Consider the following 144,179-nt stretch of genomic DNA (forward strand, 5'->3'; position numbering starts at 1 on the left):
AGAGTAGCTGTTATGCAAAAGAGTGAAAGAGAAGAAAAAAATGATTTTTTTTAAACTGGTGCTGTGGGTTATAAATTAAACCACTAAAATTGTATTATATCCAAGACTGCAATTTCTTTTAAATTACTTTTAGTTGCTGCTTTGAATGTGACTTTGAGTTGTGCCCAAGACACGTGGGGTCCCAGATTTATTTTGTTTACAAAATAAATTTTGTAAATTTTGATTTCTAAGTGTGAAAAGGTACATTAAAAGTCAGTTTATCTTGCAGAATAAGAGGCACAAAACCAGGCATGGAAAGAACAATAGAGACCTTGAGTTCTTACTCTGTTCTTCCATCAACTACCTGGATGACTATGGAGAATTTTTAACTCTTCTGGGCCACATTTTCTTAATTTGAAAAATAAAGAGCCAGATGAGGTAATTGAAAGGCTAGCTTTTGCCTCTGAAAATCTGGTTTTATGAGTTAAAATGTAAGCATGAGCAAATGGAGTTATTTTATGACTATTGACACATTTATAAAATAATAATTACAATGATAAAACCAGCTGTCCCATAATGAATCTTTCTCTTTGTGTCAAGAATTATCTGTTATCTAACCATGTCTCATTTAATTTTGACAATAGTCCTTCAAGATGGGTGTTGTTTTCCTCCTTTCATAAGTGAGGAAACTGAGACTCAAAGTTTAAATTGGCTGAGACCTCGTGTTTGCAGCTAATTGAGTGAGATTTAAACCCAGGTCTGCCTAATTCTGATGTCAGGATGGTATCAGGAAATGTGTCTACAAAAGAAGGCTTGAGCCCCCTGGCCTTCAAAACCAGCAACTCCCAAAAGGTATCACAACCATTTCCAGCATCCCTAGAGCAGGGCTTGGCAGGATGCTATAATCTTTCCATCTGTTGTGTGTGGTTAACTGCTCAGTTGTGTCCGACTCTCTGCGACCCCATGGATGGTAGCCCACCAGGCTCCTCTGTCCATTGGATTCTCCAGGCCAGATTACTGGAGTGGGTTGCCATTCCCTCCTCCAGGGGATCTTCCCAACCCAGGGATCAAACCCAGTTCTCCCGCATTGCAGGTAGATTCTTTCGACTGAGCCACCAGGGAAGCCCAATGTGCCATCCCAGCTAACCTTTTCCACTGTCTTTGTATCATTCACTAGGTGAAGAATTGCTACTGTTTTAAGGTGAGCCTACAGTTTGTTCTGTGTAGGGTGGAATCAACTGCTGGGTTCTATATAGAAAGGTGCAGAATGGTATTCTTAGAAACTCCACACTACTTTTTATTCTTTCAAATTTCAGGCCTAAAGCATCTCTGCTCAGGCCCATAGCTACTCTTGAAAGAGTCTGTTGAGTTTTATGTAACAGGCATCCAGAATCTCAGGAAGTTTCATAAGAGACTCAGTAAGTCTCTTAGTGAAAACAATTCTGAGAGTTCTGACTTTTTGTTAAGTATAACTTAGAATCAAGATTGCCCGGAGAAATATCAATAACCTCAGATATGCAGATGATACCACCCTTATGGCAGAAAGAGAAGAGGAACTAAAAAGCCTCTTGATGAAAGTGAAAGAGGAGAGTGAAAAAATTGGCTTAAAGCTCAACATTCAGAAAACGAAGATCATGGCATCTGGTCCCATCACTTCATGGGAAATAGATGGGGAAACAGTGGAAACAGTGTCAGACTTTATTTTTTAGGGCTCCAAAATCACTGAAGATGGTGATTGCAGCCATGAAATTAAAAGACGCTTACTCCTTGGAAGGAGGGTTATGACTAACCTAGATAGCATATTAAAAAGCAGAGACATTACTTTGCCAACAAAGGTTCGTCTAGTCAAGGCTATGGTTTTTCCAGTGGTCGTGTATGGATGTGAGAATTGAACTGTGAAGAAAGCTGAGAAGTGAAGAATTGATGCTTTTGAAGTGTGGTGTTGGAGAAGACTCTTGAGAGTCCCTTGGACTGCAAGGAGCTCCAACCAGTCCATTCTAAAGGAGATCAGTCCTGGGTGTTCTTTGGAAGGAATGATGCTAAAGCTGAAACTCCAGTACTTTGGCCACCTCATGCGAAGAGTTGACTCATTAGAAAAGACTCTGATGCTGGGAGGGATTGGGGGCAGGAGGAGAAGGGGACGACAGAGGAGGAGATGGCTGGATGGCATCACCGACTCGATGGACGTGAGTTTGAGTGAAATCCGGGAGTTGGTGATGGACAGGGAGGCCTGGCATGCTGCAATTCATGGGGTCACAAAAAGTCGGACATGACTGAGTGACTGAACTGACTGAACCGAAGATCAGGAGGCTTCTCTTGTGGCTCAGCTGGTAAAGAATCCACCTGTCAATGCAGGAGACATAAGAGACGCAAGTTCAATGCCTGGGTCGGGAAGATCCCCTGGAGAAGGGCGTGGCAACCCACTTGAGCATTCTTGCTGGAGAATCCCATGGACAGAAGAGCCTGGTGGGCTACAGTCCATAGGGTTGCAAAGAGTCTGACTTGGTGTGTGCGTGTGCATGCGCATGTGCGCGTGCGCGCGTGTGCGCGCGCGCACACACACACACACACACAGAGTTTAAAGTTAGTCAATGGGAGGAATTCCCTGGTAGTTCAATGGTTAAGAATCTGTCTTCTAATACAGGAGACGCAGGTTCAATCCCTGGTGGGAGAACTAAGATCCCACATGCTGTGGGACAATGAAGCCTGTGCTCTGCAACTAAAGAGCCTATGCACTGCAGCTACTGAGCGCACGTGCTCTACAGCTCATGTGCCACAACTGGGGTAGCCCGAGCACCACAGTGAAGACCCAGTGCAGCCAAAAAATCAATCCATAGGCCCTAAGACGAACACATTCCCTCTTTCTCTATTTATAAAACTCAAGCTCCCATGCCTGTCCAAGTAAAAAGACCCAGATGGGGAAGGGAGAATGATGTATGGAGCTGTCTGCACCCATTTCAGCCAGACAACTTGCCTTCTTACACCCAAACCAAATTTATGGAGGAAACATCTCAGTCAAGTCCTAGACAGAAAGAGCAATGATAGGAGCTTGTTGTCTCGACCTATAAATCAAGTTGTAAAATTTTAGGGAATGCATCACAGTCATTTTCCACATATATTTTTATGCATAATTGTGATCTTTACAGGTTGAATTAATTGTTCTCTCTTCTGTGGCCCTATACTACATTTATCTATATCTTTACTATAATATGGACACAACTTTTTTCTTGCATTACTGTGATTTATGTATGTGTTTTCTCTCTCCTCCTAGATTGTAAACTTCCTAATGCCAGAGACCATATTTATAGACTCAGACTGAATATTTAAATGTTTAGAAATTGTTTAAATCTTTCTGATAGTCTCCTACCATATATCTATGAAACATCTAAAGTTAAAATTTAAAGTTCAAAATAATGACTTTAACTCAGAATTCAAGGTTGGGTAAAATGTTTAGGATTATTTTTTTTGTAGAAAACAAAATGTTAGGAAAGAGGATTATCAATATAAATAATATGTCCTTACAATTTAGCCAAGTCAGAGCCTAACAATAGGAGAAATTCTGTGAAATAGAAAGAAAAAGCATAATCCTTTTCTGTTGACAATCTCCCTTCATAACGCCAGGCTAGTATCTCAATAGAGAACAGTGCTCTTAGAGCATTCTGGGCTTTTGAAAGATTCAGTTATCATTTCTGTCCCAAATTCTGTCCTTAAGAGAATAAAGATATACAGGATAAATGATACATTTCAATCAAAGAGAGATAATGGCTTTATCAATTTATATATGTTGTTAAAGTTTTAAATGTCACTCACTTTGATTCACTGACCATTCCGAGATGATCAGTTATATTGCCATTCCAAAACCTTTGGGAGCTATTTTTTTCCCACTCTTTGCTTTTTTGAAATATATCCTTTATCAATACCTTAATGAAGATCAAAGTATGAAGTTCTAGAGATTTTCACTGATAAATTCTGAAAAGTCGATAAAGTGACATTTAGCCCAGAGATCCTGATAATCAAGATTGTGTCAGGACTTTTCACTTTGTTTATTATTTATTATCTCTCTGCCTACCTACCATTTACTTGGTATGTCATCTATCTATCCAGCCATTTAGCCACCTTTTTTCTTAGTCTGAGAATCTGCATTTAATAGACAGTCCTCTAATTTTACAAGCATGTTTTCCTCTTTTGTTCCTTGTCTCTCTTCCCGCTTTCATTCCATCTTTTCTTCCTAGAGATCCTACTTTAGACCAGGCACTTTATAAAAGGGAAATACATACAACCCATGAGAGCGAACGCGAGAGCACTTACAGTATGGTAGTGACACAGGCTGGTACAGAAGTCATTTAACAAAACGAGATAAGCAGCTCTCACGAATATATTCAAAGCAAAATGAGAGCAGAGAGGAAAGAGCAGGTAAGAAAAAGGGATAACGTTTGAGTCAAAATTTGAAAGATGAGTATGTAGGAGTTTTTATACAGACATTTCTGGCAGAGGGAATTATATATGCCAAGGCATAGTTGAGACGTGTGAGTCAACAGGGCATATTCAGAGCCTTAGAAACATTCGATACTGCCTGTGAGGCAAGTGGGTAGGAGGAGTTAGGGATGGGATGATGGAAACAATGACCTTGGCTGCCAGGAAGCTTGTCCTTTATCTCAAAGGCTCTGAGAGCCATTGGAGGATTCTGAGCAGAGAATGACAAGCTCTACCTTGCATTTTAGATGGATGCAGGGCAAGAATGGAGGACGGGAACAGGAAAAGAAAAGTAATCTTCCTCCTTATATCCTTATGTGTCCTTACATCCTTATATGTCCTTATATCTCAATCCAGGTGAGCAAAGCCAAGGGACTGAAAAAGGGTAGTGTTAATAACAATGGAAAACAAGGGAGATAAAATTAACCTAACCTAGTGATTGGATAAGGGGGATGATGAGAGAGACTCTATGGTTTTTTAGCTCTCACTGCACTCCTTGTATATTTCTCATTTGAATTGTAACATTTGTTTTATTAAACACTGAACTTTTTACTATCATTTTTATTGAAGTATAGTTGATTTACAATGTTTCAGGTGTACAACAAAGTGATTCAGTTATATATATATGTCATATATATATATATATATATGTATATGTATGTATATGACAGTTGCTGGTTGCCCAGTCATGTCCAATTCTCTGTCATTCCCTTCTCCAGGAGATCTGCCCGACCCAGGGATCGAACCTGCATCTCTGATGTCTTCCACATTAGCAGGCAAGTTCTTTACCACTGGTGCCACCTGGGAAGCCCAGGGTCTTCATAGTGTATCATAAAGATGTTATGTTACCTCTGACAGTGTTGGAGATATATATTGGTTAATTTTTGTATACTCTGATCTATGAGATTCCCATAATTAACCATAAGAAACTTTTTGGCAGTTTTGGAAAAAATGCTATAGTTGGCGTGACTCCTGCTTTTAACTTGTGTTTAACATTCTCCTTTTGTTCCATCCTGAATAGCTGGAGGAGTGCATGATTGAGCTTGTCAATTTGAAATATGGTTTTTAGATTTCAAGATATGGTAGAGATTTTTTTACTCTTCATTTCATATGACTGAAGGAATTAAGTAGCTATTTTGAAAGATATTTTTGTTCCTATTCTGTGAGACATTCCACTCAGGACATTTATTTCTTTTCCATTCCTTTAGTAGTAGTAGTAATAATAATAATAATTGTGATAGCTAACAATTATTGAAATACAGGTATGTGCTAACACTATATAAATTGCTTTAAATGAATTATCTCATTTACACTTCACAATAAGTCATCTATGAATAAGTGTTATGATATCCGTTTTGCAAATAAACTGAGGCATAGAGAATTTAAGAAACTTCTTTAATGTTAAGTAGCTTAAACAAACAGAGCTGGGACAAGTTTGTCTGACTTAATCACTTTACTATATCAGAAGTCCCTTTATATGCTTCTTTAAATATATACATATATGTAATGATTATATATATATATAACTTCAAAAGGAACATTGTTAAGGCTGGCAATCAGATAACTTCATATTGGACTTTATTTCTTGTGTTTCTTGCTAAGCATGTAATTTTAAGGAATCATTTATTTGCTTATGCAAAAACTCTAGAAGTTGAAAATAGTAACAAGTTAAGATTCATGTGACAAACAGGTAGAATGTGTCTTAAGGACATAGATTCAAGTTTTTTCTTTTATAGAGTTTGGGCAGAAAAGTGTTCTAAAGTGTGCATTCAACTAAGAGAGAACCTTTTAACAGTGACAGGTCTGAAGTTTTCAACTTGTACCCACAGCTCTATTAAAAACCTTAGGCATTTTTCTCACTTCAGTTGGTATTGAATAAAGTATTTTTTAAAAGTGTGTATCTCCTGGCTCGGAGACTTGCAAATGGCCATTTTTATTCAAAAACTTTACCTGCAGTTTTACAAATAAGAAATATATCTTAATTTGAGAAATTTCCAGAAATGTCCAAGCTCATAAAGTGGAAAGAATATGACTAAAATACAGTGAAATTAGGGATAGAAATTGACTGCAAGCAAGAAGACAGGTTGTTCTCTTGGTTACCAGCCTTTCCAATGAATGTCACCTCTCCTTTTCATCCTAGGATAGCAAGTGTACTTGAGTCCCATTTCCACCAAGATTGTCTTCCTGATCTTTCATTAGATCTGACTGGCAAATAATTGAAATGGATACCCTTCCAAAGATATTTTCATTTTAGAGGCATCAGATATTTTACCTGAGGCGATAAATACATAACAAAATTTTAGGCAGGAATCAGGAAGTAGAGGTAGTTATTTAAGCCCCTGGGAACTTTGTCATCTCCACAAAGTACAGCAGTATTTGTCTGTATGCAAAGCTGATCCTGTCTGTTTAGCTAATGTTATCTTCTTTCAGATTGAGCTAACTCTGATATTCTCTCTTCAATGATCATATCAGTCAGGCATCTGCATTCAAGTGTCCTCTGTATACAAAGGAGAGCATGGCAATGATTCATGTCTTTTAATTTCAAGCTAATGGTAGAAGAAGGAACCACAGATAGTAAAAATCACAATTAACATTTGTTTACTGAATCACAGTTTACAAAACACTCTTTATATGCATGGTCTCATTTAGTCTTCATCACATTTCTAAAAAGTAGACATTTTCATTATTTCTGTTTTGCAGCTAAAGACACTAAGCTTTAGAGGGAATTGAAGCCGGTCTCAAGTCATCTGGCTATTAAACTGCAAAGTGAGGGCTTGAACCCATGTCACTGCTTCCTATAATTCTTGGGACATGATAGCTAAATAAATATTGATTTTCTTTCTGATTTCTTCACTTGCTGTCTGCCTTCCTGCCCTCACTCATTATTCCCTTTCTTCTCTGAAGCTGTCAACTCACCAATTCCTCCTCATGGAGATATATCACATATATATGAGTATTATAAGTATCATAAATAAATTTTAATAATAACGTGTTGAGTAAAGGTATATGTAAAACAAATATAAATAACCCTTCAGTTCAGTTCAGTTCAGTCGCTCAGTCATATCCGACTCTTCACGACCCCATGAACTGCAGCATGCCAGGCCTCCCTGTACATCACCAACTCCCAGAGTCCAACCAAACCCACGTCCATCGAGTTGATGATGCCATCCAACCATTTCATCCTCTGTCGTCCCTTTCTCCTCCTGTCCTCAATCTTTCCCAGCATCAGGGTCTTTTCCAATGAGTCAGCTCTTTGCATCAGGTAGCCAAAGTATTGGAGTTTCAGCTTCAATATCAGTCCTTCCAATTAACACCCAGGACTGATCTCCTTTAGGATGGAATGGTTGGATCTCCTTGCAGTCCAAGGGACTCTCAAGAGTCTTCTCCAACACCACAGTTTGAAAGCATCAATTCTTCAGTGCCCAGCTTTCTTTATAGTCCAACCCTCACATCCATACATGACCACTGGAAAAACCATAGCCTTGACTAGACGGACCTTTGTTGGCAAAGTAATGTCTCTGCTTTTTAATATGCTGTCTAGGTTGGTCATAACTTTCCTTCTAAGGAGTAAGTGTCTTTTAATTTCATGGCTGCAATAGCCATCAGCAGTGATTTTGGAGCCTGGAAAAATAAAGTCAGCCACTGTTTCCCCATCTATCTGCCATGAAGTGATGGGACCGGATGCCATGATCTTAGTTTTCTGAATGTTGAGCTTTAAGCCAACTTTTTCCACTCTCCTCTTTCACTTTCATCAAGAGGCTCTTTGGTTCTTCTTCACCTTCTGCCATAAGGGTGGTGTCATCTGCATATCTGAGGTTATTGATATTTCTCCCAACAATCTTGATTCCAGCTTGTGCTTCATCTAGCCCAGCGTTTCTCATGATGTACTCTGCATATAAGTTAAATAAGCAAGGTGACAATATACAGCCTTGATGTACTCCTTTCCCTATTTGGAACCAGTCTGTTGTTCCATGTCCAGTTCTAACTGTTGCTTCCTGACCTGCATATAGGTTTCTCAAGAGGCAAGTCAGGTGTTCTGGTATTCCCATCTCTTTCAGAATTTTCCACAGTTTATTGTGATCCACACAGTCAAAAGGTTTGGCATAGTCAATAAAGCAGAAATAGATGTTTTTCTGGAACTCTCTTGCTGTTTTGATGATCCATCAGATGTTGGCAATTTGATCTCTGGTTCCTCTGCCTTTTCGATAACCCTTTTCTATAAACAACAAATACTAGTTGAAAAATATTAGTGAATGCATGGTGAATGAATGAGTAAATCAACAAATTAAAGCAGTAGAGGAATCTGGGCAAGTTGAGGGTTTGCCAGTCCAAGAGAAGTAACTGTGGGAGTATCTGACTTTCTGGCCTTTCCTCTCTAGTAATATAGGTCTATCTATAGTAAGGATCTCATTTACTTTGTTCTAATGAGCTATTTACTCTAAGACTGCTTTCGCAAAGAAAGCCTCTAATTTAAAACTGAGGTTTGCTCATGTCTTGGTTGTGTCTATGCAATCAGAAAATGGTCATTGCAGGGACTTCCCTGGTGATCCAGTGGTTAAGACTCTGTGCTTCCAATGCAGGGAACACAGGTTTGCCCTTTGGGCAGGGAGCTAAGATCTTGTGTGCTGTGAAGCATGATCGAAAAAAACAAAACAAAACAAAACAAAACAAAAAAAACCCTTTAAAAAAGAGAGAGATAGAAAGAGAAAATGGTAACTTTTTATTTGACCTTTCACTGCACTCTGCTATGTGCCTCACCGTGCTGTTGAGCCAGGAGGAGAGAGGCTTGCTTCTGCTGCTGCTGTCTAGAAGTCCAGTCTCAGCTCAGGGCCTGGGAAAAGTGCTGTGGTGCTTGGTTTTTCATGTGAAGCAGAGAGTGCAGAGAGTGGGGAGAAAGAGATGAGCTGGAGACTAAGAGGGCCAAGGCTACAGCTGGGAGTTGGGAGGCAGCAAGGTGAGAGTTTTGTGTAGACACAGAGAGCGCAGGGAGGTGTGTCAAAGGCAGGGAAGAGAACCGGGTGTGTCACAGTAGAACTAAGAGGACACAGCAACTAAGTCAGGGAGGAAGGGAAGGGTCAGATGGTCTGAGTTCAAGGCTCAGCGCCATCACTTACTTCCCAGGTAGAACCCAGTAAGTAACGTGTGTGTTATAAACCGCAGTGTCCTTATCTGTTCAAAGAGGGTATTGGAATCATTGCTTTTAGTCATAGTGATGGTTTTAAAGTCAGAAGTGTGTAATGTAATACACAGTTGTTCACCTACACAATTTAAAATGCGAGAGAGGAAAGTTCTCAAAGGAAAATCAAGATAGAAAACCAGTAGAACTGGGGGAAGATGTAGTGCAGACAAAACCAAGAGATGTCCATCAGGGCAGCTGACAGTACGCATCTCTCATGCATTTTCCTTATTTATCACATAAGAGAGCTGTGAGTTGTGAAAGTGGAGTGCTGGCAAATGTCTAACAACTGGGTCCCCTTTCCCTCCTCCTAGATCCACATACCTACATAAGCACACACAAGTAATTATAATTTTACAACATAAAGAATATGTAGCACAAAATTTACTACTGATAGTATAATTTACAATACTCTTCACTGGAAATTTAATATAGCCAATAGTCATAAAATGTTTTCATTGATTTTTATCAGACTTGAAGGCAATGGCACCCCACTCCAGTATTCTTGCCTGGAAAATCCCATGGACAGAGGAGCCTGGTAGGCTGCAGTCCATGGGGTCGCTAAGAGTACGACACGACTGAGCGACTGCACTTTCACTTTCCACTTTCATGCATTGGAGAAGGAAATGGCAACCCACTCCAGTGTTCTTGCCTGGAGAATCCCAGGGACAGGGGAGCCTGGTGGGCTGCCATCTATGGGGTCGCACAGAGTCTGACACGACTGAAGCGACTTAGCAGCAGCATCTATAACCAAACTATGATTGCTATTGCTGGATGAGCATAGTTCCAACAATAATGTTTATGTTAATAACTAGGATGAAAGAGAAACGATGAATATATACGATGGAACTTCACTTATCCTTCAGTGACATGAATGAGTTCTTTGCTGAACTAGGTAATACCTTTCAAATAGTGGAAGAATATTTTCTCACAACATAATGGCTACAGATGACACACTTTTAAGTAATAATTTAATTTAAATTAAATTTAAATTATTACTTTGGTAATATTTTCTCTATCATTTTTTGCTGTGAATGGAATTGTGTCCCTGGAAAGTTGATATGTTGAAGCCCTAGTCCCTAGAATGATTGTATTTGGAGATAAAATCTATATATAAGGAGGCAACTAAGGTTAAATGAGGTCATTAGGTGGGGCCCCAACACCGATAGGATTCAGTTCAGTTCAGTTCAGTTGCTCAGTCATGTCCAACTCTTTGCGACCCCATGGACTGCAGCACGCCAAGCCTCCCTGTCCATCACCAACTCCCGGAGTCCATCCAAACCCAGGTCCATTGATCAGTGATGCAATCCAACCATCTCACCCTTTGTCATCCCTCTCTCCTCCTGCCCTCAATCTTTTCCAGCATCAGGGTCTTTTCCAATGAGTCAGCTCTTCACATCAGGTGGCTGAAGTATTGGAGTTTCAGCTTCAACATCAGTCCTTCTAGTGAACGCCCAGGACTGATCTCCTTTAGGTTGGACTGGTTGGATCTCCTTGCAGTCCAAGGGACTCTCAAGAGTCTTCTCCAACACCACAGTTCAAAAGCATCAATTCTTCGGCACTCAGCTTTCTTCACAGTCCAACTCTCACATCCATACATGACTACTGGAAAAACCATAGCCTTGACGAGATAGACCTCTGTTGGCAAAGTAATGTCTCTGCTTTTTAATATGCTGTCTAGGTTGGTCATAACTTTCCTTCCAGGGAGTAAGCGTCTTTTAATTTCATGGCTGCAATTGTCATCTGCAGTATTTTTGGAGCCCAGAAAAATAAAGTCAGCCACTGTTTCCACTGTTTCCCCATCTATTTCCCATGACGTGATGGGACCAGATGCCATGATCTTAGTTTTTTGAATGTTGAGCTTTAAGCCAACTTTCTGACTCTCCTCTTTCACTTTCATCAAGAGGCTCTTTAGTTCTTCTTCACTTTCTGCCATAAAGATGGTGTCATCTGCATATCTGAGGTTATTGATCTTTCTCCCGGCAATCTTGATCCTAGCTTGTGCTTCATCTGGCCCAACATCTCTCATGATGTACTCTGCATATAAGTTAAATAAGCAGGGTGACAATATACAGCCTTGATGTACTTCCTTTTCCTATTTGGAACCAGTCTGTTGTTCCATGTCCAGTTCTAACTGTTGCTTCCTGACCTGCATATAGATTTCTCAAGAGGCAGGTTAGGTGGTCTGGTATGCCCATCTCTTTCAGAATTTTCCACAGTTTATTGTGATCCACACAGTCAAAGGCTTTGGCATAGTCAATAAAGCAGAAATAGATGTTTTTCTGGAACTCTCTTGCTTTTTCCATGATCCAGCAGATGTTGGCAATTTGATCTCTGGTTCCTCTGCCTTTTCTAAAACCGGCTTGAACATCTGGAAGTTCACAGTTCACGTATTGCTGAAGCCTGGCTTGGAGAATTTTGAGCATGGCTTTACTAGCCTGTGAGATGAGTGCAATTGTGTGGTAGTTTGGGCATTCTCTGGCATTGCCTTTCTTTGGGATTGGAATGAAAACTGACCTTTTCCAGTCCTGTGGCCACTGCTGAGTTTTCCAAATTTGTTGGCATATTGAGTGCAGCACTTTCACAGCATCATCTTTTAGGATTTGAAATAGCTCAACTGGCCCCCACTAGCTTTGTTTATAGTGATGCTTCCTAAGGCCCACTTGACTTTACATTCCAGGATGTCTGGCTTTAGGTTAGTGATCACACCATCGTGATTATCTGGGTCATGAAGATCTCTTCTGTACAGTTCATCTGTGTATTCTTGCCACCTCGTCTTAATATCTTCTGCTTCTGTTAGGTCCATACAATTTCTGTCCTTTATTGAGCCCATCTTTGCATGAAATGTTCCCTTGGTATCTCTAATTTTCTGGAAAAGATCTTTAGTCTTTCCCATTCTATTGTTTTCCTCTATTTCTTTGCATTGATCACTGAGGAAGGCTTTCTTATCTCTTCTTACTATTCTTTGGAACTCTGCGTTCAAATGGGTATATCTTTCCTTTTCTCCTTTGTTTTTCACTTCTCTTCTTTTCACAGCTATTTGTAAGGCCTCCTCAGACAGCCATTTTGCTTTTTTGCATTTCTTTTTCTTGGGGATGGTCTTGATCCCTGTCTCCTGTACAACGTCACGAACCTCTGCCCATAGTTTATCAGGCACTCTATCAGATCTAGTCCTTTAAATCCATTTCTCAATTCCACTGCATAATCATAAGGGATTTGATTTAGGTCATACCTGAATGGTTTCCCCACTTTATTCAATTTAAGTCTGAATTTGGTAATAAGGAGTTCATGATCTGAGCCACAGTCAGCTCCTGGTCTTGTTTTTTTGCTGATAGGATTAGAGTCTAATAATAAGAGACACCAGAGAGCTTGTTCTTTCTCTGTGTTCACTGTGTGAGGACATGGAGAGAAGCTTGCTGTCTGCAAAGGAGGAAAGCTCTCACTGGAAATTAAACCCTGACAGACTTGATATTGGACTTTCCAGCCCCTAGAACTGTAAGAAAATATATTTCTGTTGTTTAAGCCACCCAGGCAATGGAGTTTTGCTATGGCACACTAATATACTTTAAGTTCAGTTCAAGGCTTGGCAGATTATGACCCTCAGGCCAAACCTGTTTGACCATGGGTAAAATCTGGCCATCCTCATTCATTTTGGGGTTGTCATTGGCTACTTTTAGGCAACAGTGATAGAACTGAGTGGTTGTGACAGAGATCACATGGCCTACGAAACATAAAATATCTCTTATGTGGCCCTCTAACAGAAAATATTTGTCAACCCTGCTATAGGCAATCAGCAAACAGGTCAAGACTTATGATATTACTGATTTCCTTGTTGTAAATGTTCACACTATGGCTAATTTCAAACTGCCAATCTGACATCACTGAACACAGAGTTGCGAAGAGATTTGTAGTAAGAGATTTCCACTATAGACACAGTAGAATTTATATTCCCACCATAGACACAATGCAGTTTATAACCTTAAAAACACATGATGATCAAGTGTTGTAAAATAATTGGGAATTGATGACTTTTGAATGTTATTACCTTAGTTCTAAAATAATTTATTTACTTGTAAATTTGTATGATATAATTTTCAATAATGACTATGTTTAACACTCAGCTTGCAAAATTCCTAAATATTTAACATTCAACTCTCATCAGCCAATGAGTCAGTTCCTGCTACTGCTGCTGCTAAGTCGCTTCAGTCGTGTCCGACTCTGTGCGACCCCATAGACGGCAGCCCACCAGGCTCCCCCATCCCTGGGATTCTCCAGGCAAGAACACTGGAGTGGGTTGCCGTTTCCTTCTCCAATGCATGAAAATGAAAAGTGAAAGTGAAGTCGCTCAGTCGTGTCCGACTCCTAGCGACCCCATGGACTGCAGCCTACCAGGCCCGTCGTCCATGGATTCTCCAGGCAGGAGCACTGGAGTGGGTGCCACTGCCTTCTCCAGAGTCAGTTTCAGTGCACCACAATTCACCTTAAATTCAAGATAGTATTTAAGGTTTCTGTTAGTTGTTGCATTGCAATAACCTCAAATATTTATGTTTACAAGTCTCCATCACCTGGGATTTGCAAAAAAGAAAAAAAAATTAAAATAAAATTCCATTTAGTCTTTTATAGGTACAAATAACTTTACATGTTTCGTCCAATTATTTCCCAAACTTTCCCAATTATAAATATCATTTGCAATGTTTCTTAAGAGATATAGTTGTCCAGGCTGCTTTCCTGGAGATTCTAATTCTGCAAACTGAGTTAGGACCTGGACATCTTTAATTTTAACTAATCCCCCAGATAACTTCTATGATTATGTTGGGAAAGCTTGATTTTGGACTGTGGCTTTAATAAAAGACTGTTGGTAACTATTACCCATTTGCAAGAAAATAAAGCTGTGTACTTATAACACCAAAATAAATTTAAATAAATTGAAGATTTAAATGTAGAAACTTTGAAAGAAAACATGGCTACTAGAAATGTTGGATAACATCTAGCTTTTCTAAGCAAGAAAAGATCAATGTATCTTATGGCACAAAAATGTTAAATGTATCTACAATTTAAAAAGTTATTTATTAGGAAAATACTGTATTTCATGGGACAAAGGGTTATAATATTGCTAATTTAGAAACAGCTCTTTGAAATTAATAAGAAGGTACCTTTATCACAAAATAAAATGGACAGAAGACCTGAACAGCCAGTTTAAAAAGTGGAAATATGAATAGCCAATACATTTATGAAAAAATGTTGAATTGCATAAAAACATTAGAAATAAAATTTCTCCTGTTAGATTAGCAAAGATAAAAATAATATCAAAATTTTAAGCCAATAAGGGTATGTGAAAACCTTTCAGACTTATGGACCATTGGCAGGAGAGTTGTTGTTGTTCAGCTGCTGAGTCATGTCCAACTCTTTGAGACCACATGAACTGCAGCATGCCAGGCTTCCCTGTCCTTCACTATCTCCTGGAGTTTACTCAAACTCATGTCCTTTGAGTCAGTGATGCCATCTAACCATCTCATCCACTGTCGTCCCCTTCTCCTCCTGCCCTCAATCTTTCCCAGCATCAAGGTCTTTTCCAAAGAGTAGGCTCTTCACATCAGGTGGCCAAAGTACTGGAGCTTCAGCTTCAGCATCAGTCCCTCCAGTGAGTATTTAGGGTTGATTTCCTTTAGGATTAACTGGTTTGGTCTCCTTGCCGTGCAAGTGTTCCTTAAGAGTCTTCTCTAGCACCACAGTTTTGAACGCATCAATTCTTCACCTGTTCAGCCTTTTTAATGGTCCAGATCTCACATCTGTACATGACTCCTTGGAAAACCATAGCTTTGACTATATGGACCTTTGTTGCAAAGTGATGTCTCTGCTTTTTAATATTCTGTCTAGGTTTGTCATAGCTTTTCTTCCAAGGAGCAAGTGTCTTTGAATTTCATGGCTGCAGTCACCATCTGCAGTGATTTTGGAGCCCAAGAAAATAAAATCTGTCACTGTTTCCACCTTTTCCCCCATCTATTTGCCATGAAGTGATGAGCAGATTGGAAGCAGGAGAGGAGATTGGAACAACTCTTCCCAAGGGTTTCAAAATGTGAAATGTTCAGAGTTTTGGATTCAACAATTACATCTCATTAATTTATTTCACTTTAAAGAGATAATTACACAGAAATGTGAACTCAATGGAGTAGTATTTTAATAGGACAAAAATTGGAATAAACTTAAATGCCAATTCATAGGACACATAGATGCCAAAGAGCCATTACAACAAATAACTTACATTGTAACAGTCACCTTTATTGTAATGAAATAGTTTGCCTCTGCTTATTAACAGTTCTGGAGAAGGCAATGGCACCCCACTCCAGTACTTTTGCCTGGAAAATCCCATGGACGGAGGAGCCTGGTGGGCTGCGGTCCATGGGGTCGCTAAGAGTCGGACACGACTGAACGACTTCACTGTGACTTTCACTTTCATGCATTGGAGAAGGAAATGGCAACCAGCTCCAGTATTCTTGCATGGAGAATCCCAGGGACGGCGGAGCCTGGTGGACTGCCGTCTATGGGGTTGCACAGAGTTGGACACGACTGAATCGACTTAGCAGCAGCAGCAGCATTAACAGTTCCAGGTGAAATCTAGTGCTGGTTGTAGGATTTTTGCATAGGGAAGTTGAGGACAGCAATAGTTGAAAGTTGAGTGGTAAGGACTTGAGAGAACTCTATACAGTCTTTCCTAGACTGAGATCATTGATGTTATTGACTAATTTACCCAGCACTCTCTAGATCCAACTTTGCCAATATAAAGTTTATTGTGTTTTGCCTTCTTTGCAGGCCAGGACCCCTTGAAAGCCCCCAGTTAATTATAGTTTGGGCTTCCCTGGTGGCTCAGATGGTAAAGAATCCACCTGCAATGCAGGAAACATGGGTTCGATCCCTGGGTCGGGAAGATCCCTGGGTCGGGAAGATCCCCTGGAGGAGGGCATGGCAACCCACTCCAGTATTCTTGCCTGGAGAATTCCATGGGCTGTAGTCCATGGGGTCACAAAGAGTTGGACATGACTGAGAGACTAACACCTTCGCTTTCACAGTTTCAATTATATCTTACAGGTCTGTTTGGCTAGTAGTTTTTTCTTAAACCGTTTTAGATTCTACACTGAGGTTTCACTAAGTGTTGTGTTTCCCTAAGACTGATTATTTCTTATTTAGCCTCCATGCATCTCAGCCTAACCTAAGGAACAGTGCTCTCCAGATCACTTGAGCAGACTTTTTCTACATTATGGCAATTCCACCTCACCCCCAAAACATCTAATTAAGGAGAAAATGAAACTGTTGATGTGTCAGTTACCTCACAGTTTTTCTTGCAGATGGAGTCCAGTTGTCAGAACCCTGCTTCTCAGGTTGGCAATTGGATTATTCTCAGTTCACACAGAATAAACATGCAGAATTTATTCTATGGAAAACTATTTTCAAATGAATTTATATTACAACCAATAAAGATTCATTCCAGGTTATGGTACATATTTGTATTGATTTTTAAATATTCTTTTCTGCCATTTAGGGTTTTGTTTAATGGAAATTTAAAAAAAAGTCCTGGATTAGATATGCGGTTTCTGCTTTCTAGGATGTTATGGTGCAGTGTAGATTGCAGTTGGATTCCTTTTTCTTCTATTTGCCTGCTCCCCCTGGATGACACCCACGCACATACAGGCTTAATCCCTGATACCTACCCTCAGCCACAGAACATCTTTACAATTCACCAGTCAAACCGGTTCATGGCTGATTCCCCATCTGTAGCTTGTCCACACACGGCTTAGGGCTCTGCTGCTGCTGCTGCTAAGTCGCTTCAGTCGTGTCCAACTCTGTGCGACCCCAAAGACAGCAGCCCACCACGCTCCTCCGTCCATGGGATTTTCCAAGCAAGAGTACTGGAGTGGGGTGCCATTGCCTTCTCCGGCTTAGGGCTCTAGGAAGTCCTAAAGGCACACATTTCCTGCATGGCTGGTATCCTCTAGCCTCATTAATTTTGTAATTCAAATGAACTAATGTAAACAAGGCCCCCAATTCATATTGTTTCCTAATGGGGTCGCTAGGAGTCAGACACGACTGAGCGACTTCACTTTCACTTTTCACTTTCATGCATTGGAGAAGGAAATGGCAGCCCACTCCAGTGTTCTTGCCTGGAGAATCCCAGGGACGGCGGAGCCTGGTGGGTTGCTGTCTATGGGGTCGCACAGAGTCGTACACGACTGGAGTGACTTAGCAGCAACAGCAACCCTTGTTTTATGAACACTAAAGATCATCTTGGAAAGTTAGGGTCACAGCAGAGGAGAAACCAATAGGAGAAGCCGTAGTATTTCTCCAGATGTTTCCGTTTCTAAAGATTGCTCAGCTTAGAGAGGGCTGGAAGGGCTTTAGAATGCCTTCATGATTACATATACCTGCAAGAGGCTTAACTTGCCCATCTGTGACACCGGCACAGGTGACAGTCTTATCTTCACTCTCATCACATCAGCAACAATTTTTTATTGATTTTTTTCATGGTTCGGAGAATAAGGTTTAACTATTAGACTTATCTCTGTCGTAGTGTTGCTAGGCTATTGGGATTGGAAGTCACAGGAGCAGAAATTGTTGGTAATGTTAAAAAATTGTTTTGGTTAGCTTTCAAGTATCTCACTCAGGAGGTGAATCAAAAAATCATTTTGAATCTGAATGTTTCTCATGTAATAATTAAGAGGACACATTTCGAGCTCACCCTTTCTGACAAATGTTTCTTTAAAGAGACACTGATGCCTCATAGAAAGTTTGCAAGATGTGACACATCAGCAGAAATTGTTTCTGCATAGAACATTTTTCAAAGATTTTTCCTGAGTGATCACTGGCATTCCCCCCGTTCCCCCTCCCCTTTTCCTATAGTCTTTGCAAAACCTTCTGTTGTTTCATGCTTGTTATTTTTGTGCTTTCATTTTTAAAACACCTCTAAAACCACAGTATATGTAAAACTGAGTTTAAAATAAGCCAGACATTCTGATTTGAATACTGATTACGATGAGGCACACTCATCAATAAACATGGAGCCACAATGACCTCAGGAGGACGAGGAGCTTGCAATGTGCATCAGTTGTGTTTGGGAAATAGCTTTCACTATGACTCCAAAGTCGGCTTAAATTCAGGTTCTCAGATGCAAAGGACAAGACGCATCTGCCTCACCTGCCAGCACTGTTAGGCACGGCTTCTATTTTAGTCAGGAAGTCAGGCAGCATAATAACTGTATAGTCACTTCTCTGGACTTTTTCTTTTTCCCACCTTAAATTGCTTTTCAGGGGCTTGGGGAGTGGCTTTGCATTCCGGACATGCACTTAGGGAGGTACTGAATCATTATTCCTCAGGCTTGCTCTGATGCTATTGCACAGACTTAAAAACAGGAAAAAAAAATTAAAATGTACTCATTTCCTGTCGGAGGAATAGGATGGTTTCATGCAGTCGACTGAATTTTGATCCCTGGTAACAGGCTGGAGGAGGGCAGAGGCTGGGAAGTCAATGCCATTCACCTGATTGATGCCCATGGGGTCTGTCTGGGTGCCTAGAGGAGGAGCAGGGAACAACTCATCAGCATCCATTTCAGCTTCTCTCTGGGGAGCTGATGGGAACATTTGTGTGGTGTGTCCCATTGGGCTTCCCTGGCCAGCAGGGTGAAGGCAGCTTTTCCCTGCCTGAAAGCTTAGTTCCAACAGCTTATTGCTGCTTGCTTGGAGCTGGGGTGGACTCCAGTCTGGAGTGAAGAGGCCAGCTCTGGTGGGTCAGAGTGGGCATCTCCATCCCTCTTGCTAATACTCTGTCACCATCTGGATCCTGGGGGTATGTATGGGTGGCAGGTGACTCTAAGTTTCTGCAGAAGGAAAACCTATCTCAATATTTGTGCCTGCTGAGTGCTACTCTCTTGCTCATGCCCTCCTCCTACTCAGTTCACCCCTACTACTCCCCTCTTCTTCCTAATCTTCCAGGTTTGGAGTCTTATCTCCTGAAGGCAAGTTAAGACGTGAGCACAGATTTTCCTTGTTCGTTTGCAGAGAAACCTTTCCACAATACAGAGATCTCACACTAGTTTGAAGTTGAAGAAAAAGAAAATGGTGGCAGGAAGTGGGTAGAAAAGAGAATGTTAAGACAGAGTTTGAAAAGGGAGCGAAGCTACACACTAACCCAGGAGAAATTCCTGGAAACAGCAACCCTGTGGGGAATTTACAACCTACTAATGGCTACTTAGTCACGCGTCTGAAAGATGCCGGGCAGGTTAATAAGCTTTGACAAGTGGCGGTTCCATCTCATTTTTTTTCACAGCTTTATGAAATACTCTACAGACCCCAGCTTATTGATATGAATGTTGTAGCAGCTGCACGGGCTCACCCGGCGTGCTAGCAAGACTCTGCACTCAGCCCTGCCCTGTGCTGTTCCCAGGCCCCCTTGCAAGAGCCGCCCTGCCCCTTCCGTAGGTGTCGGTCAGAGCTCTGCACAGGTGTGCTCTGTCACTTCTGACCTGGGACCCTGGCGAGATATTCAGATGTGACACAATCTTGGTAGATTTTAAGGTGTAAAATGTCCTGGAATACAAGGGGGAAAAGATGTGCTTTCTTCCTGTCCCAGATAGCTTATTTGGCCTTAGTCTCACGAGGGAAACAACTCATGGAAAACTAATTCAGAGGGTCTGTCTCTTTCAGAAAGGCAGAGGTGAGTATCTTTTTTTAGCAAGTTCAATAAGCATGGTTGGGATGCATGAAGTGAGGTTTCACACTGTAAACACAGCCCTGAGAAATACATTGGCTCACTTTTAAAATTTATGCATTTTTCAAGGACTGAGTTTATCACTGAGGTCTTAGGAAATAGCAGATTATATTGGATTTACTAAAATTCACTTATTAAAGGAGTGATAGTGCAGAGAACATAGTATTCCTAGAGAATGATATCAATATTTATTTCTGTTTGTGTTTCCTAATGGAAAATAGCTGCAGTAAAAAGATGCAATAAATACTGATGGGGACAAAAAACTTATATTGGAAAGGTCATATAGCTTAAGAGTACTAGGATAGCTAAGTTAGTGATTATCCCCAGACATCAACAACAGCCCATAGAAGGCAATCAGGTGAAGAGCTAATTATGACCGTGGATGAGGCTCTGTAAGGTTTGAGATCATCTTGATATTTTCTGTTGAATCATCCTTACTATATAACATTTATTACACAAATGTAGTGCTTTCACCGGAGAAGGCAATGGCACCCCACTCCAGTACTCTTGCCTGGAAAATCCCATGGACGGAGGAGCCTGGTGGGCTGCAGTCCTTGGGGTCGTGAAGAGTCGGACACGACTGAGAGACTTCACTTTCACTTTTCACTTTCATGCTTGGAGAAGGAAATGGCAACCCACTCCAGTGTTCTTGCCTGGAGAATCCCAGGGACGGGGGAGCCTGGTGGGCTGCCGTCTATGGGGTTGCACAGAGTCGGACACGACTGAAGCGACTTAGCAGCAGCAGCAGCAGCAGCGCTTTCACACAGAGGTGTGAAGTCATTTATTTACATCCTGTACAGAAATCTGCACCACATATACTGTGAATAAAAGAGAATCTAGAAGCTAAAGCATAGCTTGAGAAAGATGGCAAAGTGATGACATGTTGCACCTGCTGTTGGGAAGAGCAATGCCACAGGAGAATGTGTCCTCTGAGAGGAGGCCATCTGTCTTCATTTTTGCCCATGCACTTAACTCTCCCATGGTGGAACTTGGGGCAAGGCATTTCACCAGCTGTGTGATTTACCTATCTGTAGAATGGGAATAATCACATACACTCAACTTGTGTATGCAGTGCAAATAAGGTAATGTGAGAAAAAGCCTTTGACAAGTTTAGAAAGCCTATTATAAATAACAGGGCCCCTTGGGTAAGACAGTAGCATGAAAGGTACTTTGCATGTGACAATGTAGCATAGGGTGGGTCAATAGGAGAGCAGATATCTGTTTTACCTTCATAGCAAAGGCAATGCAGTGCAAACAGCAACATGTTTTGAATGACTCACTGATCATGGAATAACAGGTGAATGGTTTGCTGGCGTCTGAGAATATTGGTCTTTGGAGAGTAAATAGAATTTTATCAGGTAGTCAAGGGAAGCAGGAAGGGGCAGCACACTGGAACAGCCACTTACGTTTTTAAGTATCTGGTGAACCTGTGCTATAAAATCTCTCCCTATTTTTAGTAAAATTGACTCCTTCCACTTTTCTGCCCTTTAAGTGATTTTATAACAGTTCTTAAACCATATTTAGACCATACTATTTACATATGTCTGATGAGTGCTACTAAATTGAGCTCCTAAAAATTGGAGGGTATGGTTTAATTTTTAAATGGCAAATTTCTACAATGCCTGGCTGATGAGTGCCCAGTGTATAATGTATTTCTTGGATAAATTAATAAATGAGGTCAAAGGAGTGGGGAGTCTGAGAACCAAGATGTGAAATTGGCACATTTGTGAAACTGTGCAGTATAGCAAGTCTCCTCTATTGACTGCTTGGGTTGGGGAAAACAGAGAGTTATATAGAGAAAGTTGGGACAGATATGATTAAAGAAGGAGGACAGGATTAATTTGTCAACTCATGTTTAAAGAGTTGGAGTTTAACCCTCTGAACCTATGGATATATGAGTCATTAAGCTGACAAGTGACAAAATCAGGAAAATATTGCAACAATGAGGAAGTGGATGGAAAGAAGGAAAACTAGAAGCAAAGGAGACCAATAAGGTTATGAATGTAGGAGCCCTGGGGGAGAGGATAGGATGATGGGGACCAGAGCAGTAGAAAATATAGTAGGAACAGAGACGAGAGAATGGATTTGAAAGCTGTTTTGGGTTGGGGCAAGTTAATTTCTTTTATACTTTCTCCTGATTATCAACATAATACATGTCTATTGAACAAATCTGTTAAGTACAGTATTATAGATTGAATTGTGTCCCCTCACAATTGATGTCCTATTCCCCAATACCTCAGAATGTGACTTTATTGGGAAATAGGGTTTACACCAAGGGGCTTCCCTGGTGGCTCAGACAGTAAAGAATCTGCTTGCAATGCAGGAGACCTGGGTTTGATCCCTGGGTCGGGGAGATCCCCTGGGGAAGGGAATGACAACCCACTCCAGTACTCTTGTCTGGAGAATTGCATGGACAGAGGAGCCTGGTAGGCTATAGTCCCTGGTGTTGCAAACAATCGGACAGGACTGCACGACTAACACCTTTGATTACCTTTGATTAACAAGGTAATCAAATTAAAACGAGATCATTAGGGTGGGCCCAACTCCACCATGACTTATAAAAAGGAGACATTTGGGTGCAGAGTCAGTCATGCATAAAGGAAAGATGATGTGAAGACAGAGGGAGAGGATGGCCATGCGCCTAGAGTGAAGCATCTACAAGCTAAGGAACTTCAAGGATTGCCACAAACACCTGAACTAGAAGAGGCAGAAAGAATTCTCCCCTAGAAGCTTCAGAATGCATGCGACTCTGAAGGCAGCTTGATCCTAGACTTCTAACCTCCAGAAGTGAGAGACAAATTTCAGTTGTTTTAAGCCATCCAGTTTTTGGTACTTTGTTATGGCAGCCCTAGAAAACTAATACATTTGAAAACTATGAAGGACTTGGGAAATAAATTAATACCAACTCCCTGAAGTAATTGCTATTAATAATTTGGTACATTTTCTTTAAATCTTTTTCAAGCTTCTTCCAGGTGTCAGTGAGAGGGCCTGACTCACCACATTGTGTCTAGCATTGATCATGATTGTTTTGCTAAGTTTATAGGTAAAAATAATTTATGTCCTTTTCCCCTTGTATAGAAGATTTTGAAGTATTACAGAAGATAAAGATCCCTCTTTCTATGCCAGTCATTCATAATTCCATGCTTTTGTATCAGTCACTCTCAATATTTTAACATATTTCCTTTCAGTTTCCTACGACTTCTTTCACAGTTGAGTTCATGTTATATAAAAATTTTGAGTTTTGCTCTTGAAGGGGAACATTACAATCCATTTACTTTCTCATGTCATTGGAAACCTCTGAAACTTGATGTTGCATAATGCATCATAATATCCTATTAGTAGATGTACTATGACATATTTAATCAATTCCTTAATGCTGGACCTTCTTGTTGGTTTTGTTTTTGTTGTGATTTTTACTAAAAATGTTGAAATAAGTACTCTTTTGATTTCAGAATGTGTCTACGTTTCTGATTATCTCCTTGGGATATTTTCACAGAAGAACAATTACTGGGTAAAAAGGAAATGAGCAATTGAAGACTCTTGATACATTTTGCTATTTATTGCTTTCTGGGATAGTTGTACCAATTTATACTCCTACAAGCAGTATATGAACAAGTTTATTTCATCTAAGATTACTTGGATGCTTACATGCTTATAATTTGATAGAAAAAAAACATTATATAATTGCTGTTTTAAATTGCAATTCTTTCATTGATAGTGAGTCTGAATATTTTCCCATATCTTACTTAGACATTTGCATTTCATCTTTTAAAATAATTCATTCACATTCTTTACCCACTTATGCCTTCAGTTTTTAATGTTTTTCATATCAATTTGAATTTATTATACATTTAAAATATTAATGCACACATACATAAATTCCTTTAATTCTTTTTTAATGCAAAGGAACTAATAATTTTCAGAATTAAAACATTTGTTTCTATTCCTTCTTTTTAGTGTATCCATGTCTCAAGTAAATGTAGTAAGGTCTCCTAGGTAACCAAAACTAAGATTCTGAGTTTGGCTGTTCATGGAACTTGTGGGTGGAGCCACCTCATTTATATAGCATGTAATTATTAGGGATGATATTATTATTCAGATAAATGGCTAGACAAAAAATGAAAAGGTTGTCTTTGCCAGAGATGCTGACTCACTGCTAGTCCAGCACAGAGAATTGAACACCACTGGTTTCCTCCTTGACTCTTTGAAGTAGAGGGTAATTCTAGGAAATGAAGGATGAGAAAGACAGTGGGATGGATTTCTGAGAGACGCTGTAAGAGCTGGGTACCAGTAATTCTGCTTCCAGACCAGGAGATGGTGAGCAGCCTGAGTGGTATGAAGAACTGTGTTTTTTCATTTGTACATAAAATATGACACTCCCTGGTGTCGCAAAGGGAGACTTGTCAGACAGCTTCTAGGTGGCATCATTTATTTTGTGACACTGGGCGCCATTAGTCTCAATTATGAATCCCCTAAGGGTCACGTCGTGGGCAAACCTTGTGCTTACTAAGAGGAGCTAATGCTGAGAGAACAGAAGTTGCAGATGGTTTGTGAGCACATGTAAGGCTCTTCCTTGGCAGACTGGGGATATCAGAGGCCCACACACACAGGTTGTAAAGAAAAAAGGAACTTGGATTATCTAAGTAAGTGTGATTGTACCTACAGGTGCTGAGTCTTGGCATACGTAGTTAACATTTAGAAAACCTTCCATTCTCCAGAAATTTGATCAATGTTGAGAGATATTTTGAATATAGAATTGACTTGACTTAGTGACTGACTCGGAGAAGACAATGGCACCCCACTCCAGTACTGTTGCCCAGAAAATCCCATGGATGGAGGAGCCTGGTGGGCTGCAGTCCATGGGGTCGCTAAGAGTCGGACACGACTGAGCGACTTCACTTTTACTTTTCACTTTCCTGCATTGGAGAAGGACTGAAGCGACTTAGTAGCAGTAGTAGTAGTGACTGACTGGGCTTCCCTGGTGGCTCAGATGGTAAAGCGTCCTGCCTGTAATGCAGGAGACCTGGGTTTGATCCCTGGGTTGGGAAGATCCCCTGGAGAAGAAAATGGCAAACCACTCCAGTACTCTTGCCTAGAAAAATTCCATGGATGGAGGAGTCTGGTAGTTGCAAAGAGTCGGACATGACTGAGCAACTTCACTGGTTAGTGATTGACTAGCTCTGATGTGTAGGGAAGAGATGATTTTCCTTGGGCCTGGCTGTGCTAGAATTTCCAACTTGGACAACCAGGTGGATTATGCCTCAATCTTAATTGTGGTCTAAATATTATGATATATTTAGGTACAGAGTATTAAAAGCCCTTGAGGAAATAAGTGGTTGGGTTTAGGAGAGAGATCATTCAAGGAGGTACTTTTGGAAATCATGAAATATGGGTAAAAGTTGAAGCCATGAAAATTAGCTAAGATCAACTAAGGAGAATATTATCTGTTCATGCATTCATCCTGTCTTTTATTCCATGATTCATTCCTTGGCTTTTTCAGAAAATATTTAAATCTGTGAAACTCAGAGCACTTAAGAGTCTTGGTTTCATGTGTGAGAGACGTTTCACTGAAGTGATGGGGGAGAAGCCAGATTGCAGTGGGCTGAGGAGCAAATGAGAAGAGAGGAACTTGTGGGCACAGAATTCAGGGTCTGGAAGGAAGGGAAGGAAGGAAAGATGTTGTCATTAAGCCTGGGAAGCAAAATCCTTAGAACTGATTCTATTTTGGATGGGGAAAAAAAAGTAAAGGGATATATATTTATTGAGTGAGCATGTGTATCAAACATTGGGCCAAGTGCTTCATGTGAAGTATCTCATTTAATCCTCCTCCAAGCTCTTGTGAGACATGGATTGCTACTCCCATTTTGCAGATGAGGAAACTGAGGTGACATTTTGCAGATGAGGAAACTGGTCACATAGCTTGAAACTGATGACACAGATCTGTTGCCTTCAAGTCTCTCAGTTGAGACAGAATACGGTATAAGGATGAGCTGATTAATTGATGGAAAGAAGCCTTGGAGGATATTGAAAAGGAGAGGACCCTTTCATAGGTTCAGTTCCGCTCCATTGCTCAGTGCTGCGACCCCACCCCATGGACTGCAGCACGCCATGCTTCCCTGTCCTCCCCTTTCATAGGTGGTTCACATTAAATGGAATATCACCCTTTCCTCTGAGAAAGGAAAGAAAAAAAGAAAAGAAAGAGTATATAGTTAAATAAGAAAGCCAAGGAGGTAAAGAAAAATGAAATGGAAGAAATGTGTACGTGAAGGTCTCCATGTTTTAGTAGGGTATTATGGCGTGTGTCCGCAGTCAGATTTTGAAATTGATTTCAGGGGGATTAGGAGAAGATTAAAAGAGTAAACCTTTAAAATAGTTGCGTGAGAGTTGGAGATAGGCAGGGAGTGGGAAAAGTGATAGAACTGCTGGGTATCACCATAGGTCCTGAGGTTGAAAACTGGGTTTATAATAGATCTAATTAGCATACGTTTATGATCATTTGTTAGTCTTATCAAGGGACCTGGGAGCAAGAATAGATGTTTTAGTTTCTTCAGGTTAAGAATTCCCAAGGAAATACTCCTAAGCCATTCATCAGACATTTACTGAGTACCAGAACCTGTGCTAAATGCTGGGGATATATGCACAAAGGAATCAAGCGTCTGCCTTTTTTGAGTACACTGCCCTTGGAGGGGAATAGACATCGAGAAGCATAGTTTTATATTATTGGGCTTTAGGGAATATGGTGAACAACACTGCAGTAGAGGAAGATATCTAGGAAGTAGGGGAAGACCTCAGAGAGGTGTTTATTTAAAGTGGGCCTTGGAAGCATTCTGTGCTCTGCTGAGTCGCTTCAGTTGAGTCCAGCTCTGTGCAGCCCTGAGGACTGTAGCCCGCCAGGCTCCTCTGTCCATGGGATTCTCCAGGCAAGAATACTGGAGTGGGTTGCTGTGCCCTCTGTCAGGGGATCTTCCCAACCCAGGGATCGAACCCTTGCCTCTGACGTTGCCTGCATTGGCAGGTAGGTTCTTTACCACCGGCACCACCTGGGAAGCCCAGAAAGTATTCTACGAATCCATTATTTCTGGTCTGCTGTAACTCTTGGGGGTCTTGTGTGACTTCCTCCTTTGTCCTGCAACAACAGAAGCATTCCAATTGGGCTTCTTTAAGTTTCTGGCTGTTCCTAAATGAGCCCAAACACACAAAGCTCTTCAAAGTACAGTTGGTTTTCAAAGGTGAAGATTCTCTATTCATGTACTTATATCTTGTGACTTGCATTTATTATTCTCCACAAAGCATGAAATAGAACAGTAAGACCTACCCCCGGATGTGGATGATCTAAAATCAAAGAAATTGCTTGTTGTCTTGGAAAAACAGGGAGAATACCCAAGGGTTACCCTGGAGACTAGAATGGATTTTCCTCTACTCTCTTTCCTGGCACTTGGCTTTTAGCTGGCTCCCCAATTCCCCCTTTACAGAAAGGAGGCCTCTGTTGCCTGAAGTAAATGCTGAGTGAGAACACACCAGGGCAGGAGATGTAAGTTTGTCTACATGGTGGATAGCTAATGTCCTTCAGCAGTGTTTATAGCATTCAGGCAGTACGTTCTGGGCAGAAGCTATAGAAGTGTGGACCAATATGCTTCTCTGGGTCAGACAGGCAGAAAACATCATTCTATTTCATAACAACAGAACCTCCTTAAAAGGTGGCCTTGAAATGATGGAGGGAGGCGTGCAGTTGCATAGTTATTTCTTGTTTCCCTCAAATACAGTCCTAATATTCTTCTCTAAACTTTCTATATAAAGGCTACAGTGCATTTGTTTTTTTTTTCCCCTCCTCTTTTCTCTGAGAATGAGTATTTGCCAGGATAGCTTTCATGGGTGAAAGAGACTTCAAGCTTCTCATTTGCATTATGGTGTTATGTTCTTTCATAGTTTCATGAACAATAACCTCCCACTTCTCCACAGGCTGATGGGATAATTTGCTCTGCTGAAGAGATGAAAACTAAAATGTAGAGGGTTTTTTTTTTTTTTTTTTAAAGCATGTGGTTCAATGGAAAAGCTTCCAGCAGTGCCAGCACTGAAGTTTCAGGTCTTTTAGATTATAGGCTGGGATAAAAGGTCTTCCGGTTAAGAAGACTATGTACAATCCACACGATCGATACATTGAGACTTCAAATCCTCGAACAATATAGCTGTTTCTCCTGGGGTTTCCTAGTACTGATGCCAGGAGAGAGAGAAACACATCTAGCAGACTTGGTTTCAACTTTGCCTGCCAAGGTAGACCCTCCCCCTGCCCTTTTCTTCACTTGTTACCTGTTATTTCACAAATTTTCTTAATGAATTGCAGTCCTGGTGGTTGGGAAAAGGTAGATTGTGGAAGACTGCCCTTGAGAGATATTTAGCCCTGAGTTTCATTTAGGGTCCTGACTTCTTCTCTGGTGCCCCCTGTCGGTGGTACATTTGAAAGCTGCAGCACGTAGTTCTGTCCATTCATACTGTGCTTTGAAAGCTACATTCTCAAGGAGAGCCATGGGAACGGAGAGAAAAATTTAGGTTTTTATGACGTCCTTTCTAGAGATACTGTCTTTTAATACACTCTCCTGTAGTTGAAGGACTGTTCTATGCAGCTTTTGTCTCTAAGACTGTTTAAGGGAGACCACTGGCTCACCCTGCTCTAGGAAAGACTGAAGGCAAAAGAAGGGGGCGGCAAAAGATGGGGTGATGGGATGGCATCACCGACTCCGTGGACATGAATTTGAGCCAACTCTGGGAGATAGTGGAAGACAGAGGTGCCTAGCGTGCCGCAGTCCATGGGGTTGCAAAGAGTTGGACATGACTTAGCAACCGAACAACACCAGCAAGGGGCTGGTCAAGAGAAACGTTCCTTCCTTTTTCTAACACTGTCTTTTGAACACCTCCCAGGGAAAGAAAAAGTTACGATGGTCCCTAGGATACTTTTATTGGTGTTCACAGGAGAGTCTGGTACCTCTAGGAAAGCATAATGCCAAGAACCAGTAATAAGCAGTCTACTTTAGATTAATCTTGGGTGTTTGTTTGCTTCTGAGTGAATGACTCATGAAATATTCTAATGGGAGCATTCAATAATCATTACTGTTGTGTTTGCTGTAGAAAATGCCATAATCTTAACAGATGTTATTCATATTTGTGGAAATGCCTAATGCTTTTTTTTGACTCTCACTGAAGTCTCAGACTTTGTAGCACTGAAATCTGCAATAAGCATTGGGCACAGCTGACTTCCATGCCGCTGCCTCTCATTTGCAATCCACCCACCCCTGCAGCCATAGGAGAAGTGTTGCCATCTCTTTGACACATCAAAACACCTCCTAGGACGGAACACCAGGGGAGTAGATGAGATACACGTGTGGCTGGTGCGAGACTATACCATATTTCTTTTTGAAAAAGCTTCTTCTGTACTCGATACCTCATTTTCTCCAGAATTAAACAAGGCTTCTTGCTGAATTAAATCTGCTGTGCAGCAGTTTCAGTTAGAATAAGACTAGGCTGTGGTAATGAATAGACCCGTTTTCCATTTCTTCCGACAGTTCTAATGATGTTTGTATGTTTTGAAGCTGTATTATTAATACTTTAAAATTTTGTCTTCCTGATCTGTTGAAACCTTTGATGAAGCGACCCACTTTATCTCATGTAGAGTTCCTCATCTTAAAGTTTATTTTGTGTTTGTAGTTTATACCTCCAAATGAGAAACCAGCTTTCTTTCTGTTGGTTCTTGCCTGGTGTATCTCCCACACCGCCACCCCCCTACCTCCACCCCCGCCCCCCGCCCGCCTTCTCTTCTAGTATAGCATTCAACCTTTCTGTATTCTGACAGTTTTGGATGAGTCGGTTTAAGATCTCCCTGATTTTTGGTATGGTGAGTGATTTTTAACTAAAATCTGTGAATTTTGAGTGTTAGATCAGGAGGTATTATTTAAACCTTCTGTCTCACACCTCTCTGGAAGGGGAAATGGTGGCAGAGGGTGAAGCAGCCGCATTCAGGGTGGAGTTCTAACTCCCTGCTAGGTCTACATAGATACTTCATTGGCTGGGGGATTGGAGTGTCTTCTTAGTGTTCCCACCTCAGGTCAATGGCAGTGATGAAAATAGTGACTTTCCTGTAAGCCTCCTTGACATTTGGTTGCTACACGGTGGGCTAAAAGTCCATACCCTTCATGTGGTCTACTTTGATATTATGGAGCATTGAGCTCCTTTCCACCCAGCAGGGACAAAGTTCCAGTCCCCTATTTGTCCTCTCTGGCACCAGATCTGAGGGTGGGGAGACTGGGGCACGTCCCTGCAGCCTGCTATGGGTGCAAGTCCAGGCTCTCTGTTCCACTTTTGCTGCCATGTGTGGGGCCCCAGTTTTTACTGTGGTGTTTGTCTGAAAGTTTTCTTTATTGCTAAACCTTATTTTTGCTTCTTTGGCTACAGAGAGCAGAGTTTTGCAGATGCTTTTTGGCTTTTCCTTGTTGGTGTTTCTGGGTTGCGGACTTCCTCAGCAACAATTCTGAGATCTGTAAAGTGTGGATGAAAATGTTATTCACTCAGTCATATCTGACTTTCTGCCATCTCATGGACCAAAGCCTGCCAGGCTCCTCTGTCCATGGGATTCTCCAGGCAAGAATACTGGAGCAGGTTGCCATTTCCTCCACCAGGAGACCTTCCCATCCAGAGATCTGTGAAGCAAAAGAAAAACCTGGGAATGTGCCATTGTGTTGTTTCTTGCATCTCAGTGCTCTGAGCTGAGCTGACTTCTCTCTACCTTTCAAGGTTGTCTTACGTTTTTTTTTATACAAGATCCGATTAATACTTAGTAGGAGGAGTAGGGAAAAGTTAGTCTCCTCTATATTCCTGGAAGAGGCAGTCTCCAATGTGTCTCTCTACAATGTATAATTTTAACACACTTAAATGTGTTTCTGAAAACATTTAGCTTTTGTTTTTTAAAAATCTGTTCTGAAACTAAATGGAAGCCTCTAAATGGAACATTCAGTAATTTAGCATTTAAATATGATAACTCCTGATACAATTATATATACTGTACTGTCTTATTATGGGCTTTCAGCTTGTTACCTCTCTTATTTATTTCCTTTTTCCTTAATTTTCTCATTTGTTTTTTCATTTACCTGTTTAGAAATTATATACTCTATTTCTATTTTTTTATGGTGACAATATGCCTTTTTAAACTATTAAAGGCTACATTTATTTAATATTTTGGGGGGCTTCTCTGGTGACTCAGTGGTGAAGAAGTGACTCAGTGGTGAAGAATCTGCCTGCCAATGCAGGAGACATGAGTTCAATCCCTGGTCCAGGAGGATCCCATATGCTGTGTAGCAGCTAAGCTCCTATGCCACAACTACTGAGCCTGGGCTCTAGAGCCCGGGAACCACAAGTAGTGAGCCCACAGCCCACAATGACTGAAGCCCATATGCCCTAGAGCCCGTGCTCCACGAAGCTTGCAGACTACAACGAAGCGTAGCCCCCACTTGCAGCAACTAGAGAAAAGCCTGTGCAGCAGTGTAGACCCAACACAGCCTAAATAAATAAACAGTTGTTGTTGTTTAGTCACCAAGCTATATCCTACTCTTCAAGACCCCACGGACTGCAACATGCCAGGCTTCCCTGTCCTTCACCATCTCCCCAAGTTTGTCCAAGTTCATGTCCATTGCATTGGTGATGCCATCCAACCATCTCATCCTCTGTCACCCTCTTCTCCTTCTACCTTCAATCTTTCCCAGCATCAGGGTTTTATTCCCAAAGAATTAGCTGTTATCATCCAAAGTATTGGAACTTCAGTTTCAACATCAGTCCTTCCAATGAGTATTCAGGGTTGATTTCCTTTAAGATTGACTGGTTTGATCTCCTTGCTGTGTCCGGGGAACTCTCAAGAGTCTTCTCCAGCACCACAATTCGAAAGCAACAATTCTTCGGCGCTCTGCCTTCTTTATGGTCTAGCTCTCACAACCATATGTGACTACTGGAAAGACAATAGCCTTGACTATACGGACCTTTGTCGGCAAAGTGATATCTTTGCTTTTAAATACACTGTCTAGGTTTGTCATAGCCTTCCTGCCAAGAAGCAATCATCTCGTAATTTCATGGTTGCAGTCACTGTCTGCAGTGATTTTAGAGACCAAGAAGAGGAAATCTGTCACTGCTTCTACCTTTTTCCCTTTTATTTGCCATGAAATGATGGGACTGATGCCATAATCTTAGTTTTTTTTATATTAAGTTTTTAGCCGGCTTTTTCACTCTCCTCTTTCACCCTCATCAGGAAGTTCTTTAGTTCCTCTTTACTTTCTGCCATTAGAATGGTATCATCCATATATCTGAGGTTGTTGATATTTCTTCTGGCAATCTTGATTCCAGCTTGTAACTCATCCAATCTGGCATTTCTCATAATGTGCTCTGTGTGTAAGTTAAATAAATAGGGTGACAATAAACAGCCTTGTCATACTCCTTCTCAATCCTGAACCAGTCAGTTGTTCCCTACAAGGATCTAACTATTGCTTCCTGACGCACATACAGGGTTTTTTTTTTAATAAATAAAATTATTAAAAATAATTAATACCTCTTGCCTTCTCAGATAACATAGATGATGTTAGACTCCTTAACTCTATTCACCTTTTGTTTCATTAATTTTTTTGGTGGTTTTATATTTTAATTGTCTTATTTATTCTACAACACATTGTTATTATAGGTTTGAATATTAAGATTTATTTAACTGCGCTAATCGATTTACATGTTATTCATTTCTTCTTAGAGCTCAGACCATTCTTCTGTGATCACTTGTCTTCTTCCTGAAATGCATCCTACCAAATTTCTTTTAGTGAAAAACAGCTGAGTATAGATATCTTGGATTCTGTTTTTCTGAAAATGTTCTGTCTCTGTTCCTGATAGATATTTTTGCTAGGTACATAAGTGGATAATCTGATTTCAATCGATTAAATAATCAGTCTAATTTCTTTGCTTTGTTCTTCATCAGGTTTACTACGGTGTGTCTGAGGTCTTTTTGCATCTGTGTATTGGAGTGCTTCCATGGTTCTGGACAAGTTTTTAACCACCATCCATTTAAATATTACCTCTTCTTTCTATGTCTCATTTTGACACTAAACAGTTGTATGTAATGTTTTTTCACTTTGTTTATATCTCTTAACCTTCATTCTTATGTCTCATCTCTTTGTCTGTCCATGCTATCTACAATCTGGATAATTTCTTCATTTTCCAGTAGATATTTTCCAGTTCACAAATTCTCTTCTCATTTATTTTTTGTTAAACCTCCCTACTGTGTTTTAAAATCTCACATCTAGAAGTCATGTTTATTTGTTTTGAATATGCTTTGTCTGTCTCACATGTATTTCGTAGCTTTAAAAAGTTTCTTTGTATACCTGTGGCGGATTCATTTTTATATTTGGCAAAACTAATACAGTTATGTAAAGTTTAAAAATAAAATAAAATTTAAATTAAAAAAAAAAAGACAGAAATCAGAAAAAAAAAATAAAGATAGACTTGCAGTTAAAAAAATAAAAATAAAAATAAAAATAGCTCTCATGAAAAAAAAAAAAAAAAGAACGTTAAACATAATTATTTTATAGTCTCTGTCTGAAAATGCCCCTTCTTATTCAAAGTTCTTTCAGTCTATTTTCTTTTTGCTGTTTCTCAATCATGATGCTTCTTTCTTTTTGTTTTTAGTTTCTGTTTGTGAACTGCTGATGTTCTCTGACATGAGAGGAGTTTCTTTGAGAGGATTTTCATTTGCTTTTGTCTGACAACCAGGGAAAATTCAATTCTGGAATGTCTAATTTTCTTCCAAACATGAGGAAGTGTACATTTGTCCTGTGGATGTTGGTGAGGATTGGTTTGTATTTCCAAATTCTCAGTGATGATTTTTCCCTTTCATTCAGCACTAAGTTTTGAGATGTACTTTTTCAGGTCTCCGGGGATGAGGGGCAAAGGGTTATATTTGTTTTTCTTTCTTTCTTTCTTCTTTTAAATTTAACCATAGTTGATTTATAATCAACTGTGTTAGTTTCAAGTGTGCAGCTTCAGGTTCTTTTCCATTAAAGATTATTACAAGGTATGAATATAGTTCTGTGCGATGTACAGTAAATCCTTGGTGTGTATCTATTAATCCCATATTCTTAATTTATCCCTCCCATTTTCCCTTCCCCCTTCAGTAAACAAGTTTGTTTTTTATGTCTGTGAGTCTGTTTCTGTTTTGTAAATAAGTTGATTTGTATTATGTTTTTTAGATTCCACATATAAGTACTATTATATAATATTTATCTTTCTTGGCCTGACTTACTTCACTTAATGTGATAATTTCTAGGTTTATCCATGTTGCTGCAACTGGCATTATTTCATTCTTTTTATGGATAAGTAATATTCCATCATATATATGTATCATATCTTCTTAATGCAGTCATCTGTTGATGGACATTTGTGTTCCTTCCACTTTTGGCTATTGTAAATAGTGCTGCTATGAACATTGGTGTACATATATCTTTTTGAATTACAGATTTCATCTTTTTCAGATATATGGCCAGGAGTAGGATTGCTAGATCATATGGTAATTCTTTTTAGTTATCTAAGGAACCTCCAGACTTTTTCTATAGTGGCTGCACCAATTTACATTCCCACTGACAGTGTAGGAGAGTTCCCTTTCTCCAGTATATTTGGTTGACTGTTCACTAAGGATTTATCTCTTTGATGTTACATGGTGTTACAATCTCCAATATTTTATGAGTTTATGAAAACTGAAGTTTAATATTAGCTAGTTCAGCAAATGATCTGAGGGTTAAAGTTGGCTTCCATGTTCTGCCTACTTTGAAGTTTAGTTCTCAATTAGAATGCTTTTCACTTGAGAATTTATTTTTGCCAGCTTATTGTTCCTGTTATAGATATTTAAACATATTTATTATACTCAGGATGGAGAAGGCAATGGTACCCCACTCCAGTACCCCTGCCTGGAAAATCCCATGGATGGAAGAGCCTGGTAGGCTGCAGTCCATGGGGTCGCTGAGGGTCGGACACCACTGAGCGACTTCACTTTCACTTTTCACTTTCCTGCATTGGAGAAGGAAATGGCAACCCACTCCAGTGTTCTTGCCTGGAGAATCCCAGGGGCGGGGGAGCCTGGTGGGCTGTCGTCTATGGAGTCACACAGAGTCGGACACGACTGAAGTGACTTAGCAGCAGCAGCTTAGCAGCAGCATTATACTCAGGATGATTAGTTATTTTCAGTCAAAAATTGTTTCAGGTATTCAGCCTGCCATGCTACCAGAAACAGAAGTAAAGCCATATTTGAATTTGAACCATAATAATTTACTGGCCCTATTTGGAGCACGTTCTTTCCACTGGTCAAGATTTTCTTTATTGTCTTATGTCTTAACTTATGGTGATCCCTTCCATTATTTTTCTTTTTATTCTCCTTTGCCTATACAAAGCATGCGAATTCTGATGTGTAAATGTGCAGTGTGTATATTTCTGACCTCTGGGAAGACGTTGTAATAGCTGAAGAGTAAGGGCACTTATTTTGTCTTTTTAATTCATTTTATTTAGTAAAAATAAAGTTCCTAATGAATCTTTGATTTAGTATGTATTTGGCTAAGTAGTGTCTTCCATAAGGTTTTAATAGTATTATTTTAGCAGTATTCCTGAGTAAGCTCAAGTAAGTTAGCAATACATATTTTTAAAGACCAAAGTAAAGTTGATTTAGTTTCCTCACTTAAGAAACTGAAAGTGTTGATTAAAGTCTTAATTTGAAAATCTTTAAAATCTGTTCCTATATAAACACTGGGATGTGTAGGTTTTACTTCACTATAAGGTTTTATAGAGGCATTAGATTTGTTCAAAAACCTGAAGTATAAGCCACTTAAAACAGAACTTAGATGCTTATGTTACTAGAAACTTGATATAACTTCTGAAAAGATGGTTTTTCAAAAACTCATTCATCATAAAATGCTCAAAGTTCATTCATCATGAGTACTTTATGTCATTCTTTAAAAAAAAGAAAAAAAAAACCAACTTTTTCAGAGATTCAAATTTCTGCAAGGCGCATTGTGATATGTCCATATGGTACATTTTGCAGCTAACAAAAGGAGAAGGAAATAGCATCCTAATCTGTTTCATTCATTCATCTGCTCTCTTTATTTCATTTGGGAGGATTTTCAACAGAAAAAGCTTCAGTGATGGTGGAAGCTGCAGAAATAACGTTGGGAATGCATTATTGGATGCAAATTTTGGAGAAAGGTTAGGAGGCTAAGTAATTCTTCCTGTTTTGCTTTGCATAACTAAGCCTATGTTCCTATCAGAAAGAGAGAGAGGTTTTCCTATAGTATTTTCTGTAAGGGGGAATAAAGCCCCAGGAATTTTATTTTTTGCAGTAGGGGATTCAGGTTAAAGTGTTAACAGAGCATTTGGGTAAACTTTTATAGAAAATGATATAACTCGTAAAGTACACCAAGGCAGTTTAATGAGCAGTTAAACCAGCACTGTCCCATAAAAATATATTTCAAACCAGATATGTAATTTTAAACTAATAGTCACATTAAAAAAGATAAAAGCAAACAGGTAAAAGTAACTTTTATACTATATTTTATTTTATCTAATATATCTAAAATATTATCATTTCAGGGTATAAAGAATAAAAAATTATTGAGAGTTTCTACTTTTTTTGTACTGTCTTCAAAATCCAATATAAATTTTATACTTACAGAACACATGAACTAATATGGAAATATTTTATCTGCATTTAGAGTCCATAAAACATACAAGAGAAAAAACAGATTCATATCTAAGTTACCCCAAAATACTTAAAATTTTCTAACAACTGAAATGAATAAGTTTTGAAATTTACATCTAAATAAATTAAAATGACAGAAAATCGAAATCACACTAGTTATATTTTAACTATTCCACAGCCTCATGTAGCTAGAGGCTGCTGTATTGGACAACACAGCTCTAAGCCAGAGTTAGATTTGAGAAAAAAAACCTTATTTAATACATACAAATGAGGTTAGCCTCATGTTGCTGCTGATGACTTGGCAAACTAATATAATTTATATAAAGTTGTGTAAACAGGGCATTTTTTATAGTGATCTTGTCCTCAAGACTAAAAATTCTATGCTAATTTTGGCAGGAACATAGATGCAGTGACTTGTTCCAGATTTGCTATTTCCAGGCTAATCAGAGTCAGAGCTCACAGTCAGCAACAGCCAAGCAAAATCTAGGTTAGGCACTGGGCTTGGGTCAGAACCCCAGGGTTCAAAGTCAAGAGTGGGGTGAGGCAGTAGCAGTAACGTAACAGAGACAAGAGGTTTGCCTTTTGCCCGACAAGGCTCAGAAGCTAGTCTTGTAAACCCCTGCTGCCCAATCAGTCTTCTGTCAGGTCCAGGGAAACGTGTGCAGCTGGTAGGAAACCAAAATAATCAAATAATTGCACCATTCATTCATCTATCTATTTAGTCAGTCATTGACCCATCTACCCACCTTATGAAGAATATTATGCCTTCCAGGCTTTGTATTAGTGGTGACTTATCCAAGATCACCAGAAAAAGATATTTTGATATTCCAGCATTACATGTAGGATTTTGAACGGGCAAGAAAAGACTACACACACATCGGCTAAAATTCCCCATTTGTGTAGCCATGCTACAGTATGTAACAAGAGTGAGGTTATTTTATGAAACAGGAGCAGAAGGCAAGTGTCTTTGCATAGCTTCTCCCTTCTGCTTATCCACGTTGGGCAAGATATAGCCCCTGACAATTTCTTCTTAGCTAAGATCTTGCCAGAATAAGAATGAAGATTGGTTTTCTGTCAGGCACAACTCTTTTTACTTACATTTACAACACTGTTTTAGAAGAATTACATGAACATTGTTGGTACTTCCATTGCCTTGCAATGCAGGGGATACAGGTTCGATCCCTGATCTTGGAAGATCCCACATGCCATGGAGCAACTAAGCCTGTTTGCCACAAATACTAAGCCTGAGTGCCTAGAGTCTGAGCTTCACACACAGAAAAGGCTTCCCGAGTGGTGTAGTGGTAAAGAATCCGCCTGCCAATACAGGAGACACAGGAGATGTGAGTTCAATCCCTGGGTCGGGAAGATCCCCTGGAGCAGGAAATGGCAACCTACTCCAGTATTCTTGCCTGGGAAATTCCATGGACAGAGGAACCTAATGGACTGTAGTCCATGGGGTTGCAAAGAGTTGGACACCGCTTAGGAACTAAACATGCACATACTACAAACATTAGAGTTTTTCAGTTCTTGAACCAACCAGGGCATCCGCAACTGGCCATATTTGTCATTGCCCTAGACACTCTGAATTCTGATCTCAGTGACCTGCAAAGTCTATTTCTCCATTGATATTGCTCAATTTTGTTGATGTTGTTTCTCTAACCAATTTCTTTTTATTCTTTGACCAGAATGTACAATAGAATCTGGGAGAAAGAAGGTGGGAGAGGACTTGGATTAACTAAATTTTTTATTGATCACCTAGAAAAACCAGCATTCAAAATGGAAATTAAAATCAACATGAAACAGAAAATTATTTTTCTTAAATACCTGAGTTGGTCTACCTAAGATTAGTTATCAGTTCAGTTCGGTTCAGTTGCTCAGTCACATCCGACTCTTTACGACCCTATGGATTGCAGCACACCAGGCTGCCCTGTCCATCACCAACTCCCAGAGTTTACTCAAACTCATGTCCATTGAGTCAATGATTCCATCCAACCATCTCATTCTCTGTCATCCCCTTCTCTTCCCACCTTCAATCTTTCCAGCATCAGGGTCTTTTCAAATAAGTCAGTTCTTTGCATTATGTGGCCAAAGTATTGGAGCTTCAGCTTCAGCATCAGTCCTTCCAATGAACACCCAGGACTGATCTCCTTTAGAATGGACTGGTTGAATCTCCCTGCAGTCCAAGGGACTTCTCAAGCATCTTCTCCAACACCACAGTTTAAAAACCCTTTGGCGCTCAACTTTCTTTATAGTCCAACTCTCACATCCATACATGACTACCGGAAAAACCATAGCTTTGACTAGACAGACCTGTGTTGGCAAAGTAATGTCTCTGCTTTTTAATATGCTGTCTAGGTTGGTCATAACATTCCTTCCAAGGAGCAAGCGTCTTTTTATTTCATGGCTGTAGTCGCCATCTGCAGTGATTTTGGAGCCCAAGAAAATAAAGTCTCTCACTGTTTCCATTGCTTCCCCATCTATTTCCCATGAAGTGATGGGACCAGATGCCATGATCTTAGTTTTCTAAATGTTGTGTTTTAAGCCAACTTTTTCACTCTCCTCTTTAACTTTCATCAAGATGCTCTTTAGTTCTTCTTCACTTTCTGCCATAAGGGTGGTGTCATCTGCATATCTGAGGTTATCGATATTTCTCCTAGGAATCTTGATTCCAGCTGGTGCTTCATCCAGCCCGGCATTTCACATGATGTACTGTGCATATAAGTTAAATAAGCAGGGTGACAATATTTATACTTGTTCCCATTTGGAATTGTCCAGAATTTTCAAGTATCCTCATGACCACCCATCACTACATCATATTGATAGTAAACCCTGATCCAAAATCATCTAGAGGTAATAGGTATTTTCCTGTGAGGGATTTGGTGTGTAGAAGTGAGAAGGACTCAGAAATTACTAAAGATTTCAATGAAAGTTTTAGCATGAAAGAGAACCATATAATGTCTTAAATTAACCTGTTAAAAGAAATCCTAGATTCAGAATAACTGGTAAAGGAAGAAAAGGAGAAATATGGAAGGTGATTTTTGAGGCTATTAGGGACTCTCAATTTCTAAAATAGTTAAACTTCTTCCTGGCTAAGAAAGAGTCCTTCCAGCAACATCAGCTAAACTAGACTACCCTTCAATTTGCCTGCATTTAAGGGAGAGTCATCTACTACAATTTATTTTTCACTGCCAGCAATTATATTTTTCAAATTATTGTTCTTTCTCCACTTAAGATAGAATTTGTAAAGCATTCATTGTCACAGATTAGAGTTATTACAGCCCCGAGGCAGAGAAGAGGATTTTGGATTTTGAAAATCTAGGCTTTTGAATAACAAAAGAAATGATCCTATAGGACTTGGCTACCAATTGATTTGGAAGAATATACATTTTATTGATAAGAATCTATTTCCACTAACTCAAAGACTAAGCACATTAATTTTCCCCCCAAACTAGAAACAAAGGAGCAAAACAATCTATAGAACCCCAAGACAATTTAGGTTCTGCTGAGTCTTTGTGATGAGCGTTGTATTCTCCCCGTGTTCAGCAAAGACCTGAGAGATGCAGTTTAACAAAATGACAGTGGCTTGAACAGTGTGGAAGTAGTGGAGGGGGTGGGAAAGGGTTAGATACCAAATGTATTTTTGAACTAAGAGATAACAGTTTGTAAAAAGATGATTGGATGAATGTTAGGAAGATTGGAAGAATAAAACAAAAACAAAAGAGGAGTCAAAGTGGCCTCAAGGTTTTGACTTGAGCTATAGGAAAGAACTACTGTTATCTGAGATAAGAAACCACAGGCAGAGCAGATGGTTTGGGAGGGGAGAGTGTGAAGATCAGTAATTTAATTTTGGCAAGTTAAATATTAGATGGCCATTAGCTATCCTAATAGAGTAGTTAAACAGGTAGGTGGTAAGGTAGGGATTAGAGATCTGACTTAGGGAATTATTGTCATATAGATGATGAGACTGGGTAAGTTTGCCAAGGAAGCAAGTATAGGTAGAGGAGAAACGAGGCCCAAGGAACTAACACTGTATGAGTTTAAAAAGGTTTGATGTATGTTGAAGAAAAGGGTATAGGAGAGAGGACCGGGGAACAATCAGTGAGGTAAAAGGAAAATCAGGAGTCCTGAATACATAGTGACTCAACAGCCCCGCACCACAATGAGACTGTGTTCTGCTGAATCTACTTTGCTTGAAAGGAGGCCAGTCTTTAGAATGAGAAGATGAAGAAAAATGGAAAAATATTAACAGGACCCTCCTTTTTCCTTCCCCCACTCTCCATGTTTCTTGGTTTCCCATGAAGATATGAGGCTTCGCCATCTGATTATATCTTACAATACCCTCAGGTCTGGTTCAGCGTCTGCTCTTGACAGATCTATCTTTTTTGTTTCCTGCCTGTCTTTTCCATGAGTCATTGGTACAGTTTTCTGTGCATTAGCAGAGGTCTCTTGTAATTCAGGTCCAAAACACCTCAATCTTTCATGTTTTGTAATTGTCGTATCCCACCATTTCTGGAAATTTTTGCAGCTTTTGAACTGTTTCTTGTCATGAAGCTTTCTAAACATATTTCAAAGAAGAACAGCCCATTCTTGATGGATTTTCTGCTTCTAGAATGAACTTGGTTTAGTTAAGATGGATAATGTTTCTCATTCTTTTTTGTTATTGTAACTTCCTGTTTAGGAATGCTTGAATTCTGTGTATGAATAGCTCTTGTTAAGAGATGATTACCAAACCTATTGATTTAGTATATGAATTGAACAATCTTTCAAATGAGACAGATTATTTAGGAATTCAATGAGGATTAGAATGCATGCCATTTTCTAGTATGCAAAGGAGGAGTACTTTATCTGAGTAAAAGAGCTATTGAGACCAGGGACTCAAGTGTACCCATCTAAGCCTTAAAAGTAATCACATGGATTCTGAAACTTGTGAGATTACTTCCAGGGAACAGATCACCCTTCACTGGCTGCTGATAAGGCAAAACTGGTAAATACCAAAAGCATTCCCTTTCTTGCAACCCTTTGGATTTTGTCTGTGCTTCATTTTGACCTTTTATTGACATTGGAGAATAGTAAATTTAAGAGCTCACATTTTACATAAGAATAGAGCCATTTCTTTCCTTTTTTATGCACAAATTGAATGATAAATATATTCAGAACACAGGTAACTGGCTCTGAAAATAGCAAAGTAATAGTTTATATTTTTCCTAGTGTCACTTATTTGTGTGTTGTACATTTGTGTCTTTCACACAACAGCGTATAACAGTGTTTTTCTTTGTGCTCTGGAAAGGATTATGTCTGTCTTATGTGAGTGTGCATATGTGTGTTCTCAGTTGCTCCATGATGTCTAGCTCTTTGTCTCCCCGTGGACTGTAGCCTGCCAGGCTCCTCTGTCCATGGGATTTACCAGGCAAGAGTGGGTTGCCCTTCCCTTATCCAGGGGATCTTCCTGACATAGGGATTGAACCTACATCTCATATATCTCCTGCATTGGCAGACAGATTCTTTACTACCAGCACAACCTAGGAAAGCTCCAATCTGTACAATACCTATGCCCAATATTCTACTTATATTTGGATTAAAATATAACAATGATGATATTAGGCTTAGCTAGATTAATGATATTTAACATTGCATAGAGTATAATAGATATTTATTGGTCAAAAGCAGAGAAGTTTTCCTTTTTTTGATCAATATTTCTATACAAGTAAATGATTAGAATGACTTTTCTATCTTTGCAGAACTGCCTTCAAGTCTTAGTAAAATCTTTATCTGTATATTGTGCACTGTGACTTACTCTATGGCACTGGAGTCTGACCATTATGGTATTTGCCAAGCAGGCACAAAGGTTAATTGAAAATCTGTAATAGCTGCAATACTCCACAGCAAAATCCTCATAGCTATTTTCTTCATTTATAAAGGCTTGAGCCTGTCTTACCATTAATGTCAGAAGCAAAAATGATTCCTTTGAATGAGATTTTAGAGCACAAAGTCTGCAAAAGAGGCAAGAGTTGATACATGTATATTGCTTTCCCAGCGTGCACAGTTCCTTTCATAGGCTTACTTTAAAATGCCTTCTTTACATCTGCCTAAAACATACAAGGATGTGCTTGGTGATCAAGTAAGAATTCAATTGTAAAACTAACACAAAGTATAACTGAGTCATGCAATTTGGATTTTTCTCCCCCTTCAAATAACCAACTTTTAATTAGAGTTTTCAGATAAAATTGTAAGACAAATATTCTAATTTTTGCAGAGAAGAATAAAAAAATTTGTGACAATAAAAAAAGAACTAAACCCAGAGCCCACAAAACTTGAACCATAATGCGTTCAGGTGATTTTCTCACATAATACTCAGCGACTTGACCCTCTGCGCTGGGGCTGTCAATTGAGACTTGAAAGCCTCTGATTTTGAGATTGTTTGCTTAGTGACATTTGATCTTGGGTAAATCACAGAACCGTCTCTGCTCCATTTTCTCATAGGTAAAAGAAAAATGATCCTTGACACCTGCTCAGCTCGTAAGATGTTATTAAAGAACCCTTGGTTAAGGTGGTATGAAAGAGAAGTTTTGGTGTCTTAAAGGCAGATTGTATCTAACTAAAAGTCTCTACTGTGGTTAGGTCATTGCGGTTGATTTTTTGTGGGTATGGGAAAAATTCTTGTTGCCTATCCTTTCTCTTTAGTTCTTTGAAAAACACTTAAACAACAGTATTCTCTTTGTTTTGCACAGAATAACTGATGTGGAATATATAAAGTCAGGCAGAATTGTTGCTTGTTCCATTCCAATAATTAATTAAGGATTTTTCTTACTCTTCTGCTGGAATTTGAAAAATAGTTGTTTCATTTAAAAGATCTAGCTGGTTCCTGTCATCAGTTTGAATTGTGAAGTCTAACTTCACAGCAGAGAGCCTGCCATGTAAAATTTAAGTCATAAGTTCCCATTGTATGCTAACGAGTGATTATCTTTCACAGTGTAACTACAAAAGGAGTCTTAATTAATGAATGTCATAACTGTTTTTTCCTGATACAGAGATAGAAGCTGTACAGATGAGGTAACCACTCAGAAAAAGAGAGAAAGCAAATACAACATAACCGAGGACTACATTTGCGAGTTCTCGACAGTCCTTCTTCCATCATTCAGTTCACCTTGCTGCTTAAAACACTGTGATGCCTTTGTGCAATTACTGCCTATTTTGAGTGTGCCCTGAGATTTTCAGTTCTTTGCTACTGCTTTACCACTGAGAATTGCTTTCTCTTGTGATACTAAGATTATTTCCATTGTGCTTTTCCTTACAACTTCATAACTGTAAAATTTGTTCCCCTCAGCGGAAACTAGTTCATTGTTATTTTCCCCATCTTATTTCTAATATATATACTAGTCAGCCAGGCAACCAATAAAATGAAAGGCCTGTTGGCATCATTATATGTGAGATTTTCTGTGGGAAAAGATTTTATTTGACTCCCCCCCCTTTTTTTTTATTTTTATTTTAAGGTGTCTGAGATGAGGATATGAGGCACAAAGTTTGAACTAGATTTTTAAGTGTAAAAATATAGGAAAAGGCACTAGCTCAAAACTGCAGGAGACCAAAATGCCATCTTAATTCTAAGAGCTAAATACAGCTTTCAGATTGAATTCTAAGGGTTCTTCATTTTGGGGTCGGCTTAGCTTAGAGAACAGAAGGCACCATATGGAATGGCCTCCAAAGTAATTATACGAATAGGAGTTTATAATGAAACAGCTTAGAAATAATAAAACCTAGATAAACTAGCACCCAGTTCACTGGAACTTTCAATTATCCATATTTTAGTCTGTTTTTCTCATTTAGAAAAATAGAAAACTGATGATAAAACTTTTGGAGTTAAAGATCACTCTTTTTGTTATATCAAGGAAAATTCAGAGTTCTAACAACCATCTTTTAAAAGAGATATGTTTCAAATAGGAAACCCCCTAATTTTCAGGTATCAAAGATCATTACAAAGTTGGTCTACTTTTCTGTAGTTTTCACAGACATATCTACTGTGCTGCGAAAAGGGGACTACATTAGGTGTCAAGACCCATCCAAGGTGGCCAACATCTAAGTGTGTGGCCTTGGATAGCTACCTTCCCTTCTTTGAATCTCACTGTCCTCATGTGTGGAATGGGGAGGTTAGGTCTGCCCCCTACAAGCACTAAAATGATTTTGAATCTAATAATCATCAAATCTTTAGAATTATTGCTCCGAGGCCCTGCCAGATCTTCAACTAAGATGAGCAATTTTTGTTGCTGTTGTTGTTCACAATAGTTGTAAGGTGTTGTGTACTAGGGAAATTGAATACCTATTTTCAGAGACAACAGTGAAGTTAGTTCACTGACCCGTGGTCACGCTGTCAGAGTTGCAGTATCTGATTGGGAAAAGGACCCAGGACTCTCTGACTACAGAGTTCATGTCTTTCCCCAACATCAGTGAGTGCATCCTAAAGGCTGTGTTGAATTTGGGATTTTGAAATAGGAAATTCTTTTATCCCATTAATTCTATAAACTGAAGACAGACCAGAAATATCTACTAAAATCCCATGACTTTGCTCTGAAGTCTAAGAATTACAGAAAATAGAAAGGTGGGTTCAATTTCAATCAAAGATACACTATAATAAAAGTTTAAAATAAATATTTATTTAATTTCAAATTAACATTTATATAGTTTGGTCATCTAAATAGGTATTATTGCCTCTATTGAATTAGGATTACTTGCTTCACCGTTGATTAGAATAATGTTAGAGACTTGTTCCTTAAGCCAACAACACAGTTTTTTCAAATGTTTCAGCCTTGACGGCAAATTCTCCTCTTCTGAAGATAAATTATATTTTGGAATTGGTAAAATGTCAATAAACCTCTTAAGAAAAACTGTTAATCTTCCTTATTTCACTTCCTATTCTAGTATCTTTTGTTGTATTCAGTTGCTCAGTTGTGTCTGGTATCTTTTACTTAATGTTTAATCAGTAAATAATTTTTAAAAATGTGACTTATTATTTTTTACTATGCTAAGTGTGAGTGAGAACTTTGTGAAATTCTTGCTTTTAATGGGTGTATTACTTACAGTTTTCTGGAGAACAATAGGCTGTATAGAGGTATTATTTATTATATGATATTTTCTCAGGTGATTATGGAGACTGAGTTGTCAACAAGCTGGAGACCCAATATGGTTCTAAAGGTTGGAAAACCAGAAGCCCAAGGATGGGAGAAAGTGACAGTCCCAGCTAAGCAGTCAGAGAACTGATTCAGCTTTCATCCACCCTTTAACTTTATTCAACTCCTCATTTGATTAGATGGTGCCCACACACACAGAAAAGGGCCCTCTGATTCCCTTAGTCCACTAATTCAAATGCTAGTCTTCTCTAGAAACACCCTCACAGATATACCCAGAAGTCATGTGTAATCAGTTATTTGGCCATCCCTTAGTTCAGGCAAGTTGACACATAAAATTGACCATCATAAAGGGTTTATGTGGCAGAGGAAGAGGAGTCATCTAGGATAAACTTCTTGCTTGTTGTTTTGATTGTATCCAGGAATACTCTTAAACAAACCACTGTTAGAAGCTACTAAAATTGAAGTATGTTATAATGTCTGCTATTTCTGTTGGCGTCCATAGAGGCAGGTCTCAGAGGCAGGAGCAAAGGCTTGCATCATAGGAAATTGTTTTTGTTTTTTTTGGAAACATTCAGATTCTACATTTCCCTACTTTCAGTGTTTTAGGTCATAGGTGCTGAGTAGCCCTTCGCATTTTTCATGTGGTGGCTCAGATGAGAACTGTGCAATGTAAAATTAAAAGTTAAGATGTCTGTTTATGCTAAGTCCACCCAAGGATGACTTGCCTTGGGAAAGCTGTACTGGGGATTCTACTCTTGACATCAGACAGGCAGTGACTCTGTGTATCTGTGCTGGGAAGTAGTCCTCATAAAAACCCTCATATAAGACATGGAACTCTCAAATCATTTAAACTCAGGTGTGTGGGAAAAAATTACTTTTCTTGACTTTACTTGGTAATAGTCACTCCCCTTTCATTTTCTCCTGTGAAAAATAAACCCAACCATATATTTTCCATGATGGTTTTAAGCATTTCAAATTATTTGTTGCAGACTTGAAGGATTTTAAACAGGGGTAGTGAACATCGCTCAGTTGTGTCTGACTCTTTGCTTCTGCAGGCCAGAGTGCATAGCCTTTCCTTTCTCCATGGGATCTTCCCAACCCAGGGATCAAACCCAGGTCTCCCACATTGTGGGTGGATTCTTTACCAGCTGAGCTACAGGGGAAGCCCAAGAATGCTGGAGTGCGTAGCCTATCCCTTCTCCAGTGGATCTTCCTGACCCAGGAATCAAACAGGGGTCTCTTGCATTGCAGGCGGATTCTTTACCAACTGAGCTATCAGGAAAGCCCTAAACAGGAGGAAAACCTACACAAATCTCCATGATCCTAGGAGCACAAGAAGAGATTTCGGAGATGGGGACATCATGTTTTTTGCTGAGAAACACTCATTTATCTCGCCAACTGAAATGCTGTGCCCATTTTTCCTCTGGAAGAGTCCAAGCTTGTGTGTAAAGGTTCCTATTAAGGCTGATCTTTCAGAAATGAAGTTGGAAGGGCCAGGCTTGCTGTAGCAGATAGGCAGATTCTGCGTTTTATCCCTCCTGCCTGTGAATCAGCACATCCTATTATGTTTCAAGGAATCACATTTTGCTACTCCATGCAGTCTTGCAGCATTTCTAATTAAAAGAGCTGCTCTTCTGAACAGGTTTGGTAAGCTTTTAAAGACACTTTTTGTGTTTATTTCCCTTTATTTGTGTTTTCAGTAGCATTTTTGATATTGCCTTTAGCAAAGGAGGAATATGGAATGCTTAGATACAGTGCTGTTAAAGTGCTTATAGCAGTAGAATGTGGTTACTTACATAAGTAGATATGAAACATCTGCTGGAGTATAGGAAGTTTCAACTGGACCAATGGTTTTTCCGAGGGCAGCCTTTGAAGTGAAGGTATATAGGTTGGCTTGAAAGTTGATCTAAGATAATTTTTTTTTAAAGAATTGGAAATATTTGCATTTAATTCTGGAGAGACTAAGAAATGAAGGTGGAGAGATTGAAACAATGGGAAATAGGAGTAGAGAAAGGAAAGTTTGAAATGGCTAGAGTGGAACTGAAAAGGTCAAATTGTGAAGAGACTCAGGCTTCCATGGTGGCTCAGATGGAAAAGAATCTACCTGCAATGCTAGGCATGTGGGCTCGATCCCTGGGTTGGGAAGATCCCCTGAAGAAGGGAATGACCACCCACATCCCTGTTCCTGCCTGACAATTCCATGGACAGAGGAGCCTGAGGGCTAAAGAACGTGGGATAGCAAAGAGTCAGACACGACTGAGCGACTGACCCCAGCACTCAGGCATTTATGGGTGGATTAAGATGTCTGGAGGCTGAGGTCTGGTCCTCAGGCAGTACACCCCTGTTCTCGGATGTCGTAAAGAAACACAGAGATTAAAGCAATGTTCCCGAGATCATACGGCTAGAAGATGAAGGATCTGAGGTTGAAAGCAGGAGGTCTGAAACAACATTACTTTTACTATTGAAAATGCCTTTGTAATATATGTCCTGCATCATACTGTCTCTATTTTAGATATCAAATTGCCCCTCTGATAGGGAATTCCCTGGTGGTCCAGTGGTTAGGACTCAGCGCTTTCACGACTGTGGGCCTGAGTTTGATCCCTGGTCAGGAAACTAAGATCCCATAAGCCAGAGGTGTAGCCCCCACTCCAAAAAGAAAACCCTCCTCCTCTGATAACACTTTTGTTCATGCCCTTTGCCACTACCAAAAAATCCTCATTAGCTATTTGTGTTTGAAACTCTCTCTTAATTTTGGAAAGAGTGGGTATTTTGCCACCATGTTTCTGTCTTCTGCCTTGTCTGTAGCATGGGACGATGGCCGACTGATGATGCTTGTACCCATGACTCAACTTTCCACAGCTCCTTTCCATGGGTGATTAACCTGAGATCCTCTGTTTAAGCCCCTGTCTTTACTTCTCCTGTCCATTGCTGCCTCAGCCCCAGGTCTGACAAGAAGAAAATAACAGTGGGAACAAGAATTTGAATACCTTAAAGAGAAGGAAATAACCTTATTTTCAGGCAGAGGGGGCTAAATTGATGTTAGGGAACAGTACTATTTTCCTGAGATAACTTTCATTTGTTTAACAGTCTTCATGCATAGGAATGTTATTCAGTTTGCCTTAGGATACCCTTGAGTGCTCTTTCACCTTCTTAATCTATTTGTTTGATTATGTTGACTTGGCAGGAAAAGGTGTTTGAACACGTTAATGTTTAAATATTCTTGTTTGAAAAATAAGCCAGCAGAACAAACTATACCCCACTTGTGTTACACATTTGTAAATCCCCCTATTTTGAAAGTCACAATATGTTCTTCGCCAGTACCTCTTGATCTCACTCACTCCAAGCTTTTATGAGAACATAAAGGATACTATATGTTAGATATAAGAGAATGCAATACTATGTATTTGTTTCATCAATTTGCTGTCATAAAATGAAAAATATTATAAGGAAATTGATGATCAACAGCGAAGGAGCAGGAGTAGATTGCCAGGATAAGGGTCTTGCATATAAAAATGATAAATTCTGAACAAAATTAAAACACACAGACATATACACACACAGATATGCACACAAGGATGTGAAGTCATGCAGAGCGATCATAACAATCATAAGCAGACATAAACTGGAGAGATTTGAGCTATAAAAGATAAATACTTTGAGTGAAGTCCATATTTATGGGCTTCTCCTTCAGTATGGGTCAGTATGGCCTTCAGGGAGGCTGGAATTCAAGTAGAAAATTTGACTAAATTCAACATCCATTCATGAACAAGAAATAGAAGGAAGCTTCCTTAATCTGATAAAGGACATCTATAAAATATTATGGCTACATACTTGCTTGATGGCAAAAACCTGAAATATTTATCCTTAAGAGTAATAATAAATAGTTTGTCTGCTTTTACCACCTCTGCCCAACATTGTGCTAGATAGGTGTAGCCAGTTCAGTAAGTAAAGATAAAAGAAATAAATGGTCCATAGATTTGAGAGGAAGATGTAAATCTATTCACTGATTGTCCACAGAAAATCCATCAAGACATCTACTAAAAACACCCAAATAAACAAACAAAAACAAACAAACAAAAAATAACTTTAACTTATAAATGGATTTAGCAAGTTCTCAGGTTATGAAGTCAATAAAGCTAATGAACTGCATTTCTATACAATAACTGCAAACAATTTTAAGATTAAATTTAAAAAGTCTTATTTAGTATAGAGTCAATAAATATGAAACATCTTAGGAATAAATGTAGCAAATATATGTGAGATCTCTCTGCATGGACTTTTCTGAGTGAAATTAAAGACATTCCAAATAAATGGAAAGATAGCATATTCATGGTTTGGAACAATAGTAAATTCAATGTAATCCCTACCAAAATTTCATCCAGTCTTTTATAGAAATGGACAGGCTGATTTAAAATTTATATGGAAACGAAAAACTGACAATAGCTAAAGCAATAGTGAAAAGGAAAAAAGTTGGAAGACTTAAGAATAGCTGATGTTGACTCTTACTACAAATTATTGTATTTGAGATGATGTGGTACTGGAATAAAGATGGACAAATAGATCAGTAGAATGGGAAGTCTAGAAAGAGATCCATAATTATGTTGCCAAGTGATTTTCAGAAACAGGTACCAATACATTTGAATGGGGAAGGGAAATTCTTTCTACCAATAGAGCAAGAGCAGCTGGGTGTATGTATGAAAACAAATGATTTCTACCTCATATTCCACATAATAATTGACCTAAATTGGAGCAGGACTAAAGGTATAATGAGTCCAGAAAATACATTGGCAAATGTCTCTAAGACCTGCAGCTAAACAAAGGTTTTATAGACACAAAATAAAAACCACTAACCATGAAATTAAAATTGATAAATTAAATTTCATCAAATTTTAATATCTATGTTCATCAGAATGCCCTAAGGATGTAAAAAACAAGTCAATTTGGAGAAATATTCTTAACACATCCACCAAAGGACTGTGTCCAGATTACCTATAGAATGCTCACAAATCAATAATGACAGAGAGAAAAAAATGGGTAAGAGAATCTGGCAATTAACAAAAGAAAATATACCAATAAAATGAGTATATGTATAGGCGCTCAACAATATTAGGTGAGAGATGCACATGAATCCAACATGAGGTACAATTTCATACTCACTAGGATAATTAAAATAAAAAAAGACCTGATAATTGAAAATGTTGTTAAGGATATAAAACAACTTGAGCACTCATACATTGCTGGTGGGAGTATGAAATAATACAACCCCTTTGGGAAACTGTTATTAAATCACATAATCCAGCAATTCCAATCCTAGATATTTGCTATTTGCCCAAGATAAATAAAATCTTAAGTTTACAAAAAGAATTATACAAGAAAATTTAGAGCAGCTTTATTCATAATAGCCCACTAGAAACAACCCAAATGTCCATTTGAATGTAAATAAAATTTCCTGTATAATAGAATTGTTGTTGTTTAGTCTCTAAGTCATGTCTGACTCTTTATGACCCCATGGACTATGACCTGTCAGGCCCCTTTGTTCATGGGGTTTCCTAGGCAAACAATCCTGGAGTGGGTTGCCATTTGCTTCTCCAGGTATAATAGAATATTACTTAGCAAAATAAATAAATAAATAAACCATTATACATGCAAATAGCATCTCAAAAAGTATGTTAAGTGAAGAAGTTAATATGATTGGGAAGGTACATATAGTATAAGTTCATTTATATAAATTTCAAGAACTAGAGCGGCAGCAAAACTAAGATACAAAATAGAAATTATGGACGTGGGGACTGACTGAAAGGAAGCATGTGTGAATTTTATGATATGAAGGAAATGCTTTATATTCCTAATTTGGCTGGTGGTTACACAGCTATATACATTTATTAAAACTAGTATTTTGAACACTGAAGATTCATATATTTTACTATATATAAATTAAAAAAAATTGCTAGTTTCCTGTGTGTGTCTAGAACAAGTTGTAGACCTACATTTGTTTCTTTGTGTATCCAATCCTCGTTTCTATCTGTAGCCCCATCCCACGTGTAAAAATCACACTTAGCAGAATGCTAAGGAATTTACATGTATGGTGTAGTTTAATCATCACAGCTTTATGAGGGAGACACTGTGGAAACTCGTCCATCTGACTGTTTGTCCACACCTGCTGCCTGACTTCAACTTCTATCATCTAATGCCATTAGATGAAGTGAATGAAGTGGATGAAGTAAATGAAGTGGATGAAGTGAATGAAGTAAAGCTGGCAGTTTCCAGCTTTGCATCATTCACAACCACTCCAAAATCTACTGAGAGTCAATCAGACAAAACTTGTTTTCGTTATGGTTCAATCTCAACTGATGCCAAACTTCTTATTTTAAAGAGCTCTCTCAATCAAGTATCAACTTACTCCTGTCCAAATCACTTCATCTTGCTGTGCCTTACCTATTCTGCTTTTAACGAGGAAGAATACATTCTTCCTTATATCACCAAATGTGTGTTGAACAGAGAAGCAATGGCTTTCAATGGTGGGATGAAATATTGCATATGTATTTGTAGTATTTATTAATAACAATGGTTTAGCTCATGCTCTTTAATGACAGTTAACACCAAATTCATATAATCTAAATATTTAGTAAAAAGGGAAGACTGTGCTTAGCACTATATTTTGTAGAAAAATCTAAAATAACTGCGTGCTCATGAAATGGCCTGCAGCTTGATGGGCTGATTTCTCCAAATCCTAGGAAAATCGTTAAGGAAAATGGAGATCCTCTTGATAAAGATTACGGCCGAGCAGCAGGGTAGAAGCAAGGCACCCAGCTCCACACTCATGGCTCCTGATACATAGAGGAAACCAGCAATTTTCCATCTCATTGAGGGGAGAAACTGGCAAGTGGTTATTACATTCTCCTGGGTCTAATCAGGAAACCAAAATAGTCAAACTTACATATTCTCATCAGGGAAGCTGCTGGGTGGTGTGTTTGGTGAAGGACAGATTGTGACTTTAAGAGGAGGGAGATTTACGAATGTAGTAACACAAAGGTAGTGACAGATGCAGAACTGAAGAACCACAGGGTGGAGGAAGGAGGCTTTTTAGCTGTTGCTTATTAAAATACTGTGTGGGAAGTGAGAAACTTTTCATTCTGCACCAGCGCATTCATCTGAGGGTATTTGTCTTATGATGAGAAGGAAACAAAAATCCTGTGATACTTAAACTTTGCTACCAAAGTGCCTTAGTAGTAGGTGAAATCACAGGTTTACTGGGGAATCTAAGGTGAGAAAACAGGAGGAGAGAGGAGGCGTGGCAGAGAAGAAGGTATAGACTCTTACGGTCCTGTGCGAGAGTTTCTTGAAAACTTCTGTTTTATCCGTTTGTTTTTTTTTTAATTTCTCTTTTATTTTCATTTTAGTTAATTAATCAATTTTGGCCGCACTAAGTAGCCTGCAGGACCTTCGTTCACAGACTGAGAATCACACCTGTGCCCCCTGCACTAAGAGCTCAGAGTCTTAACCACTGGACTGCCAGGGAAATTCTTCTTTTATCTTTTAAAATATGTGAATACCACCCACTTTGGGGAAGACTTTTATAATGTTTTTTTAGTCTTCTCTAATGAAGTCATTTTCCCACATTTATCATGTGAATTTTCTTTTTATTTGTGACCTAGCTTGGGAAGCTGGATAAATACATTATTAATGGTCTTGATTTTTTTTTTTTTTTTTTAAGTCTTCCTTATTCCTTTCAGAGGACCAAACATAAGTGGTCTACGTTGTTGTTCTTTCTACTCTTCTCTGGTACACCCAACCCTGGACAGGTGATGGTGGTGGTGGGTTATGGTAAGGGTGTTAGGAGGGCAGGTGAGCAACAGAGAGCAAGCACTTACCTTCCTCTAGCCGTAGGTCCCTGACTTCTGTGGTTTCCTTCCCAGCATCAGCCTTGGCAAAAGGGCCAGTTGAGAAAGCTTGGAATATCTCTGGGATTTATTGTTTAATGCTGGTACAAAAATGCCAAACCAAATAATTGGAAGGAGCTTGAGATAAGCAGTCTCGGGATGCTAGCAACAGGCTCAAGTTAACTAACCTTTTATGCCATATTCTTTTTCATGACACCATTTTTGGTCAAAGATACAAATTCTTTCAAGAGTTCTTCCCAGATGGTTCTTTAAGACATGACCCATGATTGCACTTCTCCTGCATTTATATTATACTATTCTACTGTGGTTATCATAAATGTAGCAGGAAAACTAGCCATGGCATATGCACAGAAAAGCCTGTCCTGAGCCTTTGTCTGTACCTGATTCTAGTCTCATTATAATCTTTCCTTCTCTCAATCAGTGATTTAAAATATGTAAGTCATTTCACTGCTCCCTCCTATTCCTCCCCTTGTTTAGTCTCAATCCTTCTTCAAGGCCCACTTGGAGATCGTCTCTTTTTCTCTCCTGGTCCACTTCAAAGTCTACATAATTCACAAAATTTTCCCTGAATTAACCTGTCTTTCCATAATCTAGCTTGATGTTTTCTCCTTCTTATGCTATGCTATGCTAAGTCACTTCAGTCGTGTCCGACTCTGTGCAACCCTATAGACGGCAGCCCACCAGGCTCCCCCGTCCCTGGGATTCTCCAGGCAAGAACACTGGAGTGGGCTGCCATTTCCTTCTCCAATGCATGAAAGTGAAAAGTGAAAGTGAAGTCGCTCAGTCGTGTCTGATTCTTAGCGACCCCATGGATTGCAGCCTACCAGGCTCCTCCGTCCGTGGGATTTTCCAAGCAAGAGTACTGGAGTGGGGTGCCATTGCCTTCTCCATTTGCCCTGATATGTATTTCCTTCTCTGGTTAGTATTTCCACACAACAGTTTCAAGTGGGTTATATTGGTAGCAACACATTATTTGTAAGGCTTTGCAGGCACAGAACACTTGTTTGGATAGTAATAATGGTCAATATATATTGAGTGTTTGCTAAATGTCAGACACTGATTGCATCTGCTTATTTAATGTACAGAATTTTTTGAATTGGCAACCTAGATAGCATATTGAAAAGTAGAGACATTACTTTGCCAACAAAGGTCTGTCTAGTCAAGGCTATGGTTTTTCCAGTAGTCATGTATGGATGTGAGAGTTGGACTGTGAAGAAGGCTGAGTGCCAAAGAATTGATGCTTTTGAACTGTGGTGTTGGAGAAGACTCTTGAGAATCCCTTGGACTGCAAGAAGATCCAACCAGTCCATTCTGAAGGAGATCAGCCCTGGGATTTCTTTGGCAGGAATGATGCTAAAGCTGAAACTCCAGTACTTTGGCCACCTCATGCGAAGAGTTGACTCATTGGAAAAGGCTCTGATGCTGGGAGGGATTGGGGGCAGGAGGAAAAGGGGATGACAGAGGATGAGATGGCTGGATGGCATCACCGATTCGATGGACATGAGTTTGAGTGAACTCCGTGAGATGGTGATGGACAGGGAGGCCTGGCATGCTGCGATTCATGGGGTTGCAAAGAGTCGGACATGACTGAGCGACTGAACTGAACTGAACTGAATTGATGGTATCATTTTGCTGATGAGGAAACTGAAATACAAAGAGCTTGCCAATTTGCACAAGGTCCTAGGTCTCAGAGCAATAAATACAGAGCTGAAATTTGAACTTGTTGATTTGATTCTATGTAATGTGCTATACAGCTATCTGCACTAATTCTAAGAGAGCTATGATGGTGGCTAGTTTGATCAATTTCTTTTACAAGGCTTTGCTAGAATGTGCATACATGCGTGCTAAGTCACTTCAGTTCAGTTCAGTTCAGTTTAGTCACTCAGTATGGTGGAAAGTGAAGAGGAACTAAAAAGCCTCTTGATGAAAGTGAAAGTGGAGAGTGACAAAATTGGCTTAAAGCTCAACATTCAGAAAACGAAGATCGTGGCATCTGGTCCCATCACTTCATGGGAAATAGATGGGGAAAAGGTGGAAACAGTGTCAGACTTTATTTTTCTGGGCTCCAAAATCACTGTAGATGGTGACTGCAGCCATGAAATTAAAAGACGCTTATTCTTTGGAAGAAAAGTTATGACCAACCTAGATAGCATATTGAAAAGCAGAGACATTACTTTGCCAACAAAGGTCCATCTAGTCAAGGCTATGGTTTTTCCAGTGGTCATGTATGGATGTGAGAGTTGGACTGTGAAGAAAGCTAAGTCGCTTCAGTCATGTCCAATTCTTTGAAACTCTATGGACTATAGCCTGCCAGGCTCCTCTGTTAATGAGATTCTCCAGGCAAGAATACTGGAGTGGGTTGCCATGCCCTCCTCCAGAGGATCTTCCTGACCCAGGGATGGAACCCACGTCTCTTATGTCTCCTGCAGGGCCACCTGGGAAGTCTTTGATGGAAAAGTCAACAGTTAGGTCTTGATATTTAAGTACATTCTAATTTCCATGTAGATTTCTCATTGTAGTGGATTAACATTTAAAAATTAGAAATCATCATCAGGAATCCTATTTATGTCAACAGGCAGACAGACAAATGGTGCTCAGTGATGACTTGAGTCTTGAAGCAAGAGTGTGAGTTCAAAGATTAGTGGATCTGTTGACTATGTTTTTATAGAATACTGATTTTTAAACGTGAAAGGAATCTTAGATAATGATGATATTAGTAGTAATACTAACAACTACCAGGTACATCAGACTTTCTATATCCTGGATCTTTTACTAAGATCATTATATATATTATTTCATTAAATCCTCAGAATAACACTATGAAGTAGGCTATCACTTTGAACTATGATATTTTATAAGTGAGAAAATAAACTTATTATTATAGCTTGGTAACTTGCCCAGACGGTAATTGGCAAAGTTGAGATTCAAATAGTGTGTGCAGAGTTCCTGTTCTTAAATGTTATGTTTTTTATTAATGTTTGTTATACCCATGGGCTTCCCAGGTGATGCAGGTGGTAAAGAGCCCACTTGCCAATGAAGGAGATTTAGAGATGTGAGTCTGATCCCTAGGTTGGAAAGATGCCAAAAGAGCCTGGTGGGCTACAGTACATGAGATTGCAAAGAGTCACACATGACTGAAGCAATCTATCATGCACACACATGTTATACCCACAGATTTTTACAAATAATGAAATTCTTTTTTTTTTTTTTAACACCCAAAGCATTTTGTATTGGGGTATAGCCGATTAACAATGTTGTGATAGTTTCAGGTAAACAGCGAAGGGACTCAGCCATACATATACATGTATCCATTCTTCCCCAAACTCCCCTCCCATCCAGCCTGACACAGAACACTGAGCAGAGTTCCATGTGCTGTAACAGCAGGTTCCTCTTGGTTATTCACTCGAAACATAGCAGTGTGTACATGACCTTCCTAAAGTCCCCAGCCATCCCTTCCCCACCATGAGTTCATTTCCTAAGTCTGTGACTCTCTTTCTGTTTTGCAAGTAAGTTCATTTATATCATTTCTTTTTAGGTTCCACATATAAGGGATGTCATATGATATTTCTCCTTCTCTGTCTGACTCACTCCACTCAGTATGCCACTCACAAATGATGAAATTCTTGTTCAGATAAATTACCTGGCTTTCCAGACCCCACAGCTACCCAATGGTAGAGCTGAGGCTTTTTGTTGAGGCTTCTTCCCATTACTGGTTATATTTTCTTTCATGTCACTTTCCTTTCATACAAAGTTTTAACTGTTACCATTTTATCTTCATACATTCTTTCATTCCAAGCAAAACTGAAGATCAGGCTTAAGCCGAGCAAAAGTACAATGAAGGATACAAAGATGAGTACATGTTCTAACATCTTATAACCTCACATGGGCAAAGAAGAAAATATATGAACAGCTGATATGCTTGAAAGAAGAAGCAATTATATACTAAATGTACAAGCAAAGTTATACTATACATAGTAAGATACAGTTTTGAGTTGTACTTAGAAAGAATACTTAAGAGATGTGGAACCTGAAATTAGCCTTGAAGGGAGGGTAGAGGTTTGAAGCAGGGTATTCCATTGAGGTCAGTATGTATGAGAGCCAGCTAGGTGCTATGAGAGGTGCAGAGGCATTCCAAAGAATAGTCTTATCACAAGGAAGTGAAATGCTACCTGAAGAGGCAAGACATATACATGTGAAGTGAAAGTGAACAGTGAAGTGAAAGTGAACAGTGAAGTGTTTAAGAGCTGTAAGAAGTCAGAGTTAAGAGAAATATCTGAGAGCTAGAGTAGTCAGGGAAGGTGCATGGATGGAGCAGAGCCTGAATAGGACCTTGAAGATGGGCAGAGCTTCTAGGGAGAGGAGAGGCAGTGTATTTAAGGTGAAGTTCCCAGGCACAGCCAGACAAGAATGCATAAGGATGTTTATGGCTTAGTGAGAAGGTACACAATAGTGTGTGTGTGTGTGTTCATGCAGTGATTAAAGAATAAGTGTGGCAGACAAGAGAGATTGGGAAAGTGATGCCGTCAGACAGTGTGATGGCATGTACCAGTCAGAAGTAAGGGACCCAGTGCTATCTCCTGTAGCCTACTGAATAATGACAAGCCCTGGAGAAGGCTGTTATATAGCCCTGAATGATTGCAGCTCATGCATTAATCATGTGTGTGCCCTTAGCTGAGAATAATCTTGTTAGCAGTTTCATCTTTAAATATGAAGAGCAAAAATAGTCCATGGCGGTTCAAGTTGTTTACATTTAATTTTTTTGAGTTTTTTGACATAGAGAAACAACAATATTCTGTTATGTGCAAAATTTAACAAATGTTGAAAAAGTTTGCATCAGCCTACATTGTTTTCCCATAAGTATTCATTAGAGTGATCTCTAATACACTTGTAATGAAAATCTAAATCGATTGCTAGTGATAAAGAAATATGAATTCTTGCACATGAAAGTAGTGGACTAGAAGAGACAGCAGAGAAGAGTCTATTAGGAGAGTTCAGTTCAGTTCAGTTGCTCAGTCGTGTCTGACTCTTAGCGACCTCATGAACCACAGCACGCCAGGCCTCCCTGTCCATCACCAATTGCCGGAGTCTACCCAAACCCATGTCCATTGAGTTGGTGATGCCATCCAACCATCTCATCCTCTGTTGTCCCCTTCTCCTCCTGCCTTCAATCTTTCCCGGCATCAGGGTCTTCTCCCGTGAGTCAGCTCTTTGCATCAAGTGGCCAAAGTGTTGGAGTTTCAGCCTCAACCTCAGTCCTTCCAATGAACACCCAGGACTGATCTCCTTTAGGATGGACTGGTTGGATCTCCTTGCAGTCCAAGGGACACTCAAGAGTCTTCTCCAACACCACAGTTCAAAAGCATCAATTCTTTAGCACTCAGCTTTCTTTATAGTCCAATTCTCCCATCCATACATGACCACTGGAAAAACCATCGCCTGGACTAGATGTAGAGAGCTGATAAGTCTCCATCACCACACTTTGGGCTTGCAACACATTGAAGTCATGAGATGCTTCCAGCAGATGTTCAAGAATTGGTGGGGAGATGACAGGAACTGGAGACCTCTGCCCAGTATGGGACTCCTTTATGATTTATCTTTGTATCAGAGTGCCTGTTGGGCTGGTCAAGACTTTCTTAAGGTTGTACTGTTGTCTGAGACTTTTCCTAATGTATCCTCCCTACTCCCCCATTTCCTTACGTAGGTGCCAGCCTTGGTCTAAAAGCTTTCCCTGCTTACTCTTGTTCCATATTCTCCCCACCGCCAGTAAATCTCTTGCTATTGAATTCTTTCTTGATATTTGTTTCCTGGAGGTCCCAGAATTGCATCTTTATGATAATTGAAGTCTAATAAGTAGAACTATAGTCCAGAATAGAAATCAGCAAACTTTCTATAAAGTGTCAAATTGTAAATATTTTAAAGTTGATGGGTTACATATATCCTCTGCCACATAATTCTTTGGTTTTTCTTGCAACTTTTAAAAATGTAAAACCATATTTATCTTGTAGGTTGTAAAAAACTGGCTCTAGTTTGTCTACTCCTCCTGCTCTAGTATATAGAAGAGCTAGTTTCAGAGATATATTCTTATTTGCTGCATATTTATATTATCTGTTAAAAAAAAGAAAAAAACCTGGCTGATTTCTGCCCATCAAGCTCACAGGGTGTTTGTTAACTTTAACAGTGACATTAAGTAGCTTCAACATAATTTGGGGATCTGAGGGAGCAGTATTCTGAGATGTGATAGAAATTTAAGAAGTGTAGGTGAATGCCAGTGAATATACATGGGTCTGAGGCAAGAATACTCTGATAAAAGTAAAAGAACAGTAAGGGCTTTTCTCTGGACAGTTTCTGTAAGCCAGATATACATGAGAACTTTGAAGAAAAGGAATGACAGAAGAAATCTAGAGGAAAAGAATAGATGGAAAAAGAAAGAAAAAAGGGCAAGAGAAGACAGAGGGGCAAGAATATGGAAATAAAGCCAGAAATCGTTAATCTTTTTTATTTCACATGATAATATAGTTAAGATAAACAAAATAAAAAAGGAAAAAAATATAGCCTATGGGAGTGGAGCAGATGACCTAAAATTTGATTGGAAGAAGTAGTTGTCCAGATATTATGTTTTATATTACATAAAGTTAATTCTCCAGGAAGAGAACTTTGTAGTGGAATCCTGATTAGAATCAGTTACGATGAACCCAAGAAACACGTTCTTAATAATTTGGATTTCTGGAGTTTTATGTGAATGTTAGCCTGCAGAGAATTGCTGTTATTTCCATGACTGCATTAGAAGAAAATGTTTTAGCCCACTTAACAGAACAATTGTCCAAGTTTTGTTCATTCTGTCTAGGAAAATGTATGATTTCAGATGTAGGACTCATTGTTCTGCATTAAATGTCATAATAAAAGGATGTAAGTATTGGTTAGAACTAAAGTGAGGATCTAAATGGGATTAACAGTCTGGGGTCAATATGCACTGTGTTTCATCACACCATTCCCTTTTTCAGGGCACACCTTGGAGTTAGGTTGGGGCAATACCTTCGAGTTTCCGCCAGTGAGATGAAGGCAGAAATGACATAAGCCACTTTCAGGCTGGGACCTTAAAACATTTCTCTTGACTTCCCAGCTCTCTCTTCTGTGGCATTGACCTTGAATGCCAAATGCTGCAGTTGGAATAGCTACAAGTTGGAGGAGGGCAGTCCAGTTTTTGCCATGCTGTGCCTGATGAGAAATAAACTGTAATGGAGCTAATCCAATGATATTTGGTGGTTTATTTGTTAACAGAGTGTAGCCTATGCTGACCAGTAAAGGTTCCACAGGTACCGAGCCACAGTCAATGACTTGCTACAGGTGAAACTCGGGAGAACATCTGAATGTTAAGTTTGCTTAGCCAATGTCATTAAAGAGTGACATACAGAAATGCTGTCTGTTGAAAAGCAGATTAAAAGACAGCAGATGTTGCTGGAATCATTTCAAGGGTATAAAATTCTAAAAAAGGAACCAAAAAAAAAAAAAGAGCTCAATGAATGAACCTGCCCAGATGAATTCAAGCAAGCCTTTTAAGGCAAGAGGAAAGGAGAGAAAGTCAGATATGACATGTACCATTTGGAGATGTCAATATTGAGGCAGAATATGATGGTAATTGCTGGCAGTGTTGCTGCTGCTGCTGCTGCTAAGGCGCTTCAGTCGTGTCCAACTCTATGAGACCCCATGGACGGCAGCCCACCAGGCTCCCCTGTCCCTGGGATTCTCCAGGCAAGAACACTGGAGTGGGTTGCCAATTCCTTCTCCAATGCATGAAAATGAAAAGTGAAAGTGAAGTCACTCAGTCGTGTCCGACTCTTAGCGACCTCACAGACTGCAGCCTACCAGGCTCCTCCATCCGTGGGATTTTCCAGGCAAGAGTCTTGGAGTGGGTTGCCACTGCCTTCTCCGGCTGGCAGTGTTAGTACTGGTTAAATGTATAATCAAATTTTCCTTCTTCATGTTTCTTCTTCCCACACTAGTGAAATGGGAAAGTTCTCCTGAAGAGAAATTATTGTTCAAAATAGGAGGTAGTATGTTAAAGGATAGTTACCTGTGCAATAGAAGATGGATGTGATAATTTTCCTGGAATATAGAGCTAATCTGTCCAGACCACTGCCTAAAACTGCAGCAGTTCCCTCTGTCTCCTCCTCTAACCCCACACATGCTTGTTACACTCAATTGCTTACTGTCTTCCAAAGTAGTCTTCCATTGTCTCACCTTAATGACTTTGCTTATTGTGGCTCCTCTGATGGACATGTTCTTCTTTGCCACTTTTTGCCTGCTGAATTCTAGCTCTTTTTGAAGGCCAATGTCAAGTGCTATCTTTACATAAAGAATTTCCAGATGATTCTAATGATTCTAGTGACTCAAATTCTCTTTCTTTCATAGAACCTAATAACTTCCTGATACCACTTCCTTTCTACTTGTATTATAGTTACTTATGTTCATGCCTGTTCTCTTCCACTATTTTATAAACTTCCTGAGATTGTGTCAGATTTGTTTTTTGTATACCTCCTAGGACAAATAAAAGTTTCTGGTCTTAGGATGGGATAAATAAATAAATAGATAGATAAATGTTCAATTAAATGGAAGAGAACTGGAGAATGAAATTAATACTTCCTTTTCGCATTGCTAGGTAGTAAGACATATCTTACTTTATAAAAGTGATCATTAAATTAGCAAAGTATTATTATAAGGAATGAGAAAGTGAGAGGAAGGAAAATTTTGGTAGTCAAACTGTTCTTAGTCAATACTGGTGATATAAGTAACAGTTATCATAAATCAATGATGGTAGAAAACTTAGTTTGCTATTTATATAAAAAAAGTGACTTAGAACCTCATCTTATACTCTACCAAGGTAAATTTCAGTTAGAGCTACACATTGAAAAAATAAAGCCATAAAACACTGGAAAAGATTAAAATTTATCTTGGGTCTAAATTTGGAAAAACATAACCTTAAAAGCACTGGAAAGAACTTTTAAGAAATGTAATCGACTTGAAAAACAAGTTCAAGCAACATTGATTCTTCAAAACAAACAATGTAAATCTGAAGACAAGCATTAATTTGGGGAAAATATTTGCAAAAAAAAAAAGACAAAAACAGAGTTTATATCCTCTACACATAGAGCTTATATAGCTTAGAGGCACAGTGCAAATATAATAGTACATGAACTGAAAACTGATAAAAGAGAAAGTAAAATGTTCAACCTCATTACCATTTAGAGAAGTGCAAATTCAAGAAAACAATGAGATACAACTTTTGACATATCAGATAATAGTAAAGATTCAACAATTGATAATTGTGTGACATGGTGAGTCATGCATTCATACTTATGAAAGTGGAAACTTTCTAGAAGTCAATTTAATAATATGTATCAAATGATTGGTGTGCTGCAGTCCATAGGGTGGCAAAGAGTCAGACACGACTGAGCGATTGAACAACAACATCAAAAGACCAAAATATTTATCACTATTGACTTATTAATCCCACTGCTAGGAATCAATCCCAAAGAAATAGTGTACAGTAGAGACAAAGTTTTTGGCACAATGATGTTTATGAAAGTGTTACTAAAAATGGTGAAAATTAGGAACAACATAGATATTTAGCAAGAGGGGGAATTCGTGTCTCCTGCATTCAGGCGGATTCTTTACCACTGGGCTTCCCCAGTGGCTCAGCTGGTAAAGAACCTGCCTGCCGATGGAGAAGACACAAGAGACATGGGTTCCGTCCCTGGGTCTGAAGACCCTCTGGAGAAGGAAATGGCAACCCACTCCAGTATTCTTGCCTGGAAAATTCCATGGACAGAGGAACCTGGAGGGCTACAGTCCATGGAGTTGCAAGGAGTCAGACATGACCACACTGGTGCCACCTGTTACAAGGTGCTAAATGAAACTAGCAAGAGATAGTTCAGAACCCCAGGGTTAGCAAAATGAGGAGGTATTTCTGCCTCTAGATCTGAACTAGAAACAAGACGGTGGTTTCAAGCCCTGGGAAAGGGTAGCCAGATGCAGAAGCGTTCCTGACCAAGGCAGCCAATACAGGGACACTAGGGTGTAGATTAGGAGAGATACTGATCTCAACTTTACTTCCCTCTTGTCCTCCAAGCTCCTGCCTATGCTCCCCCTTGGGTAACCTCCCAACTAGAAGTCAGAAAGCAAAGGAGCCTATGGATGAAGAACGGCTTCTCATTGCACAGACCAAGATGGAGGGAGGAGAATGGATCTGGATGATAAATAGAAAATACAGAACAGATGCTCTAGGAAAACAAACAAAATGAAACAAAACCCAAAAAACCAACAACCCAGAGTTTGTCTGAGTGAATCTCATAAGAAATTCTTTACATAATGAACTGTTGGTTCAAGTCAATAAGAATTGGAGGATTGGTTGACACAAAATCTTCCAAATGAAGGAGAAACCTGATTAATCAATGTTCCAAGTAGTGAAAGTATTATTGAACACAGCTAATATTATGGGAGAAAGAAAATAAGCTATAGTAACAAAAAAAAAAGCAGTATATGGAATCTCATTGACATAAAAACTGAACAAAAAAATTATCAATTTAGGGATAAAAACCCCCTGAAATATCAAAAATGCTATACTTTACAAGTAAATGTTGCGTGGGTGTCTGGGACAGAGGTAAGAAAGCTGATACGAATTATAGTAAAGAGAATACAGAAACTGAAGAGAATAAAATGATAATTAAAAAAATTATAATGTAGGAGAGGTTTATATATTACATACATTTTGGTATATTTCTTGATGAAAAAAATGTATAAAAGTGAAAGTTTGAAAATGAGATTTGAAGTTATAAGTTAGAATTTTGTTATTTGTGATTATTTAAAGCTAAATTTAATAATTTTATGCAATTTTCCTGTCTGCTTTTTTGCATGTTGCATTTTAAACATCAATGACGTTTAATCTTTCAAAACACATTTTTGTGAACTACTTAAGAATGAGGTCATGTTATAGAATTCAGAATATAGTAGCCGGCCAAAGTTTTCAAATAATTGTTTTAAGTGGTAGTATTAATATTACCATTGGAAAAGGAAATATGACTGTTTTGGAAAAACAGCATTTCCTTCAAAGGTTAAAAACATATTGACAGTCCCTGAGACTCCATAGGAATTCATCTTTAAGATGCAGTCCACATAAAAATTTTATATATTGCCTGATGGCAGAGAGATAAATGGTTGTCAAGAAATGGAAAAGGCTCCTTTCTAAGTCTGACTGGCAATTTTCCTATAGCTCTGTCACATGGATAAAGTACTTGCCTTTCTGAAGCAGGTTGCCTGAAGGGAAGGAAGGAATGGCCAAGATGGATGAGATAAATCAAACAAATATTTATTTTCTGAGGTACTCTATTAACATTTTGGAGTGGGTCTGCCAGAACCTTTCTTCCAGTATCATTATGTGGATGACATAATTAAGACATTTTGTAAGTTAACAGAGGTGGAGAAGAGAGACACTTTGCAGAATCATCTTTGTCAAAAATGAAGGGATCTTCGAAGCTCTGCCTCATGTCTGTTGCTCTTCTTTTGCCTGATCCTATCCTGTGTGTGTCTGAAATTTGTTCAGTTCTTTCCTTTTATTTAGAGCTAGATGAAGAAAACTTGGAATGTATGATGTGTCATATTTAACTTTTAATAATAGAGCTAATGTGTAGTTAACTGAAACACCAATTTCAGCAGTGAAATTATTATATATGTTAGAGAGAGAGAGTAGAGAGAGAGAAGAGAGACAGAGAGACTTAAAGAGAAGACTTGTTAGTATAAGTTGTAACCTAAAACTTCAAAAGTGCTTTTAATTAGCCAGGCACAGTGTGTGTTTGCATTTTGTCCTTTTAATTTCTTGTGTATTAAAGAATATTTCCAAGTCTGGCTGAGTGTCCTCATATTCAGGAAAAGAATGCTTAGGGCAGATAATGTTGCAAGGTATGTGATTGATAAATTTGTTAGTATATAGTTTAATTCAAATTTAGGTAATTTCCCCCTCATCTGTCCCAAGTACTAACCCTCTGGTATAGTACAAGATATGAGGTAATCTTGAGCCTGCATGTTATTTCCTTGCAAATGAAGTTATTGTATCTTGAAGGTATACAAAGCATCTAAAGATATCTCATGCAAAATGCACTAATAAAATGAGCAACATCACATGTGTACATACATCGGCATCTTTCCTTGTCCACCGTGTTCTTTTGGTCCAATCGTCAGATCTGCAGAAGTGTGAGAGATCTTAGAGACCCATTAATCCCACTCTCCAGAGATAAAATCTGTTATTTGTAAAATGTTTTATCTTTCCAGCCTTCTTCAGTGCATACTGAAATATGTATATTTTCTATATTATGCATACTGAACTGTAATCTGCACTTAATATATGATAAACCAATACCTAGCAATTATCAGATCCTTCCTAATGGTTTTATAGTATTCTGCTGTGTGGATATACTTTAATTTATTTCAAAAACTTTATTGACAGCATTTACATTATTTCAGATTTTACTAGTGAAATAAATGCTCACAATGACATGTAGCTTTGCATTTTTTGCAGGGGGCTTGTTTCTGTAGATAAATCTAGAACATAGGATTGTGGTGACAATAAACAGATTGTTGGGGTGGGTGCATTGCAACATGACCATCCAAAATCTTGTGCAATTTGTATTCCGAGTGTAAAAATTCTATTTCCTCATGCATTCTGTATTGGAATCTGTAGCTCTTCTTAATGTTTATAGGAATAATAGGTAGAAAGTGGTATTTTATGATTTTGTTATATTTCAACTAGTTGAAAAGTTGAGTAAAATTTAACTTTTGAAAAAGTTAATGCCATTTGCAACAACATGGATGAAACTTGAGGGTATTATGCAAGTGAAATGTCAGAGAAAGATAAATACTGCATGATTTCACTCATATGAGGAATCTAAAAAAACAAAACGAGCAAAAAAATCCAAAATACATAAACAAATCAAATAAAAAACAAACACATAGAGGAAGGGGGTGGGGAGAGGGCAGAATAGGTAAAGGGGATCAACTGTATGGTTGCTATCGTTGTTCAGTTGCTCAGTCATGTCTGACTCTTTGGGACTCCGTGGATTACAGCACACCAGGCTTCCCCATCCTTCTCTATCTCCTGGAGTTTGCTCAAACTCATGTTCATTGAGTAGATGATGCCATCCAACCATCTCGTCCTCTGTCACCCCCTTTTCCTCCTGCCTTTAGTCTTTCTCAGCATCAGGGTCTTTTCCAGTGAGTCAGCTCTTTGCATCAGGTGGCCAAAGTATTGGAGCTTCAGCTTCATCATCAGTCCTTCTAGTGAATATTCAGGGTTGATTTCCTTTAGGATTGACTGATTTGATCTCCTGGCAGTCCAAATGACTCTCAGTAGTCTCCTCTAGCACCACAGTTCGAAAGCATCAATTCTTCAGCTCTCAGCCTTCTTTATGGTCCTACTCTCACATTTATACATGATGACTACTGGAAAAACCGTAGCTTTGACCAGATGGACCTTTGTCAGCAGAAGCGATGTCTCTGCTTTTTAATATGCTGTCTAGGTTTGTCATAGTTTTTCTTTCAAAGAACAAGCGTCTTTTAATTTCATGGCTGCACTCACCATCTACAGTGATTCTGGAGTCTAAGAACAAAAAAGTCTGTCACTGTTTCCATTTTTTCCTCATCTATTTGCCATGAAGTGATGGGACCAGATGCCATGATCTTAGTTTTTTGAATGTTGAGTTTTAAGCCAGCTTTTTCACTGTATGATGACAGTTTTAAACCAGCTTTTTCAACTCTATGATGACAGATGGAAATTAAACATCTCACAGTAAGCATTCTACAGTGTTTGCTTCTATCATGTTTAAAAACCAATATAAATAAGTAAATAAATACATAAATAAATAATAAGGCCCTGGAGTCACTGACCCTTAGCCTCAGTCTCATGCAGCAGCTCAAATTAAAAAAAAAAAACTAATCAAAGGAAAAAAGTTTACAGGATACATTCGTTTTCCTCATTATTTGATGCAGATGTTAAATGTTATCATTTTTCTCTCTCTCGTGCCACTTCAGGAAGCCTCTGTGTTTGCCCTTGCTCTTCCTGTAATGTTGTGACTGGAGTTACTGATCCTTATTGTAATTTGTGTGGACGCCTCTCTTTCTGGAAGAGTGCATTTCTCTTTGCAGCATGAACTGAGAGGGATGGTTCTCTGTCCTTTGATGAGATTGATGCTGATCCTGACACGACTCACTAAGTGGATCCTATTTCTTTCTAACTTAATGGTGATTTTTGCAGCTTTGAAAATAGCTTCTATTTAAGATTTGCCTATTACTTACGGGCTTATTTTTTCTCGAACAATTTCCTTTGTATGGCAGTGTATATGACTTCTGCTTGTATAAATTACAGCAATGGATCAGAATTTTAGTATGGATCAGAGCATAAATGTCCAAAGTCAATAGTCATTAGACATTAATAGTTATTAAAATTTCCAGCAGACACATTATTTCTCTGTGTTCAAACTTGAACTTCACAGTAATTATAGAATACTTTTTTGCTTGTTTTATTTAAAAAATGCATTGAACTTTATAAGTCTAGTAAAAGGAATGCACTTGAAATTTAAAACATTGTATATTAACATTTCCATAATATAATAGTATATACTGGGATAGCAAAAAGAGGCATTTGTTTTGGTTTTGTGTGAGATTGACACTATGACATCTGTGCATGGGAAGAATTGATGAGAAAAGGGACTGCAAGTAAAAAATTTCATGTCAGTTATGCCTAAGACCTTGAGAATATGATTACCCAGAACAAGAATATTTGAGTTATTGTCACATGATTGTTTCTAAGATCTTAACCTATAAACAATTTAACCTCTTGGAACAAAGGTTACTTACTCTGGAAAAATAAGATAATAGTATTATTCCTGCTCCACATACAAAACAATGTATTTATAATAAAACAAATCTATATTTGACATGAAATCAAATATGCATTTAATGTTGCCTTTTTCTAATTTTTATTATTGCCTAAATCCTATGTTTTTACTGTTAATGGAAACGGTTAGGAATTTTATTTTATTTATTTATTTGGCTACACCAGGTCTTAGTTGCGGTATGTAGAATCTTTGACCGTCATTGAAGTATGTGATGTATGGTTCCCTGACCTGAGATTAAACCTGTGTCCCCTGCATTGGAAATGTGGAGTCTTAACTACTGGACCACCGGGGAAGTCCCAGGGTTAGGAATTTTAAATGGCCATTTTGATGCTTCATATTAATCACATGTATTATTCAACTGCATAGTGTATGTGCTCATCTTTTAAAAACAATATCACTTTCTATAGAGAGAAATAGGAGCATAATCGAGGGGTGGGGGATGTCCAGGCAAATATGCCTCCATTGTACTTTCTTCTCACTTTACATTCATCTTTTCTATATTCTGGATCTGATTTTAAATGCAGTGTCAAACTTATGTATTAAACTAGTATATGAGACTCTGTATTTGACACTTTTAGATAAAACAATTTCTAGTTTATAGATGAGGAAACAGAATCATAGAGGAGTTGAATGACTTGCTGAAGCTCATACAGTTAGTAAGTAAGAGAGCTGGGTCAGACACCCAGAGTACTTTGGTATCTAGACGTTGTTACTAAACTCCTTGTCTCCTAGGGCACTTGTGTTTGCATACCCATGTCGTGTAACTTTTGTATTTCATGAGTACCAGCTGAAAGTAGTAGAAAGAATGTTGTACTGTAAATCTGGAATCTGGGATTCTAGGTCAACTTTTTCATCTTATTAACTCTATGATCTTAAGTTAGGATTTAAATATCCTCTGAACTTCCAGTTCATACTCTGGAGAATGAAGCTAATAACACTATTTTTTTCTACCCATTTTACAGGAATGATATGGGCACAATGAAAATTTTATGTAGATACTGTAAAGCTTTGTGATAAACTATATTACTGTTCAAAATTTTCACTGTCCTTCCCTATGGAAGGATTTATACTTCCCCTTTTCAGCTGATATCTGATTGGGCTTGTGTTTTGCTATGGCCAATGAAATATGAGCAGAACTGATATGTTTTAAGTGGAAGTTTTTGATTTCTTTTCCCTGACTCTGTTCTCTTTCATTTTTGCTTGCAAACCAGCCGCTTTCTTTGGAGTTCATTTCTTTTTTATAATACATTGTTGAACATAACTAAGAATATTAAATAGGATCCAACCATTAGAAATGGAGAATGGCAATCCACTCCAGTATTCTTGCCTGGAGAATCCCCATGGACAGAGAAGCCTGGCAGGTTTCAATCCATGGAGTCACAAAGAATCGGACATGACTGTGTGACTAAGACAACCATTAGAAGATAAAACTGTGAACATCTGGCAGCAACATGAACTAATTTAAAAAAAAAATGGCTTGAGTAAAAACAATAGTGTGGTTATTTATCTCATTGTTGGGCTTCCCTAGTGGCTCAGAAGGTAAAGAATCTGTAAAATCTTCAGTTGACTAAGGTAATAGCCACTAAATTCTTTCAACTGGATAAAATTTCCTAGGGAGATGAGACTAAGATCATGGTCTCCTGGAAGCTTGACAAACCTGAACTAAAGTGGAGAAATGTTTCAAAAAGAATAGCTATATTGCAATTCTGGTCACATGGTTCTGGTTTCAGTCAAGTAGAGAAGAAACTATGTTTTATAGACTAGTGTGACCCCAAAATTCACTAGACTCAATTTGCAAAACTTAATATGACTCTTAGATGTCCAATCTTTTATGGGTAGAAAACAGGATGTCAAATTTTCTCAGATTCCAAAAAGGTCATTGATCTAATGTCTTCCTAAAGAAGTCAAGAGAGATGATGAAAAAATTCTTTCCAGAGGATTGAGCCAAAGGCTATTGATGACAATGGGATAGAAAGCTATTCCTTCAGGCAGAAACGTGGCTTAATCAGGAAACATACTCTATTGTATTGGTCTCCTAGGGTTGCTGTAAAAAAATACTGCAGGTTGCTGGCTTAAACAACAGAAGTTTATTTTCTCAGAGTTGTGGAGGGTAAAAGTCTGAGATCAGAGTGCCAGCATGGTTATTTTGAGTGAGGACTCTTTTCCTGGTTTGCAGACAGCTGCCTTTTAAACATATAATCACATAGTCTTTCTTTGGTGTCAAAAGAGAGAGTAAGCGCATTGGTGTCTCTTCTTGTAAGGATTCTTATCATATTCGATCAAGGCCCTAATCTTATCACATTATTTAGCCTTATTTATTTCCTTAGACGGAGAAGGCAATGGCACCCCCACTCCAATACTCTTGCCTGGAAAATCCCATGGACGGAAGAGCCTGGTACGCTGCAGTCCATGGGGTCGCTAAGAGTCCGACACGACTAGGTGATTTCCCTTTCACTTTTCACTTTCATGCATTGGAGAAGGAAATGGCAGCCCACTCCAGTGTTCTTGCCTGGAGAATCCCAGGGACGGGAGGCTCATGGGCTGCCATCTATGGGGTCGCACAGAGTCGGACACGACTGAAGTGACTTAGCATTGCATAGCATTTCCTTAGAGGTCCTACCTCCAAATACAGCCACACTGGAAGGTTAGAGCTTCAACATATGAATTTTGAGGGCACACGAACATTAAGTCCATAATTCCTACCTTCACAGTAAGGTCCTTACATTGCCTGTTAGCAGGATTTTAGAATTACTATGGATCAGTGGCCACTTGTGTAGCCCATTCTTCCTGTTTCGGAGTTGGTGTGATTATTATGAAGCAGGGTTGCGTAGGGAGGGCTGATAAATTGGTTCTTTAGTTCTGTCTGGGTCTTTAGATAAAGAGGATCTACATATGAACCTAGTGTGGAAACTCTCATGAGAGTGTGAGTCTCATGCCTTGATGACATGATGGGGCCTTTGGATTCCTTTTGGAGATTATTTGGAAATTATATTTTATCTATGGCAAAGAGGATGTTAAATATTTGTAAATAACAGAGCAGACTGTTAAACCTCATACTGCAGTTTAACTTTTTTCTTTTTTTCTGCCTCCCTTGCAATGTCCTTTCTTGTCATATATCTTCCTATGGGAGGATTATATATTTGAATTCTATCAGTGTTAGACTGCAATATGACTTGTTTTGTTTGGCCAAGAAAATGTGAACAAAAATAATGTTTGTCACTTTTAGTGAAAATGTTAAGACAGAGTGTGCTCACTATGAGATGGGCAACATCTTAGATGAAGTTTACTCCATCAGCCTTAGTGTTATTGAGATGATAACATTGAGCAGAACCATGTGGTATAAATAAGAGGAAAAACACAATGAAATAAAACTTTTGTTGCTGTGAGCCATTGAGAGTTTGAGATGGTTTGTTATTACATATAACCCAGCCTAAGCTAACTGATAGCATCCTATGTATATATGGGGAATTAATATCATACTTAGTACATAAGTTCCAAATTTATCCAAATTGACCAAAAGATTAAACATGCTGTTTTATTTAATTTAGTAGAATCTTGAGGTTAAGCCTGAGCTATAGAAAGGCACATTTTCCTATAGAAGATCAGCCCAAAGAATAATTGAATCTTTTATTTTAGTTCAGTGTTAGTATTATAAGATCCACCAAACTGTTCTATTTTGTTTTAACTTTTCATTTTGTATTGGGTATAGCCGATTAACAGTGTCGTGACAGTTTCAGGTGGACAGCAAAAGGACTCAGTCAGACACATACAAGTATCCATTCGCCCCAAACTCCCCTCCCGTCTAGGCTGCCACACAACACTGAGCAGAGTTCCTTGTGCTGTACCGTAGGTCCTTGTTGGTTCTTAACACAAGTTTGGGAAGTCTCAAAATGAAGAATAGAAATTCTGGAAAAGAATTCCTTCCTCTAGGGAGTGTTTCATGACTCTTAGCTCCTTTTCCAAATCATGACAGGGATATAGTTCCCAGGGGTGACAAACTTGCTGACTCATCAGTCCCATTTTGTTATAATAAATTTAGGATGACTTCAGATGATACATTTTCTATAAACTGGCTAAACCTATTAAGAGGCCAACTCTGCTTTTTTTTTTTCCTAATTAAAATTCAATTGATGCTGCAGTGTGAGATCTCTAGCTTATCTGGCCTTCATTAAAGGCCTATTAAACTATTTTAAAAGTATTACATTTTTGGACATTTACACCATTACATATAATATTAATTGCCAAAGTGTACTAAGAGACTGTTCTTTGTATCTATACCATTTCACTTACTATAAAGTCCACATTCTAAGTAGCATTAGCAGTGAAGAGGGAAGAATTTTGGTGTTAGAAGGGATAAGGGGGCAACCAAGCCTTCCATGATCACCAGTATTCTTTTCAAATCGCACCAACTGGAACTCCTTTCGTCATTGCCTTGTTTTCAATCACTTGAAGGGACTAGGTCCTCATTAGTAAGCTTCTCCATCCAGTTTCTGGTGCTGGAGAGAGATAAAATAGACTTACTCAGCACTACAGATAGAGTTCATTGATCTACCAGGCTGCAAACACTTGATCAGCTCTTCTCATACTTACCAGCATCTCCACATGGGGATGTCTGAAGTCAGTGAGCAGCAGCAACTTAGCCAAGTGAAATACTAACAAGATGTACTGCAATTGTGAGGATGTTCTATCTGCCTACATTAAGACCCAGAATAATTTGTGAGTGTGAGAGCCCAGGCTAATTAACAAGACTTTTTTTTTTTTTTTAAATCCTATAAACCCTCTGTTAAGGTTAATCAAGTGAGTATAAAATACTGCCTTAATACAAAACCTTAATTTTATAGATATGGAGCATAAATATTTCCTTAAGTTCGTATCATGTGAAAAAAGAAAATCAAAAGAGAATGATTCAACAGGACTATTGCAATCATTGATAAAAGCCCAAGTTGGAGAAATCTTGGTGGAGAGAATGCTAAGTATTCCAGGGTCAGGCTACAAAATTCTGCAATGAAAATATTTGAAAAAAGGTGACTTCCTTTTATGAAAATAGAAAAACTAGTTCTAGCACCGAGAATATATTATTTGACAAGTCCATGTCTATATTTTCTGAATAATGTCAATAGAAATGCAAATAAACCTCATGGAAATTTCCAAAGGTTGTGATTCCTAAACTTCTAAAATTATGTATTGCTTACTTTATTGTTTATTTCACTTGCACTTTATAATCATTTTAATCAGTTTATGCTTTTCAAATATTTGGAGATGGTAAATCCTTATTGTCAAGCCATCTTGCAATGTAACAGGAATGATTTAATATTCATGTTTGTATTTATTCAATACCTGTTTCCAAGTGCTTATTTAGTTTTAACAATCAGCTTATGTGTTGGCAACACATTTCTATTGATCCCTCACTTGAGCAATTTCTTAGACAATGGCATGACTGAGGCTTGTGTTTATTTGGGCACACATTTTCAACATTGACATTCGCTGCTCTGTAAATAGGACCATTGTTAAGGAAGACTGTGTTTTTTCACAAATATGTGTTGAAGAAATGTTAAGTATTCACCACTGGGGAAAAAATTAAGGGGTCATTACCCAGGAAATTGCTCATCTGTGTTGTTATTGCATATTGGATATTGTATCTAGTGAGGACGTATATCTAGCATGGGGTCTAGTACAGGAGTCTGGGAAAATATTGAGAAATAGAGAAGAAAACAAGATATTTCAATGTGGTTTCAACTTGGTTAAAATATTGAGAATAGTTAATAACATTAGAAATAATTCAATAACATTAGAAGTAGAGTATGAAACTTTAGAACTGAAAGACCCCTCAGAAATTGTTTTGTTCAGCTCCTGTGCTTTAGATGGAAAGAAAAAAAATGATCCAGATATATTCAGTGCAATAGTTCAAAGGAATGACAGTTTTAAAGCTTGAGTAAAGGATTTTGTGACTAATCAGTGCTCTTTCTCTTGCTCAAAGTTGACTCCCGATGGTCTTAAAAATCATAACTTGTTGAGCTAATAGGACACAATTCTCCTATCAGTGTTTTTTTCCCCTAGATCAGATGGGCATTGGTTGCTGTTATGATCCAGTTCGTAGAATGATATTCTTCTTGAACTGAATTCTAAAATTCATGGTTTCGGGAAGAGATAGTGGTAGCTAAGAAATTTAATTGTCCAAAGATAAATATAATTTTCTAAAGTTTTAAAAAATCTGGCCTGTAACTCATCTTTTCTTTTGTATGTACAACTTCTTTTCCTCCATTTATTGAACTAAAGTCCCGGATAAAAGATCTTATACCGAACTTCTATTATTCTATTATTTGAGATATGTCTATTACAATAAAGTGAGGAGCAGTTATTTTTCAACCATGTTCTTGCAAACAGTGTATTAGGCGGGAATATGACTTCCCCACATCATTATCTCTAATATAGGTCCACCGTGGTAGAGCCTGATTAGTATAAAGCTCCCAGAATCTCTCTTTGCTCACTCTACATCTTGCAAGTAAGAGTGACTTATCTGAGTGGAGAATTTGGTAATAGTGAAAGTACTGTGTTTGTCTCAGTTCTGCCTTTTTTTTTTCTTTTCTGTTGGGAGCTAGCTGATCCAGGAAGCAGGAGTCTCTATACCACTCAGAATGAGGAGAGCATCCACTGTCTAGTTTTTCCTGTAAAAAAAATCATAAAATCTGCCTAATTATTGGGCCTAGTCAGGCTTCCCTGGTGGCTCAGTGGTAAAGAATCTGCCTGCAATGTGAGAGATGCAGGAGACATGTGTTCTCTGCATTAGAAAGATCCTCAGGTGGAGGGCATGGCAACCCACTCCAGTATTCTTGTCTAGAGAATCCGATGGAGAGAGGAGCCTGGCAGGCTACAGTCCACAGAGTTGCAGAGTCTGACATGACTGAATCAACTGCACATGCATGCATGGTTGTCTGAGGGGGCCTTACAAATAGCTGTGAAAGAAGAGAAGTGAAAAGCAAAGGAGAGAAGGGAAGATATACCCATTTGAATGCAGAGTTCCAAAGCATAGCAAGGAGAGATAAAGCCTTCCTCAGCAATCAGTGCAAAGAAATAGAGGAAAACAACAGAATGGGAATGACTAGAGATCTCTTCAAGAAAATCAGAGATACCAAGGGAACATTTCATGCAAAGATGGGCTCGATAAAGGACAGAAATGGTATGGACCTAACAGAAGCAGAAGATATTAAGGAGAGGTGGCAAGAATACACAGAATTATACAAAAAAAGATCTTCATGATAATCACGATGGTGTGATCACTGACCTCGAGCCAGACATCCTGGAATGTGAAGTCAAGTGGGCCTTAGAAAGCATCACTACGAACAAAGCTAGTGGAGGTGATGGAATTCCAGTTGAGCTTTTTCAAATCCTGAAAGATGGTGCTGTGAAAGTGCTGTGTGCAATATGCCAGCAAATTTGGAAAACTCAGCAGTGGCCACAGGACTGGAAAAGGTCACTTTTCATTCCAATCCCAAAGAAAGGTAATGCCAAAGAATGCTCAAACTACCACACAATTGCACTCATCTCACACATTAGCAAAGTAATGGTCAAAATTTTCCAAGCCAGGCTTCAGCAATATATAAACTGTGAACTTCCAGATGTTAAAGCTAGATTTAGCAAAGGCAGAGGATCCAGAGATCAAATTGCCAACATCTGCCGGATCATCGAAAAAGCAAGAGAGTTCCAGAAAAACATCTATTTCTGCCTTATTGACTATGCCAAAGCCTTTGACTGTGTGGATCACAATAAACCGTGGGAAATTCTGAAAGATATGAAAATACCAGACCACCTGACCTGCCTCTTGAGAAATTTGTATGCAGGTCAGGAAGCAACAGGTAGAACTGGACATGGAACAACAGACTGGTTCCAAATAGGAAAAGGAATACGTCAAGAGTCGCAAAGAGTCGTAAATTGTCACCCTGCTTATTCAACTTATATGCAGAGTACATCATGAGAAACACTGGGATGGATGAAGTACAAGCTGGAATCAAGAATGATGGGAGAAATATTAATAACCTCAGATATGCAGATGACACCACCCTTATGGCAGAAAGTGAAGAGGATCTAAAGAGCCTCTTGATGAAAGTGAAAGAGGAGAGTGAAAAAGTTGGCTTAAAGCTCAACATTCAGAAAACTAAGATCATGGCATCCGGTCCCATCACTTCATGGCAAATAGATGGGGAAACAGTGTCAGACTTTATTTTTTTGGGCTCCAAAATCACTGCAGATGGTGATTGCAGCCATGAAATTAAAAGATGCTTACTCCTTAGAAGAAAAGTTATGACCAACCTAGACAGCATATTAAAAAGCAGAGACATTACTTTGCCAACAAAGGTCTGTCTAGTCAAGGCTATAGTTTTTCCAGTGGTCATGTATGGATGTGAATGTTGGACAATAAAAAAAAGCTGAGCGCCGAAAAATTGATGCTTTTGAACTGTGGTGTTGGAGAAGACTCTTGAGAGTCCCTTGGACTGCAAGGAGATCCAATCAATTCATCCTAAAGGAAATCAGACCTGAATATTCATTGGGAGGACTGATATTGAAGCTGAAATTCCAATACTTTGGCCACCTGATGGGAAGAACTGACTCATTTAAAAGAACCTGATTCTGGGAAAGACTGAAGGTGGGAGGAGAAGGGGACGACAGAGGATGAGATGGTTGGATGGCATCACCAACTCAATGGACATGGGTTTGGGTAAACTCTGGGAATTGGTGATGGACAGGGAAGCCTGGTGTACTGCAGTCCATGGGGTTACAAAGAGTCAGACACGACTGAGCAACTGAACAGAACTGAATTGAACTGAACAGGGTTATCATGGTTCTCATAGTAAGTTATCTGCTTTAACAGTCTTTATGTTTGGCAAATATATTATTTTGGTCTATATTCCTTTCTTATCTAAGTTTTCAATTTGTTTTGAAGAAACAAGGTCCATATAAACCTCAAAAAAAAAAATGCTCCTGGCATAAAATAGTTAACTGACTCATTGGCAAAAACCCTGATGCTAGTAAAGATTGAAGGCAGGAGGAGAAGGGGACAAGAGAGGATGAGATGGCTGGATGGCATAACCTACTCGATGGACTTGAGTTTGAGTAAGTTCCAGGAGTTGGAGATGGACAAGAAGCCTGGTGTGCTGCAGTCCATGGGATCACAGAGTTGGACATGACTGAGTGACTGAACTGAACTGATGTAATCCACCAAAATATAATATTTTAAAATTAGCTTAACATTTTAGGGAGAAGGGAAAGTCCCATTTTTCCTCTCCTTTCCCATCAACTATATCAGAGAACTCTGAATTGGTGAGCACTCCTAGACTCCTAGTTATAGATGGAATTTCTCCTCATGATGCCTTCTTGGTTTTATATAATGAGATACTCTTCTTCCCACCTTCTGGGAGTTGGTGAAGGGCTTTCTTCCCTCAATTTCTGTCTCTTGGCAATCCATCAACTTTGCGCACCAAGTATCCATGGAATCTTGGCTATCTCACACCTGCAGTCCTCTTTCTGAAAAGAAGCTACTGTTCTAATTTTTATTTATTTCTGTGTTCACATTTTCTCTTCTTTCCCTAAAACTCTATTCTCTTTGGAGTCTCTCTTTTTCACAAAATTACTGTAATATTCCTCCCCATCAGTCCCCCACATTCACATGTAACACCCATGCATATATATCAGTAGAGAGAGAGAAAGAGTCATATATGGATGTAAGAGTTGGATCATAAATAAGAGTAAATCCTAAAGGAAATCAACCCTGACTATTCCATTGGAAGGACTGATGCTAAAGCCAAAGCTCCAATACTTTAGCCACCTGATGCAAAGAGCTGAGTCATTAGAAAAGACTCTGATATTGGGTAAGGTAGAGGGCAGAGAAGAAGGGGGTGACAGAGGTTGGATGGCATCACTGACTCAATGGACATGAGTTTGAGCAAACTCCTGGAGATGGTGAAGGACAGGGGAGCCTGGTGTGCTGCAGTCCATGGGGTTGCAAAGAATTGGACACAATTTAGTGACTGAACAGTTTCTGCATAAGAATGAAGTAAATCAGAAAGAGAAAAACAAATATCATACATTAATGCATATATATGGAAACTAGAAAAATGGTACTGATGAAAGTATTTGCAGGGCATCAGTGGAGACATAGAGAACAGACTTATGGACACAGTGTGGGGAGAAAGGAGAGAGTGGGATGTATGGAGAGAGTAACATGGAAACATACATTACTTTATGTAAAATGGATAGCCAGTGGGAATTTGCTGTATGACTCAGGGAACTCAAAGCAGGGCTCTGTAACAACCTAGAGGGGTGGCATGGGGAGAGAGGTGGGAGGCAGGTTAAGAGAGAGGGGCCATATGTATACCTATGGCTGATTTATTTGATGTTTGGCAGGAACCAACACAATTCTGTAAAGCAATTATCCTTCAATTAAAAAAAATATATATACTTTATAATATACACAATCCTTACATTTTGTACTGTAGGAAAATGATGATTGATTTTCAGTGACTAACTCTCTTCTACTTTGCCATTTATGGTATCTGTATATCTGATATTACTCCATAGACCCACCAAAGAAGAGTTACTGGAACTGACAGTCTGAGAAAATCTACTTGACTTTATTCACAACCCTTGAAAAAGAGTCAATAATGCGACCACAGCAATCTGCTTAGCTAGATAATGGTGCTTGATGTTAGGTGTATTTGCAAATTTGATTTCCTTGAGAAGGAAATATGTGCTACTAAGTATTCCTTGAACTTCCATGAAAAGTCATTTTTTAAAAGCTATTGCATTTTCTTTGTTCTGACTACAACTTTTAATATTTTATATCCTACAAATCTTCACCTGGAATGCAGTGAAAGAACCAATTGAAATTTCCTCCTGTTGGAGCCATATTGTAGGAGAGGAGTGATTTTTTTAAAATATTAGGAAATGATCAGTGCTTCATTTGATGAAACAGTGTAGAGTAATATGAACTTCATAAATTTTTCCAAGATGCCAGGGCTAGGCCACATTTAACTAGTTTTGCAGGAGTCTCGCCCTCAATAGCTGAAATTCAGGTCAGCTATTGAGGCCAAATTAAACTATTTAGCAAGTTTTGTCTGTGACACTAGAATTACTTGGATCCAGGGATCAAGTTACTTAAAGACTGAGGCAGGGTTCACTGCAAATCAACTGTGTCAAGAGGATGCTGAGTAAATTGGAGAGAGAGGACTCCGTGTAGGATAACGGAGGACCTCTCGTAAGGAAAGCTCAGGCCCAGCTGGCGCCGGTTTTGAAGACTGAGAAACAACTCAGTTCATGATGATGTGATGTTGATAGGGTGATGAGGAAAGACATCTAATTAATTGGGAGGTGTATGCAGAACCCAAAGCAGTGTTATCCTAATGGGGAGCCAAGGAGTTTTAAAAATAAATTGTTGTTTTCGTTTAAAAAAATTAGTTCTGAAAGATCAACAGGAAATGAGCTATTGACTATGTGTTGACATTTCAGGCCATAAAGAGACTGGAAAGAATACAAAATACCCTTCAAATATGCTGATGCATTTGAGTGACATTTACACAGGAGAAAAATATTAAAATCATATTTCCCCCACTCTTTAGGCTATGTACCAAGATTAGGGAATTAAACAACTGGCCTTTTTAGAGTGAAAGTGAAAGTGGAGTCGCTCAGTCATGTCCGACTCTTTGTGACCCCACGGACTATAGCCTACCAGGCTCCTCTGTCCATGGGATTTTCCAGGCAATAGTACTAGAGTGGATTGCCATTTCCTTCTCCAGGGGATCTTCCCAACCCAGGGATTGAACCCAGGTCTCCCGCATTGTAGATGGATACTTTACCGTCTGAGCCACCAGGGAAGGCCTTTTTAAAGAAGTTTGTAATTAATAATGCTAGTGTGGCTCCAGTGGTTTGTTGGGCGTTGAGACCAACATGCAGATTGAACACCAGGTCCTGATAACTTTCAGCTACTCCCTGATGATAAACAATGCCCTCTTAGGGTGATTTTGTGTATCTTTTATTTCCAACATTAACCAAAAGTATAAGGTAATCGGAACCCAGAGGTAATGATAAAAATAATTGTTTCCAAAGCTTTGTTATATTTTTGTTAATATTAGCTGAATTACAGAGCACACCTTTTCTTATATCACCTAATTATTTCCTTCTCGAGTAGAGGTCACATACAGCAGAAATTTGAGTTCAAGACAGCTTTACATATTTTTTGTTTGTTATTTTCAGTTCAATAAAAATTGAGAACATTCTCAGAAGCATCCAGGTCTTCAGATACTCTTGAAAAAGTAAAAGATCTAGGACCACTTTCCCCATTTCCTTCATGGAAATGCCTAAATGGAGTGGAAGAGTACTGCATATCCAAGCAGAGCAGGTGTTTTACACTATGGTACCACTCAGCATGGGTACTTCCCTGGTGGCTCAGATGGTAAAGCACCTGTCTACGATGCGGGAGACCCAGGTTCGATCCCTGGGTTTGGAAGATCCCTTGGAGAAGGAAATGGCAATCCACTCCAGTACTATTGCTGGGAAAATCCCATGGACAGAGGAACCTGGTAGGCTACAGTCCATGGGGTCGCAAATAGTCGGACACAACTGAGCGACTTCACTTCTTCACTTCACTTCACCACTCTTTATGGTGTTATGTTAGACTAGCCTCATTACTTATTTTACCTGAGTGGCCCTGTAAGTATTAGAACTTGTGACTTGGATTTTGATAGTCTGGTTTGATCCTCCTTCAAATTATCTCCTGCAAGCCTTTTAACTTACCTTGCCCAAAACATTATTTTCCTAACAACATGTTAGAACAGCCGAGCAAAATCAGTCCTTATCGACCTTACCAGCAATTTTGTTAAACTTTGCTATTTTGACCATCCTTTGTTTTCAAAACTTTGCTGCATCATCATATTGGTGGGATGGATGGTGGTGGAAAAAGATGAGAAATTTACAAAATAAGTAGAAGTTGATAAATAGAAATATTTCTTTTGTGCAAAACAAAATTCCTGTTGTCCTTTGGGTTCCTACTTCTTATTCTGACAGGACTTTGATATGTTGGTTTTTCTCCTGAGATCTAACTAACCTATGTCACTTTTACTGCCTTTCATCTCTCTGGCAATGTGCTACATTAATGATTAAATTTCAGTGGGTGGATGTGTGAACACCTTAGGCAAACTGCTCTCTGGCAAAGAAAACTCTCCTATCAGTCTTTTATTTTTCTTTGGCATATTGTGTAGCAGAACCCTAGCTTGATGCCCTGATTCAGTGACAAAATGAATTAGAATTGGACAAATCAGTACTGTGATTCCATTTATGGTGGTGATCCTCTGTTCGATGGGTTTCAATTTATTGCCTGTAGTACATTATACTTAGTTTTAAGGTTTTAGTTGAATCTTTAATATACTATTTAGTCAGACATTGACCACCATGACCCTTCTCCAAAGGATGTAGAGAGAATCAGTTACCTTTTATTTTTCTCTTACAAACACGTAAACCCACACAATAAATATGAAGTAACACTCATTATAATACCTCTTTCAAAGAGGGCTTCGATTTAATATTTCTGGGAAAAAATAAACATGATTATAGAGATTCCCTCTCTCCTTTATATACTTTCTAATCTGATTTCAAAATTTCAAATGCATTTTGGAGTAAAACCCAGATACAAAGGCGATAAGCTAAGGTACCAGTAAGTAATGTTAGTTACTTAATATTTAGAGATAATGATGGTGTTTATTGATTTTTACAATCTGTACTACAGGACTACATGTAATGCAGTTAGGGATAACTTGGTAAATAAAAATATATTGATCATTTGCTTAAAACCCAAATTTACCCTACAGAGGAATATACCTAAAGACAGTATATTCAGTGAGACAAAAGTAGATTTGAGAAGAAAATGAACAGTTTGATAAGAAACAGAAATTGTAAAAAACATAAAGCACTCACAGTACAGTAAAAGGTTGGAGGTACATAAATATCTTGAGTACAGGGACTAGTTTTATTCATCTTTAAATCTTCAGTTTTGAGCCCCATGCTGATGTATGGGGAAGCATTAAGTAACTGTCAGGTGAATTACCTCGGATGTGGTTGCATGGGGAATTAGACTGCTATTCAGATTCCTGGGGACAGAAATGTCCAATGGGAACTCTTGGTTCCTAAAGACCCATCACTAATGACAAATGTCTTAAAAAATGAAGAAATGATATGGAAATGTGCTGATTACACTAATAAAAAATGCTTGTTCATATAAAGATGAGTTAAACTCAAAGCTTAAAGAGACCCAGATATGGGCAGGTCCTGAAGACTCTAATGGCTGATGCAAAAGAAATTAAAATGGATAGTGTAATAATTATATAATAAAGAACAAAAAATCATTTATTTCATATTTTAAGAAAGACTCATGCAACTAAACCACAGAAATTTAGGAGTCCTGAGTGTATTTTCCATAATAGCACAAAGGAATATTAGACTTGACCCTAAAGACAGTACATAAGGAATAGAGTCAAATGATAATTATACATAAATAATAGGATTCTCTGTAATCTGTTAGTACCTTTCAATGTTTTCTGATCACTATATATATATATATATATATTCAAATATGGATAAATATATATCAATATCTTTGGATATATGTGTATATGTGTAACAGAAAGCATGATTATTGTGGGCTTCCTCCCACTTGGGACATATTAGGATCTATTTCAAGATTTCAAATGAATTCTTCATCATGTTCAAAGTCCCACTAAGTTGCTTGTGATGTTTCCTTTTTCTTCTCTTTAATTATTTCAATAAAAAAAATTAGTGGGTTGTAACTCATTAAACTGATATTATGACCACTAATAGGTTGAAACCTGTAAGTCTGAAAATCACTCTAATGGAGCTGCCAAAATACAAGTTAACTGATGATTTGCTTTCCAAAAGTAATACTTATTTATATATTGAAGTGCAGTTGATATAGTTTCAGGTGTATAGAAAAATGATTTACTTTTATATATACATATGTATTCTTTATATGGAGAAGGCAATGGCACCCCACTCCAGTACTCTTGCCTGGAAAATCCCATGGACGGAGGAGCCTGGTGGGCTGCAGTCCATGGGGTCTCGAAGAGTCGGACAGGACTGAGCGATTTCACTTTCACTTTTCACTTTCATGCATTGGAGAAGGAAATGGCTACCCACTCCAGTGTTCTTGCCTGGAGAATCCCAGGGATGGGGGAGCCTGGTGGGCTGCCATCTATGGGGTCGCACAGAGTCGGACATGACTGAAGTGACTTAGCAGTAGCATTCTTTATATATATATATATATACTTTTTCTGTTTCTTATCCATTATAGATTTTTAAAAGACACTGAATATAGTTTCCAGTGCTATACATTAGGTTCTTGATATTTATCTATTTTATATAAAGTGCATGCTTGTGTGCTAAGTCACTTCAGTTGTGTATAACTCTTTGCAATCCTGTAGACCATGGCTGGCAAGCTCCTCTGTCCATAGGATTTTCCAGGCAAAAATATTGGAGTGGATAGATGTGCCCTCCTCAGGGGATCTTCCCTACCCAGAGGTCTCTTATGCCTCCTGCATTGGCAGGTGTGTTCTTTACCATAGCACCACTTGGGAAGCCATATAGATAGAGAGATAGTGTATGTCTGTGTGTGTGTTAGTCACTCAGTCATGTCCAACTCTCTGTCGCTCCATGAACTGTAGCCCACCAGGCTTCTCTGTCCATGGAATTCTCTAGGCAAGAATGCTGGAGTGGGTATCCATTCCCCTCTCCTTCCTCCGAGGAGATCCTCGCAACCCAGGGATTGAACTCCGGTTTCCTGCTTTGTGGGCCGATTCTTTGCCATCTGAGCTACCAGGGAAGTCCCGGGGCCTTATATATAGTATGTGTCTGTTAATCCCAAACTCCTAATTTATCTCTTCCAGGATTATTATTTGGAATACTCTGTCTTCCATGGCTTCTTCTGTTAATGTGACCTGATCATTGATGAGAATGCTTGTGATGGGCAAGATCCTAAGGTGGTCCTCAGACTTTCCTGCTCCTCTGGTGTTCAGGCCTTGCATATTCCTTCAACTGGTATACATGGTAGATTTTTTCCCATGGTTATATTATATGGTACACGTGTGAGTGCTCAGTCACTCAGTTGTGTCCAACTCTTAGTGACACTATGGACTATAGCCCACCAGGCTCCTCTGTCCATGAGATTGTCCCAGCAAGAATACTGGAATGGGTTGTCATTTCCTACTCCAGGGGATCTTCCCCACCTGGGGACTGAAGCCTTGTCTCCTGCGGCTCCTGCATTGACAGGTGAATTCTTTACCACTGAGCCACCGGAAAAGCCTGTTACATGGCACAGTGGATCTTAAAATAACATTTATCTAGTGACTTGACCTAATCACATGAGCTATTTAAAAGCTGAGCATTTTATTGGCCATTGGCAGGAGGGAAAGCCTGCAATTCAAAGTGTGAGAACAATTTGATGTGACATTACTGATTTGAAGATGGAAGAGGCTACATGACAAGAAGTGTGGCAGCCTCTAGCAGCTAAAAGTGGTCCCCACTGATAACCAGCAAGGAAATGGGGATCTCAGTCACACAAAATACTAAGAATTAAATTGTGCCTACAAGAAGGCAACAGATTTTCTTTCACAACCTCCAGTCAAAAACTCAGCCTGACACCTTGACTTCAACCTTGTGAGTCCAAAGCAGAGAACCTAACATGTCATGCCAGACTTTTGATGAAAATAGCTGTGAGCTAATACTGTTGTGTTGTTTAATGCTGCAAGTTTGTAGTAGTTATGTAGCAACAAAACTAACCACATTGTAAATCTTTTCATTGTCTTTCATGTCTTTTATTCCCTTTTCTGTATTTTACTGTTTTATTTCTTTGTACACTATTTAGGATATATTATTTGGGGGGCTTCTATTTCAGTTCACTGATTCTATCTTCAGCTGTGTTTAATCTGCTGCTAGAATGATCAGTGTGTGCTTGCACAGTCTCTGTTTTATTGAACTCTTTGCAACCCCATGGACTGTAGCCTGCCAGGATCCTCTGTCCATGGGATTCCCCAGGCCAAAATATTGGAGTGGTTTGCCATTTCCTTTTCCAGGGGATCTTCCCCATCAGGGATTCAACCTGCATCTACTGCATTGCAGGTGGATTCTTAACCACTGACCCACCTGCGAGGCCTAAATTCTTAATTTTGGTTAATTTTTTATACTACTCTTTAATCTAGTTTCCACTTGGATAATTTTTATGATTTCTAGTTCTCTGATGAAATTTCTAGTCTTTTATATCTTTGTGTAGAGTAAGAACACTCATTTTAAATTCTGTGGAGTATCTGTAGACCTTAAAACTGTGTTTCTCTTATCTTTTATTACTGTTGCTTTTAAATCATATCCTCTTGTTCACATATGTATAAATTTTTATTTGGAACCTGATATTATGTTTGTAATATTGTGTAAAGAAATAATTCCATGCTTAGAGTGATGTCATCTTCCTTTTGAGAAAACTTATGTTCATTTCTCCCTGGAGACCTACCATTCTGGGTGATAGAACCATTTGCTCTCAGACCACTTAATACAATTTCAATGACTGATAAGATTCAAAGTTGGGCTACAGTTCCTGTGAGATGCATTAAGGTGGATTCACCAAAGTCCCTTACATGGTCAATCCTGGACATCATTCACCGTCCGTATATCTTCATTAGGCCACCCAAAGCTCTGCCTCAGTCTTTTAATCTCTCAACCGCTCCCTCCACAATCAGTCAATGCCCTGAGGGAAAAATTAAACCTCTAAGTGGACTTTCTTTTCTGAGCCTGTTTCCTTTATTTGTGTTTTTGAAATTTGTCTTTAACACCCTCAAGCAGCTTTAAAAATAAACATTCTGTCCAGCTTTTATAGCTGTCCTCAACTGAAGAGTTGGCTCAAATTGCCTACCATTACAGAAATACTTACTAGATGGACTCAATGGACACGAATTTGAACAAACTCCGGGAGATAATGAAGGACAGAGGAGCCTGGTGTTCTGCAGTCCATGGGGTTGTAAAGAGTCAGACATGGCTTAGTGACTAAACAACAATAACAACCAGAAATAGATGTCTTCACAATCCTGACTTTATTGTTTCTATCTTATTAAAATGAGTGCTCTTAACAAAAACTTTATATGAATAGAAAAGTGTACTTCTGTTGATAGATTTTTTGAATTGAACATCGCATTAGTCCCCTCTTGATTGAAACTTTTTGAATTGCTTTTTCCTAGAAAAATATTCTCCTTAAGGTGATAATTGCTTTTTATCCCCAAAACTGAAATAAATTCTATTGTTTACCCTGATACTAGTAATTTTAAGGTATCTAGAGCTGTAGTTTTGGCTTCCTTTTTTTTTTTTTAAGAGTATTACATTAAAAACTTTAGACAGATTTGTTGACATCCTTTTTTTTGTTTTTGTTTTATTTTATTTTTTAACTTTACAATATTGTATTGGTTTTGCCATATATCAACATGCATCCGCCACAGGTATACACGTGTTCCCTATCCTGAATCCTCCTCCCTCCCTGTACCATCCCTCTGGGTCATCCCAGTCCACCAGCCCCAAGCATCCAGTATCGTGCATTGAACCTGGGCTGGCAATTCGTTTCATATATGATATTATACATATTTCAATGCCATTCTCCCAAATCATCCCACCCTCTCCCTCTCCCACAGAGTCCAAAAGACATCCTTTTGATGCCTACCCAAAGGCTTTGGTCCCTGAGCTTATATTTATTTATTTATTTATTTTTTTTGGCGAGCATCCTATTTATACTATAACTTTGACATTTGCACATTAAAATTTTTGGTTTCATTTCTTCATAATTAAACTGAAGATCCATGACAGAAACTAATTTGTGATTTTGCTGAGGCATGAACTTGGCTTATAAACTCTTTGAGGCTGGTGTGGTGATTGCTAAAAGTTAGCTGCAAGCTAGTGACTGAGCCCGCTGACAACATTGCACTCCATTTATACAGCAGAGTTTTGATTTTCAGTGGTGATATTTTAAAATTTCAGAGTTGTGAAAGATCCTGGAACTATCTGATATAAATGTCAAGGGCCTAGTGTATTTCATTTTAATTAGTAAAGAGAAAGTGTTTTCCTCACTGAAGTTTTGAAATCTTACCACAGCTTTCACAGAAAAAACAGTTGGAATACACGGTAGCAAAAACATCTTGAAGAAATGAGATTGTGAGCTAAAAATTGTTTGATGAACTCTATGCTAATCAACTTTGGAAGCCAACCACATTGGACTATTTGTAAATGTGTGCAACTTTATCTAGAAATAGATCAGCATTTTCCCTTTAATATATCAAAGGAAAGCAGAAGTGACTCAGTGTCCTTCAAAATATGCAGATTGACTTTTGGAAGGTCAAAAAAATTCTGATCTTTGGCACTAAACACTAAGTTGTTAAAATAGATTTTGATAATTAATATGGTATGGTGTAATCATTGCAAATTTACTGAGCCGTTTTATTTAATTTTCTTCTTTTTTGTGTTATTTCTGGCTTTTTATAAAAGCTTAATAAAATTCTTAGAGAGTAGGGTTTAGGGTTCACTGAATTTTCTGATTAATTGGTGCTCACGCTTATAATCTTTTTATGTTGATGGGAATAAAAAAATCTGCATCCACTTGAGTGACTTAGTAGAATATGCTGAACATATTTGAATTTTCCTTTTTTTTTTTTGATTATAACACTTACAATAAATGATTCATGGTGGTCATTCAGAAGATCAGAGTTTTCTGTGTTGTTTAGGGAACTGAGCTAAATTTCTTCTGACTTTTGGACTCAGTGGAAATGATTTTCTCAAACTGCATGATATTAGCTTGTTTTCTTGCAATTTGACTTTGTTCCTTAGGGTTGGGGAACCTCAGAATGTAATCTCATACAAATAATGGTTAATGGAGAGAGCACATGTATGTATCGGATAAGAATTTATTTATATTAATTTTGGAAGGTGGACTGTTCATTTCTCTTGGACAAGAATTAGAGAATCAAGCTAAAATGTCTATATATACCAAAATAGAATTTACATCATTTGGTATGATATTAGAGTAAGTTTGGCATCAATTCCGGCTTGCTATGATTGATACTTAATCTGTAATTGGAGAAGCTACACCAGCAATTTCTTGTAATAGCTTACAAGCTGTATCTAATATCTCCTTGGGGGAGAATTTCAATTGTGTATTATTCCCCAAATATGGACAAATTTGGCTGCCAGCTCTTTCTTGAATTTGGTATTAATCTTTCTGGCAAGCCTGCAGTTTTCCTGTGTTTATCACAATTAATTTTGGTGTGAAGAAAAAAACAAAACCTTTGATATTTTCATGACCATGAGTTAACATTTTTGTTTAAGAAAAATTCACAGCAAACATGAAAATGAATCTCTTTGGTAGAAGTCTCTGAGTTCAGCTTTCAATGTTATCATAATCATAATCATTTAATAAAGGGTTACTGATAGCCTGCTGTTCTGCTATGTGCCAAGCATTGTGATAAGAAGTCCTATAGATCATGGAACATGGTAAGTAAAGCTTTAGACCTTATCTAGAATGAATGTATTAGCAATAATATAATTTTTATATGTGTGTGCACATAGACAGGTTTTCTATGTTTTGAAAACTTTTAGTATCTTGTTTGATGTCAGGAGATACAAAGTTCTGAAGATGAAACTTAGGAATCTGCTCAGATTCTTCATTATGTTACAGGGATGGTGTGCATGGTTATGGGCTTCCCAGTGACTCCAGAAATGATTACTTTTCCTGCATTGTGTGACACACAGGAGATACAGAGACACTTCAGTTGACAAATGGGGCTATTTTTGCTTGTCTTTCTTTTGGTGCAGTGCAGTGGCTAAGAATACAAGTTCTGGACACTGTCCTCATTCTGTCAGACTTGAAAAAAATTATTTTTTTCCCGGAGCCTTAATTTCTTCAGCTGTAACATGGGTTAAATGAGAGATAATAAGATTGAACTCTGAATTATGAGGATTTAAGTCAACGATGACCCTTGGGGGTCTAACATCTGTGTTTCCTGTGTTGCTCACCAGATTCAGTTGCTTATTAGCTTGCCCATTCAGAAGTCTTTCCTCAATAGAAAAACCCTTAGACAAACATATTCTTTTTGGCATTGTCTAACTTTTTTAACAGAAAATGTTTTTAAAAAATTGTTTAACCAATAGGAAATTGTGAAGGTTCAATGAAAAAAACAATGGCAAACCTGGTTAGGGTTTTAGGTTTTTAGGGTTCTGTTTAGGGATCCCAAAGTAATAAAGGATGAAGGTCTTGGAGATACAGAGAGGTAACAAGTTGTATAGTCATCATTCATTATAAGTCAGTTCTACTGACTTGGAAATTTACAGGAGTAGGTTGAATTATCCACCCTGAACAGTAATCTTGGAATTCTTCTGGCATTATGTAGATTGTCCACCTGAAGTTTAAACCTAACTCCATCCCAATCCTGTTCAATACAGTCCTCATCCCATTTTTGCTTTACCCTGTTTATGTTTATGGCTCCTGTTGATGACCTCACTCATGCCTCTTGGTCTTTGACTTGTTTTTGCACTTGGTCTCCCTAACCTTGACCTCCCCCTTTTGCTATGGGTTCTTGAACTGAATTCACAGCACCTGGCTCTCCTCAGCTCTAGCTGAGGGCTTCTCAAAGCTTAAGCAAGTAAATCACCCTCCAATATTATTAAAATGCAGATTCCAATTCAGTAGGTCTGGAGCAGAGCCTGAGATTGTGCATTTCTAACAAGTTCCTAGGAGCTGCGGATGCTTCTGGCTCTGGGACCCCACTTTGAGTAGCAAGGCTCACTGTAGTCAGTGTTTTGGTTCTAACCACCTCCTGCAACCCCATCTCAGCTACTAATTCTAGCTGTACTGGCTAGTCACACACTGCACTTCTGCTTATGGTAAAAACTACAGAATGTTCATCTAATGTCCATAAAAATCAAACTGAACCCTCCTTGTATGTTTTGTAAAGGTCACAGAAGAAGGACAGTCTTTGAAGTCTTAGATTACTGTGAAAGAATCAGCTTACTAAAAGTTACAGTTTTTATGACTTTTTAGCAGATACACCCAGAGTTCTAGAGCAACTGGGTATGTACCATAGAAATAAGATAGTTATTTATTTAAAATATGCTAAGATAGAAGGACCGAAATCCTGTACCTATATAATCTATTTGGTGTGAAAAATATAGTTGAGATTGAATTGCAAGCATTGTGAAGCCCATACTCTCTGAAAACGTGGAGACCCTGAAACAAAAGAAACCTGCAAAAGGTTATGAGATTTCTGAGGATGCCTATTTCTAAGTTGACAGTCATATGAGAAAATGTAATCATTTGGAAATGTCATTGAGGTGGGGATCATTTCCCCCCCTTTTATATTACCTCAATGAAAGAGTGGTAATGAAAGAGTCTCAATGAAAGAGTCTGTGCTCGCAGACTGTGGAGTCAAGGGTAAAATCCAAAGTTTAAATTCTGACTTCAACTTTATATTGGCCCGAGTTACCACATACAACGTCTACAATAGGAAATTATTACCAGTACTTACCATCTACTTACCTTCCCATTTAGATATGATGATGGATTCTGTTCCCCATTGCCACATTGCCTCTGGCTTGAATGTAGGTTCAGGAGTTAATTACTAGTTTGTGAACTCACAGATATCCTGTGTGTCATTTTATTTATTGCTCCACTCTGTGTCATCTCATGAGTCAAGTTTCGGTATTTTAATATGACACAGGAAGACAAGCAATTTAGGAGAAAATCTCGTTTTCTTTGACTTTCAGAGAAAAACTTAATATACATGTAAGAGACAGAAGTGCAACCCAGGCTTTAATTCTGCTTCACTTATAGAAGCTATTCTACCACAGGAAGATACCATCGTATGTACGTTACTGTCACACCCAAAGAGCTGCTTCCAACACTGTTCTTTGTTTGCTGGGTATTAAGTTCACAAGAAAGCTACATAAAGCTGCTCTCAACCATTAGCTGGGGAGAAAAGGCTCTGTGTTTTACATCAGTGGATTTGGAAAGGGCAATATATTTAGTTACTGGTGTGTGAGGTGATTATACAATTGCTCTGTGTCTTTTTGTGTTGTGATCAATTGAGAAGGCTTTAAAAACTTATTTGAATTTATGGCTATTGTCTGGCCTTCCTCTGGCTTTCTATCAAGCAAGGTAAACAGGGTGAATTCAGCCAGGTGGGCTCAGTATTTGACAACTTCCCGGGGCTTACAGTCACTGTTGCACGCTCTCTAGTCACTCCACATGAAAATCCTTATTAAACAACACAGTGAAGGCTTTGCTGTCCTCCAGGAACTTCTTCCTAATCAATGCCTGTGGCTGATCTCTTCAGAGCTCCTCAGCCTGGGGCCTGGGACATGCTTGGCAGCCAGATTCGGATTCAGAGGCACAGTCATTTACAAAGAGATTGTGAACATGCCAGGTGAAGAGGCTGCCCCCACCCATCACTCCTTGCCCCAGGCTGTTTCTCCTAGACATCTGAACGTTATTCTGCAAAGTAATCTGAAGCATTGATTTTCCTTTTTTTCCTTCAGTCTAAAAAATGTATTAGACACAAAACAACAAATGTCTTTCATTTTACCCATGTGGGACAATATTGGTGTTTTATATAAAAATAATTATATAAATAAGGTTGTCATTTTTGTTGCTGGAAGCAAGAAGTACTAAGTGTGTTAGTATTCTTGGGTCATTTTCTTCAGATGTGAGACTGAATCAACCAAGTAAATAGGATTTAGAGCCTCTAAGATCTACTATACAGATGTCTATATTTGTCATTGTTGTTTAGTCACTAAGTCATGTCTGACTCTTGTGACCCCATGGATCATAGCCCACCAGGTTCTTCTGTCCATGGGATTTCCCAAGAATACTGGAGTGGGTTGCCATTTCTTTCTCCAGGGGATCTTCCTGACCCAAGGATCAAACCCATGTATCCTGCCTTGCAGGAGGGCTTTTTAACCACTGAGCCATCAGGGAACCCAAAATGTTTATATAATTGTCTACAATGAGGTCAAGGCTCTGATATAAAATAGCTATAGGAATTGTGAAATGAAGCTCTAGAACCTCCTTTGTGTTACTATTCTAAGACACGTTCACATAGCGTCTTTGGACTAAAAGGATGAATACAACCTGATTTGGAAGCAAGTTAAAAAAAAAAAAATCTTCTGACCAAAAGGATCATTTTTTTTTTCTGGCCTCCTAAATCTTCATGCATTATAAAATCCAATCTCAGATCATTATATCTTGAATTACTCCAACTTTAGATCAACCATAGGTAGTAAGCAATGCTATTCTACTTCACATTGGAGGAAATTTGGGTTCAAGGCCACATAGCTAGTGAGTAAAGAAGACATTTTGTCTATAATGAAGGATTGTTTTTAAATCTTTATTAATTTGAGTTCTGTCAGGGTGTTTTTAAATACTATACACAATTTCTTTCAGATTTTCTCTTCCTTGTTTTGGGTAAATGACCTTCACGGCTTTGTTCTGATTTGTCAGGGGATGTGAGATGTTTCTCTTTGTTATGATTTTTGTTTTATGTGCAGTTCTGACTTTTCTCCATAATGGTAATCTAGGCTGGTTTGGGGAAGAAAGAGAATACCTGGGATTTATATGAAAGACATTGTCGGATACTTTTTTTTCCCTCTTTGCTCTCACTGTCTGCCCCAGCCCTGAAAGATGTGCCATGAGAAACAAAGTATTAGAAGTTTTCAGCTGGCCTAAGGGGAACAGTCTCATTTACTGTGCTACATGGCGTCATAAATCAGCAAGGATAATACCCGTGTGACTCTAATCTGGCATTAATTCTGGCACTAAAAATTTAATGGTTCCCTGGCCAACCCTCAGAAGTCTTGGGGGTTAATAAGGGGGTTGGGAGTTAATAATAATTTTAACTGGGGGACTCTGAGTTGCTCTGGAGGTGAGTATTTGGGAATTTGGAGTGTCTTCTACAAGTGAGCTTTATGAAATCTGCATATTAATACAAATGGCATCAATAATAAGCAAGCCAAGGTCTGTAGAAAAGGTGGGTTGAGTATCTTTAATCATTCATTATTATTATCTAGATGTTGAGATCAACTCTGCTCCATCAGGTATATAATAAACCTTAAGAATAAGAATGTTGAAATGCTTGTAAAAATATATTCATGGACTAATATTCATTACCAAGTGAACCAAATCAATATTCTTTTTTTTTTCTGAAAGTTCATTAATTTAGACTTTTCATGTGGGTGACTGTTTTCAAGGCTGGACTACATATTCTGAACTACATATATTGGGCTTAATACACGTTTATTCTCCTCATTGTCTAAGCTGATCCTATAAAGAGTGACTTCCTATGTGGCAAATGTTTCACAGAAGAGGAACTGACTAATAGAATCTGTATGTTTTGATAAGAATGCCGAAACGTGTAAAATTACTTTTGACTGAGCCCATGATAAGAAGTTTCAAAGTGAGGTGTTAGGCTCCATAAGCAGTATTGTAAAGAAGGCAGTAAGAACCATAGCTACCCTCATCCCGTGTGAAAAGGAAAGAGATCACAGTGGTACAGAACTATTTAAGACCCAAGATGGCCGCCAGGAGCCTGACCCGTCTAGGGAAGTGTTAAGAGAACTTGCGGGGGAACTGGGACACTCTAACAGCAAGCATCTGGCTAGGGGCCTACTGCTTAGACTGGAGGCCTAAGGAGGACTCCTTGGTGTTCAGAGGGAAGGTGAATATTTATGTCAGGGAACTGCAGGGGAGGTATTTCTAGAGATGGGGATGGTTGTAGGTTTGAAGAATCCAAGGAAAGGAGAAAGAGAAAACTTAAAATAGCTAACAGGGCCAGAGGAAACCAGTTCCTGAGGATACTGGCACCCGTCTTGGAAGGTTTTTCCACATTTTTTTTCTCTTCTTTCCTCCTTAAACATGGAAAAGGCTGGGAGCTGCATCTAGGAGTGGTAAACAGGGAATGGGGAACTAGCGAACAGAGAAGGAACCTGCCCACACCTTCCTTTTAATTGGACAGAAGTATTTTAATGTCAGTTGAATTTCTGAGTTTTTATGTTCTCTGAAATTGGACATATCAATTACTGATTTGTGACTTTTTGGCAAGTCAAGGTACAGTTTTTCTCTGAAGCAAATTTTTTATATAATCCTGTAGACTTTGTAGTTAAAGATTTTATTTTGCATCAATATATTTATGTAGCATCTATTTATGTAAACCACAATCAAATGATTATATAAATAAGAAAAATAGACTGATAAGTGCTTTTCAGTGAATTAAAATACAATGAGAAGACAATGACTTGGAAGCTTCTTTGGACTGACGGGTCAGGAAACATTTCTCTGAGGAAAAAGGAGCCACAAAAATATTGGGTGGGTGGGGGACAGTATTTCAAGCAAAAAGAAACAGCTGGTGCATAGACTTTCAGGATGGAATGAGCTGGTGTATCTGGGAAAAAGAACGCCAAAGTGGCTGAAGACACATTAAGTCAAGAGTGGTGTGAAGTTGAAGGGGTTAGTTGGGGGTGCATCACGTAAACTAGAGTAAGGCACGGAAACACTGGAGGGCTCCAAACAAGGGAGTGATGTGGTCTGAGTTATATTTATAAAATTCTCCCTGTAGCTGACATGCTGAGAATGGATTATAGGAGGGCATGACTTGAGGCAGGAAGACCAGTTCAGAGGTCATTTCAAAGTTTAGACTAAATAGGATTATGACTTGAATAAGAGTAGTAGGGATACAAATGAAGGAAGTAGTTGGATTCTGGATATGTTTTGAAAGTAGTTAGTAACCTTAGTGATGTTTTGACTATGGGGTAAAGGACACTGTTCTCAAGGATGTGTCCTCGAATATTTATTGGAACAATTAAGTTGGTATTTCAGCCATCTGTCAGTCTACCACTGAGGAGACTTGCCTTGATTCTACCATAAGAAGGATACAATAAAGACCAATAGAGGTTAAAAAGAGAACTATCACCAGAGCCATGATAAAATCAACATCGGCCCTCAGAAGGGTGGTGGTTGCATTCCCAGCATTGGCAGCAGCAAGAGCTGCAATGGATGCTGCCTTGACAGCAGTTAGCAGAGTCAGCTGTAGCACTGGCAGCAGTAGTGAGCAGTGTGGGTTGTAGCAGTGGTGGAGTTAGTGGATGGGGCTCTAATATTAGTCATCATAAATGGCATGGACCTCAGCATCACTTCTGATACTGAGAAGAGCAATGAAAAGGCAATGCCGATGGCTGACATCCACAGCTATGGTGGCCACAGTCAGCAATGATGGTGGTCAAGTCTTTGAAAAACTGAATCAGCATAGCTGCCACTTTTAATGTCGGCTAAAAAGCACATAAACAATAAAGACCTAAAGGAGGAGGATAAGAAAACGTTGGTAGCCAAGAGAATTAATCAAAAAATGCTATGCTGATTCCTAGACATGTTCCCAGGTATTATATGATGCTTGAGTTCTCAAAGAACAAGTAAGAGAGGATTAGAAACATTTTTGTTTTGTGGTTATGTGCTTGAATAGCCTGCAAAATCTAGATCACACATAAGTGTAGTGACTCTTCAAAGAGATAGGGTGTAACTGTGATGCTATATAAAAGCACATGGATAGAATATAAATGGCTTAAAAATGGAAGCTATTAGTTTTACAAAAATGATGAAGTGGCATCCTGAGATGTCATATGAAGATTTTTAGGTGGGAGTGAACAAGTTATTTTGGTTGTTGTGGAAATTTTAGTTCTGAGCTATGATTTTGGTATCTTATCTCAGTGGAAAATAAACTTTTAAAAGGCTCCAAGGGTTTTAGGACTTCCTGCTTCTACAGAGGAGTTAAAGGAGATAACCCATCATCAAAATGATGCTTGGAACCAGGTTCAGATTCTGAGAACTGAGAAAATACAGCTTTAGAGTAAGTCAAGGTTTTCCTATGGTGTGATTTAGTGGACTGGCCATAACATTTGTTATTGCCTGGTTTTCTGGGACGGAGTCTATTCCCAGCAGGGCTGTGACTCAACCTTTCAGCCAACCAAATGGAATGCCTGAAGGATGAGACCATAAAAAAATGAACACTTACTTAGGCCTGGTAGGAATTTAAGAGTGGTGGTCTTTTCCATAATGTCTTTTGACCAACTGAAATTGGTCCAAAGTATTTCCTTTCCTTTTTCACCATTAGAATCTTAGTTATTTATTTATTTTTCTAGTTTTCTTCTGTTCCTGAAGGCTTTGCATTTCTTTTGTGAAACTGCATGTGTGGGGTTTTGAGAAATGCTTTGGGATGAAGTGCTATCTATCAATCCAAAACACTATCAAAAGATTTATTTGTTGTTTGCCTGTTCTTTCCCTCGCCCCCACCTCTTTGCTTCCTAACACATTTTTCTTCCATTTCTATTTTTTTTTTTTTCCATCCACAGCAGAGAAGGGCTGCCTGAAGCTGTTCCCCAGAGCCATTCTGCAGAACAGTCTTAGAGAGGAGTTAAAGTCTTCAATGTCTCCCCTGACAGGCACAAGAACATTTTTTCTTTAACTCTAGCATGGCTGATCTTTGCCACAAAATATCCACCACCCTGCTCCTCTGCACCAAATGAAATATTGTTACTGATGGTAGGTGGGTGGCAAAGAACACTGTTAGCCAACCAGCTTTCATAATTTCTTTATTTTTACAGAGGAGAAAGTTGACTTGCCAGACATGTTTTTTGGATGAATTCACAACACTGTTCACGTGGTTTAAGCTAGCAAAATGGCTTACCTGGCAAATTTTGGCTGGGTTGGAAAAGCTACTGAAGCCCAGCCAGCTTAATTATGATGAGGGTGATTAGTGTATCTGTCTCAGTGAAAGGCTAAAATGGTAAAAAAAATCCACCTGCAGTGCAGGAGACCAGGTTCAATCCCTGGGTAGGGAAGATCCCCTGGAGAATGAAATGGCTATCCACTCCAGTATTCTTGCCTGGAGAATTCCATGGACAGAGGAGCCTGGCGGGCTACAGTCCATGAGGTTGCAAAGAATCGGACACTGCTGAGCCACTTTCACTATTTTTCACTTTCTCAGTGAAAGACTATTGCAATTATTAGAAAATTAAAAATGTATAGAATCACCCCACTTTGCTGTACAAATATGCCCCTGTCCATCATGCTTCAGGATGTGAACATCCACGATATGCTAGTCCTTCACTGTCACACTGGTTAAGCTGTACCAAGGAAACTACTCTTACAAAGAAAGCATGACTGTAGTTCTTGTTTTTAGGTGCTATCCTGTCCAGATTCTTAAAGTAGTCAATAGTGTTAGAAGAGCTTCATTGATTGAAGCTCTGACCTGATTATAATAATCAAAAAGCTTGGGTGATTATCTAAAGCCTATAGGAACTTAATCACATTGCTTTAGTCATGGAAATAAGCCAGGATTCCACAATCAGCTTTTCAAGTAAGATATCTGTAGATCTAGGGTTGAAAGAGAATAATGCATTCCTTCTTTTCAAATCAGACCTTCCTTTTAGAGCAGGCAGTGATGAGCTTGTGCTGCACCAAGTTCAGGCAGCATGTAAGGGGTGAGGCTGGGGTGAGGGGGCGGTGTTGGGCGCGGTCCTTGCTGCTGTCATGAATGCTATTTCAGTTTCTGAGAGATGGTACTGATGGATCATGGCTGAGAATTTAAAATATCCAAATTATTTCAAGACAACTAAGTAAATATTTCTTTCATTAGAGTCCTGTAAAGAGCCATTTTAGAAACATCTGGTTTCACTTTAGGGAGATATCTTTTTATAATATTAAAAAGATTGAATTTTTGTTTTAATGAAGTATTCAAGTTTTTAGTTAACGCTAATCCAGCTTCTATTGACAGGTGTATATATATCACTATTCCTTTTGCTGCTACTTTTTTTTTTTTTTTTAGGCCCAGCTGTGGCTTATAGGACTTCTGTTCCTGGAACAGGGGTTGAACCCGGACCCTTGGCAGAGTGTGGAGGAATTCTTGTCCTTTTTCTTCGGGTTTAAGGACAAGATTTACTCTGAATCCCACTCCTTCTGTCTGTCTGAAGTCACTCAGGGACAAGCAAACTATAGCCAGAGGGTCTGCTTCCACTCTTTTTTGGTAATGTTTTATAGAAATACAGCTCTGTGCATTAGCTTAGGTATTGTTTCTGAATGTTTTGTGCTACAATAGCAGAGTCGAATAGTTGCAACAGAGACCTTGTGGCCACTGAGCTGAAAATATTTACTCTTTGATCTTTGAAGAAAAAATTTCCAAGTTCTCCTTTAGCCTCAGTTCAGTTGCTCAGTCGTGTCCGGCTCTTTGCGACCCCATGAATCGCAGCACGCCTGGCCTCCCTGTCCATCACCAACTCCCGGAGTTCACTTAGACTCACGCCCATTGAGTCAGTGATGCCATCCAGCCATCTCATCCTCTGTCGTCCCCTTCTCCTCCTGCCCTCAACCCCTCCCAGCATCAGAGTTTTTTCCAATGAGTCAACTCTTCGCATGAGGTGGCCAAAATACTGGAGTTTCAGCTTTAGTATCATTCCTTCCAAAGAAATCCCAGGGCTGATCTCCTTCAGAATGGACTGCTTGGATCTCCTTGCAGTCCAAGGGACTCTCAAGAGTCTTATCTAACACCACAGTTCAAAAGCATCAATTCTTCGGCGCTCAGCTTTCTTCACAGTCCAACTCTCACATCCATACATGACCACAGGAAAAACCATAGCCTTGACTAGACAGACCTTTGTTGGCAAAGTAATGTCTCTGCTTTTGAATATGCTATCTAGGTTGATCGTAACTTTTCTTCCAAGGAGTAAGCGTCTTTTAATTTCATGGCTGCAGTCACCATCTGCAGTGATTTTGGAGCCCCAAAAAATAAAGTCTGACACTGTTTCCACTGTTTCCCCATCTATTTCCCATGAAGTAATGGGACCAGATGCCATGATCTTGATTTTCTGAATGTTGAGCTTTAAGCCAACTTTTTCACTCTCCTCTTTCACTTTCATCAAGAGGCTTTTGAGTTCCTCTTCACTTTCTGCCATAAGGGTGGTGTCATCTGCATGTCTGAGGTTATTGATATTTCTCCTGGCAATCTTGATTCCAGCTTGTGCTTCTTCCAGTCCAGCATTTCTCATGATGTACTCTGCATAGAAGTTAAATAAACAGGGTGACAATATACATTCTTGACGTACTCCTTTTCCTATTTGGAACCAGTCTGTTGTTCCATGTCCAGTTCTAACTGTTGCTTCCTGACCAGCATACAGATTTCTCAAGAGGCAGGTCAGGTGGTCTGGTATTCTCATCTCTTTCAGAATTTTCCACAGTTTATTGTGATCCACACAGTCAAAGGCTTTGGCATGATCAATAAAGAAGAAATAGATGTTTTTCTGGAACTCTCTTGCTTTTTCCATGATCTAGCGGATGTTGGCAATGTGGTCTCTGGTTCCTCTGCCTTTTCTAAAACCAGCTTGAACAACTGGAAGTTCACGGTTCATGTGTTGCTGAAGTCTGGCTTGGAGAATTTTGAGCATTACTTTACTAGCATGTGAGATGAGTGCAATTGTGTGGTAGTTTGAGCATTCTGTGGCATTGCCTTTATTTGGGATTGGAATGAAAACTGACCTTTCCAGTCCTGTGGCCACTGATGAGTTTTCCAAATTTGCTGGCATATTGAGTGCAGCACTTTCACAGCATCATCTTTCAGGATTTGAAATAGCTCCACTGGAATTCCATCACCTCCACTAGCTTTGTTAGTAGTGATGCTTTCTAAGGCCCACTTGACTTCACATTCCAGGATGTCTGGCTCTAGGTCAGTGATCACACCATCATGATTATCTAGGTCATGAAGATTTTTTGGAAAGTTCTTCTGTGTATTCTTGCCATCTCTTCTTAATATCTTCTGCTTCTGTTAGGTCCATACCATTTCTGTCCTTTATCGAGCCCATCTTTGCATGAAATGTTCCCTTGGTGTCTCGGGTTTTCTTGAAGGGATCTCTAGTCATTCCCATTCTGTTGTTTTCCTCTATTTCTTTGCATTGATCGCTGAGGAAGGCTTTCTTATCTTTTCTTGCTATTCTTTGGAACTCTGCATTCAGATGTTTATATCTTTCCTTTTCTCCTTTGCTTTTCACTTCTCTTCCTTTCACAGCTATTTGTAAGGCCTCCCCAGACAGCCATTTTGCTTTTTTGCATTTCTTTTCCATGGGGATGGTCTTGATCCCTTCTCCTGTACAATGTCATGAACCTCAGTCCATAGTTCATCAGGCACTCTACCTATAAGATCTAGGCCCTTAAATCTATTTCTCACTTCCACTGTATAATCATAAGGGATTTGATTTAGGTCATACCTGAATGGTCTAGTGGTTTTGCCTACTTTCTTCAATTTCAGTCTGAATTTAGCCTAGGTACATGTAAACCTTTTTCACCCTCACTAGCCTTTTGTCTCTACAGAGCTCCTAGACCTGTCTGCATGACTGTGAAATTACTTCAGTTGTGTCCAACTCTGTGCAACACTATGGACTGTAGCCTGCCAGGCTCCTCTGTCAATGGGTTGGGAAGATCCCCTGGAGAAGGAAATGGCAACCCACTTCAGTATTCTTGGATGGAGAATCACATGGACAGAGGAGCCTGGCAGGCTACAGTCCACAGGGTCGCAAAGAGTCAGACACTATTGAGCGACTTCACTTCACTTCACTTCACTTCTTTACCACTAATACCACCTGGGAAGCCCAGACTTGTCTAGTCTATTCCAATTCCTTCTATTCAAACTTCTTGGAAAGTACTAGCCACTCATTGGACTAGCGAGTCACTCCCTGTCTCCCATTCACTCCTCAATTCTGCATCCTTGTTTCTGCTGCTGCTGCTGCTGCTAAGTCGTTTCAGTCGTGTCCGACTCTGTGCGACCCCATAGACAGCAGCCCACTAGGCTCCCCCGTCCCTGGGATACTCCAGGCAAGAACACTGGAGTGGGTTGCCATTTCCTTCTCTAGTGCATGAAAGTGAAAAGTGAAAGTGAAGTCGCTCAGTCATATCCAACTCCTAGCAACCCCATGGACTGCAGCCTATCAGGCTCCTCTGTCCATGGGATTTGCCAGGCAAGAGTACTGGAGTCGGGTGCCATTGCCTTCTCCATCCTTGTTTCTGCTCCTACTCTATTGCAGTTGCTGCTGTTCAGATTCTTAATTACTGAATCAAATGGCCACATTTTTCTTTTGCGTCTTTTCTGTGGCTTTTGATCTCGAATCAGTCATTTTTAGGCTGGGCTCTCTACACTCTAGGTTTCTGAGACAATAGTCTCTTTTTTAACTCTGGCCTCTGTGATACTGTGCCTTGGGCCTCTTTGAGGCTCCATGTTAACTGCTATGACTCTATTTCAGACCAGTTAGCTCTCATTTGGAGGACCTCAGCAAACTTCTAAGTTTGCATCCTTGTCCTCTTTAAATCTATTCTCATGTAGATGATCCATATTGAAACCCACTACCATCATTCCCCTGTTTACAAAACCTTAGTTATTGCCATTGCCTATAGCTACAATGAGGACTTCCCACGTGGCTCAGTGGTAAAGAATCTGTCTGCCAATGTGAGAGATATGAGTTCAGTTCCTGGATGGGGAAGATGCCCTGGAGAAGGAAATGGCAACTCAGTCCAGTATTCTTGCCTGGAGAATTCCAAGGACAGAGGAGCCGGACGGGGTGCAGTTCATGGGGTTGCAAAGAGTCGGACATGACTGACCAGGCACGCATGCATGGCTACAGTGAACAAGTCAAATTGCTGCCTTACCCAATATTTCCTTTTGAGGATTTCCCAACACCACTATTATTATATCCCAGTAGGAGCAAAACACATTGTAATGCTGAGTGGTGAGAGAGAACGTCCGGTGAAGTAGATCAGTATTGCACAGGGTTCCCAAGGAAGATGGAAGGAGATGAGGAGGGAAGCTGAGTAGAGAATAGGTAATTAGGAACTTGGTGTGCTATTTTAGAGAACTTTTGTTTTATTCAGTAGTATCCACTGGTTTTAAGTAAATTAGTATTATCAGTTTTATAGTAAAGAAAATTCATTCTTAAAATGGCATACTATATCTGAAAACCAATTTTTACAATGTGTATTAAGATAATTAAGGGATTACAGGACTGAGCCTTTGTTACTTTGAGTAGGAGAGATCTGAACATAGTTATGTAAACTCCTAAACATGAAAAGGCTGAATTGCAAGAGAGAGATGGGATAATTGATGGAATGATTTGCCAGAGGCATAAGATGCCAGCTGAAGGATTAATACAGAACAAGGAGCATCTCAATACTAGGTATGAAGAAAGGAGGGGAGAAGAGGGGGCATCTCTGTGCATATCGAGATGGACAAAGGAAACAGAATTCTCATGGGCTTTACTTAACTTGTGAACTAGGAAGTCATATGGTCATCTAAGAATGATGAAGGGAGTAATGGCAGATGGAGCTTCAGTGAGACTTTGGGATAACAGTTGAGGAAAATGGGAGCTAGAGATAAATGTGGACAAACAGGAAGATTATTTGGCAGTGTTAAAGTCATCAATATATAGTGACTTCAATAGGAATCTCTTCTGCTGACAGCACCTGGCCTATCCCAGGAGACTAAGGAAAGCAAGAGGCAGCCATTTGATTGGACAAGTACAGGCCTGGAGTTTCATCCTGTTAAGAGGGCACAGGTAATGGGTATTGACAAATGCTATTTTTGAAGCCTGAATCATAATGCCTAAGGCTGGCTGCGGACGTAGTTAACTTTCACAGATTCAGAATTATGATCGGTACACAAAGCAAAGCCCTAGTTGCTTTGCATGTTAAAACAATCTATTGGCAATCAACTTTAATGTCCTCCAACTGTCAGCTCTCTTTTATCTATCAGTTGTGGATGTTTTGAAAGGGAGAATTCAAATAAATTTGAGAAACACCCAGTTTATGGAAGCAGCCAACTTGCCTTTTGTTCTTCTGAAAATGTTTCCTTATTGTCCACAAACTTCCTTCACACTCTTCTCTTTCAGAGCTTTTTGTTGTTCATTTATTTAGTCAATGAATATTTGAGTGATATGCTCCAGGCATAATAATTAAAATCCAATCACCTGAGCTGGAAAGTTTGTCTGTGTTAGTTGCTCAGTCATGTCTGACTTTGAGGCCCCCTGGACTGTAGCCCACCAGGCTCCTCTGTCCATGGTATTTTCTGGGTAAGAATACTGGAGTGGAGTGCCATTCCCTTCTCCAGGGGATCTTCCCTACCCAGGGATCAAACCCAGGTCTCCCGCATTGCGAACAGATTCTTTGCCATCTGAGCCACCAGGGAGGCCCTGGTGTCGAGCTGGAAAGTTTAGTCTTAGTATTTTTGAACATGGAAGAATTTGAGAATTATTCTTGGTTCTAACATGTTGGGAGCAACCAGATATTCCTGAGGCTTTTTCAGAGCTAATGGGTCATGCTGTATAACAAGGTGCCAAAAACTCATAAGGAAAAGTAAAATCATGATATGACACTACCAAGGGTAAACATCTCCTACTTGGAAGGAAAAGACTCATTTGCACTTTCAGTCCCTTCCTCTCTCATAATCTCTCTACATGAATTATGAGATTTGATGGCTGTGGTAATGGGGGTTTTAATGTATATGAAACTTTCTTTGCTTTTAATAACTTTTATTGGAGTATAGTTGCTTTACAAAGTTGTGTTAGTTTCTGCTGTATAGCAAAGTGAATCAGCTATAAATGTATATATATGTGTGTGTGTGTATAACACCACCTCTTTTTTGGATTTCCATCTGTTTAGGTCACCACAGACCACAGGGTAGAGTTCCCTGTGCTACACACTAGGTTCTCATTAGCTATATGTTTTATATTTAATAGTGTGTATATCTCAATCCCAATCTCCTAATTCATCCCAATATATAGCTAAGACATTTTCAGAGCTAATGTCATCCGTATGTTTATCTCTACATTTATGTCTCTATTTCTGCTTTTCAAATAAGTTCATCTGTACCATTTTTCTAGATTCCACATATATGCGTTAATACATGATCTTTGCTTTTCTCTTTCTGACTTCATTTTGTATGACAGTTTCTAGGTCCACCTACATCTCTGTAAATGGCACAATTTCATTCCTTTTTATGGCTTAATAATATTCCATTGTATAAATGTGCCACTTATTCTTTATCCATTCCTTTGTTGATGGACGTTTAGGTTGCTTCCATGTCCTGGCTATGGTAAATAGTGATGCCATAAATATTGGGGCCCTTATGTTTATTTATCTGAGCTAGACTTGAGATAGCCCTTTTCTGCCTCTTCTCCTACCAGACTACAAGTCCAGAAGGACAATGAGTGGCTCAAAAATATTTGTTAAATGAATGGATAAGTCATGCTAAATAGATATCATGAGTCTAGTAAAGTTATCTAGGCTATGCAAGCCATGGCTGGATTCTGCTATAATCAAGTGACCCCTTAGAGGACCCATGGCTCCTGGGGAGTGAAGTTTCTGAGATGAAACTCTGTGATGTGAACTTCAGACAGGTCAGCCGTTCTCACACCCTCTAATGTGATTGGTCGCCTGTTCTTTCTGCACTTTCCATCTCAAATATCCTCTAGGCAAATTGCATCTGAGAAACTCATCTGAAGAATCCAAATCATTATAAATTATTTTCTGCCTGCCATTACTATCACTGTTAAAGGCTTCACCCACTTCATTTACTCTGTTTCTTCATTTCAGTGCTATCAAGTTCTGGGAGAAACAAAATAGTGTGATGATGTGCTAATTATATTTTTATGCCTTAACAAATATCTAGTGCTTAGGACACAGTTTAGTTTCATGCATATGTTAAAAATAAGCAAATGAACAAAACAAAAAGCAAATAAGCAAATACAAATTACCAAATAATACTATATTCAGATCTTTGATGGAGAAGGTAATGGCACCCCACTCCAGTACTCTTGCCTGGAAAATCCCATGGACGGAGGAGCCTGGTAGGCTGCAGGCCATGGGGTCATTAAGAGTCGGACACGACTGAGCGACTTCCTTTCTACTTTTCACTTTCTTGCATTGGAGAAGGAAATGGCAACCCACTCCAGTGTTCTTGCCTGGAGAATCCCAGGGATGGGGGAGCCTGGTGGGCTGCTGTCTATGGGGTCGCACAGAGTTGGACACAACTGAAGTGACTTAGCAGCAGCAGCAGATCTTTGAAACACGTGTTTCAAAGCCATGCTCTGATGCCTATGACTATAGCTATATCATATCTTTCTCTTTTTTCCCCACTCCCTCTCAATAAATGTAAGTCAAGAATTTAGTTATCTTCTACCATTCCATAATTTTTTACCCAAGTGGGTTTTGATAAATGATATAGCTTGGGGAGGTAATTTTCTTAGGGGCCTTATTTAATTCTCATCCTAAACCTATGAGATTAGTGATACCTACATTTTGCAGGTGGAAGAGCAGGTTCTGAGAGGTTAAGGAACCTGAAAAACATGCACTTGTGACAGGAGCATAGCATTCAGATATATGATTATTCCAACATCAGGCTGGTTAGGTACTATTATCACTATTTTAAACTATTTTAATAAGGCAGTTTCAGATCAAGGAGAGAAAGCACTCCACTCAAGGCCACTCAACTAGTAGAGATGTGTGACCAAGGCTAGGGTTCCTGCCCAGTCTGTCTCACCCCAGCACGTGCTTTTTCCTAGCTGACTAGCTTGTTTAACTAAGGGCTTTCTCTCAGCAGGGGGCCATTCTTGAGCTTGTACAGCTTCCCTGTAACAGAGAAATTACTGGAAAGAATTGTATACTGTCTTGTCCAATTAAAAGACAATCAGTGCTGAGAACACCTTACTGGCTGAAAGTGAGTGTTAATGCTTCTATTCTTTAGTCTTGCTTTCAGGAAATATAGTTTATATAGTTTAGGCTTGCTTTCAGGAAACTAAAACATGATAAGCAAAAACAAGTGAAAATTCTATGGCTGCTTACTGCCTTTGTGTTTCCCTTTCTTTTCTCCTTAGCTAGTGCCAAAGTAATCACCTAATACACAACCCCCAGAAGCATTATGCTGACAGATCCTGATGTTCCCCTTCTGTGTTTTCATTGGAGCTGTGCAGTTATGTCTTCAATCAAATGGAAATATGCTGTGAGAGATGCTGAATGGAATTTTTTAAAAGGCAATGAGGATCACAGTGACTACTCCTTGCTGATTTTTGGTGGGGAAGGAATAGCAGGAAAATAAACTAAACATGAAAAAATCGTTGTTTCTTCCACATTGCCATGTAAAGATACTTTGCTTGCTGTGTTCTGTACACATTTAATCAGATCAGTCTAGCTGATAAAATAAAAGCTCCCCTCCCCTGGCCCCATGCTAATTATTCTTGTTAATTATTTTTTTATTATCTTTCTATCGCTGCTTCTAGAACAACTGTCATAATTTCCACCTGAGAGGCTCCAGACATGACATACCTATAAACGTGGTATCAGGGATGGTGGCTGGTGTGTGAATGCTTTCAGAAGAAACACAGAAGAGAAATCAAACCCAAATGCTGCTCTTAGCACATTACGATGGGTGAGTCTCTCAAATTGCTTCTGTTAATTATTCATTAGAGGAACACACACACACACTAAACCACTTAACTATTTGAGGGTTCGTGTTACCTAGTTCAAATCTGTATCTATCAAGTGTCTCACAGCATGTTGGACAAAGCAGAGCTCAAATAGTCTGCTATATTGTGTAACCTTACTTCCAGAAATAAAAGAAAAGATAGGCCACACACCAAGTAATTGTGTGGACCTTTGAGGTCTGCCATGTATTAATGATAACTAGCTCTTCTGTGTTGAAGTCATTGGCACTATGCTAGGCACTCTGGGAGGATACAAAGTCATTGGATTTTTGTTCTCTATCTCATTTATTTTAAAATGTTAATAGCAAGGAAAAACATGCACATGTGACATTAGAAAAAAAATAGAGACCAAAGGAGTGAGAGAAATTAGAGACCAAAGCAGTGAGAGAGGAGACTATCAGGGCAGGTTTCCTGGAAGACCTTTAGGTGGGCGTGCATCATCAGGCATGGATAAAAGTTTAGAGGGTGTAGTGGGGACAGTGAACATGGGCTCTTTGGTGGGTAGCTGGCCTGATTGAATTGAAGACTATGTGTAAGAATCTTATAGGTAAGGTAAATATATAGCATGTATATCATATATGGTTTTATCCATTTGCTCAGAATGTCCTTAGTCAAATTCCATTTCAGAGGCCTGAAACCCTGCAATACTCACAATATAGTAAGTTTTTCTTCTCTAATATGAGATTAGCAAATTGTACCTCAAGCCAGTCTCATCTGTGTGCTTGTTTTTCAGAAAAATTAATTTTGTATCATTGTTGCAACTGGAATATATAATATTCATAAAGTGTCATGCAAACTCTTTGTCCAAAAATGGGACCAGACTACTTGTTTAATTAATGTGAAAGATCAGGGAAGGAACTGCTGCTTAAAAATATTCCATATAAGATTACCATGTTTGCTTGATGCCATCTCTGCTTATCATTTCTAAGGAGATTATAAAGAGTTCATTTCTCCTACCTAATAAAGCAATCAACTGAAGGCAAGTGTATCCTACTCTCAAAGAGTTGGAATATCTAGTTATTCTTGAACATATGAGAAAATTGATCATCTTTAAAGCCCAGAGTCCAGTATAGTGCTCTAAAGCCTAAAAATCTTCAAATGATTTGACGATGGGATAACACTGGTCTCAGATTTGTTCAGTTTCTAAAAATACAGCTTCATTGCCTTTTTTCCCCAATGAGAATTAAAGGTCAAGCTTAGAGAAGAGTTACTCCTAATTTTGATAGTGGTATAATTCATAAGTCACATGCATTTCATATTTATTTCCTACACAATTCTATGAGATAAATAAAATGATCACAATCATTCCTGCCCTTAGACATGAATAAGAAGGGCATCTACTAGTCAGTACCTTGAGCTTTAGAAGACAATGAAAATTATAGATATTAAGACACAGTTTTTCCTTTTCAAGCTTTTTTTTTATTAATTTTTTTATATGTGTAGAATTAATTTGATTACAGAGAATTATGGAAAATAACTGTATTAGCCACAGTGCCTGTTCCAGGCCAGAGGATGCTGGGCTGAGTGTATGTTTGTGTGTGTGTGTGTGTGTGTGTGTGTGTGAGACATTTTTTGCCCTGGGAAACTAGAGAAAGAATCATATGGAATTTATAAAGATGGTAACGATGACCCTATATGTGAGACAGCAAAAGAGACACAGATACAAAGAACAGACTTTTGGACTCTGTGGGAGAAGGCGAGGATGTGGGATGATTTGAGAGGATAACGTTGAAACAGATTGCCAGTCCAGGTTCGATGCATGAGACAGGGTGTTCAAGGGTGGTGCACTGGGATGACCCTGAGGGATGGGATGGGGAGGCAGGTGGGAGGGGGGTTCAGGATGGGGAACACATGTGTACTCATGGCTGATTCATGTCAATGGATGGCAAAAACCACCACAATATTGTAAAGTAATTAGCCTCCAATTAAAATAAAAAAAAAATAAGTGCTGTTGCTTACGTCCTAAATCACCAAAGTGGTATGCCTAGACGTTCTCTTCCTCCCTACTTCACCCCCTCTCTTTGGATGGTCTAGTTTTGGTAGATGCTCAGGCTCATCGGCAAATCCTGGCACTTCAGCCATCAGCCAGGAGGTCTGGGACGTTTCTACCTTCTGGCCCCGGCAGATCCGTAATCCCATACAGGCTTTGAGTGGGGCAGGGGCAGGCCCAGGGAGAACAGAGTGGCTCTCTGTCCTCTGGGTGCTCAGCACTTTTCAGAGGACTAGGCTTGAGGACGGGGGAAGGGAGGTTGAGTGGAAAATAGGCCACTTAGGGGGCAGAGTTTATCTGATAACTATTAGGTATTTTGACATATGCTACGTTGGCCTTCATTTGTTGTTTTGCCTTAGTCCATGCTAATACTGGGGAAGACCTGTTCTTATTTCTACAGAGGAGCAAACTGAGGCTAAAGGGAATTAAATTTATTGACCAATGATTGGTAAATAACAGAGCTGGGATTTGAACATTGTCCTACTGAATTTAGAATCTCAAATTTCAGGTAGAGTGAAGATAGTTTATGGAGGGAGCACCTTGAAAAATGTAGACTTACATAATAAATGAAACTTCTTGTAGAAGTCCAAGGAGAAAAGCCACATGGGAAAACCTTGTCCTGGAAAGATTTGTCCCCTGGCCTAGAGGCTATTAATCTTAGATGCATGAGGATCAGCCTTGATTCTTAATCTAAAGGTTTCCAGAAGATTATTTCTTAAAGCTTGAGTCACCAAACGTGAATAGTCTTTACATACACGCACAATACAAAAAATGATCTCAAGTTGAGAAGAGTAGGAAATTCAAGATTAAACCAAGGGAAATAGCGTTCTTTATTGCAGTACTTCTCAGAGTCTTAGATTTACTTATTTGGATTTCTCTGGAGTAAATAAGAAGCATAACTTCCCCAAACTGCTTGCTGGTTGGCCTGTTTTGTGGAGCACTTTGTCGTTGTGGAAGTAGTAATTCACAGTCCCTCTACTGCTTGCTCTCCCACTGCAGGCAGCAGAGGGGAGCAGCCTGTGAGCTGCTCTGTCTGACCCATGGCAGCTGAAATTAATGGTTCCCACGTCTGACTAGCACTCAGGCCCCTGGCAAGCGAAGGAAAGACTGATCAGCATGGTTCTGCCATAAAACTAGTTCTCAAGTTACAGTCATGGTGCTGAGAGCCAAAAATACCTGGTTTGAACAAAAGCTTAAGAGTGCTTGCTTTTGGGGGTTAAGCTTCTAGGCTTTCCATATAAATGGAAAATAAACAGAAAGGCAGTACCGTTATTTACTTTTATATTTCCGTTTTGGGGAAAATAGGAGAGGAAATGATCATCCAAATAAATTTGGACAAAGTCAGACAAGTAGAGGAAATGAAAATTATTGAGTGTCTGTGCCTGTAGGCTAGTAGTATTAGAAACAGAACATCCACAGCATGGGTGACAGAAGAAAATTATGAGAAACAAAGATTTTATATTTGAAAAGAAACAGTCTTACTGCTGCAGGATAGCAGAAATGTCTAGAACATGTTATTATGCAATGTGCTTGCAAGTGGAAAGGGTAATTGAAGGGGTATAAATCAGAGCATTACTGACTAATTTTCATGTAGGAAGAATTTGTTTTAGAGACTAAGTTAGTGCTTCTCTAAAAGGTTTAAAAATAAAGTGTCTAAAAACAGGTACACTATAGACTTTTAGGAGAGAAGAGACAAGGCAAAGAAATATGTGAAATGATAAGAGCAAGAGAAGATAACAGGATTAGTCATATGGGAGATTTCAAATTCCTTGTTGTGATGTGTGATTTGTGAAACTTTTGAGACAAGGTTAGAATGAGGGAAAAGGACATGATGGATTTTCTAAATGCAGATCATAGATTTATTTATTTTTCAATGTACAAGCCACAACTGACAAGAGCTGCCCAGAAAAGTTTTTAGGGTAAAATTTTCAGTTCAGCTATAAATAGATGTCCAGAACTGCCACATTCATCAGGAGAAGTATAGGAAAGTGGAAAATGCATAGTGAAAGTCACTCAATCATGTCCAACTCTTTGTGACTCCATAGACTAATCCATGAAATTTTCCAGGCCAGAATACTGGAGTGGGTAGCCGTTCCTTTCTCCAGGGGATCTTCCCAGCCCAGGGATCTAACCCAGGTCTCCTGCATTGAAGGCAGATTCTTTACCAGCTGAGCCACCAATCAGCGCAAACTTTTGTAAAGTAGCATCTGTTCCCACAAAATATTCCTTGTGTTATGCAAATATACAGCAGTAACCTCTGCCCCAATAGTCACCTGAAGCTCTCCCCAGCATTCAGTGTTATTCTCAGAGTAGTATTAGCTGGCATGCCCACAGCGCCTCATGGCAGCTGTGAGGAAGATGTCTTACAGTTGAATGCATGCAATATGAAGAAGTGCCTGCTTGGGATCAAGGTTCTGACCAGTAGGCTTTCCACAAACTCCTGGAGATTAGGAAAGAAAGGAATCAAATTATATGAACAATATAAACAGCTTATAAAGTAAGTATGTAGTTGACCTTGTTATGTGTATATATGTTTAATTATGAATATAGTGCTGATTTTTATGTACTTTAATATACAAGTAAGCTTGTTTATTAACAATCCTCCCAGTAGGGATTGGTCACATCTTTCGGAGTCCTGGGTGGGTGGGAGCCAAATTGCAGCCATGGTTCACAAATTCATGTCTTCTTTAGCCTCCTTGCATTTTGTTTCTGCTCAGTGACACTGTTTTTTTTTTTTTTTTTTTCCTCATAAAAGATCTAGTTTGGAAAATATCTTTACTTGGTAACCCTTCAGACTCCTTTTTCATTTTATTTAAGCCTTGATTTTATTGTGCAAGTGTTTCTGCCTTTAGCACCACTCCTGCTAGTTTATTGCTTCTGCTAGACATTTTCACTGAGCTCTGTATGCCATGCACTTGCATTATACTATGGAGTTAGAGATATTTCTGTTTAGTCAGGAAAAATGGGAACTTCTCTCTGTTGCACTAAGAATTTTCTAGCATAAAATTATGAGCTATCAAAGCAACAGTTCCCCGCCCCCCCCCCCCACACACACCAAATAGCAAATTTAAACATTTAATTGCAAACCACACATATTCATTGATTGCTTGATATGGGCCCACTACTAAGTAAAATACAAGAAGAAGATATGCCTACCTTCAAAAACCTCATAATCCAGCAGAGAAGCTAAGTAGGAATTATATAATGTGAGGGCTGTCGTAAAGGTGATTGAATGGTCTCCTTGTCCTCTTTGACAGAACACTCTCTTGTCTTTCTCCCTATTTCTCTGGCTTCTGTTTATTTTAATTTTTCCACTGCAGATTTATACTCTACGACCAAGAATCTGGAGTTCCTCTAGGGTAGATCATAGTCCTCTTCTCCTCTCTATATGTTCTCTTCCCAGTTTGTTTCTCTGTATCCATGTCTACTATTTTAATTTATATGCAGAAGACTCATAAGTTTTCCCTTTACTAAAAACTCTCCTCTGAGTTTCAGACCTATATATTTTAATTTTTATTTGACATATCTCCAGGGAATGTCAGACTTTAATATGATATGATAAAAGACTGAACTCAAGATCCAAACCCCTCCTCTCAAAATCTGATCATCTTCTAGGACCACAGTGAATGGCACTGAAATCCATTTCCTTGTTCAAGCTAGAAAATGAGGGACTATGCTTTGACATCTCCTTTTTATTTGTCTCCAGTACTCAATCCATAATTAAACCCTATTGGTTTTCCTTTCTTAATTTCTCTCACTTGTATTGTCATAATATCCTCCTTTCTCCACTCCCAGATCTGTGCTTTGACTCTGAAGCCAGAGTGATCCTTTCAAAACTCTAATCTTATCAGAGGATTCCTTTCTTAAAAATCTTTTCCCACTGTTAGTTTTTTTTAATAATAACCTTATCAAGATATAATTTACATATCATAAAATTCACCCTTTGGAAGTGTGCAATTTGGTAGGTTTTAGAATATTCAGAGTTATGCAATTATTGTCTCTATCTAATTTTAGAATATCTTTTTCTTCTCAAAAAGGAAACTTGTAACTAATACCAGTCACACTCCATTCTTCCCTTTCCTCAGTCCCTGACAACTACTAATCTACCTCTGTCTCTACAAATTTGTCTACTTTTTATATTTCATATAAATTAAATTATACAATCCCATTGTTTTTTGGATAAAGACAAAACTCATTAACCTTGGCTTTAAAACCCTGTGGAGCCTGGTGTCCATTTCTTCTCGTGTCTCATCTCAAATTGTATTCTCCTCCATCTCTTGAATCCATTCACATCAGGCTTCTTTCTTTATTCCCTACTCAGAATGCTTCCTGCTGCTAAAGGTTTTTGCATGTGTTAGTTTCTCTTTCTCTTCTTATCCAGTAAATTCTGTCTCATCCTTCAACAAGAGTCCAAATGTTACTCTTTCAGAATGGATGCTCCTGGCCCTTCTGACTGTATCAAATCTCCTAATCACAGGGTCTGATGACACAGGAGCTTCTTCTACTTTGAAGCCTTTGTCACAGCTGTAGATTCATTTTTCTTTTGTCATTATTTGATTAATGCCTTTTCTTCAGTGGTCCAAGCTCTGCCTTATGTAGCATATAGTCTCACAGATGGTACAGACTGATTAATGTTTACTTAATGAATAAAAGAAGATTGGAATAAAGACTTGTGGAAAATAGGTGTTGAAGTTGAGCTGACATTAGAAAAAGATGAAAAATGGAATGCAAAGTTTGGTAGGGGAAGTATGCAGCAAGTATTTTCAGAACTGGCCCTTGGCATCCTGGGATATAAATGTAACTCAACCTTCTGCACCTTCTTACCTCATCTTCTCCGTCTGTAAAATGAGGATTACATTTGTCTTTTCATGCCACAGACTAATTCAAAGACTCAATGAGGTAATGTATTTAAAGAAGTTTTTTAAACCATATATCAGAGTTATTAAATTAAAAATGTTGTTCTTATTAAATAATCTAGAAATATATACTCAATGATCTTTGTTATTTATAGGATATAAAACTAGGTTGTATGGAAAATAGGGAGAATGATAACTTTTACCATTTGTGTATGTAACACATATATTTGTCAATTATAAAGTTTAAATTTGTTTCCTTGATTGAGGAGAATGTGAAAGGCATTTTGCTATTTTATGAAAAAGAGAAGCAATTGGATCTAAGGTAAGTAAGATGATATATGTGACAACAGGATTCAGTTCAGTTCAGTCGCTCAGTCGTGTCCAACTCTTTGCGACCCCATGAATCCCAGCACGCCAGGCCTCCCTGTCCATCACCAACTCCTGGAGTTCACTCACACTCATGTCCTTCGAGTCAGTGATGTCATCCAGCCATCTCATCCTCTGTCGTCCCCTTCTCCTCCTGCCCCCAATCCCTCCCAGCATCAGAGTCTTTTCCAACAGGATTAGAAGTAGCCAAAACATTGAATACTGGCAGAGATCTTAGATAACAGCTATAACTGAACCAATAAGAAGTTCAAGGCTGGTGTGAGATTTAGTCAGGAAGGAAAAAACAAAAGCTGCATGTGAAAATGGATGTTTCATTTGAAAACTCAATTTTTTTGTTTCATATTGTTGATTAAATATATCATAGCACTGTAATCTAAGAATTTCTCTGAGTTCTGTGTGATTAAAAACTCATCAGTAGCTTCTGTGGGATAAAGAATTTATGTGGAGACTAATCACAGTATCCTGGAGAGGAGAAAAATTGGCATTAGCACTAATACAGTGCCTATTTAATACATATGTGTGTATGTATATATATATACACACATACATACATACATTGATATGTCATTTCTATGGTATTAATGATTGACTTAGGAGAAGGAAATGGCAACCTACTCCAGTGTTCTTGCCTGGAGAATTCTATGGACAGGGAAGCCTGGTGGGCTGCAGTCTATGGGGTCCCAAAGAGTTAGACATGACTGAAGGACTAACACAGAATGATTTGGTTATACATCCAAGGAGTAGAAAGACTATTTATGATCATGTAAATTCCTATTATTACAGAATTTGGGGATAGGCGGGGCCTCAAGCATCATCATATTATAATCCAAGCAGGATATAGCTCTCTTACAGGTTTATGTTAACTGTTAGTTGCAGAAACAGGCCTAGAGTACAGGCATTGAGATTTCCAATCTAATGCTGTTACTTGACTACTATCACTAAGACAGTAGCTTCAATTACCTTATTGGGTCCATCCTTCATGTGGCTATCCTTAGTTCTAGCTCTACAACCAGAGATTGGCTTGTTTACATTTCCACTTGCAGGCTATTGTACAAGAGCATCTAATCTGTTTTAGCATTATTACTCTTTGAATTTTAGGGCTATCAAGATTAATGCCCATTGCATAACTCTTCATGTCTAAGAATTTATTTTTTTTTTTTTTTTTTTTTTTTTTTAATTTTATTTTATTTTTAAACTTTACATAACTGTATTAGATTTGCCAAATATCAAAATGAATCCGCCACAGGTTTACATGTGTTCCCCATCCTGAACCCTCCTCCCTCCTCCCTCCCCATTCCATCCCTCTGGGTCGTCCCAGTGCACCAGCCCCAAGCATCCAGTATCGTGCATCGAACCTGGACTGGCAACTCATTTCATACATGATATTTTACATGTTTCAATGCCATTCTCCCAAATCTTCCCACCCTCTCCCTCTCCCACAGAGTCCATAAGACTGTTCTATACATCAGTGTCTCTTTTGCTGTCTCGTACACAGGGTTATTGTTACCATCTTTCTAAATTCCATATATATGCGTTAGTATACTGTATTGGTGTTTTTCTTTCTGGCTTACTTCACTCTGTATAATAGGCTCCAGTTTCATCCACCTCATTAGAACTGATTCAAATGTATTCTTTTTAATGGCTGAATAATACTCCATTGTGTATATGTACCACAGCTTTCTTATCCATTCATCTGCTGATGGACATCTAGGTTGCTTCCATGTCCTGGCTATTATAAACAGTGCTGCGATGAACATTGGGGTACTCGTGTCTCTTTCCCTTCTGGTTTTCTCAGTGTGTATGCCCAGCAGTGGGATTGCTAGATCATAAGGCATGTCTATTTCCAGTTTTTTAAGGAATCTCCACACTGTTCTCCATAGTGGTTGTACTAGTTTGCATTCCCACCAACAGTGTAAGAGGGTTCCCTTTTCTCCACACCCTCTCCAGCATTTATTACTTGTAGACTTTTGGATTGCAGCCATTCTGACTGGCGTGAAATGGTACCTCATAGTGGTTTTGATTTGCATTTCTCTGATAATGAGTGATGCTGAGCATCTTTTCATGTGTTTGTTAGCCATCTGTATGTCTTCTTTGGAGAAATGTCTATTTAGTTCTTTGAGCAGCAGTCTTTAGGTTCACAGAGAAGCTTCTTGAATGTCAGAACTAAGAAAAAGTTAGGGAACTCTTGGGCTGTCTTACTGGGACTGTTAATTGGTACAGTCACTATGGCAAATAGTGTAAGGTTTTCTCAAAAATAGAACTACTATATGATCCAGCAAGGTCAGGAGGGGCGGCGGTGAGGAGATACCCCTCATCCAAGGTAAGGAGCAGCCACTGCGCTTTGCAGGAACAGTTGTGAAGAGATACCCCGTGTCCAAGGTAAGAGAAACCCAAGTAAGATGGTAGGTGTTGCAAGAGGGCATCAGAGGGCAGACACACTGAAACCATAATCAAAGAAAACTAGTCAATCTAATCACACTAGGACCACAGCCTTGTCTAACTCAATGAAACTAAGCCATGCCCGTGGGGCAACCCAAGACGGGCGGGTCATGGTGGAGAGGTCTGACAGAATGTGGTCCACTGGAGAAGGGAATGGCAAACCACTTCAGTATTCTTGCCTTGAGAACCCCATGAACAGTATGAAAAGGCAAAATGATAGGATACTGAAAGAGGAACTCCCCAGGTCGGTAGGTGCCCAATATGCTACTGGAGATCAGTGGAGAAATAACTCCAGAAAGAATGAAGGGATGGAGCCAAAGCAAAAACAATACCCAGCTGTGGATGTGACTGGTGATAGAAGTAAGGTCCGATGCTGTAAAGAGCAATATTGCATAGGAATCTGGAATGTCAGGTCCATGAATCAAAGCAAATTGGAAGTGGTCAAACAGGAGATGGCAAGAGTGAACATCGATATTCTAGGAATCAGCGAACTAAAATGGACTGGAATGGGTGAATTTAACTCAGATAACCATTATGTCTACTACTGTGGGCAGGAATCCCTTAGAAGAAATGGAGTAGCCATCATAGCCAACAAAGGAGTCTGAAATGCAGTACTTGGATGCAATCTCAAAAATGACAGAATGATCTCTGTTCGTTTCCAAGGCAAACCATTCAATATCACAGTAATCCAAATCTATTCCCCAACCAGTAACGCTGAAGAATTGAAGTTGAATGGTTCTATGAAGACCTGCAAGACCTTTTAGAACTAACACCCAAAAAAGATGTCCTTTTCATTATAGGGGACTGGAATGCAAAAGTAGGAAGTCAAGAAACACCTGGAGTAACAGGCAAATTTGGCCTTGGAATACAGAATGAAGCAGGGCAAAGGCTAATAGAGTTTTGCCAAGACAATGCACTGGTCACAGCAAACACCCTCTTCCAACAACACAAGAGAAGACTTTAAACATGGACATCACTGAATGTCATGATGGTCAACACCGAAATCAGATTGATTATATTCTTTGCAGCCAAAGAGGGAGAAGCTCTATACAGTTGTCGAAAACAAGACTGGGAGCTGACTGTGGCTCAGATCATGAACTCCTTATTGCTAAATTCAGACTTAAATTGAAGAAAGCAGGGAAAACCACTAGACCATTCAGGTATGACCTAAATCAAATCCCTTATGATTATACAGTGGAAGTGAGAAATAGATTTAAGGGCCTAGATCTGATAAGACAGAGTGCCTGATGAACTATGGGCGGAGGTTCGTGTCATTGTACAAGAGACAGGGATCAAGACCATCCCCATGGAAAAGAAATGCAAAAAAGCAAAATGGCTGTCTGGGGAGGCCTACAAATAGCTGTGAAAAAAAGAGAAGTAAAAAGCAAAGCAGCAAAGGAAAGATATAACCATCTGAATGCAGAGTTCCAAAGAATAGCAAAGAGAGATAAGAAAGCCTTCCTCAGCGATCAATGCAAAGAAATATAGGAAAACAACAGAATGGGAAAGACTAGAGATCTCTTCAAGAAAATTAGAGATGCCAAAGGAACATTTCATGCAAAGATAGGCTCGATAAAGGACAGATATGGTATGGACCCAACAGAAGCAGAAGATAAGAGGTGGCATAAATACACAGAAGAACTATACAAAAAGATCTTAATGACCCAGATAATCATGATGGTGTGATCACTCACCTAGAGCCAGACATCCTGGAATGTGAAGTCAAATGGGCCTTAGAAAGCATCACTACAAACAAAGCTAGTGGAGGTGATGGAATTCCAGTTGAGCTATTCCAAATCCTGAAAGATGATGCTGTGAAAATGCTGCACTCAATATGCCAGCAAATTTGGAAAACTCAGCGGTGGCCACAGACTGGAAATGGTCAGTTTTCATTCCAATCCCAAAGAAAGGCAATGCCAAAGAATGCTCAAACTGTGGCACAATTGCACTCATCTCACACTCTAGTAAAGTAATGCTCAAAATTCTCCAAGCCAGGCTTCAGCTGTACACGAACCGTGAACTTCCAGATATTCAAGCTGGTTTTAGAAAAGGCAGAGGAACCAGAGATCAAATTGCCAACATCTGATGGATCATCAAAAAAGCAAGAGAGTTCCAGAAAAACACTTATTTCTTCTTTATTGACTATGCCAAAGCCTTTGACTGTGTGGATCACAAGAAACTGTCGGAAATTCTGAAAGAGATGGGAATACCAGAACACCTGACCTGTCTCTTGAGAAACCTATATGCAGGTCAGGAAGCAACAGTTAGAACTGAACATGGAACAACAGACTGGTTCCAAGTAGGAAAAGGAGTCCATCAAGGCTGTATATTGTCACTCTGCTTATTTAACTTCTATGCAGAGTACATCATGAGAAATGCTGGACTGGAAGAAGCACAAGCTGGAATCAAGATTGCTAGGAGAAATATCAATAACCTCAGATATGCAGATGACACCACCCTTATGGCAGAAAGTGAAGAGGAACTAAAAAGCCTCTTGATGAAAGTGAAAGTGGAGAGTGAAAAAGTTGGCTTAAAGCTCAACATTCAGAAAACGAAGATCATGGCATCCAGTCTCATCACTTCATGGGAAATAGATGGGGAAACATTGGAAACAGTGTCAGACTTTATTTTTTGGGGCTCGTAAATCACTGCAGATGGTGATTGCAGCCATGAAATTAAAAGATGCTTACTCCTTGGAAGGAAAGTTATGACCAACCGAGATAGCATATTCAAAAGCAGAGACATTACTTTGCCAACAAAGGTCTGTCTAGTTAAGGCTATGGTTTTTCCTGTGGTCATGTATGGATGTGAGAGTTGGACTGTGAAGAAAGCTGAGTGCCTAAGAATTGATGCTTTTGAACTGTGGTGTTGGAGAAGACTTTTGAGAGTCCCTTGGACTGCAAGGAGATCCAACCAGTCCATTCTGAAGGAGATCAGTCCTGGGTGTTCTTTGGAAGGAATGATGCTAAAGCTGAAACTCCAGTACTTTGGCCACCTCTTGTGAAGAGTTGAATCATTGGAAAAGACTCTGATGCTGGGAGGGATTGAGGGCAGGAGGAGAAGGGGACGACAGAGGATGAGATGGCTGGATGGCATCACCAACTCGATGGACCTGAGTCTGAGTGAACTCCGGGAGTTGGTGATGGACAGGGAGGCCAGGCGTGCTGCGATTCATGGGGTCACAAAGAGCCGGACACGACTGAGCGACTGAACTGAACTGAAATATGATCCAGCAATTCCACTGCTGAGTATTTATTTAAAGAAAAGCACTAACTTGAAAAGATACATGCACCCCAATGTTCATTGCAACATTATTTACAATAGCCAAGGTATGGAAACAACCTAGTGTCCATCAGTGGATGAATGGGTAAGAAATTGTGTGTGTGTGTGTATATATATATAGTATATATATTGCATACATATACAATATAAGGCCTCCCTGGCAGCTCAACTGGTTAAGAACCTGCCTGTAATGCTGGAGACCAGGGTTGAATTCCTGGGTTGGCAAGATCCCCTGGAGAAGGGCATGGCAACCCACTTCAGTATTCTTGCCTGGAGAATCCCCATGGATGGAGGAGCCTGGCGGGCTATAGTCCATGGGGTCACAAAGAATCGGACATAACTGAAAGACTAAGCACAGCACAGCAGAACATATACAATATAATATTCAACAAATAATGAAATTTTCAATTTGTAACATATGAATGGACCTCAAGGGCATTATGTTAAATGAAATGAATCAGACAGAAAAAGATAAATACCCTATGATCTTTCTTGCATGTGGAACCTAAAAATGAACGAAACCCAAGCTTATAGAAATGGAGAACAGATTGGCGGTTGCCAGACACAGGGGGCGAGGGGTGGAAAAAGTGGATGGAGGAGGTCTAAAGGTAAAAAAACAATAAAAAAAAAATGAGGTTCTGTTAGGATTTAAGTTTATGATACCTTTAATTTCCCTGAATAAATACAATTCATAGGGAGAAAACAGGGTTTATACCCAAGGGGAAAAAGTAAAGAATTTTCATCGCAGCAAGACTTCTGAAACATTATCAGTCTGGTCTCTGTGTGAAATGGGGCTTCTCTGGTGGTGCTAGTGGTAAAGAACCCACCTGCCAGTACAGGAAACATATTTTGCAGTTTTGATCCCTGGGTTTGGAAGATCCGCAGGAGGAGGGCATGGCAACTCACTGCAGTATCCTTGCCTGGGGAATTCCATGGCCAGAGGAGTGTGGCGGGCTATGTAGTCCATGGGGTCACAAAGAGTTGGACATGACTGAAGCGACTTAGCATGTGTGAAGTGATGCTGCAGTGGTACCACGCAGGACAATACCATGTGGCCTCATCACACGAGTGAAAAAAAAAAAAAAGCATTATGATTCTAAGAATATTGTTTTCAAGGAAAAAAAAAATCCATTCAACATATTTAATTAAGAAGCTGGATGACTTGGTTGTTTGGGCGAGGAAGGAGACATTTCTTTGATAAGAAAATAAATGAGAGAGTGGGTGGGGGGAAACGTTAGGCTTTCAAGAGAAATCAAGCAAACGGCTAACAAAAATCATCTTAAACACATACAGTGAACTGAGTAGCTGAGAGTTTAAAATAAATAACTCTGGATCATGAGCCTTTAATATTTTTTAATATGGCTTTCTTAATAAAATTATTGGTCTTTTGGTTATTTGCCCAATCACTATATTTGGTTCTATAGTGAATGATATTCACATAATGATAATATTAACATTTTTCAACCTTTAGAATTGAAACTCAATTTTAGTTATACACCCATGTGATTTAATTATGGTTGCATAAAAGAATATAAATGTTACAAACTTTGATAGTGGATAAGCAATGGTATATAATGACAAAACTGACCAGTTGAAGCATGGGAGGCATTAGAGAGTGGAGTAACAGTTTCTTCATTTTCCAGTGAAAGTGTTAGTCATTCAGTTATATCCAACTCTTTGTCATCCCATGGACTATAGCCTGCTAGGCTCCTCTGTCCATGGAATTCTCCAGGCAAGAGGGATCAAACCTGGGTCTCCTGCATTGCAGGTGTGTTCTTTACTTACTGAACCACCAGGGAAGCCCTGTCTTCAATTGTGTCTAGTTTCCTGGGCTAGCTTGGTCACTAATTCAGACAAGATAAAAATCACTTCTGATAATATTTCAAGCATAAAATAAGGATTTTGGAGTATATAATACCCATGGTCATGGAAGTACTATCTCAATTTTAGATATATATTTTTAAATAGCAAGATGAAGTGAAAAAGAAAACTCTTAATAAAAATTTAAAACTATCAAACCAACCAGTTCTCCTAAAAATATTAAAAGATAGTTAAAATATGACATATATAAAAAACAATGTGTATGAGATTGATAACAAAGTGTCCTTGAAGTATTTATTGAAGAAATCAACATTATAACCATAAAGGCTAATACACTGATTGAGCATCCAGGTGCTAGGTATGTTGTGAATAAATAATATATATGAACACAAAGTAAATGCAAGTTCATAGTTATCGCCAGAATTTGAAACGATGGAGGTGATCCCTAGTAAACAAGTGGTATATACTTTATGCAGGCTTCCCTGATGGCTCAGACGGTAAAGCGTCTGCCTGCAATGCGGGAGACCAGGGTTCAATTCCTGAGTCAGGAAGATCCCCTGGAGAAGGAAATGGCAATCCACTCCAGCACTCTTGCCTGGAAAATCTCATGGACGGAGGAGCCTGGCAGGCTACAGTCCATGGGGTTGCAAAGAATTGGACACGACTGAGCAACTTCATGATTCAAAAGAAACTGAATTTTAAAAGTAGGTTGGATTTGCCATATATCAACATGAATCCGCCACAGGTATACACGTGTTCCCTATCCTGAACCCTCCTTTATTTAAAAAAAAAAAAAAAAGGAAAAAAAAAGTAGGTTGGAAAAATATTGACTTTATCAAAAACTCTTTTCTTGATATAGCGGAGACATAGAGGGCAATATTCAGGATAATAGGAGAAGAGAAGAGGAGTGACACTGCAGAAGCACAGCCATGAGACGGCAGACACAGGATAACGGTGGTATCAGATTACAGTAGCCTTTACAGGATGATTCCCTCTGGCCCTGTTTGAAGCAGTTAAGTAACTGTGTTTTTTAAAAAAATTAATGTAAATATTTATACTGTGACAGAAATTGCATCTTTGGTAATCATTTAAACTTCAGATAGAAAAAAAATATAAATCAATTAATGTTTGAACGAATAAGAAATTATTCAGCATTATGTGGGGCAATGCAGGCAAATGTGTAAAGATCAGTTAATAGTTAATCTTTAATTTTTCTTCCAATTGTTAAATTCTGTGATTCAAGGCACTTTTATTTGAAATATACAAACAAAATCTTCAATAAATATTAAAATTTTTTTTCTTCTTTGAACTCATAATTCCATTATATTTTTCCAATAAACTTTTACTCTAATATTATATACTTTTATACTTCTGAAAGTCTTTTACTTGTCACCTATAATATATCTCAGGCTTCCCTGATAGCTCAGTTGGTAAAGAATCTGCCTGCAATGCAGGAGACCCTGGTTTGATTCCTGGGTTGGAAATATCTGCTGGAGAAGGGACAGGCTACCCACTCCAGTATTCTTGGGCTTCCCTTGTGGCTCAGCTGGGAAAGAATCTGCCTACAATGAGGGAGACCTAGATGCGATCCCCGGGTTGAGAAGATCCCCTGGAGAAGGGAAAGGTTACCCACTCCAGTATTCTGGCCTGGAGAATTCCATGGACCATATAGCCTATGGGGTTGCAAAGAGTTGGACGAGACTTTCATTTCACTATCACGTATTTCTGCAACAAATTTTTATAAATTAAAATTTAATTATTTTTTATTTTTCTAGCCATAAGGCTTTAAGTATTAAAAAAATTCTTCTAGATTGAACTTCATGAAAATTATTATTACAATTCAATTGGCCAAAATTTACTATATTATAAATTTTAAAACTTATTAAATGCAAAAAGAAAAATAATATTGACAATCTCAGAATAGCAGGTTTTTCATATATGAATACTGGATATAATTTAATTAAGGCCAAGTTCAGCATCAATTATATTTTTATAGTTTATATATATGTAAGCACTGAGAAAACTTTAAGTAAGAAGATAGAAATGGAAGTTTTGGTATAATAATATCATTCAATTTTTTGAGCTCTTTCTGACTTATGTGCCAAAAATTCATATAGTGATCTATCATCAAAAATATTTTTATTAATCTAACATCTGACAATTTAATTATGTTCTCTCCAGTTCTGATCCTGACTTGCAAAAGGATTTGTCATCCTGTCATTAGAGTCATTTTCTTTCTCAATTTATAGGCATTACACCTAAAAGGCTTTACTGAGATGTATTCAATCACTATTATTAACAATTCTGATACACATTTACCAATAAACAGTTTTGATAAAAAGCTTTCTTTTCATGCATTTTAAATATACTATTGTTAAAATCTCAGAGCTACAGAATTAGCTAATTTATGGAAAATATTTAAGCTGCTTATTTGGCAAAGTCAATCCTCAAATCAAATCAATCAACCAAATGACATATTTACTGTCAGAAAAAGTCTGACTTTTCCCTGGTGGTTCAGATGGTAAAGTGTCTACCTGCAATGCAGGAGACCCAAGTTCAATCCCTGGGTCAGGAAGATCCCCTGGAGAAGGAAATGGCAACCCACTCCAGCATTCTTGCCTGGAAAATCTCACGGTCAGAGGAGCCGGATAGGTTACAGTCCATGGGGTTGCAAAGAGTTGGACATGACTAAGTGACTTAACTGTCACTTTCATTTCTTAATTCAATTACATGCATTCATACGTGTCTTCATGAAACCCTCTCACATCTGAATTCTAATTCTGAGGGAGATAGTCATAGGACTGAGCCTGGCCAAAACTTTATTGCTTGGATGAAATAGAGCAATTTTGAACTTGTGGTAAGTGATAGAAGTTTAGGGTGAAAATTTCTCAAGATACATAAAAAATAAAAAGAAAATACTAGTCTTAGGCAAACATATCTCTAGTATTTATGGAAGTCTCGCTCCTAAAGGTGGAAGGAAAAAAAAGAACATAGGCACATCACAGAACCAGACACTCCTAAAGGGAGATGAGGTCCCCTAAAAATGAGAAAATCTGTTAGTAAGATTTCTAATTATTCTTGGAAGAAAAATAAAGAGGAGACAACCAAAGAAATCAATGACACTTCACAGAAAATGTTTTGATGATTCAGGTTCTAAGGAACCCCAAAGATGGGAATGCCACGTGCATGTAAAAGTGTGGCAGAAGGCTGAAAGAATATGAAAACAGGCAAAAGGCTGGAAGGGTAGAGAATTATAAAAGACTGCGACAGAAGGCAAGGAGCAAGATGGACAAGGACGAAGCAAGACCACTGTTTTCTTAGATGGTGTGTTACTCAAGATGGTAGATACGTTTCTACTCAACGTATTCAAGAGCAAGAAAATTGGTTTTCCAACTGGAAAAGTAGAATTAAAGTCTGAAACACATGAAACAATAAATGACACTGATCACCTTTATACAAAAATCTTAGTTCCAATAAGTGACCTTATAGACTGTTGAAAGGACAGTTGCAGAATTTCTATCAGCAATATTCAATAGTTATGATTAATTGGGAGACAGCTCATGAAGAGACTTATAACTTTTTAAAAAAGTTTGTCAAAGTGTCCTAAAAATTGAGTGTTGATATACTTATCAGTTCTAAAAGCTGTCTATAATTAGAAACTATAATAGTTTACTAATGATCTCTTAGAAAAATGTTCTTGTCTTCCTTTTTCTCTAGGACCAGTCAGAATCTCTAGGTGGAAACCACAGGGAACCAGATGGCAAATTAAGGTAAGAAGAATTTCCTTAAAATTTATTTAGAGTGGCCCAAATCTGGACCAGCATCACAGTCGTGTTCTCAATGCCTGCAGTGGATAGACTGAAGTGGGATCATCATCACAACTGGGAGGGCAATGAGGGGATTCTTTTGGGGTGGGATTGAATGTAAGTGATCTCAGATTTTGGCCCTAGTTCTTAGTTCCTTAGAATTCTATACGTCTGTCTTGGGTGAAAAGAATACATGCACAGGTGCTAAGTCGCTTCAGTTGTGTCTGACCCTTTGTGATCCTATGGACTAGGGCCCGCCAGACTCCTCTGTCCATGGGATTCTCCAGGCAAGAATACTGGAGTGGGTTGCCATACCCTCCTCCAGGGGATCTTCCTGACCCAGGTTTGAATCAGCCTCTCTTGTGTCTACTGCATTGGCAGGTGGATTCTTTACCACTAGCTCCACTTGGGAAGCCCGGGGTGCATAGAATAGACTGGCTTAAAAAGCACACATTTCTTTGAATGCTTTCTAGGTGTCCCCGTTAGAACTTAGCAGGAGATGGTGTGAGTTGGCAGTCCCAGAGGAGTGTGGAAGCACATGTGTGCATCACTGGTGAGGGTAGGCATGGAGAAGGGGTGCTCTCTACACACCTAGGCTGTGTGGGTCATCAGCAGAATCCAAAGGGAAGACCAATGGGACGTGGGGCCTGGATTCCCTGGTGTTGAGATTTATCTGCTTCACTTATGGTCTCTGGCAGAACCCTGCTGCTTTTGTGGATCTGGATGTCCAGGACAGTTCAAGCAGTATCTGAGTTATTAACAAAATCTCCCTTTTTTGTTTGCTGCTGTTGTGTTTGCCCCTCATTCCTGCTGGGGAAAAACAAAACAAAACAAAAACAATTGATGTGTTTCATTAATCATCCCTCGTACAGAGAGACCTATATTGGCCTCATCCCCACTGTGCTTATGGCTTTTGGTTTCTGCCTTTTGGGAAAAGAGGGACTATCCAACTTCCTTCCACATTTTGATTACATGCATTTTTAACAGTTCATTAGTTTTTCCATGGGAAAAATTATTTGAACATAGAAGCCTTGTTAAAAGTAGATACAGAATAGCTGAAAAGACAACTCTAAGGGAGGGTGTGTGTGTGTGTGTGTGTGTGTGTGTGTGAATATTGACATGACTAGTTTCAGGCATCCATTAAAGTGAAGTTGCATTTTTGTGTGTGTGACAGACCTGATTCAGCAATCTCTTAGCTTCCTTTATTTACAAACCAGAAGCTTCTGCTGTTTTATTAAAGACTGGAGGTAAAAGCTGAAGTGCTTTGCCAACACAGACATCAAAGGGACCTAAGTGTACTTTTCCCTGTATGTTTTAGGTAGTTTTTCCCTTCATGCCTGCTATCAGTCAGAGAGAGTGCTAGAATGTAATACCTCACACCTTGAAGATTAAACACCTTCTCAGCTGGTGTTTCTGTTTCGACTTCGTTTCCTGCCACCCTCTATCATAAGCACCTTGCACCATGTCATGTACATTCTTGGTTCTGTCTGAGCAATGAGACTGTTTTCCAAAAGCATTTTTCTGCAAATAAGTAGACTCTGCCTTGTCTTTGACGTGAGCTTAGCTGCTGAATGAATTGCTTTGTTGGACAGCAAGATAAGATTATAATAGAGTCTGTAATAACGATGCCAATCACGAATGGCAGGAAGGCTGTTATTCTTGGACGGGTGTATTTGTAAATCATGCTAGATTTCCCACGGCTTAATCTAAAAATGCCACCTTGTCAGTGGTAGAAGCTTACATTTTGAGTTCCCAAGAAAACTGTTTCATAAAGAACATCCTTTTCTTCTTCATCATGTAATAAATAAGTTCCAGGAAGGCTTCCTCTTATCTAAGGAATCACTCAGGTCCCGTTTTCACTTCCGTACCTAACCCTGTATGAGTCGGGCAGTTGTCACACATTCTCTTATGTGTAGAATGATTCTTATTTGTATTAGAGGTTGTTGTTGTTTTCCCTTTAGTTTTCTTTGTGCTTAAATTGGAAGCAAATGTTCTAAGATGGGCTAAGGAGTGTATTTCGGAGCTCTGTGGCCACAGGACAGACCTATAACGAAGGAGAAGCAGGTTGGAGGAAGAGTTTGGGGTGAGGAATTGCCCTTCAAAACAGGGAAACTTGAAGTTATGTATTAAAAGAAAAGGAAAAAAAAGGAAGTGTTTCCAAAATTTTATAGATCTTCATGGAATTGATATGTTATGAAGAATAGAATAAAATAGATCTTGTATTTTATTTGCCTTATACTTTCAGAGATGTTCCATTTTTCTTTTCTTTTTTTTTTTTTACATCCTGAGAAGGTAGCTTCTCATGCTTTGGATTTAAATTTTTCTGGACCTTTTCTATGTACCCCCGTGACTAAAAAGAACAGTCACCACTCTGTAGTTCTAATAACAAAAGGACTGTGGACTGTTCCTCTATAAGTAAATGACCTATTTCAAAGCATGTTTCTATGTAAGGTCTAATTAATTGTGAGTTTAGGAGTCTAAAAGCCAGAAATGGCAGCTGATATTTTGTAAATAACCACTATTTATCAATATTTAAGGGGACACTTTAGGGAAATTATAAGGAAATTATAGGAAAATTTGGATTGAGAAGGAGCATCAGATTATTTCAGTCTACTATTGTAGTTGAAAGACAAACAAAATGAGGCTCAGAGAAATTGAAAATTGTGTCATAGGTTTTGTTGAATGAACTAGCTGTGAAGTCCTGGTCTCTTGAATGTCTTTTCTATAGTCAAGCTCTTTTGAATGTGTTTGGTATCTCCTTTAATATGTTCATAACCAAATATATCTACTTTGGAATACATACAAAACTTTTTCCAAACCAGAAATGTGTCTTGAGTTGTAAACAGTCAATAGTAATAAGCTAGCAGGAAAAAAAAAATTAAAACATGACTAATTTCCTCTTTGAAAAAAGAAGTTCTGAAAGGTTAAACTCATTTAAAGAATAGCATGTTACAAAATGACTTATTGTATATGATAAATTTTAATTATAAAGCACTTTCACAGATATTTCCTTTATTAAAAAACCTGTGAGGTGATTGACTATTAGCTGCATTTCACAGATAAGAATCCTGGAGCTGAGAATTGAAGAGGCACATCTGAGATAGCAGGACTGGGTTTGCAGGTCCAGGTTTTCTGACTGCAAATCCCAGAGCTCTTGTCACTACCTCCTAGTTTGTTCCTCAGTGGAAAATGGACCCACTCTTCTTCACCAGCATTCTTTATCTCTCAAATTTCATTCCAGTGTAGGAAGTAATAATGAGAATCTTTTAAAACCAAAGAGGTTATAGTAGAGAATTTCCAAAATCATGCTGCAGCTGAGTAAATACTCCTAGAAAGATGGTTAGAAGGGCAGTATACTGTTCTTCTGGAGGCTGGGATGGGTAGAGGTAGTTGGCATGCTCTTGCTAGCTCCTACGGGCTCTCAACAGACAAATTACTAAATTTACAGCAACTTTGCTCTTTGTTAACTAGCCATTAATAAAAATGAAATTGTGTAAACTTAGCATTGAATATTATGTTAACAACAAAGATATTAAATATGAAAGAGTTGTTACTTCTTACTTATCTTAATATACTTTACTATTATCTATGCTTTTGATGTTATTTACATATCTAGTATCTGTAAGGTGGAAATGCTATATAATACTATCTGCTTTTCCCAGTCCTGCATTGATAGTTTGGAATCAACTATAATGGAAGTATTTATACTGTGAAAGTCATCAATGCTAAAAATTATCTCTTTGTTCATTGTCTAGACTTAAACAATTAATATTTTTAGCATTAATAATGCAGCTTAAATTTTAAATCGTGTTGTGTCTGCAGCTGTTACATTGTAAATAGCACAGAAGATTGAGAAAATATTCTTCTAGCATTTGAAAACTACTATCTGATTTAGCAAAGAAATTGCTCATGTCATTGAAAACTGAATGAATTCTGACAGACATCCTTGTTGTTTTATTTTAAACTCACCCTGTAATGTAAAAGAAAACATCAACCGTCTATGTCAGAACTATACTCATTTGTCAATGACATGAGAATTTTTTGAATCAGATTGTAATCAAACATTTATACATAGTCTATTGTGGCATCATTACTGGGGACAGAATGAAAAACAAACTGATAGTGGTTTTTTTTAGGAAAAAACTCTTTAATAGGAAACAGCAAGTTGCACTGAAGTCATTGGAATGGAATTTATTAGAGTGATGATTGCTGTGTGGTGCTTAGATGCTCAATCATGTCCAACTCTTTGCAACCCTGTGAACTATAGCCCACCAGGCTCCTCTGTCCATGGGGATTCTCCAGGCAAGGCTACTAGAGCAGGTTGCCATGCCCTCCTCCAGGGGATCTTCCCAACACAGGGATTTAACCCAGGTCTCCTGCATTACAGGCAGATTCTTTACCATTTGAGCCACCAGGGAAGCCCAAGAACACTGGAGTGGATAGCCTACTCCTTCTCCAGGGGGTCTTCCTGACCCAGGAATCGAACTGAGGTCTCCTGCATTGCAGGCAACAGTGATTTTTATATGTTTTATCATTGTTTGTAAATTGGGTTGCTATGTTTTTAAAGCAGTAAAATTTATATATATATATTTTTGGAAAGTCAGTTGTTGAACCCTTATCAGCACACCATGGATAGAGGGCATGTTGTTGGAATATGAATACTCTTTGCAGATGAGAATACGAGAGAAATTCATGCTTGTCCCTTCCCTTGAACATGAGCTCTGTCCAAGTAATGTTTCCAGTTTTATGTAATAGACCTCTGTGGCCTTTTCCTATATTGTGTGGGGAGGGACTCTTTTCTGTTTGTGGCATCTCACTTCAAATTTCAGAATGCATTTTACATTATAAAAAATAACCAACTTAACAGACAAATGGAAGACATAAAAAGCTCTCATTGCTGCTGCTGCTAAGTCGCTTCAGTCGTGTCCGACTCTGTGTGACCCCAGAGACAGCAGCCCACCAGGCTCCCCCGTCCCTGGGATTCTCCAGCCAAGAATACTGGAGTGGGTTGCCATTTCCTTCTCCAACGCATGAAAGTGAAAAGTCAAAGTGAAGTCGCTCAGTTGTGTCTGACTCTTAGCGACCCCATGGACTGAAGCCCACCAGGCTCCTCCGTCCATGGGATTTTCCAGGCAAGAGTACTGGAGTGGGTTGCCATTGCCTTCCCCGATAGTTGAAGAAGTTGTTGGTCTCAATATTCTACCTTGGCTCTGTTGTTTATTTCACTTTTCTAGTACCCAGTCCCTAGTACAGTGATTCTCCCATTTGGAACTAAAACATATAGCTCTGGCGCATTTTTGGTCCTTTACTCCATTGATTTGACTTCTCCAAAATCAGTCAGAATTTACCTTTCATTCTATCCCCTTGGAGTTCTGTGTTATATTATGCTATCGTCTTAATAGTGGCCAAGAAGTTACTGCTACCCTGGCTTCGAGTGGTACATATTTACATTAATACCTACTCATTCTCTGGTCATGCTTTTATCCCAATTGATAACTCAGGGGTTGGGATCCAAAACACTGTGGCATGATAGTAGTTAGTGATGGTGGGTATTCAATAAATAATTGAGGATTGACTGATAAGATTCCCTTCTAGACTCTTTCAATTATACCACTTCTGACTCTTCCTGCACTGACAGGTAAGTTAGTTATATGATCCCTTCTCTTTTTTTATCGACCTTTGAATTAAAGTTAATTTATACAAAATCCAAAATTACAGATTGAGCATCTACTAGTTTTCTGATAAAACTATCTTTGGTTTTAGAACTGGCTTGCTTTGCCATTCATGTATGCTTCATTGGTTTTTATTTGGGGTTTGGCTCATGCTGCAGTTAATCATATTTAAGTTCCATTTGTAAAGGCCTTGATGAGACAGCAGAAATGTCAAAAGAGAAGAAGAAATCATAGGATGCTATGGTCATTTGACTTCCAGTTGAAGAGATAAGTTATAGGTCAAAGTGAATAAAGGATGTCTTTATAGTCTCAAGAAGCTTGCTAAGGTAAAACGGGGGGATCTTACTGAAAATACATTTTTACTTTCAAACCTTCCATGACTCCTATAAGGTTAAAATAGGAGTATAAGGATGCTACGGCTTGCCAGGTGGCGCTAGTGGTAAAGAACCTGTTTGCCAATGCAAGAGACATAAGAGGTTCTATCCACTGGAGGGCATGGCAATCCACTTCAGTAATCTTGCCTGGAGAATCGCATGAACAGAGGAGCCTGATAGGCTATAGTCCAAAGGATCATAAAGAGTTGGACACTACTGAAGTGACTTAGCACGCATGCATGCATATGGAAGTGAAAGTGGTAGTTGCTCAGTCATGTCTGGCTTTCTGCGACCCCATGGACTATAGCCAGCCAGGCTCCTCTGTCCATAGAATTCTCCAGGCAAGAATACTGGATTGGGTTGCCATGCCTTTCTCCAGGGGATCGTCCTGACCCAGGGATCAAACCCAGGTCTCCTGCATCACGGGCAGATTCTTTATCATCCGAGCCACTTGGGAAGCCAGTGGGAAGGTTGCTAATGTATATTTAATATATGAAACAGGTAACTGAATATGAGCATTGCAAAGACAGGTAGATTAAGTGAAGTGCTTTGTAATAAGCATCCTGACTTCCAACTCTAGCTCCACATGCTTAGTATACTTAATTCACTTCTCTTAACCTCAGTTTTATTATTTGTAAAACTGGAGATTATTTATAGTGTTTCACATTATTGGACTGTTTTAATTATTACATAAGATACTAAATACAAAGTGTTTAGCAAAATTTCCACTCACAGATATTGGTGACAACATATGGCCAAGAGGGTTTTCATGATGCAAAATCTTATCAGTAGACAAGTTAGGAATCATTTCTCTTTAGAGAATTTTTTCTTTCATGAGCCACATAATGACATTTTATATTATTATTACTAAAATGGTGGTATTTCATGAAAATATTTTAATTAACTACAAATAGACTTAGTTTAAGTTATTTGTTCAGTTTTGAAGGATTGCTCAAATATTTTTATTATAGGCAATTTGTGAAAATGGAAATTATTGAATTTCACTGGGAATTCTTTTTGTTACAGAGATCATGAAGACCTGAGGGCTATCTGAGATATGACGGGGAAGGTTATGGTACAAAGTGCTGTGGTCTGTCATGGTGCATGGTTTAATTCCAAACCCAGCCTAAGAGTTTCCATTTTATAGCCATGTGTTCTGGGAATTTAAACTTTTTGAAAATCTGATGAAATGTTATTAGTATTATAGTATGTTTTTATCATTGGGACTTCCCTGGTGGCTCAGACATTAAGGAGTCTGCCTGTAATGTGGGAGACCCTGGTTCAATCCCTGGGTAGGGAAGATCCCCTGGAGAAGGAAATGGCAACCCATTCCAGTAATCTTGCCTGGAAAATCCATGGATGGAGAAGCCTGGCAATGGATGGAGGAGCCTGGCAGGCTACAGTCCATAGGGTCGCAGAGTAGGACACGACTGAGTGATTTCATTTCTTTTTATCATAGGTGCATTTTGTAGCGACTCTTGAAAGAGTTATTTCTTCCTTGTATTAGAAGTAATTGTCTGTATTATCAAAACACAATAAGTCACATAAATATCAAGCTTTTCTAAAATTTATTGTTTAATCTCTGCTATATAAACAGATTGTAATTGGGAAGTGCATACAAAGACTAAGATTATCAGATCTGATTAACCTGGTCTGCTGAACCCTCTTCCCCACCTCCTGCCCCGCCCCCCACCTCGGGACATTGTCTACTGCAGTTTGCTCCTTGGAAGTCTGGATGTATGCTGTTACAGAGGGTCACCTTGGAGGTCCAAGTAGTTATGGAAATGCTGGTTTTGGAGATTTATGAAGCATATTAGCTTATTGAGATCTCTGAGAAGTCCAGTAAAGCAAGTCATTTGAGCCAGTGTTTTCCTCTTTTATTGCATAATGCTTATAACTTGTATTATTTTTTGATGAAACATGTTTTAGGAAGCTTTACTCTGGATTACAATTCCTCAGCCAGAAGCAAGAAAAAACCTGAAATTGCTCTGAACAAAGTCCTTAGAGTTGATTTGCAATGAGAAGAATTGGGTTTGAGACTTTATGTAATAATTTTACAGCTAAGTAACACTGGGTAATTATCTCGTCTGTCCAAATTTCAGTTTCCTTTTCGGTAAAAGCATAAAATACCTAATATTTATGTACAGGTTTTTATCAATATTATGTAAGTTAAAGGAAGTGAAAATAATAAATATTACCAGTGGATGAAATTTATTGACTCACATACTCCCCTTATAGATTTATTGGGCCTTTTTTTAACACACATTGGACCTTATGCACATGTTAATGAACTTAGGTCTCCAGTGTCTCAGCCCATGACAAACTAGGATTAGGGAAAACAACTAGAAAGCAATTGAGGCTGCTGTGGAGCAGTGACAAGAAGATCAGTAATTGGAAATTGAAAAGCAGACTGATTATATTGATACATGGCAGAATAGTCAATGTTTATAGTTAATCAAGAAATGGTTAAATAATGATAGGAATTATCCATCTAAAAAGAGGTAGTGCCTTATATTTTAGGGAAAATACCATAAAATAGTTCCTTTAAATCAAGATCTCTCTTCTCTGTACTTGAACATCTGTTTCTTGTACTGAGGTCAGGACATACTGAGGTCTCTAAACTTCTGCTTAGAAAAAAATTTCAGTATTAGTTGACTAGCAATGTATTTGTTTGGAGAAACTCTTTCCCTGAAAATCCTAGATTGATTTTATTTAATTGTACTGTCAAACATGTCTGATAGTTTATGTAGATTATATATATACATATATAGAACAATATGTATAATTTATAATATGCATAATCAATAATGAAAGTATGGGAATCATTTATTCACATGAAATATACTTGTGATACTGAGTGTAAAAATCAGGCTATCAAATAGTATCAAAAATATATTTATTTAAAAATATGTTTGCAAAGAATATAAATCTGGTAAAAAAAAATTGGCCAAAAATATTAGTGTTGATTCCATCTGGGTAGTGAGTTTAAAGTTAGGTTTTATTTTTACTGTATTTGCTTGTCTTTAAGTTCTAACTTCTCTATAATTCATACCAATGTGGAATATTTCATATCAACATAATCAAAAATAAAACAAAGTATTCACTCTGATATTTTATCTTAATCCATTTGTATTGCTGTAACAATATACCATAGACTAGATAGCATATAAACAGGAGAAAAGTATTTCTCACCAGTTTGTAGGCCAGGGAGTCCAAAGTCAAGGTACCAATAGATGTGGAATTTTTGAGGGTCCACTTTCTAGTTCATAGACAGCTCCTTCTTATTGTGTCCTCACATGGTGGAAGCAGGGAAGGATCTCTGTGAGATCTCTTTTGTAAGAATGCTCATTCAAGAGATCTCATTCATGATGTCTCCACCCTCATGACCTACTCACCTGCCAGAGGACTACATCCTAATATCTTACCATTGTTGTTCTTCAGTCGCTAAGTCGTGTCTGGCTCTTTGTGACCCCATGGACTGCAGCATGCCAGGACCCCCTGTCCTTCATTATCCCCAGAGTTTGCTCAAACTCATGTCCATTGAGTCAGTGATTCTATCTGACCATTTCATCCTCTGTCGCCCACTTCTCCTCCTGCCCTCAATCTTTCCCAGCATCAGGATCTTTTCTAATGAGTTGGCTCTTCACATCAGGTGACCAAAGTATTGGAGCTTCAGCCTCAGCATCAGTCCTTCCAATGAACATTCAGGATTGATTTCCTTTAGGATTGACTGGTTTGATGTCCTTGTAGTTAGTCCAAGGGACACTCAAGGGTCTTCTCCAGCACCACAATTTGAATGCATCATCATATTAGGCATGAAAATTTCAACTTGTCAATTTGGCAGAGTAGGGGACACAAATATTCAAACCATAGTACTGACCAAAGCAACTGAGCAGAACAGCTGGTACCCTTTTCATGAAAGTCACTGAGAAGCGTGAGAGCATGTTCTTTAGTCACCTATAAAAGATTATCATTATGGTTTTCCTACATATTAGTTTTCATTCCATCTTCCTGTGTCTCTGGCCTTCTGCTTAGCTGCCTCCCTGAGTGTCACCGTCTTATAGGAGATGATAGATTGTTACACCTCCAATCGAGTTCTTACCTGAATGAACTTTCTAAAAGATGAAAACATATACAAAACAAAAATCTGAAACCTATTCATCTTAACATCCCCACAGGACCCTTCAATAAGCTTCCAACCCTTATATTAAATAGTTGAGTAAAATGAATTAAAAAGAGAGAGAGAGAGAGAGAGTAAGAAAGGACCTTCTGACAACTGTAAACAGTTTTGTAGATTGTCTTTCCACTGAGCGCTTCAAGCAAATGTGGTTCTAAACTTTTAATGATTATTCAGTAGGTATTGATGTGATACTCTCAGTGACATAATACAGATATAAAAAGCTTTCAGCATACCGTCTCTTATAGATAAATCTCAAAAGGTACCAAGAAGGACTCATCAAATATCACCTGAGTGAGACAGTCCTGAGAGCATAACCCATGAATATAATCCATCTGAGACAGCACTTAACTCCAGGTAGCAGGATAAATGACAACCAAGAATGTACATGGTTCTCGAGAAACTTTTATCATTCTCCATTATTCTCCTTTGTCAGAAAGAATAAAATCATAGGCTAAAATTTACTTTCCCATAACTCCTACAGAGCATCCTGTTCTTGGTCACTGCATTTATATTTAATGATGAGGAGGTTGAGGTAGGCGCTTGTGTTTATATTACTGTCAGATTGTTAATTCATTTAAGATTTTTGTGATTTGTTGAACTTAGGAAATCAATGAATTTTTTATATTGCAGCAGTATGAATGAAGCCTTAGGGCTGATAACCAATTATTGGTTATAAGTGGAAGGACAGTTTATACACTTAAAGCCACATATTTCAAAATGTAGGTAGTTTCTGCTGCTGCTGCTGCTAAGTCACTTCAGTCGTGTCCGACTCTGTGCAACCCCATAGACGGCAGCCCACCAGGCTCCCCTGTCCCTGGGATTCTCCAGGCAAGAACACTGGAGTGGGTTGCCATTTCCTTCTCCAGTGCATGAAAGTGAAAAGTTAAAGTGAAGTCGCTCAGTCTAGATACAAGCAAATTATAGAAATTCATAATTTTAAAAGCCAGGTACTTTGATGTCTTTTTATTGATTATCAAAGGGGAATTAAAAATCCAGTATTATTTAAAACCTTGTCTTAGGCTTGCTTTTATGCAGATGTTTCTATCTCTGCCATTCTCTTTTATTTTTGTTTATTTTCTGTTACTAGCAAGATGAAATGTGGATTTGCAGCAGTAACCCTGGTCAGAGATGGCCGAAAGTATGTATAGTCCATACATATTCTCTTCTTGTTCTCGTCCTTAGTTCACTGGCTTTACTTTTCTGTTGCTTTCCTTCTATCTCCTTTCCCTCCTCTGTCTCTGATTAATTTTTATTCTCTTCTGCTCCATGACTCCCTTTCATTTTCTCAAATATTTCTCTTGTGTCCTTCCTATTCTCCTCATTTCTTTTTTTCTCTGTGATTCTCATTTTCCCCTATATCACCCTCCACATCCTGTTTCCTAATCACCTCCTCCCAGCAGTGCTTAGTAATTCTTCCATCGCATAGATGTTTCTTTTCTGTTCCATCATCTCTCTTCCTTCTGATCCCCATGGAGCCACTTGGACACTTTCATCCGTGTGCACTCTGAGACAAGACTCATTTAGATTTGTCTGGTATTGGCAGCAGAAGAGAGTTCTATTTAGAGCAGGGGACATGAGGTACAGTAAGTGTCTCCTGTGTCCAGCTTAGCTGTGATCTGGCTTCTTGCCAGAATCAGGAATCAGTCAGTGTTCAGGAAAAATGAATTTCAGTTACGAGGACCGGGGTGATGTGTGAGGCTAGCTGTGTAGGGGAGGTGACAGGGAATGAACCCTGCAGGTCCTGGACAGACCAGGTGTGTTTCATTGCTGAAGGGCATCATGCTGATTGTAACAGGCAAAGTTATCATTTCTGTCTGCTCCTTCATTCAATTTATGCCACATATCGTTGCCAGACTAATTTACCACTTTGCTGCTTTACTCTCGCCTCTCTTAAACCCCATGCAGAAGAAACTCTGGTTACTGCTTTGTTCACTCCTCTGTTCCTTAGCACCTTGCCTGCCACCAGATGAGAGCCCTGGCTTCCCTCTGCACTCCCCTCGCCAAGTTTTCTGCCTTCTTTCACTTATACTCTTTGCATCTGTTTATTTGACCTTTCCTCCCAGTGTCCTTCTCATTTTTTGAAAGACCCAGCTCAGCGTTTTTTGGAGGATGTGTTGCATTTAAGCAACTGCGCCTGTAACCTCTAAATTTTTAGCACCCTTATAAAAGGTTATCATTATGATTTTCCTACATATTAGTTTTCATCCTATCTTCCTTCTCTCTCAAATTATAAGGCCTGGGCATAAACTTTGCACCTATTCTGCCTATATCTAATAAACATTAGAGGATATAATTTCACATTTGATGAGGATATAATTTCACATTTAAAAATGTTTGTGATTAAAGGGGACATAATTTGATGAGGATATAATTTCACTTATTAACATTTTTGTGATTAGATTAAAGCTATTTTCGTGTTTCTACTGTTGTGCATAAATAAAAGTACTTAAAAGAAGGCAGTGATCTTGGAAGGATTGTATAGTATTATGTTTAATTTTTAAGTATTAAATATTCTTATCCAGGCTTTTTTTTTTTTTTTTTTTTTTTAACCAGAAAAAGTATTGGTGAAAAATACATTCTTTGGTGGGCCAGGGTCTCCATCCAAAGTCTTGATGTCAAGTCCTTCCACATGCTTCACATGAGTGTTTTCACGAGCGGTCACTTCATGGAACAGTCCAATAGTCCTTGGCTTGGGCCATTTATCTCTTTGTAGGTGATGTCAGGGGCTCTTTTCATGTTTTTAAAAAGACTTTTGTTTTTATCCTATGGTATAATTTTCTGGACTGGTTTTTGAACACTATCTTTAATGTCAGAATCAACTGGATATTTCAAGTACCTTAATGAATAGTTGCTAGGAGAAAATGATGCTTTGGGTCCTTAATAGACATGTAAATAGACATGTTTCCCATAATACCTATGTCCTTCTCAGAAAGTGTGTTCTAATAGCCACTGTTGAGTGGGCATCCATACATGTGACACTCACTCCAAACCAGCCACAGCTTAAAATCAGTGGTCTGTTAAGCTCTTCCCTCTCCTAGAAATTTGGAGTGGGGACACAGGTCTCCTCCCAAATCAGCATTTACATTTGTAAGGAATGCTAAGCCTGGAGTGTAAGTCTGTCTTTGACTCATATGCACATGGGTAGCTAAATCTGGACAACACACAGGGAAGATAACAGAGACATGGAGACAGAAGCAGAGATAAGACCTCATGACATGAGGGACAAAAACAAAAAGATATAGATACAGAAATACAGAGATAGAGGGAGATTCATCAGCCAGTTGGGGGAGAGAGAAAGAGGGAGAAAAAGAGAAAAGAGAGAGCGAAGGAGAGATACACTTGGAACAGCACTCAGATCCAAACAACTCACTAGTTCTTTATTCCACAGCAGCCCACTCCTCCTCCCTAATGAGGACAGAAGCAGAAACCCTTGTTCTGAAGCCAGGTTGAATTGATTCTATTCCTCTATTCTGGGTATCCAAAAGAGTCTAACACAAGACAGCCTTCCTTTCGTCTGTGCCTCTCTAACTCAGAACAACTTACGTCATAACAGTTTCATGTTCTGGCTGTGAATGAAGGTTCATGCGTTCTGTCTTGGTATTTAGTAGCCAAAGCTCATTAACAGTCATTACTATAGTAAATCCACAATGAGGATTTCTCCCTGAATAATATTGAAACATTACTGCCAAGTTTTATAATTTCGGGTTCTTTACTAAATTCATTGGTTCATCAAAATAATTAATCAGTGTTTAAAAAAGAATTATCTAAAAATAAGTAACATTAACAATGACAAAGACCCAAATAGTGGTTCATTGTGTTCTAAAGCGTCTGTGTAAAACATATATTTTTTCCATGAAACTAAATGGTGATTTGCATTAAGTTTAATTAAACCAAATAAACAAATATTTGTCATACTAATTTAATGTTTTAAATTACAATTTCATTGGTTTTGTAGTTTTGCTATCATTTAATGTAAAATTGCTTTGGTATTTTATACGATCATAAACCTAAGGACTTGATACTTATTTTTATATTGTATATAAAAATGCATACAAATACTTGTATGTATGCAAATATTTACACATATGGATATTTGTATGCATATCTGTATATATACAGATATTATTAGGAAAATAATTTAGGTAATAGTAGGGTATCTAATACTTTTCCCTTCAAAGAAGTTCCATGTGTTATTCAAATTTGAGAAATTCTGAATTCAGTAGTTGTTTTGAAATGAAAGTTTTTCTTTATTCACTTGACTTTTTCAATTTTTAAAAGTAAATTCCTAAATTTATCCAGTGCACCCAATATTTTATGTATCCTATAACACTTTCTTAGGGTCCAATACATTTGTTTTGAACAGTTATGTGAAATTTCTCACTGTGTCTCTCTGCATTTTCTTCAGTAATTTCAATCTTTTGTCTGAAAACCAAGAAGCAGCTGGTCAGTTCTCTTGGTCTGGACACTATATCAATGAGACCAAGCTTATGGCATGAAGATAGGAAGCTAAGTGGTTTCCACTTGTGGTTTCTAGCTGCCCACGGCAGCTATCCAGCCCTCCTGGACATGTTGTATTATGGTTCAGCAGAGCACCCCGTACAAATAACCCATCTTAGCTACAGGTAAAACAGCTCACATTATTGGACCCAAAGCATCATGTTTGTATTTGCAGTTCAGCATGCCACTGTGAACTACAGAAAACTGATGCAAGTAGCACCAATAAACCGAGAGATCATCACACATGCATATATAAAAATGTGAATATATAAATTTCAGGAATTGGCTATGCTGGCAAGTCTAAAATTTGTAGAACAGGCCAGGCCACAGGAGCTGATGCTGCAGTCTTGAGGCAGAATTTCTCCTGCAGGGAAATTTGCTTGGCTCTTAAGGCCTTTCCACTGATTGAATGAGGTCCACCCACATAATCAGGGATAATTTTGTTTACTTAAAAGTCAACTGATTGATTGCAGATCTTAACCAAATCTAAAAAGCACCTCCACAGGAATGCCAAAATTAGTGTTTGTTTGGATACCTGAATCCAGTGACATAGCCAGATTGACACCAAAAAATAACCATCATGGTCTCCAAATCTGATCCGAGTCTTACGCATGCCCACTGGTAGGATCTCAGCTTTCCTGTTCTGAAATGCCCTCAGAATCCCCAGAAGGGGAAGATCTGATTCACATTTATTTCAACTGCTGTACTGAGCTGTTCTTATTTCAGTAATTCTCAGCCTCCATACTGCTGTTGTCTTCAAACATCCGGCGCTTTACTGAAATTCCTGGCCCTCTGCTCAGGCTGCCCTACCAGGGGTGCTGATGAGTCCATGATCTTTGAGATCTTTGTTTTCCAGCTCCCACTCTGAGTTCTCTCTCCAGTGATTTGACTGGTTGGGTTCTTTATCCGGTGTGGTGGCCCTAACCTCCGTCCACCATAGGGTCTGAACCCTTTGTGGCTTTACCTTTGAATTTCTGCAGATTCCTATGAAAATTATTGTGGGAATAATAAGAGGAACTCCAGTGAATCTACAGGACTCCCCACATCTCCCGTTATTCCCATTCTGCAGCAGTGGTATAGTCCCTCCATGACAGTTGGAATGGATCACTCCGACAATGTTACACACTCTCTGCTTTCAATTCAGCAGCACAAGAGCTCTAAATTATTAGGAAGTATAATTAGTCTCCAATAGAATGGAAGATGATTTCATTCCCAGTTGGAGGCATTTTTCTCTTAAGAAATCATATTTTGAAATTTGTAGAACCCAAGGGTGCAGGAACAAGAAGCAGAATTTTCAACGTAGAAATTCAGGTTTAATACTGAGGGACCACTACCAATTTCACCCTTTGGTTCTGGGCCTTGAGAGTAGAGTGGAGTAGGGACATTACTATATATTGGTCGCTGGTTTAAAGTACCCTAGCCCCACCCTTCTCAGCCAGTGCCATAGCTGTCCACTTCTAGATGATGGGACGTGTGGTACAGCTCTTGAATTTCATAAGTGTGAGAGTATCATTGTTTTTCATTATAAAGTGAATTTCTTGGTTGAGGTCAATGTTTTGTGGTCTAACATTTCACTGAATAAGGCATGAGTAATGATGTATTGACTATGCCAAAGCCTTTGACTGTATGGATCACAATCAACTGCGGAAAATTCTGAAAGAGATGGGAATACCAGGCCACCTGACCTGCCTCTTGAGAAACATATATGCAGGTCAGGAAGCAACAGTTAGAACTGGACATGGAACAACAGACTGGTTCCAAATAGGAAAAGGAGTACGTCAAGGCTGTATATTGTCACCCTGCTTATTTAACTTATATGCAGAGTACATCATGAGAAACACTGGAGTGGAAGAAGCACAAGCTGGAATCAAGATTGCCGGGAGAAATATCAATCACCTCAGATATGCCGATGACACCACCCTTATGGCAGAAAGTGAAGAGGAACTAAAAAGCCTCTTGATGAAAGTGAAAGAGGAGAGTGAAAAAGTTGGCTTAAAGCTCAACATTCAGAAAACGAAGATCATGGCATCTGGTCCCATCACTTCATGGCAAATAGATGGGGAAACAGTGGAATCAGTGTCAGACTTTACTTTTTTGGGCTCCAAAATCACTGCAGATGGTGACTGCAGCCATGAAATTAAAAGACCCTTACTCCTTGGAAGGAAAGTTATGACCAACCTAGATAGCATATTGAAAAGAAGAGATATTACTTTGCCAACAAAGGTCCGTCTAGTCAAGGCTATGGTTTTTCCTGTGGTCATGTATGGATGTGAGAGCTGGACTGTGAAGAAAGCTGAGCACCAAAGAATTGATGCTTTTGAACTGTGGTGTTGGAGAAGACTCTTGAGACTCCCTTGGACTGCAAGGAGATCCAACCAGTCCATCCTAAAGGAGATCAGTCCTGGGTATTCATTGGAAGGACTGATGCTGAAGCTGAAACTCCAATACTTTGGCCACCTCATGTGAACAGTTGACTCATTGGAAAAGACCCTGATGCTGAGAGGGACTGGGGGCAGGAGGAGAAGGGGACAACAGAGGATGAGGTGGCTGGATGGCATCACCAACTCGATGGACATGAGTTTGAGTGAACTCCAAGAGTTGATGATGGACAGGGAGGCCTGGTGTGCTGTGATTCATGGGGTTGCAGAGTTGGACATGACTGAGCGACTGAACTGAACTGAACTGAATTATGTATATTGGGCTTTCTAGGTGGTGCTAGTGATAAAGCACCCACCTGCCAATGCAAGGGATGTAAGAGATGCAGGTTTGATCCCTGGGTCAAGAAGCTCTCCTGGAGGAGGGCATGGCAACCCACTGCAGTATTCTTGCCTGGAGAATCCCATGGACTGAGGAGCCTGGCAGGCTACCGTCCATAGGGTCACACAGAGTCGAACATGACAGTGATGTGTATTATATACCTAGGGCTGCTGTAACAAAGTGAAAGTTGCTCATTCATGTCCACTCCAGTATTTTTTCCTGGAGAATTCCATGGACAGAGGAGCCTGGTGGGCTGTAGTCCATGGAGTCGCAAAGAATCGGACATGACTGGGCGAGTAACACTTTCACTTTTTCACTGTAAGAAAGTACTACAAACATGGTGGATTAAAACAACAGAATTATATTCTTGGACAGTTCTTGATGGAGGCTAA

The 144,179-nt window shown here is 38.9% G+C and overlaps 1 long non-coding RNA gene across 1 annotated transcript; it reads left to right on the top strand.

Annotated features, from left to right (window-relative positions):
* Nucleotides 1-19,082: 19,082 nt before the first annotated feature.
* On the top strand, nucleotides 19,083-107,470 carry LOC112587646. The gene is made up of 3 exons (XR_003112161.3): nucleotides 19,083-19,462; nucleotides 103,711-103,805; nucleotides 107,121-107,470. It is a non-coding gene; the product is annotated as an uncharacterized LOC112587646 (long non-coding RNA).
* Nucleotides 107,471-144,179: the final 36,709 nt, after the last annotated feature.

The sequence above is a fragment of the Bubalus bubalis genome, chromosome 10 (genome assembly GCF_019923935.1).
Source record: "Bubalus bubalis isolate 160015118507 breed Murrah chromosome 10, NDDB_SH_1, whole genome shotgun sequence".
Lineage (NCBI taxonomy): Eukaryota > Metazoa > Chordata > Mammalia > Artiodactyla > Bovidae > Bubalus > Bubalus bubalis.